Source organism: Triticum aestivum, chromosome 3A (genome assembly GCF_018294505.1).
Source record: "Triticum aestivum cultivar Chinese Spring chromosome 3A, IWGSC CS RefSeq v2.1, whole genome shotgun sequence".
Classification (NCBI taxonomy): domain Eukaryota; kingdom Viridiplantae; phylum Streptophyta; class Magnoliopsida; order Poales; family Poaceae; genus Triticum; species Triticum aestivum.
In genome coordinates, this window is record NC_057800.1 from 13102065 (window position 1) to 13228787 (window position 126723).

Sequence of the window (126723 nt, forward strand, 5' to 3'; positions counted from 1 at the left end):
GCTATTTCCTCTTGTGTCTTTTGTACTGGCACGAAAATAGATCAAAATATTCTTCTTGTGTCTCTTTCTCGCATGTGTGTCACGAGCAATGGCCGTGGCCTTCTTAGTACCAGCATATATGGACACGTTTCTATTGATCCTTCACAGCATATACATTGCCATCCGTCATCGCTCTGATCGAACCGGATGAGCATGACGTTTTGTGTAGTCGCACGTACACATCGCGCTGCTTTAGTTCCCTGGTAAATCAGCCGACAATCGATCGCGTACCCTGACCACGACGTAGACAACTACGTGCACATCCGAAGAAAGAACCAACTTGTGCCCAAATTCCAAATGTGCCAGTACCATGGGCAATTTGACTAAACTCTTGTACGACCGAAACGTGCGTGTGAGAAAATGTGGCATGCAAGTCTGGCATAGTTAGGCTGCTCCTAAATTTGTTTGAATTTTCTCCCTCCAGTTTGGGTTTGGCAGGGAGGTCAACACATCTCCTGTAGTACTAGTGATGCAGGTGTCGGAGACTGCCTTGTCGCAGGCTGCCTCCTCCTTAAGAAAAGTTTAGGGTTCCTCTGCCTCCCTTCGGTGTCGCAGTCGATCCATCTCATCTCCGGTGGTCTCAGGGTCATGGCAGCGCGGGGGATCTCAGCCCTTGCCGGCGGGGGGACTCTGTTTTCAGTTGTTCCTTCGCGTTTTGTTAGGGTTTATATCCTGCTCAGAAAGATGAGATGGTGGTGGCTTCCTGAATATGGAATAAGGCTCTCCTGTCTAGCCCATGTCCCAATGGTGTGTCTAGCATCGTCGATGTGCGTGTGGAGATGTGTCTCTGACGAATCTGTCCTTGCTTAATTTGCTTGGATCTGGTCGTGGTCCGTCTACATTCATGTGTCTTCAAGTTGAAACCTTTCGATCTACGCTACTCTTCATCAGCGGCAGTTGTTGTTCTACTGCGCTGGTCATATAGGACCTTAGCACCGACTGTCTGTTACAACAGTTTTGCCCGGCTCCGACGGGAAAGGGGCAATGACGGCGGCGCGCCTTCGGCTCACTTCAGTGATTGTAGTCGTCGTTAGGTGGTCTACGGATCAGGATATGATTTTTATTATTTCTGATGTTTGTTGTACTGTCATGATTAAAAATAAATAAATCGGGTAATTTCTGAAAAAAAAAACAGATCTCGACGTCAGTCGCTGCCTCTCTGGCCGGCCGACAGACATGTTGGCTCGTCAACCAGGTGCAACCAGTACAGTGAAACTAATCACATTCGAACCATTAATTGCGTCGACAGTAGAAGGCAGTCCAACGACGAGAAGGACGCCGTGGCGGAACAAGGCCGCCCGTGGCCGTGAAAGATACTGTACCGGCGACGCGATGCGCAAGTGTGACCAAGACAAAATTCTTTCGTCCAGTTTCTGCAGGAATCGATGTTGCAACAACCGCTACCTGTATCCACCGATCTCCATCCACCTATACATATGCCACACACGGACGGAACGATCGTTTCATATTGCATGCATCATCGTTCGATAGCAGTACACACCCACACCGATCTCGTCTGATCTGATGTGATCTGATTCGCTTCCATCCATCAGCCCGGCCGCGACCGGCCGCTCTACCTCTGACCTACGGACCCGGCTTGCCTGCTCCATCCCTGTGCTTTCATCCGTGCTCCCACTTCATTCTGCGGCTGTCTTTTTTTTCTTTCTCTTTTTAATTTAATCATCTTTCCTTCCTGATTTTAAGAGGATGGGGTTTTATTTTGTTCCAATCAAATCATGCCACGTATGCAGAAGCACGGATAGACGCACACCGAGAGAGCAGGCAAGTCTCGTCACTGACCTACGTGTCTGTCGATCCCAAAAACGGCTGTATGCCAGATGTGGTTAGCTGCCAGTGCCAGGAGCGGTGGGGTGGCCGCCTAGTGCACGTTTTCTTCTTCACAAGATGTGCATGCGGTATTCATTGCGGTTGCCGGTTCTTGGTGCACCTGGCGGTGGCCCCTCCCCAACACACACGCGCGCACACACACACTACACTCGCAATGAATTTTTCGGCAAGTTGTTGGAAACATCTGCGAAAGGCTCTGTTGGAGAAGCTGTTTCTTCATGCGAGAGTAGAAAAGAATAACAAGGATTTGTTTTCTTCTTCCAACAGTATCTGTCTCAGTCGATGCGGAACGACAGAGTGAGGCTGGTTGGCAAGCTTTCCGTTTCAAAGGTGCTAAAATAATCAGCCGGGAGGCCTTTGTGTAGGAAATTTAACAAGCGCCTAGATAAGGCAGAACGATGGCAATTAAGCACGCAGCAGGATTAGTTCTGCAGCAAGCACCCACCATTTCCTTGCAAGTCCGGAACTGATCTCTTTGCCAATGAAACAACCTGCCGGTGATCCTCAAAAAAAGAAACAACCTGCCGGTTCGATGGCGACTGCTAACTGCCCGGGGAGGATGCCCCCAACAAAATTCATTGCCTTGGTACCACTGCGTCGTAGCTGCAAAAGCATTTACACTACTCCTAGAGTACTCTTGCAATGGCACTGATTGATACTACTCCTAGAGTGATCACTGTTTGAATGCTGCATAAACTGTAATGAAGGTGGACAGCAGGACAGAAACATTGGACCCGTTCGGTGCGGTGCATGAACGGGGACGGAGGCAATCGCAAGCCTACGCTACGAGTTTGTCTGAGCCCCTCCCTCATTTGGCCTGGAGCGCCATTTTAAAAAACTAGACGTGCCATGGCTGTCCGGAGTCACGGAGGCCTTTTAACCAGGTATATTTAACAACCGGCCTTCTCAATTCCAAACTGATTGAAACGACGGGCGATAAGTGTCTGGCCACGAAAACATGACCCAACCGGGCTCCTCAACCATGACGCGCATCGTTCGGCCTGACCGGCACCTCTCAAATTCTGCACATATCCCACACCATCCCCACGTAAGATCCATATCCGGAGCGAACACTAGCTTCACTTCACTCTCCATATCGCTCCCCATCCGTTCCATTCCCCCTCTTTGTCCAATTTCAAGCATCAAAAGCGGAGGCAATCGGGACGCCTTTTTCCACGAGGCGAGGCAACGAGGAGGAGCTGGCCCTCCACATCACGCTACAACACTTGCGGATCAACAAAAGTGATGGCTCCGGCTCTGCTCCGTCCCCTATCGCCCGCCGCCGCAACACAGAACCGTGAAACACCGTGGCTCGGTCTGCTGCACACTGCTGGCCCGCTGCCTTCCTAACCCTCCGGCCGCTGCACCTCAAGGGAGAGGGCGGAGGCGGCGGCGGAGGCAGTCGCACAATCCTCCCATTGCCAACGCGGACTGGGGAATTTGCCCAATGAGGAGGAGCACGTCCTCGCGGCTGTGTACCGGCGGTCACTGACAACCTGCAGATACGGACGTCCGTCGGCTCGGTCGGTAGAATGTCAAGGTCATCTGGCTCGGTATCAAGCAACCGGAGAAGGAGGAGGAGGTGGCGGTCGCAAGAGCGGCAAAACTCGCGAGGTAGCTGAATGGACGACTACATCTCGTCCTCGTCCGACAACTCCGAACACCCCCCCCCCTCTCCTGCCGCTGATGCCTACACGGAAGGGTATGGCCGCGCCGGTAATCGGAAGGGCAAATGCCCGGTGAGGAAGTGATGGAGAAGCTCGGACATCTCCGTCTTTATTTACTTTTTAGGTAATTTTAGTTTAAAACTATGTCCGTCGGCTCTATTGCGATGCTACTTTCGCCCGAGTTTTGTGGATTTGCGGTTTGTTATGTGTTCGTTTGCTATATGTTCACTACTTCGTTGAACATCATCGTATTTTCATGCATCGCAGTGGAGGAGCTTAGTGGAGGCTAACCTGGGCCGTCCCCCCCCCCCCCAGCCCATGGGATTTTTTTCATACTATTCCTTAGTAAATTTTTCAGAGAATCAACGAAATCTGGCCCAACCCTAATTTGTGTCGCACTGAGGGAGACTTGTATAAGATCTGCCAGTCTTTTTGAAGATACAAACATGTTCAAAAATTCTGAAAATATTTGGAGATACACATCTATGTTTGATGTACGATCTCAGAGAAATTTAAGCTCCTAATGCAAACTACACTTAGAGAAACAAAAAGACAAAATCAGATGCGAATAATGTCAAACACAATTTGCACAAAGTTGACACTATTTACAGTTGACTTTGTCATTTTTTTAATACATGCTCGACATTTCTTCTATACACATTTAATATTTTCAAAATCTCGGTTAATATTGTTCAAATACTTGTTTAACTTTTTTTCAAATGCTTGATTAATATTTTCTAAATACATGATCAACTTTCTTTTTCACACACATTGTGTTTTGTATATATTTTCCGCATACATGAGAAACCCTTTTGATACACATTTAACATTTTTCAAACGAAATATGTATTTGGCAACCCTGTGCCCGATTGCAAAACTGCCATACCACTCGGTGTCCCTTCGATCGGCATCGCACGCATAAGTCTTCCTCCCGTATTCCTCCCCCGCGCCAAGTCCCTAGCCGATGGTGTCTTTCTCTGATTCCTCCTCCCTGCCGCCAAGTCTGAGCCCTCCTCGCCGCATCCTCCTCCGGCGAGCCGCCGCCGGCAAGCCAAACCGCAGTGCCGCCCCTTGCTCCCTCCTTTTCCCTTCATCTTCCTTCCTTCCTCCCTCTCTATCATCTCTTTCTTTCTGCTCATGGGAGCTCCCATGGCGCCGCCCATGGATCCGAGCAAGCTGCCGCCGGAAACACAACCCATCCACTGGACCCCCTCCGCCCCAACGATCGCGACCTCTGGCGCCTCCCTGGCGTCCGCCGCTGCCTAGTCGTCATCCTCGAAGCCCACGATTGCAACACCTCCTTCAGGGCCAGACTAGGGGGGTGAGGCTCCAATAAATTATGTACTTGGGAGGTGTAAACAAGCTCAGTTGACCAAAAAATGGAGTTCCGAAGGTTGCTGGATCCAAGCAGAGTGAGGAGCCTGCTGCGTCGCTGTAGAGAATGGACGAGACCCGGCGCCACCGCATCGCAGGAGTGTGTTGTGCGTCCCTAGCTCATTCAGTTCAGTTGTCTCGTAAGAAAACCTGAAGGGAAATGTATCGTCAAGAGATGCCAATACTATTGTTGCTTCTTTGCAACTATTTTGTTCATTTCTTACAAGAAACTCTAGCCTATTCATATTTGGTGGTGCTACAAACTTACAAAGTGTACAGATAGACTAGCCTGGTATATTCAGTACTTCAATTTATTGTTCGGTTGTACCACTTGTTGGTACAAAAAAACTACGTTAGTTCTACACATTTTCCAGTGTTATGTGCTAGAATTTCAGTGTTAAGTACTACAAAAATGTTCAATTTGGAGAGGTTCCGGTGCTTTGTTGCTGCTGGTATGTGCTAGAATTTCAGTGTTATAAATCGTTTCTTGTGTTCTTGTTAAGCCTATAAGTGAGGCTCTAAAAATGCAGTTTGGATAAGTTCCAGTGCTTTGTTGTTGCTGTTATGTTGTACACAATCTGCACTTTAAAGAGGGTCCAATGCTTGGATGGTGCCGTTTCTTGCTATTAAGCGTGCAAGTGTGTTGTGAAAATCTGCAATTTGAGATATTCTAGTGCTTTGCTGTTGTTCGTTATTCCTGTACTAGCACTTGTAAAAGTCAGAAATCAGGAGACGTTCAAGTCCCATGTTGTGGTTGTTTTCTTGCTTCTACTAAGTCCATAGGTGTGCACTATTTTATTTTCGAACAATCTCGTGCATTGGATCTATATTGGATGTCAGATAAAAGAGGGCATGTTACAACACGACTTGCTAGAGGCAAGTTGCTAGATCTCGGTCCAGATAGGACAAATAATATTAGGGATTGTTGCGTCTGTGTTGTGTGGTGTGGTAACTTAGTTATTTCTCGGCTAGATACACCGCAATATTGGTACCAGTTTGAAGTTGAGATCAATTTTCACCGCGTGGATGAAAATTGATGCTATTTCCTAGTGTGAAGAATTTTTTTTCAGTCACACCGTAATTTTTGTTTCCTATTTTTGAAAGATTGATTACTTCTTTTTAATTCTTGAGGTTGACACCGTAATATCGGCAACAAAAATTGAAAAAGCAATTAGGTGACTAATGGGTGTTCACTTTTCACATCGTTTTTCACATGGTAATTTATGCATTACAACCCTCAAAAAAATTTATGCATTACAGATTTGATAACTTACATAGAAACACTGTGATAACATTTTGTGTATGTTTCTTAATTGAGAAATGTTTTTAAGTGTAAATAGCATGGTCATATATGTACCGCAGACCCGATAACTTAAAGACAAATCCCATGGTAACTTTGGCCCGATTATTTTTTTTGAAAAAGATAACGTCACTAACTTACGTGTAAATAACATCATAATTTACGCTCCGCAGACTTTATAACTTGCATATAAACATCATGGTAACTTTAATAGCGTAGGGTGGAGGGAGTTATTGAAAACATACCCCGGTAATTTTTGTATAAATAACACGGTAATATAAGTACCACATGACTGATATTTTACATACAAGCACCGTGGTAACTTTTGATCCGGCAAAAAAGTTACTGAAAAAACAACCCCGGTAACTTTTTCTGTAAATACTATGGTAATATACATTTTGTAGACATGATAACTTAAGTACAAACACCGCATAAAATTAAACAAGAAGGGGAGTTGTTAAAAAATAAACCCAATAACTTTACGTGAAAATAACATGATAATATATGAACCATGTACATGATAATTTACGTAAAAACATCGCGGTAAAATTGACCAAGGGAAAAATATTATTGACAAATGTACTCCCAGTAACTTCTGTGTGAGTAGCTTGGTAAAATAGGAAACACCGACTTGATAATTTGGGTGCAAACACCATGGTAACTTTGTCCAAAGAGGGGAAAATTGTTGAAAAATATACCTCAATAACTCACGTGAAAATAGAACGGTAATATACGAATCATTTACCCGATAACTTACGTACAAACACCACGATAACTTTGACTAAAGAGCAAAAAAGTTGTCGAAAAACATACCCGCGATAACTTAAGTGAAAATAGCACTGTTATATATGAACCGCAAAATCCGATAACTTACGTCCAAATACTATGATAAGTTTGATTCGAGTGGATGAAGTTGTTGAAAATATACCTCGGGAACTTATGTCTAAATAGCACGGTAATAGTCTTGGTTTGGGAAAAAGTAGTAAAAAGTGGTCGAAAAATACACATGGTAACTTTTTGTATGTAAATAGCATAGAAATTACGCACCACAACCTTGATAATTTAGGTCCAAACACCACGGTAAATTTGATCTGGAGAAAAAAATTGTTGGAAAGATACCCCGGTAACTTATGTGTAAATAGCATAGTAATATGCACACCGCATACCTGATAATTTACATACAAATACCATGGTAATATTTGACTCGGTGGGAAAATTGTTGAAAACATACCCCCGTAAATTTTGTGTAAATAGCATGGTTACATACGCATCACAAACCTACGTACAAACACCACGGTAATCTTGATCAAGTAGAAAAAAATGTTAGGAACATACCCCCCGGTAACTTATATAAAAACACCATGGTAATATACGAACCGCAGACCTAAAAACAACATGGTAATATAATAACCGCAGGCCCGATAACTTATATGAATAAAGCATGGTAATATAAGAACTGCAAGGTCGGTGAACCATTTTTATGCCTTCGATAACTTATGTGGAAATAACACGATAACTTGCATATAATGGGCATGGTAACTTATGTAGCCTAGGTGTGATAAATTTTGGCTGAAAAAAAAGTCATCGGAACATGCCAACATGGGATCTAGTTACGAAGATCTCGTCGCGACGAATCTTTTTTGTAGAAACAGTTTTTACATCGGACCAATGGTTTGAGCTACAAAACATTTTAAAATTTTGAAATAAAGAGAATCTAGAATGACATCAGCTTTTTTGTCCTCTAGTGTATGCATATAATTAGAAAGAGAAATGCAGGTGAAAGAAGAAAGAATGGTAATGTATGCATGTATTTAAAGTGAATGAAGTAGAGGTGTGGCAGTTTTGCTTATATGGCACACATGTGTCAAATATCACAGTCCTTTTTCAAATACTTTGTTAACATTTTCTGAATACATTGTCAACGTTTTTCTATAAACATTTTTTGAAATAGTTGATTAACATTTTTGAATACAATATTAGCATCTTTTATTACATGGTTAACATTTTTTTCTATACACGGTTTAACATTTTCAACTGCTTGATTAACTATTTTTAAATACAAGTTTGACATTTTCTTGAATGCATGGTCAATATTTTTTAATACACATTTAACATTTTTCAATGCTTGAGTAACATTTTTCTTCAAATGCTTTCCTAACTGTTTTTAAATACATAATCAATTTTTCACACACATTGCATATATATATTTTATATGAGAAACATTTTTATACACATTTTAACATTTTTCAAATGCTTGGTTAACATGGTTCCAATTTTCTTGTAAAGTATTTTTGTAATATATTTATTTCGAATATTTGAAAGTATAAACGAAATAAAAAAGAAGAGAAAAATTGAAAAAAAACCAAAAAAACGAGATCATGGCCTCCCGCGTGGCTGGGGTGTCCCATTCAGTGAGGCGCCTAACGCGAGAGCATGCTTGGTCTTAGTCTAAGTTTTTTTTTTTGAGGGGTAGGTCTTACTCTAAGTAAGACATGGAGCTGCCTCATCTTTTTTGGCACTGATTAGAGGCTAAGCTCAGCCTGTTTTTAAACAGCATTAGACTAAGCCTTTTACGTACTTTTGGAGTTCCTCAATAAAAAAACAGTTCTGAGAGAGACGCAGTGGCATCTTATGGGCACGGTTTTGTCGTGTGCATGAGTAGGCTCTATGAGCATCTCCGGCCGTTGGCCATCAGGAGGCTTGAAAAATCGTCGCCTGGGGGCAACCCGGCGCTAAAATCGGCTTGGGGCCGATCGGATTCCTAGCCGACGGCCCTAGGGTCGCCCCCAGAAGGCTTTTTAAAAAAAATGAAAAAAACTTCGGCTATAATTCGGCAAACGGGAATAAACTTTGATGACTTAAACATTTTTTTACATAGCAAACAGCGGCGTTGTGTGTACGCGTGGCGGGAGGGGGCGCATCGCCGCACCACGTCGCCCGTGAGGAATCAATGGAAGGCTGATCGGCGACAGCCTTGGTATTGATTTTTTACGGGAAACGAAGCGTTGTGAGGATGGCGAGGCGCGGGTCGCTGACTCGGCGGGCCGGTCGTTCGTTCGCGCCAAAACTGATTGCCCCGGCACCCTCGGACGCCCCCAGCGCGCCGGGTTCGGTCTGGGTCCGCTGACGCCTATTTCGGGCCAAAGCGGCGAAAAATGAACTCATGTGGCGCAACTGGGCCAGTTTTGAGTGCCGGCGCCAAAAAATGGCACTTGGGGACACGGCTGGAGATGCTCTAAGAGAAGAAGTAAGATATTCTCAAGCCAATGAACGATGTAATTCTTGTTTTATGTTAATAAAGCTATCAATGATGGTCTTTTCGAAAAAAAAAGAAGAAGAAGAAGAAGTGAGACGAAGTGGCCGGCACCGAGAGACCGGCCACCGTACCTTTGATCCCAAGTTAGGCTGGTCACAATGGGGAGGAACTTAGGAGTAACATCACACACTCCAATACAACTTTGCTTATGTGTCACATATTTAATGAAGAGAGAGGTGCTTGTGGTAACTAGCGAAGTTACCGGAACATCACATACTTCAAGAAACAATGAGTCTATAACCTAATAAATACATTGTTGCATGACATTATATAGATGTTTCTACCCATTGTGGAGATAGTAACATAGTCTAAGGAAGTGTGTAAGTTACCAGCCTCAGCGGCGCGTGCTGCTCCGTTCCCCGCGCGCCGGCTGGCCGCAGACGTGCCGCGCACCGACAGCACAGCCACAACCACAACCACATGCGGCCGGCGGCTTTGCGAGTTGAACTCCGGTAAAACAAAACGAAGCGCCTCTCATCATTCATCCGCGTATTCCTTCCTTCCGTCTGTTGGTGTTGTTTTTGTTCCTGCAGGTGTGGTCAACATTAGGAGCTGCCTAATATACAAAACAAAGACTGAAAGGAAGCCAAATCACGTACAGCTGCACTGCGCCGTCGTGGTCTGCACGTTGACCAGGCGGCTAGCCGCATATTCTATTCCGGTCCAGCCTAACTTCGTATGATGGGCTGCTTCACGATTTCGGAAGAATGAATAAATCAATCGGCCTCGAAGGAATAAGGATCCAACCGAACCAAGTGCCCATCATAACTAACTCAACTCGCCGACGAATTCTGTTGTAGTATCATTCTTTTGTTGCAACTGCGTCATCATTCAAAGAATGGACCGGCTAGCTAGCTGTAGCAATGGCAGGGAGGAATGAATGAGAGTGCCCACGCGTACACAAATGCACGTCGACGACACCTCTCCATCGACTCCGAGGTGCTACCTACCAGCCCAACCCGTGATACATTGACTGAATGCCGAATGCGGTTCCGTTTTCTTTGTAGCTAACCATGGCCTGGCTAGGTTCTCGATCCAACGCACGTATACACAGCTACATGTCCACACACTCTCGGGTCCCTACGTTGGTTTCAAAAGGCAGGAGAACGTCCTTTTACCTGAACGACTTGGAGATTTGCAGTTTCAACACACATCGATCGGCCTCTCTCTCTCTGTGAAAGCTTTCACAAGAAGGAGAAGAAGATTAAATTCAGTCGGCAGAGTTGGGTACGTACGTTGCCAGGGAGCACGACAAGGAAATTGGGCAGCGTTCGCCGCCACCTTGTCTTCTTTGTGCTTATATGCCCACTAGGTACGTACGGCAGCACTTGCCAGGGCCAGCGAGCCTGTCACGTCCACCAAAGACCCCACGTAGTATAACAATCATAGTTCCCGCGGGCCTGTAGTTCAGACCCATGGGCACCGTGTGGGCATGCAACCCGGAACCCGGGCCGACACTTTATTCACACACATGGCGGAAGACATGGATGCATGGGCGCGTCGGCTGATTGCGGCGCGAAGCGACCAAGAACGCCCATGAGGGCATCTTGATAAAGTAGTCTTATCTTAAGTTTTGCATTTAATTTAAATATGACAAAAAAGAAAGTCTACAATGGATCATTTCTTAGCCTTATCTTAAATAATTAACAATTTCTAAAAACATGGTGAGACATATTGTGCTAAGAGATCATCTCGCCTTTTCTTATGAGTTCTTTCTTCTCCACATCATCATTGATCCTACGTGGCACTCCTAAGATAGCATTATTGTACATGCCCTGACGCCAACTCCGACGGTACTAGAACGGAGGTCCGCTTTGTTCATATTTTGTACATTTGGGTCGAGAAAACGGACGAACGTCTCCGCCTTAGGACGTCAGACTACTGGTGTACCCAACTTGTCGCCGCATCTCAGCTTGCCTGCCTTGCACTATTTTTTTAAACAAAAACCGACCACACATTTAAAAAACATACAATAAACTTAATTAAAACTTATGACAAACTTAAAATAGTCCACAAAACTTCTGGTCACACATTTTAACTCGACCTAAAATAAAAAAACTGAACAAGGTAGATTTTGCCACTGACGTGGCCGTCTATGATGCCGCCGTCGTCTTCAAGCACCTTCGTCCTCATCCTCATTGTCCATGATGAGGTTGATGTAGGCGTGGCTGCCATAGGTGGGCTGGCGGCCCCTATGACGGCTGCCAGGCCGGAGGCGCCTGCACCACCATTGGCCGTGGCTAGAACAACGACCACGTGTCGGCGCCCACCCACACAGGCGGCACAGACACGTACTCCGGTGTGCACATCACCATCTCCGTCTAAGTCCAAGACAGCCCCACCAATGTCGTGAAAGGTGGATCCTCCGCGGCCTCATCCATGGACTCCTTGACCTGCAACCTCGGGGTCGCAATGTCGCCTGCAGCGGAGAGGGCCATCATCTCATCGAGGCCCTCCCATTGGGTGCAATCGTGCTCCTGGACGGAGCCCTCGAGCACCCTCCTCACTAGCTCCTCCTTCTCGGTGGACATGGGAGGTTGTGGTGGCGGGGATGGCGAGGGGGAGGGCGTTACCCTGCGCACGATCACGCGCCCGGAGTGGGCTGACAGTGTGCGCAGCTGGCGGAGCGCGCACGTGGCGGGCTCGGAGCACAACCAACAAAAGCGAGCGCGCCCATGGCGGGATCGTGCTCGTCCGGGAATCACGTGTACCAGAGTGGGGAGTCGGCAGAGTGCCTGGCGCCGTTGACGAGGTCCGTAGGCAGGCGGCGCTAGACGGGCGCGGCGGTGGTTGATCTCCTCAAGCCACGCGCGGCCTCTCACCCGGATCGGAGGCACGAGCACCCGATCTACTAATAGGTGCCAGTTGTTGGGTTGGTGGACGTCGCTCCACAGCAGCAGCGTGCCCATCTTCCAATACCGCTGGTAGATCTCGGCCTTCACATACGACCACACGCGAGGGGGCCGTGAAAGATGCTGAATGCGGGCGGCTGCGGGCGGAGGACGAACCAGCCTCATGGTCGTGCTTCCCCTTGCCGGGGATCGACTGCCACACCATGGCGGCTGGCGAGGAGGCAGAGGAGTTGCGTCCGGAGCTAGGGTTTGCGTATCAGGGTTCGAGGAGGCATGCGACTCCGTGGGTGAAAGTGTGTGGATTGACTGATCCAGGTTTTCACATCAAAAAGGACGCGCCAGGGGCGGGTGCAGCCGGAGGACGAACCAGCCTCGTGGTTGTGCTTCCCCTTGCCGGGGATCCACTGCCACAACATGGCGGCTGCGCGAGGAGGTGGAGGAGTTGCGTCCGGAGCTAGGGTTTGTTTATCAGGGTTCGAGGAGGCATTTGGCTCCGGAAGTGAAAGTGTGTGGATTGGCTGATCCGCGGTTTTCACATCAAAAAGGACGCGCCAGGGGCGGCTGCGGCCCGAAGGACAAACAAGCCTCGTGGCCGTGCTTCTCTTTGCTGGGGATTCACTTCCACACCATGGCGGCCGGCGAGGAGGTGGAGCAGCGGCGGCGGTAGCTAGGGTTTGCATGTAGGGTTCGAGGAGGCACGCGACTCTAAAAGTGGATGTGTGTCGACTGGTCGGTCCATGGCTTTCACATTAAAAAGGGCGCGCACGGGGCAACTGAGTGGCTAACAAAGCAGGCTCACCCACGCGGGCCCTACGGTGGATGAGGAGAGGACGCGTGCGCATCCGCTCCCTGTCCGTCGGGACGCAAACCAAAAACAAATTTGATCGAAAAATGGGTTGAGCCAGACACCAAAGGGTCATAATTTAGGGTTGCCGTCGAACATTGGGTCATCGCGTTTGTCCGTTTAAAGCAAAGCCGACACATGAGGATCATTGTATTGGCCTGGGTGCTGGCGTCTACGATTTCATGGCTTTCAAATTTGAACTGTCGGTTCCCTCAAAAAAAAGTTTGAACTGTCGGCGCGATTCATGTCTTAATTCAATCTCAATCAATCAACGAATGATACTGCATCAACGGACGTGCTAGCGCGGACGGACAGTGACGTCTACTTGTTTAGTGACTCTCAGCGGGAACAGTCCAACAGCGACGACACGATTGCATGTTGAAAATGGTACCGCTAATGCACGAGGCTAAACTGGTTTAATTATCTGAGGCTGTTCCAAGGGACGGGATCTCCTACACCTGGCGAAGCCTGCTGCATGGACTCGAGCTAGTTAAGCAAGGCTATATCTGGCGCATTGGAGACGGGTCTGAAGTTCGGGTTTGGAAGGACCCATGGATTCCTCGGCCGGGGTCGCGACATGTCATCACCCCTAGAGGGGACAACTTACTCGAGTATGTTACTGATCTGATATCTCCAGTCACCGGGACATGGGACAAGCAACTTGTCCGTGACACGTTCTGACCGGACGATACACGCCACATTTTACAGATACCTTTGAGGGAAGGAGTGCCTGACTTCATAGCCTGGCAGTTTGATGACAAAGGAAAGCTCTCAGTGAAAAGCGCCTACAAGCTTCATGTGCACCTCGGTAAGCAGGCAAAGAATGGAGGGCAGGGTGCAAGTATTGCACAGGTGGGCAATCTGAACATATGCATGGATGAATCTTGGAAGAGACTTTGGAAACTACCATGCCCCAAGAACATTCAAATGTTCGCTTGGCGACTAAAACATGAATCGTTGGCTCTCCGTACAAGTGTGCAAAGAAGGGGTATACCCATAGAAGACACGAAGTGCCTATTCTGCAGCAGGGCTGATGACGACGGAGCGCATCTTTTCATACGATGCAAATCAGTCAAGCTGGTATGGCGGGAGCTAGGCCTAGAGAATGTCAGAGCACAGCTAGAAGAAATAACATCTGTGCATGTTATGTTTGATTTCATGTGGGGTTTGAATGAGGAGGAACAGGTCCTGATCCTTACGGCCTGGTGGTTGTGGTGGAACAATAGGAATAAGCTCAGGGAGGGGGAGCTGCCAGCAGGAACCAGCGATATTGCGAGACGTGCGCGGGCTATGGTTTTCGACTATGCTGAAGCCTTCAAGCCACCAGATCAAAAACACGGCGCCAAGGATATTTGGATGCCGCCGGGGGAGGACATGATCAAAATAAACCTTGATGGGGCCTTTACACCTGGCGAATCCTTCATTGGGTGGGGTGTGGTTGCACGAGATGTATCAGGCCACATTGTAAGTGTTCGAGCAGGGCGCCAAGATCACGTTCAAGATGCGTTTGGGGCTGAAGTTTATGCTATGTCACAGGCTGTTACGCTTGCTGCGGATCTGGGATTAACCCGGATGTTCTTCGAGACTGACTCCCAGCTTCTGGTTGATGCCCTTGATCTTGGCAAGGTGGACTCATCGGCATACGCCGCAGTGATCGAGGACTCGAAAATGCAACTCAAGCTATGGTTCTCCCAACATAAAATCATGTACTGTGGGCGTAGGGCGAATTTCGTAGCGCATGAGCTAGCTAAGATTGGTCATATGTATCCTCCCAACCAGTTTGTGGAATGGGATTCTGATGTACCTGCCCACGTGGCATCTTGTGCTGTGGGCGATATGGCCCAGCACCGTTAAGTAATACTCTCTCCGTAAATTAATATAAAAGCGTTTAGATTACTAGTTTAGTGATCCAAACACTCTTATATTAGTTTACATAAGGAGTACAAGCTTTGCTTGATTTCAAAAAAAAAACTAGTATAATTATCTAAGAGAAAACGACAGGTTTGCCTGCACTGCTAGCGCAAACTTGACGAGATCCCTCGTGATCAACTCAGCTGGTCCACGCGGCGGGGAGATGGTCCATGGTACTACGAATCCCACGTCGCCTTCGTTCCCTTTCAGTGTAATTATTGACACACGCCACCAACAAATTGACCGCTCAGGGCGCGTGTTCAATCGACTAATCAACCAGTCATAGAGGCTAATCAGCTCCCTTTTTACGCTCATATACATGCGCATACACTCATCCCTATGAACATACACACGCACATCTTACTCCTATGAGCACCTTCAAAAAACTGAGCTGACATATCATTTTGAAATTTACGAAGTCACCGTAGGCACCTCGTCGTCGACGGGAACGTCTCCTCTCACAGAATGCGCATCGCCAGAAATTCTGAAATAAATCCAGGAAAAAATGCGAGCACCAGGGTTTAAACCCTGATGGGCCGAGGATACCACAGTTTGTCGAAAAACAGTCAGACACAAGCACTCATACATACGCGCATACACTCACCACTATGAACGCATACACGCACACCCTATCCCTATGAGCACATTCGAGAGGCGGAAATCCTGAAATAAATTCAGAAATAATGCGAGCACCAAGACTTGAACCCTGATGGGCTGGGAATATCATTGTCCGTCTAACCATCCAACCAATGGTTGATTCGCCACAAGCATGTATTCTACTATAACTAATCTGCCGGCTCTGCTCTCTTTTTCAGTTTTACAAACCACTAACTTAATTGGACATGGGAAGTACAGGAGATATACTACTACTAATAATAGCGCCACAATGGTATCATTCTTCACTTAACCGCACTTAGCGTGTGTGTGATGGGACAGCTAACCATCATTTGACGCTAATTTAATCCACGACCCATGAGAAAAACATAAGATTGTTTATACGCAAGGCGTCTTGCGGACATTCTCCCACGTCGTCCCATTCATACACAGTTATGATGGTTGCTATGATGGTTGCCCAAACAATTATTTTTTTTCCGGGGAATTCAGAGAGCTTTATTATGGGAAAGCATTCGCTGGGCAGTCAGCCAACAGGCTGCTAACCAGAAAGCTAGGGGTAGAGTCTAGCCAGCTTTCAGTCGTAGTAAGCGTACATGCACGCTTAGCACACAAGTGTGCTGGACCGTTAGCGGCTCTAAGTACATGAGCTATATGAAAAGACAAAAAGCTAGCAGAGAGCTCTCTAATTTCTAACAAGATTGGAGCTACGACCGAGCGATTGATGTAGCTAGAGTTCCAGAGGTTAACTGCCTCAAGACAGTCGGATTCCAGTCGCACGTGCGTGTAGCCTCGAAGCTTCGCGAAGATGACGCCCTCTCGCAAGGACAACATTTCAGCAATGAATGGATCTGTGACCCCTACATGGGGTTTGCACCATGTGCCCAGGAATGCCGAGGAAGAGCGGGCTACTCCCCCCAAGCCGGTGTTGCCAGCATCGCGGTGAATCGTCGCGTCTGTGTGGATCTTGATACATTCATCTTCAGGGGGTCGCCAGCCATGGCCCGACAGTGGTATGAAGCTCTGCCGGGGGATGTCTAGTAGTGCCAGGTCTTCGCGAATGCGTCTAACCGAGGCCGCTGGATCAATGATCTCCTGGTCGTGTGTTCTCCTATTGTGAGACATCCAAATAGCCCACATGACGGTGATAATTGTTGCACGATCCTTCTTTGAGAATTGGCTGTCACAAAGAATATCACGTGCCCAGGTGCTAGGATGGAGACGTGGCAGGTTAACCTCGAAAAGCAAGCTCGCCTCCTCCCAGAAACGCTTTGCATGAGAGCAATGAACAAGCGCATGCATTAAGTCCTCGTCCATGGCAAGGCACAACTTGCACAAACTTGTGTCTTTGATGTGACGGTGCCGTAGGGTAGATTCGTCCGAAATGATCCCTCTGATTACCCGTCACCAGAACACTCTGACTTTTAGTACCACTTTGAGTTTCCAAAGGCGACTCCACATCTGTTCTTCGTCCAATGATGGTCCCGCTACCTGCCCTTCTTCTAGAGCTAAACGCTCGTTCTGATTCACTAGAGCTCGGTACACAGTGATGGTAGTGCAGCAAAGACTACCCTATAAGTATGCCACTTTACAGTTCTTTTTTTCTTTTGCGGGTTCTGCATATACTAAATAAAAAGTCCATCCTCTCGTGTCACAGAGACACAAACAATGGTGGTGCTCATCTTACCAGCATATTTTGGACGCGTTCCTATGGATCCTTCACGCCATATACATTGCCATCGTCACTTTGATCGAACCGGACGAGCGTGACGTGATGTGTACAAGTCGCACATACACATCGCGCGCCTAATTCCCTGGTAAATCATCATCAGTCGACAAACGATGGTAAAAAAGGAAAGACAACTTGACTAAATTCTTGGACGAGAGAGCGTGCGTGTTAGAAATGTGGCATGCAAGTCTGGCATTGTTAGGCTGCTCTGCTCCCAAATTTGTTTGAGTTTTGTTTCCTCCGGTTTGGGTTTGGCAGGAAAAGTCAGAACATGTGGATCACGGCCTCTCCGACGGCAGAAAGCAGTCCGACGGGCGCGGTACTGCGACGAGAAGTACGTCCGTCGCGCCGTCGCCATAAATAGGATGGCTACCGGCGATGCCGAAGCTGGACCAAGACAAATTCTTGCAGCCGTACGTTCTCTGCTGGAATGGATGTTGCAACAACCACTGTAGCTGTATCCACCCATCTCCATCCACGTTTAAGCCATGATGGGCTGATGATCATGTCCGTCCTGGCTATGTGTACGTACCTATCCACGCCGATCTCATCTGACCCGCCTCTGTGTCCATCCATCCGGCTCGGCTAGAAATTTGTTAAAATAAGCTAGAAATTTGTTTGAGTGGCAAGGGGTCGAACTCGCTACCATTTCATTTAGGAAGGGGCAGTTCGGCTTGAACAGCCACTACGCCAGCACCAGGTACATGATAATATTTGAAGTTAAACCCCTATCTATATCGACTTCAAAAAAATTGAATTCAAAATTTAATTCCAAATTTCGTCCGAATTTTTTCTGGTATTTCACGGTTACCATGATAAACGCGAATTCCGGTGCCCCTCGAGAAAAAATATACACTTGGGATCCAAAACCTTGGTCTGGAGTCACCGAGCTTTTTTAACTGGGGAGTACGACTATTTTACCCGAAAATTTTCTTTAGCATCCAAAGCTAAAAATTGTTGTTCAAACTTTCAAGGTCAGCTTGTGACGATAAAGCTTGCAAGGCCTGGGATCGGGGCGATCGAGCCTTCCTGTCTGCCATGGCCGATTCTGGGGCTTCCTTGTTCTACTGTTACGGTTGCCGTAACCAAAGCACGCATGGTTCGGATCCTGCGTCCTGCTCCCCGGATTCCCCGCCCGAAGCCCGTACCCACACTTTACCCACACACATGGCGTGTGACAACTGACAAGGATCCATGGAGCTTTGGCTGATTGAAGTGTGCCGGTGTGTGTCAGCCAATTACGCCATGTGCGTGCTAGCACAGCAGTCAGGTCAGGGATCTACTTTCTGTCAATTTTTGCTGCTAATTATTGGTATTATTATATCTCAAGTTGATCAATCACACTCGGCAGATTCCAGGCCACCATCCTTGACTTGTTTCCTCCCCATGACACCTCGTCACTCCGGTGACCCAGTCACGTGCCTATTTGCGTCCTACTTGCACATAACAATTGGAATATGCAAAAACAACCTTTTTAATAAAATGAATATGCATAAAGGCATCTTCAATGCTGATATGTAAATTGACTCCCGCATCCGTCCGCCGATAAGGGGATGCGGGAGCTGGCCATCAAACGATGTTTTGTATATGTCCACTACTAAATGACAATTCAAAATTCAAATAAACTCCGATCCATAGCGCTCGCCGGATCACACCAGCGCCGGATCAAATGTCCGATCATCACATCCAAAAGTGGCAAGTACGCCTAGATTTTACACGCCGGCTGAAAAAAAAAATCAGTCTAGCAGTCCATGCAAAAAATCAGATTTTCTGCTCTGCCGGATCGGCAATCCGAGATTCCACACCCAAGGTGCCCCGCCAACACGCCATCCGCCAGCGGCCCGCTTCTAGTGGTTAAATTGTTCTGGCCTCTCATTACAGCAATAACATCCTATGCTTCTAATGGCTAGCAGGATGAGTTGAGAAGATCAAGGTCGCAATTTCGAGTTCGCTCTTTTGGTATTTTTAATTCGCGTGTTATTTCAAAAAAGAAAAAAAATCACTTCACATATGGGCCGGCCCAGTTGCGACCACAGTCAACGATTCTGGAATCCAACCTGCCACGTCAACAATCTTGTTTAGGAAGGCTCTGAAGGTTCAAAGTAGACCGGGATCAATAATTTTGGTGTGCTGATTTCCGGGATTCATAATTCAGGGTTCGATATAGCTTTCCTCTACAAGTTTAAGGTTTGTTCTGTAGCTTTTCCACTTCAAAATATTAAACACAAGGTGTATAGAAAAAATGTTTTTGATGTATATTATAATGTAAAATATGTAATGAAAAAAGTTGACATGTGCTGAACAAAAACCCCGATGAAAGTCGACAAACAAACAAAAAGAACAATGGAATCGATGAAAACTAAGAAATTAAAATGAAGAAAGAAACAAAAACACTAAAAGAAAAAAAAGAAAAGAAACGAAATAGAGAAGAAAAAAAACAGAGAAACGCATTTTCAACACAATGGTGCGATTTCAGAAGAATGAATAAATCAATCGGCCTCCAAGAGGGAAGGAAAATAAGGATCCAACCGAACCGACTGCCCATCATCATACCTCAACTCGCCGATGAATTCTGTTGTCTCGTCACTCTTTTGTTGGAACTGCGTCATCAAAGAATGGACCGGCTAGCTAGCTACTATAGCAGGGAGGAATGGGTGAGAGTGTCCACGTACGCGCACACACGGCCGCTGCGTGGACGCACTTGGGCGACAGCTCGGTCGACTCGGAGGTGCTAGCTACCAGCCCGACCCGTGACACGTGGATCAGCATCCACACATTGACTGGTTGATTGTGTGCCGAATGTGGTTCGTTTTATTTGTAGTTGCAGGAGTACTTGGCCTAGCTAACCATAGCTAGCTAGGTTATGGATCCAACGCACGTATTATCACCGGTACACGTCCTCGCCCTCGCGAGTCTCAAGTTGGTTTATTATGTGAACGACTTGGAGATTTGCAGTTTCAACAGTAAGTGCATCCTTGTGTGTGTGTGTGTGTGTGTGTGTGTGTGTGTGAACGCTTTCACGAGAAGAAGAATAAAAATCAGTCGGTCGTGGTAGAAGGCCGGGTAGCCGGGGAGCACGACAAGGAAATTGGGCAGCGTCCGGCGCCACCTTGTCTTGTGCTTATATGTCCACTAGGTACGGCGAGCCTGTCACGTCCACCAAAGACCCCACGTAGCAATCAAGTATGGCAAAAGAGAAAAAAAACACTAGGCTGTACAGCGTATTTACGAAAAAGGGTTTCCCCCCCCCCCCCCCATGTACAGCGTATTTCCCGTGAACTTCACATGCTTCTCGCGGGCTCTGCCCCATGGATAGCCGGAGCCCGCGGGGATCGACACTCTGTTCACACACATCACGGGCGACATGGGAGCTTCCGGCTATCCATGGGGCTCTGCCCCATGGATAAGCCCCATGGATAGCCCCATGGATAGCCGGAGCCCGCGGGGATCGACACTCTGTTCACACACATCACGGGCGACATGGGAGCTTCCGGCTGATTCAAGCCAAGCCAGGAAGTGTCTACGATTTCATGGCTTTTAAGTTTGAACTGTCGGCGTGACGCGATCCATGTTTCAACCCTCGAAAGGATCCCTCGCGATCAACTGTCCACGCGGCAGGGGAGATGGTCCATGCTACTCCCACATTGCCTTCGATCATGTAAATATTAACCACTCATGACTACCGACGACAAGGACTAATCTATAGGCTGGATTAACATGTGATGTAAATCAAAGGCCTATGCAAGGCACTGGCCTATGACTCAAAGCATATATAACCAGAGCCCTCAAATCCATCCCCGGACGGCCTGTCCGACCACTATCCAGACACAAAATTGCAAACCAACCTGGCCTATGCAAGCCATCCTCGACGCATCCACGATTGCTGACTCGCCGCAGCTCCAAATGCATCGGGCAATGCCGGCTCCGGGCATGCCCACACGCTAATTGAGGGGACGCCCGACCAAGGCTCGGTACATTCTTTGCCCCCCATTCGCACTTGCATTCGTAGATTCCTTTGTCGCCACATGCCATGGGTTCAAACTTGTAAGATGATAGTTAAGTTGCGATGCAGATTCTAGAAAAAGATGTAGCAGGATATGATAAATGATGATCAAGAATCTTTGCAATTTACCAACGCCTCAGTGTTTGAAGTTTTTTTTCGAAATAACCAGATATGTTTCATTAATTAGACAAACCGATTACAAAGAGTATACATGTGGTCATCATAAGAGACATACATAGATATCTTGCAATATTGCACGAAAGACTTCGCGGGAAGTAAAATTGCAATTTCACTCTGGCAGAATCTTGTGCCATGCCGAAACATCGCCCACTATCGTCCTCCTCCGCCGCCGAAGCAACATTGAGAAAGAGGGGAACTGCCATCATACCCAGATCTGGAGGAGCACCTTCGCATACTAGGATGCTTTTCGAGCCGATGAACCGGACCGCCGCAAGCGACGAGACCGAGACTTCGTGGTGCGTCGGCCGGGGTTCCTCCCCGCTGCATGCTTCCATCCACGCACCCCATTGCAAGACACCAAAAACACCTGCAACGGGCGACACAAACATCACCCAGGAGGGTCTCGTGCGCCGACCATCAGACACAAATCTCACCGGATCTGAAGAGCAGCAAGAAGGCGGAGCCACCTGCTCCCCGACGCCACCCATTAGAACGACACCGAGATGGGGGATGGGCAGAAACAGATTATTTCGACGCAGTGCTGTCCCCGCCACTGATGCAGCACCTCTGAAAACAAACTAAGCCTATCATAATGCACAACCGGAGAGGAACTGTTGGGGTCCCCGTCCGTTGCCGCCGGAGCTGCAAACGGAGAGGACGAGGACCCCTAGCGTCGCCGGTGGCGAGGAAGGCAAAAAGTCGCCTCCCTGATCGCCTTTGGAGAGTAGTTCCAGTAGCAAAAGCTGTTCCGGTGGGAAGAGGCGTCCTCAGTGTTTGAAGTTGAGCAAACATCACACACTAAAAAGAAGAAAGTTGGTGTGAAAGTAGTGAAGCCAAGAGGTCCGACATTTACACAATTTGAAGATATTTTGTTGCGCGATAAGTTGGTGTGATACTAGCATGGATCTGATTTGTGAAAATAAACCAAAAAGGCGAGAAATATTGAGAAAAATTCACAAACTTTACGATAAGCAAAAACACTATGTGAAGCCACAACCAATCTCCACCAATCGTGTCACGTGCTCTTTCCAACATAGATGGTCACTCATCCAAGAGGTCCTGAGAAAATTTGTTGGTTATCTCAAACAAGTTGTTGGCTGGAACCAAAGCGTCATTGGAGTTCAAACCCATGCCACTTTGGTGGTGGCTTTGTACCATCAAGTGGAGAAGAAAGCATTCACCTTTTTTCATTGTTGGATGAAATTAAATGGGAAACCCAAGTGGCAACCGTCCTCAAGGAGATTGAAAACGACACGAAGAAGATGAAGACAAACTATGGTTCTAGCTCCGCTCAATCAATTGGATTGGACAAGGTGGAAGAGGAAAATGGTGGGGGGACATGCGAGCAACCATACCGAAGAGAACCCTGAAGATGATGGGGAACAAGTGGGAGAAGGAGAGGGTGACACGTGAAGGCGCAGCAAGATTGTGCGCCACTTGTATGGACATTTTTTCCGCCGATGAGGTGAAGAAGGAGGAAATGTACAAGATGTTCATCGATGTGCAAAGGGAGAAGATAGAGTTCGACTCGGAAAGGTTGACCCTAGAGAAGGACAAAACAGAATTGGAGAGGCAAGAGAAGGTTGCAAAATGGGAGCTTTAACAAACGGTGACAATGCAAAGGCTTGAGTTCAAGAGAGAGAAGTTGAGACTTGCGAGAGAGACGGAAGAGTCAAGGATCATGTTGCAGGACATCAAGCTTTTGGATGATGAAGGGAAGAAATGGTTGGTCCGCATGTAGAGGATCAATGACCGCGACAACTGAAATCATTGATTCATTCGTGTATCACCTATCTATGTATGAATCGTTGAATTTTATTTTGGCATGTAATGAATATATCCGTGCGGCACTATATTTATATCGTTGAATTTATGATAAATTTGCATTGTATGATCGATGTACATGGATTTGCATGTATTTGGTATTGAGATATGAGGAGTGTGGTTGTCGAGGGGGCAAGTAGGGACTTGCTCGGCACTGTCCGCAGATGTATAGGGGCTCACATTTGCTAATTGTGATTTTAGATACTCGTTACCGCAGATGTCTACATGGAAAATTCTCCATTCTCGAAGTCGGTTATTCGTCGCAGACTATAATACTACTGTCGTTGTTGATCATGAATGGTGAGTTATCATGAATAAAGTCTTGCTCGACAAGTGCCATGAACAAGAAACCAGAACCGCCAAGAGAGTCGATGATCCAAGAACCTTCGGGTGGAGGTACTCTCTCAGAATATGGTCAGACATCATGGGTTGGCTTGATGCGCCGGAGTTGGACATTGCGAGTTGGGGAGGTATTCGCACTGTTCATGCTTGGTGGGCACCGACAGTTCTTGGGCTTGGTCATAGGAAAAAGACGATCTCATCGTTTCTCATGCTTGTCACCTAGGAGGTGTGGAACGAAAGGGATGTAAGACTTTTCTGCACCAAATCGACAATGGCAAGACAACATCAAAACGAAAGCTTGGAATTGGGTTCTCGCGGGGGAGAAACATTGGAGTCCTTTGTTGCCGCGAGAGTAGGCTTTTTTTTTCATTTATTAAGGTGTAATTGACCTCGTCAAACTAAGTTTGTTCTCCCCTCTTTTTTTAATGAGATGAGTCAAAGTTTCTATCTGTTCCGATCAATGCTTCACAGCATATGCATTGCCATCATCGCTTTGATCGAGTCGGACGATCGTGACGTGATGTCCTAATCGCACATACACATCGCCCGCCTTGAATTCCCTGTAAAAAAAACTAAAAATCAGTCGACATACGATCGTATATATTCCCTGACCACGACGTAAACAATTACGTGCACGCACGGAGTAACATAATACTGTAACAAACTGTTCTAGTGCATGCTAAGACTTGCAACGTCCGAAGAAAGAAGCAACTTGGTTCCAAAATGCAATCCAAAGGTGCCGTCAAGAACGATTTGACTGATTTCTTGTACGCATGACCGAGCATGCATGTGAGAAATGTGACGTGCAAGTCTCGCATTGTTAGGCTGCTCCTAGTTAAATTTGTTTGAATATTCTCCCTCTGGTTTGGCTTGGCAGACGAGTCAAAACATCTGGACGCAGACATGCTTGCCCGTCAACCAGTGCAACGAGTACGGTGAAACCAATCACAGTCGAACCATTAATTGCGTCGACGGTAGAAGGCAGTCCACCGGGGACGTGGCGACGACGAGAAGTACGTCGCGCCGGAACAAGGCCGGACGCCGCCATTAACAGTGGTTACTGTACCGGCGACGTGATGCGGAAGTGCGACCAAGACAGACAATATTCTTTCGGCCATTTTCTGCTGGGATGGATGTCGCAACAACCGCTACCTGCATATCCACCGATCTCCATCCGCATATACATACGCCACACACGGACGGAAGGATCGTCTCATTGCCTCATCGTTCGTTAGCAGTACACACCCACACCGATCTCATCTTATTCGCCTCCATCCGTCCTTCCGGCAGCGACCTGCCGCTCTACCTCTACCTCTACCTACGTGCGTGGATGGCTACTCATGGCCGCTCTAGCTATATGTTTGGATGCATGCAGTATTCATTGCGGTTGCCGGTTCTTGGTGCAGATTGTTGGCAATGAATTTTTCGGCAAGTTGTTGGAAACATCTGCATGAGTCGATGCGGACGCAAGGCAAGGGGTGCTCCCTCCTCTTGTATCGAGCGACCGCGGGGACGACGGAGTGAGGCTGGTTGGCAAGCTTTCCGTTTCAAAGCCGCTAATTCAGCCCCAGAGCGAGGCCTAATTGAGGCAGAATGATGGTAGTACCCACAATTTCCCTGGAACTGATATCTCAACAGACCCCCAATAGAGGCAGAATGATGGTAGTACCCGCAATTTCCCTGGAACTGATATCTTTGCCGCCGTAATGAAAGAAAGAAGCTGGCGGGTCGATGGCGAGCGCGAAGAAAGACCAATTTTAATGAACGGAGAAGCCGCAACAAAATTCATTGTCTTTGTACCACAGCAGCTGCAAGCAAGCATTTGCACTAGTCATTTGTACCACGGCAACAAAATTCATTGCCTTTGTACCACAGTACTCTTGCAGTGGCAGTCATTGATGATGCTACTCCTAGAGTAATCACTGTCCGAAATGTTGCGTAAACTGTACTGAAGGCGGAGTTTAAGACGCAAACATGGCCCCTGTCCATGGCTCTGGCCCTGCGTCGAAATCGGCGATCCAACGGAGCGGAGCGCGAAGCCTGGCAGTTTGTCTGAGCCCCTCCTCGTTTGGCCCGGAGCGACATCTATCATAGAATATATTGTTCAAACTTCCAAGCCACGTAGCTTTCAGAAGAAAAGGAAAAGAAACAAAAAATAAATAAATAACGGTGCGTGTAACAATAAGTTGGCGCACGGCGGAAGAAATCGGGCGGAGTTTGGCTTTGGAGGGTCACGGTTTTACAGCACTTGTCCGATGCAAGCGAGTGATCGGCTCAAGTCGATCGAGCATCGTGTCACGGCGATTTCGGGGCGTAGAACGAGAAGAATAGGCTGTGCAATCGCAATGTATTGATCGGTGCACCAGTCACGTATATATAAATACAGAGAAGGGTCACAATCTCGACTATACAGATGAACTAGAAGATGGGTCCAATACACAATATACTGAGGATGTGTTTGGTTCGGCTGTGGATTTCTAAAAGCAGCTGTGAAAAATCTGTTGTGAAAAAATAGCTGTGGAAAATCTGATGTGAAAAAGATGTAGGTTATTTGGCAAACCAGTTGATACAGCTTTTTCAGATTTGGCCCCGCAGTGGAATCAGATTTTGAAAAGTATATCCTGGGCTGCCTCCGCTTTTGGTTCAGATTTTAACAGCGGATTTCTAGAATCGGATTCTGTTGGGTTCGCCCTTTGGTTCAGATTCTGCTGCGCGGCAGCGGAATCCGTTGATAAAAACTGAACCAAACAGGGCCTCGAACTCGGGGATTCCACGAGTAATGCTACACATACATGAGTTTACATGGGTTTTTACAAACAGATGCATTGTGATTGGAGGTTAAGGGGGAGGAGGGGTCCTTATACTAGTGTCATGCATATGATACTAGTCTAAATTATTACCTTTATAGCGTAAAGTAATATACTAGTAGTGTCATATGTAGATTTATTTAATGGCTTGTAGACTTATCTTGTATTGGGAAGCGCTATGTTACAGTAACATATTGTCTTACTACTTCTTATTAACTACTCCCTCCGTCTCAAAATATAGGAACATTTTTAACACTAGCATAGTGTCAAAAATGTTTCTATATTCTGGGATAGAGAAAGTACATGTCACGTAAGCAAAGAATTTTTTTTAAATATGCTATATTACTAATTAAGCTATTCTCATTATGACTAGCCTTAGAAAAAAATCTTAAAGTAACTCTTTGTAAGTGTAGCATTATTGAGAATTCCATTTTCGTATGTTATACGTTTGCCGTAAAAGCCCGTGACCAAACACACATGGTTCGGATCCTGGGTCGTGCTCCCGGCCGCCCGGAACCCGTACCGACACTTTTTACTCGCACACACATGGCCGGCGTGTGACAAGGAAACATGGAGCTTTGGCTGATTGAAGTGTGTGTCAGTGAATTGCGCCATGTGCGTGCTACCACCGCAGTCAGGTCAGGGATCAACTTTCTGTCAAACTTTGCCAGCCAACTATTACCATTACTATATCTCACTTCATCCATCACACTCGGCAGATTCCAGGCCACCTCCTGCTAGCTGCACTTGTTTCCTCCCCTGCCACCTCGTGAGGCAACTTCACCGCGCAACCCTGTTTTATCCGGCCCCGTTTAATTGAGGCTTCGATTTTTTTCGAGTGTAAACATATGTCGGGTTTGAATCACGACGGACACCAAACGGGCGCATTGCTTGTCCGCGTCAGGCCCGCGTTGCAGGCGACCACCTATCTCTCACCCATCCACATAAATGCGCACGCGCAGACGGCCCCGCCTGTCATCTGCCCAGACAAACAGGCGCGATCCTTCTTAAATGGGAAAGTCGTGGATCGGTTGTCGTCCACACTCTCACTTCACCCCGCGGCTTCTTCGAAACTCGACAGTACCAAACCCTAGCCTTAAATTCGCCGGTCGGCCGCCTCGCAGCCATAGGCTTATGGAACCACGGCCACAAGGGAAAGCACGACCGCGAGGCCGGCTCCTCCTCGGGACGCCGTTGCGGCTCCGTGAAAGAGGAGAGCGCTTCACCGCCGTTTCGGGGCCCCGCGCCTGCCCCGTTCACCATCGCCCCTAGGGCCGCCGGCGAACGTGACCGGAAGTACCTGGCCGTGGACGTATGCCGGCACTACAGGGAGACGAGGACGCCGGTCCCGTGGAGTGACATCCACCTTCCCAACAATTGGCACCTCTCCGCCGACCGGGTCCCGATTCCGTCGGTGCCGATGAGCGGCCGCGCGGGCCGCAATGAGATCAAGCGCCGTTGCCGCCTCCTCCCCGACGACCTCTACTACGACGATAGGTACGCCCACGACTCCGTGCTCTGGGACACGTGGCCCCAGGAAGAGCAGGACGTGCGGGCGCGCCTCCTACTTCGCGCGCACGGCGTCGGGGCCGCGACGGCCACGTCGGGAGGTGCGCGGTCGTACGCCGGTGCGCGGCCTCCCGCCCATGTCGTCGCCTTCCCCGTCTCCGTCACCACCTCCACCTCCTCGCATGACAACGGAGGAGGAGGCCCGACTCATGCAACGTGTTATGGACGACTCCATGAGCACGCATGATGAGCGCCAATGCTCGGGCCTAGAGGAGACGATGGCCCTCTCTGCGGCCGACGACGTCGCCATCCCTGAGCTGGAGATGGTGGCGGCGGAGGAGGTGATGGAGGAGCCACCGGTGGCCATGTTCCACCCGGGCCTGCTGGGCCAGCAGTGGAGCTGGTCGTGCACGGCTCCGGAGATGGCGCACGTCGTGAGGGGCGTGAACTGGTGCCCCACACCGCCGCGGTCACCGGAGCGGGACGCGTCGCCACGGGAGGAGGTGGTGCAGGCACCTGCCACGTTCCAGCCCGCTTGGCGCACCGCGGACTGCTGGCCCGCCTCTGGACGCCGCCGGAGTACGTCGACCTCATCAGCGACAACGACGACACCGGCGGCCACTAAAGACGGCCACGGCCACGGCATCGACGGGCGCGGTAGGAGCGCGCGGGCGGTGTTTTTTATTTTGTTTTTATGTTAATTATAGCACTGGGGTTAAGTGAACCGTGAAACTGAGTCGTTTTGTGGCCGTGACACATAACTTATGTTTTAAGTTTTTTTAATTGCGTTTATCTACTTTTTATCCCAATACGGACATGATTTAGGTGCGTCCGCGCATAGGACGCACCCACGATCCAACGGACAGTGGTGGAAATGGACAAATTCATTGCGGCCTCAAAGAAACAAAATCCAGTCAAATCGAACGTTCCTTTGGGGTTGTGCGGTGGAGTTGGCCTCACTCCGTTGAGTGATCCCGTCACGTGCCTCTCGATTCCTACTTGAAACATTTTTTTTGTTAATGAATATCTAAACCAACTCGGACAGTGCATATCAGTTTTTTTTAGTGTTGCGGCCAGGATTACTTTGTCACCACCACCAGTCACTGTTACTGTACATGCTAGTCCAGTATGCGGGCTGGATCACGCGGCACATGGGCACGATGCGTGCCGAGATGTTGAGCGGCTTGGAATTGTCGGTGCGATCGGCCGGTCCACGGCTACATCCTAGTACTCCATGCATTCAAGTACATACGTAGTACATTCATTGATCCTCCATCGATCACTCACTCAATCATCGACCGATACTGCATCGTCAATGGACCTTCTAGCGCACACAGACGGCGACGTCTACTACTACTACTACTTCAGGTTGCAGTCCAACAGCGGCGGTACGATTGCACGACGAAAATGGAACTGCTAATGCACGAGCTAGCAAATTGAGCCGTGCTCAGACGGTTAGGTAATTAGCACTCGCATTTTTTTCAAGTTACTATTTCATTTCTTTCGACGATGCAAATGATACTGCCAATGCACGAGCCTAACTATTGTATAGTGATACTAATCGGTGAATAGGATTAGCAATTGGTGCATATCAATGGCTCATATACGATGCCATTATCTCCAGTTAACCCTAGTACATAGCGTATGCGATGGGGCAACCAACCATCATCTAAATCAAAATTATTCCGCGATCTTTGCGCAAAACTGTTTGTTTATGCGCAAGGTGCCTTGACGGGGAGGAGATGCTCTGGGCCGGAACGTGCACACGGCGTCCCAAGCACACACACACACTGATGGTCCTGCACACTTCTCCAAAAAAAAAAAAAGTCATGATGCAGATTTGTCGGCACGGACTTGTGATGCTTCCGAGGTAACATTAGTTTTTCTTTTTTGGAATTCAGGTAACATTAGCTTTACTTATCTGCCTTTTGTTACCTGTAAAAAAGATTAGTACTAACATGCTCCAGTCTTTGTAGAGTAAAATACGCCTACATTTTCTGGTTACAAAAGCAATACTTTCCCCGCAAAAAGAGAAAAAGGAAACACTACCCAAGATATTCGTCTCTGGTCTGCCCTTTTCACTCCCGACGAGAAAATAATTTTTTTTTACCCAAGCTTGGCCTGGCGTCTTCTCTGGTACACGCCACAGTTGACCACGGAAAGAGAGGACGTGCTGTCGTGTCACTAGCGCCTGTAGACGCGGCAACGGATGCCATGACGTTTTTTTTTCAGCTTGTGCCGATTTCATGTGAGCTTCCCGTATCATATTCTATCCTTGCACCTACCAACTGACAATTTGACATATGACCCCGCCAAAAAGAAAACTAATACGATATATGAATGTGAACTTCCATATGATTTATTATTGGAGAAGAAACAGAAATCCTGCTGCTGAAAAATTAAGCAATATGATTAATTCCCGAATATATATTATGACAAATGCAACACATTACTAGATGAATTGAACCACAAGTAAAACAACATCATGTAAGTAACAACCATGATAAAATACCACTCCCTCCGTCCTATAATATAAGATTTTTTTGCAAGTTGTTTTAGCTTGCAAAACGATCTTATATTATAGAAGAAGAGAGATATATCATCCGTCAGTACGTATTGATCGTTTGTAAATGAAGTCGTCGTGACTGGTGGTGCTGAGACGATGTTGTTGACAATGACGCTAGCAAAGATCGATCAAGGCAGACAATAGCGGAAACATCGGTGTGAGGAGGAAGGTGACCCGTGGTGAAGAACGCAAGCAATCGCTCGAAGCGCTTCTCAAAAACATATCTCGCCCTCTTTTGATGCTAGCTCTCAACAACGAGAAGTTTTGGAGACCTGCTCTCCTATTCGTCGGCGCACGCACGCGCTCGGGTGGAGTAGGGTACGAGGACAGCACAACGGCGAGAAAAACACAAAAGCCCTAGTTCCATTTGATGTATCTTTGGTGGTGAATGATAGGTCATATATATTTGGTGGTGAATGACAGCACAACGGCAAGTCGGGCATTGTTGGGCTGCTCCAAACTACGTACTGGTTTCTACAGTTCCATGTCTGAATTCTCTCCCTCCAGTTGGGCAGCCAAACTGATGACCGTCCTTGTGCGGCCGACATGCCATTGCCAGTCAACAAGTGCAGTGCCGATCACACCTTCGCGCCGACTGTAGAAAAACGCGCAACGATCCGCCGCGACGTGGAGACGACGAGGGAGGCGCCGGAACAAGGACGGCCGGGCGTCGCCATTAACAGCGGCGTGGCGAATCGATGAGCGAGTTGGACCAAGACGGAATCCTTTGGGCCATTTTCTGCTGGAATGGATGTGGCAACAACCGCTCCATTGATCGATCCATCGATCTCCATCCACATACAGTATACGACGTATCGATCGATACACACGGGCGCGTCGATACGCATCGATCGCTCCATTGCAGCATCGCTGGTTACCGGTAGCACTACTAGTATTTTGGACTTTTGGACGATCTTCTTGCACGTCCTGGCTATCTGTACTGGCCACACAAACTCAGTGACTCGCAAAGAAATTTCCTTGATTCTGTTTGCGCTGCTTGTAAATCAGCCCAGGAGCCCTTGTCAGAAGACGCAGTATATAATTAAGAGGCAGAATGATGATGGCATTTAAGCAGCAGTGTTAGGAAGGAAGCCTGCCTGTTTGCTGCTGGAAGGAACTGACCACTTGGCCGACTGAAGGAAGGAATCATCGGCCGATGGCGACTGCTATCTGCCCGCTGAGAAACACCATTAGTAAATGCATGCATGCACGCAGAAGCCCCAGCATTACTACTAGTTCAATCCATTAGTGGTGGTACGTGTGGTCCGTAGTAGATGGAGAGCATTAACATTGCTGATCTTGGCAGCGGCAGTGATTAACAGTCCCGGGTAATCAGTGACCGCATGTGTGTTTGCGTAAGCCGCACTGAAGGTGGGAACAAGGCCCCCGATTCGTGCCGTGCGGTGCGATGCACGGACGGGGACCCATGCCGGTCGGGATTTCCTTTGCGGCCCACCAGCGGGCGGACAGGCACGCGAAGCAGGGCAAATATTTCGTCAGTGCCGATTAAATGAGATGAGCACACCCTCCCAATAGATGGATGCACGGACGGGCGGACGAAAGGAGCACCTGATCTGAATCCGATCTCCCAGGAGCCAGGATCCATCCAGCCAGCCAGCAGGAGAGCAGGCAGCGTCGGTGCTCCTCCCTCCGGTGATCCAATCACGGAGCACACGTTCGCAGCAGTAGCAGCCGCTCCCCACTCCGTCCCGTCCTTCCCTCACTTGGTCAGGCATCTCTCCACCCTTCACGGGAACACACAACAACGCGTACTACTCGTACTCCTACTAACAGTACAGCTTGATTGAAACGGGGAGGGGAGAAAGCCACGCAGTTTATTTATATTGATTTTCTTTGTGGCAAACAAGGCCACGAGTTACGGAGGGATTACTGGAGAAAGAAAAGCCTTGCCTTGCCATGCCTCGCTCGCCCGTCTCTTCTTCTTCTCCTCGCTTTCGCACGCTCAGCTTGCTCCATATTACTACCACTGAATCTGCTGCTATTTAGTGTACAACTACTGCTAGCTCACGAGTTACGGTTAGTTAAGTAGTATAAGTAAACGCAACGCGTCGCTCGCCCCACACCCGCTGCCGCTGCTTGCTCCGGCGCTGCCTGTAAGCATGTGAGGTCAGCTCAGGCTCTCTCTCGCTCGCTAGCCCAGAGATATATACGCGCCGCGCCCCTGCTCTGCTCCGCTCACCCTCCACCTCGACACCTCTCTCTCTCTCTCCCTCGCGAGCAGAGAGTCAGACACAGCCCAACCGAGCAAGGAGAGCAAGGAGAGCAGAGCGGCGGCGGGCATGGAGGGCGGCAAGGCGGCGGCCTACGCCCACCACCACGACACCGCCAGGCTGCTCAAGGCCTTCAGCCGCACCGTCGAGCCGCGCAACTTCGGCATCGGCCTCGTCGCCGGATTCCTCCTCGTCACCTGCGCGTACTTCTCCACCGCCAAGTTCGACGCCATCCACATCGCGCCCCTCGGTAAGCCACCCCCCTCCCCCTCTCCTCCCTCCGCGCATCTGCATTCGCTTCCCGCTTCCTCTACCCCCCTTGTCCCCCGCGGCTCTGACGGACCAATCTCGACGTGTCTGTGTGCAGTCAGCCCCCTGGAGACCCGGATTGGCTCGCCGGTGAGTGCCGCCGCCGCCGGCTCCAAGACCCAATTAGGTGCTTAATCCATCCCCCGCGCCAACATTTCGGCCGAATCTATCTTGCCAATCGACAAGTTTGACTGACGGCCTTCTTTTCTTCAGATTTGGGCGTGCCGGGGCAGGACGCGGCATTATCCGGGGAGGGGAGCAAGGCCGAGGTGCTGGACACGGACGGCGACGACCACACGACCACCTCCCCCTCCTCCTCTTCACCGCAAGGTAAACAACAAATCATTTGCTTATTACACTGTCTATGTATGCGTCAGGCGGTCCGGCCATGGCCATGGCTAGAGGCCACGAGCTGCCGCGGCCGCCGCCCGCCGCTACTTGGCTGCTTCTACCGGCTCGCACGCAACGTCCATCCAGGCAATCCGGTGACAAAGACTGGTGTATTTTTTTTAATCTCCCCGTTCCTTTTCGCTTTAGATTTGGTCCACGATGCGTCGCTGGCGGACACGAAGAAAGATGACACCTTTGCCGTGGAGGCCGCCAAGGACGATGACGCCGCCGGCGCTCTTCTCCCTCCCCTGTCGGCAAACGGCACGCAAGAGGAACAAGGTGAGTGAGGATCCAATCGACCAACCAATTAGTTAGTAGTAGATAAGATGCGGCTTCGCATAATTGTTTTGTTCTTGGGGGAAAAGGGAGTTAGTAGTTGTTGGATTTGACAAGCCGAGCTTTGTGGGTGTTTGGTTGGTCAGGTGTTCTTGAGGACCAGGAGCTGCTAGTGCAGGATGCCATTGCCGCTGCTAATTCACCAAACAAGAGCTCCAGCAATGGCGGCTCACAGTCCGTGGTTCAATCCGACCCGGCGACGATTCCTGCTCCAGTCCAGCAGACTCCTCCTACCGTTCCAGTTCCAGAGGCTCCCAAGCAGGAGGAGGCCAAGGCTCCTCCACTCCAGCAGATTCCCCTCACTCCAGAGGCTGTCAAGCAGCAGCCAGGTACTCATCTCATCTCATCACACCTACTACTAGTAATTCTTCTTCTATTTCCATGGTAAAAAATGAACACCTCAAGCACTTGAACTTGTTCTACTAGTTTGAGCAATCAATCACTCGTCCTGCTGCGAAATGCAGACACATTTCTTTTTATCTTTTGCAGCTCCACTTCCCTGTCCCAAAGAAACAATGTCCTTGCTACACTGCTCCACTCCTCTGCTTTTACCCATTGCGTCCTCTTCTCCAGCTTTCTTTCTTGAGAGGAGAGCAATGTGGCAATGCCTCATCCCGTCCCCTCTCACTCACTAATCTGACGACGGGAAAGCCCCATTTTCTAGACCCCTCCTTTGCTTTGATCATTTCATTTCGTGGACTAGTGTACTAGTGCTTGGTCCTACACGAACTCAATAATGTTCTTGTCTGCCAAGCTCTCGCAAGAAAAGATTTTCTTTGGCCGCTGCTTCACTTTTCCGTGCCAATCATTTTTCTGATCATTCATGGCCAACTACTAACTGAAGATCAACGTGTTTTTGGTGCGTGGAATTATTATTCAGGTTCGGAGGAGGCGGCGACGGCGCCCCGGCGGGAGTGGAAGCCGCTGTGCGACCTGACGTCGAACCGGCGCATCGACTGGTGCGAGCTGGACGGCGACGTGCGCGTCCACGGCGCCAAGGCCACCGTCACCCTGGTCGGCGCGCCGCAGGCCGAGGAGTGGCGCATCAGGCCGTACCCGCGCAAGGTCGACCCCAACGCCATGCGCCACGTCACCAACATCACCGTGCGCTCCACCACGACTCTCCCCGGCGCCGGCGAGGACGCCGAGTGCGCGATCAGGCACTCGGTGCCGGCGCTGCTCTTCTCGGACCGCGGGTACACGGGCAACTACTTCCACGCCTACACCGACGTCATCCTGCCGCTCTTCCTCACGGCCAAGCAGTACGGCGGGGAGGTGCAGTTCCTCGTCTCCGACCTGCAGATGTGGTGGGTCGGCAAGTTCCTCCCCGTCTTCAAGAGCCTCTCCAACTACGACCTCGTCGACCTCGCCGCCGACAACCGCACCCGCTGCTTCCGCCACGTCCAGGTGGGGCTCACCTGCCACGCCGACTTCAGCATCGACCCGCTCCGCGGCCCCAACGGCTACTCCATGGTCGACTTCACCAAGCACATGCGCGGCGTCTACGGCCTCCCCCGCGGCCTCGCCGTGCCGGCCACCGGCGCCAGGCCACGGCTTCTGCTCATCGCGCGCGCTAGCACGCGGCGGTTCGTGAACGCCGACGACATCGTGCGCGCGGCGCAGAAGGTCGGGTTCGAGGTGGTGGTGTCGGAGGGCACGCACGAGGTGGCGCCCTTCGCGGAGCTGGCCAACACGTGCGACGCCATGCTGGGCGTGCACGGCGCCGGGCTGACCAACATGGTGTTCCTGCCCACGGGCGGGGTGGTGATCCAGGTGGTGCCGCTGGGCGGGCTGGAGTTCGTCGCCGGCTACTTCCGGACGCCGTCCAGGGACATGGGCCTGAAATACCTCGAGTACCGGATCGCGCCGGCGGAGAGCACGCTGACGGAGCAGTACCCGCCGGACCACGCCATCTTCACGGACCCCGACGGCGTGAAGAGCAAGGGGTGGGAGTCGCTGAAGCAGGTGTACCTGGACAAGCAGGACGTCCGGCTGGACCTCAAGAGGTTCCGGCCGCTGCTCAAGAAGGCCATCGCGCACATCAGAGCAAACAAGCTCCAGTGAATCCTTCATTTGATCTTCTTCTTTGACTTTTTTTTTTGTTTCTTTTCTAATTCTAGTTATGATGGTATACCAGTAGAATGTATGTATCCATATCTATATATGCCAGTGTATGTAGCAGTCTAGCGGATGAGATGAGAAGAGATCGGACGACAAAAAAAATTGTATGATATGGCAGGCATGGCGATCAAGTGTAGATGAGATGGTCAAGAGTAGCAGAAAACTGTACTACCCAAAGATGTTAGCTGATGGATGGTTTTTTCAGAGGCATTCAGTAGCAATTTCATCATTCTTTGTTTCTTGAGAGGCGTTCAGTAGCAGTTTCAGATAAGATCAGTCGTATAGAAAGAAGCTCTCATACATACACATTTTGACATTAGGAGCAACAGAAATTTTTTCCTTTGGTCTCGAGGTGACACGATCCGTCTCAGGCTATCATATTCTTTCTTGTTGTTGTAATTTTGATGCTTAGCAGGAGTGGGGAGCGAGTGTGTGGCTCCTCCGTGCTGTGCTGTGCTGCGAACGTGTGCATGGCTCCATGATTGATTCGTCGAGCTGTGTGCGTTGGATCCGGAGGAGCACCGACGCCGCGACGATGCCGGCCGGGGATCTCTCTCTCTCTCTCTCTCTCTCCATGTGCCCCCCATGGCTCGTGACGTCGATCCAATCGGTTTTTAGACATCGGACTGCATCATGGATGATGACAGAGCGAGCACACCGTCACCTCCTTCCGTCCCTCCGTGCACCGCACGGCGCGAGCCAAGGGCCGTGTTTCCACCTTGATTGCAGCTTACGCAACGCACATGCGCTCGGTGATTACTCAACTGATAGAACTTCTCACGAGAATTAATCACTGCCGCTGCAACTATCAGGTGTATGCATCTGATTCGTGGAAATATGTGACAAGTAATTCCTAGTACTGGCCGTCGTCGGAAACAGAAACCCTATGTATGCATCTGATTCGTGGTGAGATACTGTAGCAACAACTTATTATTATTATTATTATTATTCTTCTTTTTTGCTTCTCGCATGAACCAGAGGACACTAGGAATTAATTCGGTCATACGTGAGTACTGTAACAAACAGCTTTTCCAACAAAACCTTTCGGCAGATGTTTTCAGCAACTTGCCGGAAATGCAACCAATGAATATATGAAGAACAGTACGTACAGTAGACGGCCACTCCACCGCTCCTGGCCGGCTGCTAACTGCATTCCTCATACCATTTTCGGGATGGGCAGACAAGGCCATACGCGCGGGTAGAGCCGGCCGGACGTTTGCCGGGTGTATGGATGGATGGACGGAGATGAGAACCAGATGAGATCGGTGTGAGTAAATTGCCGGAAACCACCACTTTGAAGGCTAGGTTTGCAGAAAACACTACAATACATTTTTTTGCAGAAAACATCATGTCTTCGGTAATGTTTTTGCAAAATCCACCGATCGGCGGATTTGGCTCTGTTGATCGCGTTTATGACAGATGGGACCTATTTTTTGCCTACATGGCGTGATTTTTCATGACTGTTCAATTTTAGTCTAAATTTACGAAGTAGTCCCCACTGTTTTACACATACACCCCTCCTGTTCTTTGTGTTCCTCTCTATCCCCCTGTTCGTCTTCTAGCTAATGACAGAGGGCAGCGGAGCGGCTGGCTGAGGTGAGCGCGTAGTCCGCACGAGGAGACGCAGCGGCCATGGGGGGCACGATGGTGGGGCGCTGCCGCATCTGAGGGAGGACGCGGCGCTGCTCAAGAGAAGCTTCCGGCATCGCCACGGGCGGCCGAAGATGTCAGGGAGGCTTGCTCTGTTGCGGCGCCATGGGAGGATCCACCGGTCAATATTGGAAGGCGCGCTCGTAAATGGAGATGTGCTCGGCATCTCCTTCAGAGCGGCCCACTCGTGCAGGCAAGGCGGAGCTCCAACAGCTACCAGGGCTGCCGATGCAGCGGGATGATGTGCACGGTGCAGGGGCTCACCTAGTCGTCGCTGAGATCTAGATCGGGCTCGGCCCAGTCGTCGTCCTCTCGCGTTGGTCCGACCACGGCTCTGACGGCCCCAGACGGATCCTACACCGGTGAGCATCAGAATGGCTGGATCTTGCTCACCGCGGAAGATGCCGGCGTTGAGCCGCCGTCGACCCTGCCTCGCCGATGCAAGGCACATACCGCATTCTGGCAGCAAGCACCACCAGCAGCAGCGAGCGGCGGCATCCGGCGGTGGGATCCCGAGCGACGGCGGGCGGCCAAGTGCTTGAGGGCGGTTGGGAGTGCGGGGCGCTGGGGGAAGGCATGTGGCAGCGGGCGGCGATGGGAGGCCAAGCTCTGTTCTGATTTTGCAGAGGGGAGAGAGTTGGAGAAGAAGGGAGGGAGGGCTGTATGTGTAAAATTGCATGGGCTACTTTGTAAATTTAGATTAAATCAAACATGAACAAAAATTTACGCCATGTAGGCAAAAAAGGGGCCCCATCTGTCATAATCTCACTTATCTGAGGCCAATCCGCCGATCAGTGCTTTCTGCAAAAAAAATTACCGAAGACACGGTGTTTTCTGAAGAAAAAAATGTATTGTAGTGGTTTTCGTAAACCTTGCCCTCAAAATGATGGTTTTCTGCAATTTACTCGATCGGTGTGGGTAGGGCAGGTGCCTACCAAGCCAAGCCAGGGCGGGCAAGATCATCGCCCAAAATGCTATCCGTAACGCACGATGATGCAATCAGGGAAGCGATCGATGCGTCCGTCCTGGTGTGGCGTCCGTGTATGTGGATGGAGATCGATGGATCGATGTGGTGGCTGTTGCAACATCCATTCCAGCAGAAAATGGCCCAAAGAATCATGTCATGATCGCACTTGTGCATCAACGCCGCTGACGCTGTTAATGGAGACGTACGGCCGTCCTTGTTCCGGCGCGACGTACCCCTCGTCCTCTCCACGTCGCCGTAGCCCGCCGCCGCGCCGGTGGACTATCTATTTTTCTGCCGTCGGCGCGACGGTGTGAATCGTGTGATTGGCACCGCACTGCACTGGTTGGCCGGCGCGTCGGCAAGAGAGACAGTGATCTGCTTGGCTGCCAAACTCGAGGGAGAAAATTCAAACATGGGACGCTGTGATCGACACGAAATGAATTAACTCTAGTTGAGAGCGGCCCAACAACGCCCGACCCGCGTGCCACATTTTGGACGGAGACGGAAAGACATGTGTGTATGTGGGTGTCTCAACTCTGAACGCGCACAAGGCACAGTCAAACCCTGCCCAATTTTCCTTGTCCTGCTTCCTACTCTCTCCCTGCTACTCCATCCGTTCTAAATTACTTGTCTTGGATTTGTCTAGATACAGAAGTATCAGCATTAAAATGAGTCTAGATACATCTGTATCTAGAAAAATCCAAAACAAGTAATTCAGAATGGAGGGAGTATAATATAAGAGCATTTTTTACAACACAACCTTATATTATGAGACGGATGGTAGCTGCCAACAACTCTGATCGACAGGACTGCTCGATTTTCCCCGAATCATAATGGGTTTTTCATCCTTCTCATTTGAAGGAGGCGATAACCTTTCAGGCTTTGGAAATATCCCAAAGAAATAGCCCAGCTAAAACGACCTTGGAAGCCAAATGGGAAAGAAGAGAACGTGCGTTGGATCGATAACCTAAATGCTATACAAATAAAACCGAACCGCATTCAATCAATTAATCAATCAATGTGTTGATCGACGTATCAGTTTAGCCTAATGCATTAGCATTACTAGCAGTAGTACCATTTGCATCGCCACATAGCACAAGAAGTAAAACTAGAACTAGCAAGCATCATCCAAGTTTTCTGGAAGAGACAACCCTCGGGCCAAAAAAGCAACATGAACATGATGCTCGCAAGCAGTGCACCGGGGCACGGAATGAGCAAGTCAAGTTCGGGAAGAATTTCTCGCAAAAAAAAAAGTTCAGGAAGAATTGGCGCGGTTCGAAATGAACTCGGTGGGCCAAGTAAAAGTGGATCTTGTGCAGCGTGTGAGTAAGTGGCCTGGGGCCCAGGTGTCGACGTTGGGAAAAATATCCAGTGACACCAGCCCACATGGCCACATGCTCTTGATCAATAAAGATTACGAGAATTCTCAAAAATGAGCCCACATGCTCCCATCGGGAATCCGCATATTGCGGGGGGTAACGAGGAAACGCGCACCGCTGGGTACAACGATGTTGTATAGACCAAACCGTTTTACAGATTGGCTGTGTTTTTCTATCACTGATTTTGGGAATTGCTTCTGTTTTTATTTCTATATTTATTTTTAAAATTCATGACATTTTTGAATTCACGCATTTTTATTTTTGAATATATTTTTAAAATTTGGAACATTTTTAAATTCCAGTTTTGTTTTGAATTCATGAGTGTTTTTCAAAAGGCAGAACCTTTTCTATTCTGTGAACATTTATTTTAAAATTCAGATCATTTTTCTAACATTTAAGAACATTTTTAAAATTCACGAATATTTTATAAAATCAGAAGCTTTTTTAAAATCCAGTAATATTTTTCAAATTCATGTTTTCTTTTCTACAAATCATAAACATTTTTTAAATTTGTGAACATTTTTTCTATTTCCATACATTTTTTTAAATTCATGAGCATTTTTTGAATTTCAATAAAATAAGAAAAATTGAAAGGGAGAAAGAATAAAACAAAAAACAGAAAAGGTGCGAAAGAATAAAACAAAAAAGGAAAAGAAACGAAAGAGAAAAAGGGAACAAAAAAATAGGTGCCCCGTGCCCTGCTTTGGGCCGGCCAAAACCTCACGAGGGGAGTGCATTTGTGCGCCCATCACCGCCTTATGGTCAAATAGGTGTACTCTGCTCTCATACAACCAATTACAAGTTCCTCAAAAAAAACAACCAATTACAAAAAAATAACTAAAAAACCAATTAAAATAAGTTTATCAAAAAAATGTTGTGGAATATCATGAGTGTTCTCTAGACATGTGTCTAAAACCCCTAAAACTTCCAAATCGAAATACGGATGGAGAAGCAAAAAAGAGAAATTCAAATGTGAATAGTGTCATTTTTACATTTGTCGTCTTTTAACACTATTCATCATGGATCTGACTTTCTTTTTTATCAATGTTTATTTGAAGTATGGATCTGAGTTTTCTAGCCTTTGTGGCCACATGTGTTGCCACATGCTCCCATCGGGAATCCTATTCCCCGCGGTATGCGGGGATAACGAGGAAATACACACCTCTGAGAGCAGCTATGTTGCATGTGCCGACCCATTCCACAAGATCGACTGTATTTTTCTATCACCAGTTTGGGGAAATTCTTTTGGTTTTCATCATTTTTACTTTAATTTTAAAATTTTAAATTCGTTGACATTTTCTGAATTCATGAAAATAATTTTGTGAACATCTTCTCTGAATTTTGGAAAAATTTAAATACAGGAAGAAATTTTTAATTCATGAATAGTTTCTGAAATCCAGGAACAATTTTCCTATTGGTGAACATTTTTAAATATTATGAATATTTTTTGCTATTCAGAACCTTTTTCAAGTCTGTGAGCATTTTTTAAAATTCAGGAACATTTTTCAAAATTGGGAATATTTTCAAATTTAGGATTTTTTTTGTATTTGCTAACAATGATTCGAATTATTGAGCATTTTTTGAATTTGTTAAAAGAACTAAAAGAGAGGGGCGAAGGAATAAAACATAAAAAGAAAAAGAAACGAAAGAAAAAGGCAACAAAAAGAATGCCCCGCTTTGGGGCGGCCTGAACTGTATGGGAGTGCGCATTTTTGCGTCCATCACCGCGTTATGCGCCCAATAGGAGCACTCTGCTCCCATACAAACACTTAACAAAAATCTAATAATCTCTACACCAAAAAGGGGAGGGGGTGGGGGGGGGGGGATGTTCACACGTTTCATTAATATGTTTGTGACAATTAAAAGAAGTGTATACAGCGTAAAAATTGTTTCGTGCCATTAAAATGTTCAACGTGTATTTTTAATTGTTTAACATGTATTTGTAAAAAGGGCATCATGTATTTAAAAAATGTTCAACATGTATTTTTAATTGTTTAACATGTATTTGTCAAAAGGGCATCATGTATTTAGAAAATAAAATGTTCAACATGTATCAAGAAAATGTTCCACATGTACACTGAAAATGTACAATGTGTATTGGAAAAGGTAAACTTGTGTTTGCAAATAAACAAAGAAAACCGGTGAAGGAACACAGAAAATGAAAAAAGAGAAGAAAAAAATTCAATGTAGAAGCTTGTAAAACCGTACCAAAACTGGCCACTAAAGCTTCATAAAACTGAGCTGTCGAGCGAGCGAGCCTTGTAATGACCAAGCGAGTGAGCGTGCACGCGTTTGATGGACCGACCCGCTTGCTACATCGCTGAAGGCAAGAGTTATATCCGCCTCGCACTAGGGGAGATATAGCTCCCACGTAACGGTGAGGCCCCTTTCAAACCCGTCTTCTTAAAAAATTTGGACTGAAAAAACTGAAACACAAGAAGGAAAATAACATACTTATATTATATCCTTGAGGGAAAACTAACTATGGACCTAAATTTCAAATGTGAGATGTAGCGCAGAAATGTACTCAAACATGAAGAATGGCACATAAATGAATTGTAAAGATTTAGAGCAAAGTAATCTTGGCTCGAATAAGCAGTCATATCGAATTGCATGGTCCACCCAAACCAAACACTAATCATCGAGTTTTGGGCTAACTACCACAGACTCCCTCTTTTCAGGTTCGTATGCCAACTACCCCCATACCCTAGTTCTCCGCCCCTCGTAGGAAAGAAGAAGAAGAAGAAGAAGAAGAAGAAGAAGAAGAAGAAGCAATAATCGGCGGTAACAAGAGTGACATCATCCTAGATGGGAATTGCGAACCCGGCTAGGTGTGGCTTGTTGCTTGCGGTTGGCTGTGCTCCTCGGCTAGGCATCGACATCATGTCGTGCGGGCTCTAGTTTGGACGAGTGGGATTGGTCAGGGATGGTGCCCCTTGCGTAAATGTGCGACACTCCTGGCGAAAGCTCTGGCCAGCTTTTGTTAGCATCGATGAACGATCGGGTGCCGTTGTTCCTCCATGGAGGCGTCACCGAGCAGCTTTGACGCTTCTTCCGATCTCGAGGTCTCTTGTCTTTGTGAAAATAGATATTTGACTTATCAAATCGAAGATGTCGATGCCCTCCATCAAACGAGGAAAGTCGCTCCTTTCTCTAAAGCATCATTTCTGAGACGAGACCGATTGGAATGCATTTGTTTGTGGGGAGACGGATGGATAGATGATGTTGGAGGGCTCACATTTGACGCCATTCGACAAAGGAGATGCCGAATTCCGCTCCTCTCACCGGATCCGACTTGTCTTATCGGCGTAACGGGGATCGGCGAACTCGACCCCGACGGCTAAGCTTCCGATGCAGCATATGAAGCTTTGCTCTCCCCTACGACGCCTTCACGGTAACGATGAAGCCAGAGTCGTCGGGGTCATGAGTGCGATGGAGAATGACGATGATGGCCCGGTCCGGGTCACGAGGGCCACGACATAGCTACGGACAAGGAAATGGGCAGCAAAGTTGACCACGTTTGCACAAGAAGCCAGATGGCGATCCAAAGCGCCAATTGTCACGTGACGGGGACACACACATAGTACTCCCTCCATTCTACAATGTAGTGCTTTCTCTATCCACACGCTTCAACTTTGACCGTAAATTTAACTATCAAGACCGATTGCGGCGGGGGCAAAAGTTATATCAGTGAATTCGCATTCGAAAGAAGTTTTTAATTATGTAACTTTTTCTCCCGCCGCAGTCGGTCTCGTTCGTTAAATTTATGGTCAAAGTTCGACCTCGGGAAACGTGGACGCACTATATTTTGGAATGGAGGGAGTACAGACTAAACTGGTGCCGTCAGATGAGATGAGATTCGCATCATAAATAATCTAGCGATTACTCTGCTCTCCGCCGCCGTCCCATCTGATCTGATGTGTCCACCTCGTCTTGTCTGATCCCACAGCGAAGAAAAAGAAAGAAGTGGCAGCCAGCTCCCCTGAGAAGAGCTCGCCGCAGTACCGTCTCTTCTCTTCTCCCTCGGCGACGGCGACGGCGGCGGCGATGGAGACGGAGGAGGCCGGCTCCCCCAGCCCCGACGACGCGGTGCTCTTCTTCGGGGTGGCCCTCGTGCTGGGCATCGCCTCCCGCCACCTCCTCCGCGGCACCCGCGTCCCCTACACCGTCGCCCTCCTCGTCCTCGGCGTCGCCCTCGGCGGCCTAGGTCCGTCACCCTCCCCCTCCCCCTCTCCCTTTCCCATCCCAGTCCCATTCCCACCTCTGCTCAACTCATCCGTCAGATGCCAGTTCGCAATTGTATTTACTTCATCCCCTCTCTTGGATGCTGCTCAGAGTACGGGACCAAGCATGGCCTGGGCAAGCTCGGAGCCGGCATCCGTATCTGTAAGCTCACCCCACCCCGGATGATGGATATTATCTCGTATTTTCGGGATCAATTCGGTAGTAGTAGTAGTAGTTGACTAACCTCAATCCCCTGCTATTACTAACTGTCACTCCAATGTTGCAGGGTCTGCCATAAATCCTGATCTCCTTCTGGCCGTCTTCCTCCCCGCCCTCCTCTTCGAGAGCTCCTTCTCCATGGAAGTGCACCAGATCAAGGTATCCATCTTCACAGACAGGGCTGTCTATCTGCTATGATATCTGAGCTGCATCACTGAATAAGGCCGAGTTGCAGTGACGAACCAATGAATTGTGCTTCAGTCACCCATTATTTCCCCCCTTTGTCCAAAAAGAGTTAGTATTTACCTCTTATTAAGGTCTTACAGGGCCACCATTCAGTATTGGTACCAGTTAAGTATTATGGATCCAGTTACTGTCATAATGCTTAATACGACCCTCGATGCAGATAATCTGCCATAAGTTGATAAACATATAATAATCCACTAATACAAGTTGTGGGCGGCATCCCCTCTTGTCTGCTAAAATAGCTTTGCACACAGCACATTTGCCTTCTCTAATTTCTGTTGCAGGATGTCCAAATATTTGTAATAATACTTTTGGCAGTACCTGTATACTCATATCTTCCCTGCCAGCTTCCAGTTCTGAACTGTTATATAGCATTGTTCAGTGTATACTCAAGTGTTTCCTTTGCAGAAATGCATGGCGCAGATGGTGTTGCTTGCTGTCCCAGGCGTGGTGATCTCAACAGTTTTGCTTGGCGCCGCTGTAAAGGTATGTATGTATGTGCCTGGATTGACAATGGACGTAGGCCATTCATTCTAATGTTCTGATGCTAGCTAGTTAATTTTCCACAGCTCACTTTTCCCTATGACTGGAACTGGAAAACATCATTCTTGTTCAGTGGACTGCTTAGTGCAACCGACCCTGTTGCTGTGGTTGCTCTTCTCAAAGACCTAGGAGCAAGCAAAAAGCTCAGTACAATAATTGAAGGAGAGTCCTTGATGAATGACGGGTATGCTACCGTGACTCACAAATTATTCACGCATCAAAAACTCACAAATTATTCATCTTCTGATTCTTAGAATGAATGCTTTTTTTCTGCCTGCTTGTCTGTTCCTCTGTATTTTATTGGGAGCAAGTCCATTTCTTGAGAACAAAAAACAGAAATTACCGGGGAAAGTGCTTTAGAATGTGTGCTTCACTCTTAAATTTGTAGTATTCACTAGTACAGTCGTTTTTTGTGTTTTCACTTCGGTCTTTTATTTTGAAATCACACCATGTAGGAAGAAGACACAGGAAGGGGTTGGGGATGGGGTGGGGTGGGGTGCGTGGGGAAGAAACCCGCTCTGCACGTTCATAAGAAAAAACAATGAAAAGCTCATGTTTATTTGATACTGGAAGTAACCGACGGTGATAATTCTGCCCCCACAGAACTTTGAACCCTAGCTAGCGCACCCACCAGTGGGTTATTGCATTGTTACCAAATTGCGCCATGTACAATTATAAGATTATTTTGGACTGTATTTGTACTTAATGGCCTTGTATTCTACAGGACTGCTATTGTTGTCTATCAGCTATTCTATCGAATGGTGCTTGGAAAAACTTTCGATGCAGGGTCCATCATAAAGTTCTTGTCACAAGTTTCACTTGGAGCGTATGTGAATGGTTTATAAGTCTGAACTCGATGATACAAAAGTGATGCTACTGATGCTAATCGGTATCTTCTTTGACCAGTGTTGCTCTGGGCCTTGCGTTTGGAATTGCATCAGTACTATGGCTGGGATTTATTTTCAATGATACAATCATAGAGATTTCACTTACCCTTGCTGTCAGCTATATTGCTTTCTTCACTGTAAGATAACCAGCTGACGAACTATCGAAGCTCTCATATTTCTGTTTATTATATATTTTTTGTCTATAAGGACATGATTTGCTCAGTGTTTTGAAATAGGTCACTGCCTGGAATAATTTGTAGCACTAGTCATAGAATGATTGTCAAGCAGCCCTTTTTGCAACACCAGGATGCTGTTTTACTGGTAAACTGAAATGGCTTTCAAGTCTCCTAGATACACAATAGCAAAGTCCCCATGTGGTTTTAAGTCACGGAACTGGACAGACCTTATTGTATTTCCTCAAGTATAATTGTATGGTTTGAACAAACATTCCAGTTTTGAGGGTATATCAGAGGATTCATGTTGGAATCAAAATTCTATTACTGTTTATACTCCTGATTCTAACTTCAACTAACTTGGGGGATGTTTGGTGAACGAACTGTATGCATGTCATGCGAAAGAACATTGGCTTTTCTAGGAACAGGATTCTAGATTTTTGATATACCAAAAATGGTTCGATTGCCATTTTTTAACCTACGCCAATAGTTTTACTTTCTTTCCAGCTTTTGGACCTATTTACTGTGTACTGTTAAACTGAAATCAATCCATATGAGATTTCAATTTTGTTTAGGATAATAAATATCAGTGTTCATTGATTGGAGCTTGCCTTTGCTTGTGCATGAATTATTTTTTCTCTCATGTGTTCTGCAAGACAATGACCAGTCCTCTAGTTTTTTGGGTGCTATTTTCTGTTACTAATATTTTTCATATCAGGCGCAAGATGCATTGGAGGTCTCTGGTGTTTTAGCCGTCATGACCTTGGGGATGTTAGTAAAACTTGTCTTCACATTCTGATTTGCATATCCTTTGCTATCTTCACTCCAATATTAACTTCGTCATGTCGGCAGGTTCTATGCTGCTTTTGCAAAAACTGCTTTTAAGGGTGACAGCCAGCAAAGTTTACATCATTTCTGGTATGTTCAAGCAATATATGCCACTTTCTATTGTCAGCAAAGATCAAAATTCTCAGCATATGATCAACCGTAGTAATTTTAGTCAAATATATTAGTTTTTCTTTGTTCCTTATGTATCCCGTGAGTTCCATGAAGCTGTTGATGCTGGATTTCTGTGAGCATTGTCTGGAATTCAGTAGATTTACATTTAAACCTATGCCCTCTTGTAAATGTAAGATAACAAGTTTGTAGCAGTCAGTTATTTGTCTACCTGTTAAACTTCAGATTTGTATAATTTTTAATGACATGCAATTTCATCATCAATGCCCTGAAATGTCATTCACAGCTTACATTGGAGTTTCTAAACACCAAAATAAAATGCATGAAAAATAATGATGCCCTAAAGCATCAACAACAAATTTATCATTTAGTGCAAGATGCTGGTATCATCATACAGTGTCATTGCATTCTTGTCTCTTTCTTTTCCTGGGAAATTGGATTGTAGAATGTACATTGTGATCCTTCAGTTCACGGTACATTAAGCATTACTATGAATTCTCATTTAAGCCATCATATAATGGCTTATTGATTCTTTTGGAGCGTCTTTGTAGTCGTAACTTGTGTGAGGGCCTAAGTGCAAACCTCTTGTAAAAGGATATGTGCTCTCCATGTTGGAGACACACATGATCTCTCCAGTTCACGCCAGATTTTCTTACGTTTTATGTGATGTGTGCACTTCATGTCTGATTACTGTTTTTACTTGTATTCAGGGAAATGGTTGCTTACATTGCAAACACACTCATTTTCATACTGAGGTATCAACAACTTTGAACTTTTCTACATGTCGCAAAAATAATTTCTGATACTTCTGTTTTTGCCTGGCTAAACTAGACCATGCTTGCTTTTGTTTGGTATGATTAATGCTTCAAATATGGGTACTGTCATCACAATGTTTCATACATCTGAACTCCCTTCAGTGGGGTTGTTATTGCAGATGGTGTACTACAAGATAATATTCATTTTGAGAGGCATGGTATGAATCTTCATGTATCTCTATCTACTCTTCAATGTTTATTTTGTATCAACAGGGACATTTTTCGGATTTTGATATTTTCATTCTTTTTTGGGGAGGGTGAGAACACAGTAGCACCTAAGGAGTGGGTGCGCCTGATATGTTCTTCCGTTCTATATTATGAGCTTGGTTCTAAGTTCTAACCTATCTTTGCATCGTGGGTATAATTCTCTTATCTCTTGCTATTTTAGGCACATCATGGGGGTTCCTTGTTCTGCTCTATGTTTTTGTGCAAATATCGCGTGCTGTAGTTGTCGGTGTTTTGTATCCACTGTTGCGTCACTTTGGGTATGGTATGGACATCAAAGAAGCCACAGTTCTTGTTTGGTCAGGACTGCGAGGAGCTGTTGCTCTATCACTCTCTCTGTCCGTTAAAGTAAGATTCTTGCACTAATGCCTTTGATCCTCACTTATCTGTTACCATTATGTGCATATTTGTAGACATCTTTTTAAATCCACCATTTTATTGAGATATTAACTGAAATTATTTTGCTAGCGTGCTAGTGATTCAGTTCAAACTTATCTGAAACCAGAAGTTGGAACAATGGTATGCTCTTTCCCTTTTCCTGAAAAGTATGAATTTTTTATTTGAGCTTTGCTGATCTTATAAATCTTTTGCAGTTTGTGTTCTTCACAGGTGGCATTGTGTTTCTGACATTGATTTTGAATGGTTCTACCACACAATTTTTGTTGCACCTACTTGGTCTGGGAAAATTGTCAGCAACGAAGGTTAGCTTAACAAATTCTTATCTGTGGTTTCTTCTGATCTCGGGATTAAAGATTTTGCTTAACTGTACATTTGCATGTTTTACTAACCCTTTGAGCTCTTACTCATAAGATTAATAAGTGAACTGGCCCAGCTAAGGTGTTAAGTTATGCAAATATTTTGTCCCAATCTATGAGCCCAAGGATAGTGATGAATCGATTCGTCATACACAAATAATGAGGCTGAGAGTACTAACACGCCCGACACATTATTAAGAAGGCAACATAATACCCAGGTTTATTCGCCCCACGAAATAGATCAACAAGATTTGATCTGCCCCACAGGGGTCAAACCCATGTTGGCACAAAGACGCCACTCTTAGGATATTGGTTATTGACCTGAAGATTACTCTGGATGTGTAGGTCCATTTATAAACTTGTTAAATTATGAAAATAAATAATAGTCTCTCTTTTGGTCGAACCCTCTTGATTCCTTGTAGCTTCAAAAGTTGTTTATAGAGCCTTTCATTACTATTATTATCATTAGGCTCTTCTTTTATCTACTCATGGGTGTGTATGTTTGCTGTGATTGCTATCTGCAATCAGAAACAACAGTAATTTGGTTTCACATCACGTGTGATCGATGACTGTGAAGTAGCATAGTTATGTTCTCTTCGTGCTCCAGTTTCTAATCTGATTTCCTGCAACTGTAGCTTCGTGTATTGAAGTATACACAATATGAAATGCTAAACAAGGCATTGGAGGCTTTTGGTGATCTCAGGGATGATGAGGAACTTGGGCCTGTTGATTGGGTTAATGTGAAGAAATATATCACATGTTTGAATAACTTGGAAGATGAACAAGCACATCCCCACGATGTTCCTGACAAGGATGATCACATACATACCATGAATTTGAAGGATACTCGAGTGCGGCTTTTGAATGGTATGCAATATACATGATAATGTGCTGATTAAATTTGATGTTTGGTTGATTGATCAATCCGCCTTTGTTTTAGCTATATCTTTTCCAGAATGCCAAGATGTGTTTGCTTAGGAGGTACAGACATATATAAAAGAGTAAAATGCACTATGCCCTATCAAATACTCCCTCTATTCCATAATGTAGTGCGTATAGATTTTTTTCAAAAGTCAAACATTACAAACTTTGACCATGTATATAAACAAAAATATGTACATTTAAAATGCCAAATGCATATCACTGGATACATCAAGACTTATATTTTCACGTCGTATATGTTTGGGATTGTATATATAAATAGTTTTCTCTGTAAACTCGGTCAAAGTTTGCTTAGTTTGACTCTTCAGTAAATCTATACGTACTACAACATTATAGAACGGAGGGAGTACCATGTTATTTACCAATTCTTGCTGTCAATATCCTATCAAATATCTTGCTAGTAGCAAGCAGACAAAATTATATTACACGTGTTGTTGCTGTACACACAAAATATTACTAAACATGGTTGTAGCTGAACCTTAGGCCATCTTTTATTTCTGTGTCGGTCGTACTTTTGGTACATATTTATCTAATCTCTACATGAATTGGAATTTGCACTTTATTGGAGCTATCAGATCACTCTTTTTTTTTGTGAGGAACATCTTTCATTTGTTATGTTAGGCACTTATGGTTTCTATGAGTTCTGTGTACCTTATTAATTTTTTGCATCCTTTTATTTTCTTTGTTGTTTCTGCTCTCGAGCTATTACTTAATGTGTCATTTATGGTTCTACCTTCTCTTGAAATAGGTATGAGAATATGCGGTCTCATACTACTACCTCTCTTTTACTGTATCTGTCTATGGCCTACCAAAGAAGCACCAAGTCTGAAATGGAGGGAGTAAACATGATTAGTTTAAAAAAGATTACTGACTACAGATTTTTGTCAGGTGTGCAAGCTGCTTACTGGGGAATGCTTGAAGAGGGACGAATAACTCAATCTACAGCAAATATTTTAATGAGATCAGTTGATGAAGCTATGGATCTTGTCTCTAGTCAATCATTATGTGATTGGAAGGGTTTGCGGTCCAATGTCCATTTCCCAAATTACTATAGGTTCCTTCAGATGAGCAGGTTGCCAAGAAGGCTTGTCACATACTTCACAGTAGAAAGATTGGAGTTAGGATGTTACATCTGTGCGGCATTTCTTCGCGCTCATAGAATTGCGAGGAGACAACTACATGATTTTCTTGGTAATATCCTTGACAGTCTTGAAATGTTGTCCTGTGCTAGTTTTGTACCAGTTATTTGACCTATAAAGTGCAGACAAATGTACAGAAGAAATGTCTGTCTCAGTAGTTGGTGCCTATATGAGAAATGCTATGTGTGAGAGTGTTCGAACATATTCCTGGTGTAGGGGTCTATTGTTGTACTCCCTCTGTAAACTATTATAAGAGCATTTAGATCACTAAAACAGTGATCTAAACGCTCTTATATTAGTGTACGGAGGGAGTAGTTCTTAAGTGGGAAAACCAAGTGGTACTTACCTTAAGCAGGGTTTGCTTTCCTGTAGACTCAGCCAATTAAGGTATTTAATGCTCAAAAAAGCAGGGTTTGCTTTCCTGTAGACTCAGCCAGTTAAGGTATTTAATGCTCAAACTGGCAATGTCTTGATGGTGTGATGTATCCTTCATTACAAACTTACCTGGTATAGCAAGATCTGACGGTCCAAATGATTTGAGCTTGTTAAGGTTGAACCTGAGAAACTTTTCTTTGTTTTGCAATACCATGAAAAGCCTGTCAGAAGTCACCTTTTCACTGTTTTGTGGACACTGGAGATTAGCGATCCTAATCCATTTCACCATTTCCATTATTTTTATAAATTTTGCTTGTTCTTCAGGTGATAGTGAGATTGCAAGAATTGTCATCGATGAAAGCACTGCTGTGGGGGAGGAAGCTAAAAAGTTTCTGGAAGATGTTCGTGTTACATTCCCTCAGGTTGTGGTTACAATGTGCTGCTATCATTTGACTAAAATTATTATGGGTTCTTTAGCCTCATGAAATCTTGATAAATTCGTCCAACTAGCAGTTTTATTTGTGCAAAACTTGAGGACGAAAGCACATTGTCTGAACTAAAATGAGACTAGTTCAGTTTCATGCACATCTAGTTTCCTTTTTTTTTTCTCGCAGGGGCACTGTTATCTAGATTCTGAAGCTGTTTCAACGCTTTTCAGGTGCTTCGTGCATTAAAGACTCGACAAGTAACATATGCAGTATTGACACACTTGAGTGAGTATATTCAAGACCTCGGGAAGACTGGGTTGCTCGAGGAAAAAGAAATAGTCCATCTCGATGATGCTTTGCAGGTAGTTTGGAATATATGATTTCATTTCTTGTGGTGAAGTGAAAATGACTTATCTCTCTGGTTTCAGTTAAATCGCAACACACTAACTCTGATAAGTTTATTCATTTGGCAGACAGACTTGAAGAAGCTTCAGAGGAATCCACCGCTGGTGAAAATGCCAAGAGTTCGTGAACTTCTAAACACTCATCCTTTAGTCGGTGCACTGTCTGCTGATGTTCGTGATCCATTGTTAAGTAATACAAAGGAAACAATAAAAGTTCATGGAACAATTCTATACAGAGAAGGCTCAAGGCGGACTGGTATATGGCTTGTTTCGACTGGAATAGTAAAGGTATGTTTCTGCCTCGAGACTACTTCATTACATTTTGGTCGAAATATATACTTTCCTACTCTAGCTGTTTCAATAATGAAGATACCCCTTGCTATTTTTTCCTGGCAGTGGACAAGTCGGAGACTATGCACCAGGCATTCGTTGGATCCAATTTTGTCACATGGAAGCACTTTGGGTCTATATGAGGCATTAACTGGAAAGCCTTATATTTGTGACATTATTACAGAATCGGTGGTGCATTGTTTCTTCATTGAAGCTGAAAAAATAGAGCAATTGCGCCAGTCTGATCCTTCTATTGAGGATTTTATGTGGCAGGTATGCTCTAATAATACTGCTAACCCATGTGCTCATTTACATTTTTGACTCTTAGACATTTCCTGCAACGCATAATCCTTTTCTGCTCTGTTGTTTCCTTGATTCTGTGAGTGGGAGTGAAGCCCATTTCCTTTTTATGTGGTTCTCAATAGGGTTAAAATTCCTGCTGGTTACTGATTGATAGTCCTGTAAGCCTGTAATGGGAGGGTGGGTGGGTGGCAGCGTCTGTTCTAACAAGTTTTGCTTAGAGTTGCTTCTAATTTCGACACTAACATCAAGTATGAAGTTTGTCCTAAACCAAGGGTTACCAAGAGATAATTGTCAAAAAAAGGGTTACCAAGAGATTGTCCGCATGCAGTAACTATGCAGCAATGAGGTGTAGATGAGCATAGTCTAAACCAACACCTCCATCGAGGGATTCGCATCATCATTGTTAGATTCGAACAATGAGGTCAAGTCCTAGATTTTCGCCTGGGCAGCATATCAGCGCCCCATCGAGGGACTGTCGACTGAGCCCTCAACGCCGCCATCACTGGATCCAGTCAAAGACTGGACAACCACGTCGTGTTTTCATCTGCAACCACCCCAGCTGATTATTGCCACCACCAGTCCTCAAATCTGCTTCATCTTTGTATCAAACTATCAATACCCGTGCACATTAATGAATTGTAACACTCAAAGCAGCCCAAGCGTGTATGAACTTACAACAATTGTTGCAACTTGCCTGGACATTTACTTCTCTTCACCTTATCGAAACTTTGCTTGGGCACGTCGCGTTGCATAATTTATTACTCCCTCCGATCCAAAATACGTGTCTTAGTTTTAATTCAAAATTGAACTAAAACCACGACACTTATTTTGGATCGGAGGGAGTACGCATTAAGTATTATTACTGACGTTGAACTTCCATTTAGGTCTGGTGTAATAATGCTACATTTTTTCACATAATTTGTATCTGGTAGACCTTAATCATTCATACACCGAAATTACAGGAAAGTGCTCTAGTCATTGCAAGGATTTTGCTCCCTCAGATATTTGAGAAAATGGCAATGCGTGAGATGAGGGTTCTCATTTCAGAAAGGTCTAGTATGAATGTCTACATTAAGGGGGAAGCCATTGAGCTTGGGCATAATAACGTAGGCATCTTATTGGAAGGATTTCTGAAGACAGAGAACCGAACTTTGATCACAGCTCCAGCTGTGCTGCTGCCGTCAAACACTGATTTGAACTTATTTGGCCTGCAGTCTTCAGGTTCTCTATATTTTCATCAATCGAGCAGTGGCTGTTTTTTAAAGCAAAAACAGTGATTTTATTTTGTTCTAAAAGTAATTGAACGCTGAAGTGCTCTCTTGTTTACAGCCATGAATCAGATAGACTACTGCTATACTGCTCCCAGTTATCAGGTGGAGGCTAGAGCAAGGGCCATCATATTTGAAATAGGTAGCCTAGATATAGAAGCCGATCTGCAAAGAAGTGCATCATTGCTGTCTTCAACCCTCGGACCATCACGAACACAGAGCAAAGAGCATGTCGGTTTGCTCAGGTGGCCGGAGAGTTTCCGGAGATCCAGCGGGCCTGGGAATGCAAGCCTAGCTGAAATCAGAAGTCAGCCTGGTAACTTCTCTGCTAGAGCCTTGCAAGTCAGCATGTATGGCAGCATGGTACGTATGATCCTTTTCATCTATTTTGTCGATCTCATAGCTATGACTTTTGATCAGCTCAACTAAAAAATGGATCAACAACTCATTCACAGACGGATGGCATGCACCGTGCTCGGCGGCAACCGAGGCTTGCTCATGTGGAAGGAAACCAGAAGCACAGCGTGTCGTATCCAAAGGTGCCTTCAAGGGCAGCCGACACGCGGCCTCTGTTGTCGGTGAGGTCGGAGGGCTCCAATGCGATGAAGAGAAAATCTGCTCCTGCCCCAGCTATAGCTCCTGCACTCGCTCCCTTTCCGCCGCCCCTAGCAGAAGGCCGGCAACGCAGGGCGGTAGGAGAAGATGACGACTCGAGCGATGAGTCCGTGGGGGAAGAAGTCATCGTCAGAGTGGACTCTCCCAGCATGCTCTCGTTCAATCCACCCTCCGGCCCACCGCGAGGCAGCTGACAGTTGCAGTATGTACCGATATTCTCTTCTTGTTGTATACTGAATTTTGTGACCAATGGTATCATGGTGTATGTATATCAGTATATGTGTAAAATGCACGATATGTTGTACTGTATAATAAATGGCAGAAAAAGGTTGTGGCGACTTCAAGCTGCAATGTGGAAGCCTGGGATAGCCTTGTTGATAACCCTACTTGCCTTTTTCTAAATGTGCTGTGGCCCAACATTTGTGGTCTATGAGTATGAAACTACTCAGGTCATGAATATCTTCTGTTCTGCTGTCTTATGGAGCTTATGGTGGACTTTTCGTAACAAACTCTGTTTTCAGGGAAGACGATAAACTCTGTTTTCAGAAGGACGCTGGAGCAATGCAAAGGAGGTTGTTGTCACACCCTGATTTTCATGCCACAACACTTAAGCTAATACATCTTGATAAAGTGTGGTTTGACAAAAACTTTTGCATTATTTGGCTTTTATTTGGAGTTGGTTTTCTCTTTGTGTTTTCAAGTGCTCTTTAAAGTCAACACAACTCCACCTTCTATACTTCATCTCCTTGCCCCAAACTTCTGCCCAATGATCATGCCATGTGTATAGAGAAATATAGTAATTTCTTACAAAAATAATTTGGCCAAAAAGTATTTTCAAAAATTAGTTTTCCAAAAACCCCTGAATTAAGATTTGTACTGCAAGTACTTAATTAAGGGCAGTAAAAATCCTTCCAAAAATATGTTTGACTCCTATTAGATATAGGATACCCAGAAACCACAAAAATATAATTTTAAAAGTTATTTTACTATTTTATTTAAAAGCCTTTTCTTAAGGCCAGAAATGGTCTTTAATAGGGAAAAATTATTTTTTTGTTTCAAAAATATTTAACAAAAATCAGGGAAACTCAATGGACATATATTGTCCATATATAAGAGTTTCAACACATGGTCATGTTCAAAATATTGGTCAAATCCCTCAAAAACCATTTCTGCCCATTTCAAGGATTTGAAATATTTCTACAGGAAATATTCCCCAACAATTCCAAGAAAATTCTAGCATGTCACATATGACATGTTTGATGATCTTGCCAAGTATCATGTCATGGAGAAAAGTATAACCCCATGAAATCTCCCCAAAACCATTTCTGTCCATTTTGAAGTTTGAGCAACTTTACACTGACAAACATGTCCAAATGCTCTCAAACTTGGTGCACATGCTCAAATGGTGTAATAATGCATCTAGACCAAATGGCACAAGTTGGAGAGAATGTTATCTTGATCAAAGTACCCCAAAACCCTCTCTGACCAGAATCAAATTTGAACAACTCTACATTTCCAAGTGTGTCCTTTTGATCTGAATTTTTGTGGACATGTTCAAATCCTCAAATGATAACACTACACCAAGTGGTGCATCAAGGAGAATAGATTTGCATGACTAAATCTTGGTAAAGCCATTTCTACTCATTTCTAGGGTTTACCAAAGTTACATTGGCTACTTTGCCCAAATGAGCTCAAACTTGGTGGAACATCCTACTTCTATGTGCCATTCCATCCTGTTAATTCTCATGGCAAGTGGAATTAATTTTCTTGCCCAAACCAACAACAAACACCTTTTGCCATTTTCCCAAAATCATCATTTTGACATCTTCCAACTAATCTCCTTGAGCTCAACTTTTTACCACATCTCCTCCTAGTCTTCTCCTATCTCCAGTAACTCTTCCCTAGCCTCAGCTCAATTATTCTGGGGGTGAAACCCATCTCTTTCTCTCTCTGTTTACCCATGGCAACTCCTCCTCTCTCTCTCATTTCTATATGCAGCCCCCCACCTAGCTCCTGACCACTCTAGAGCATCCAAGGAAGCTCCAGGACACAAGTGGACATGCCCCTGACCTTTTAAAATGGCCATGCCGGCCATATGCATGCTCTGGAGCACGCTACAGTGCGCCCTTGCACTGTAGCTGCCCTCTGCCCGATGCCTCCGACCACCTCGGCCCTCCCCCGCACGCCCGCCGACGCGTCTCGACGTCCGCAGCACGCTACACCCCTGTCCCCCTCATCCTTCTCCCTCCTCCTGCCCCTGCTCGCACGCGCGCCGGCCGCCCGAGTACACCAGTGAGCAAGCTCACACGCGCGGTGCCCCTGCCCCCCTGCTCTCTCTCTTCTCTCCCCTAGCTCTGGATCGAATCCAGGAACGCCCCACACACCGCGACGAGCTCCTGTGACCCGTGGTGACGGCAACGAGCTCGCCGGCGCACGAGTCCTCGATGGACCGTCGCCCGCCTATTTAAAGGCCTCCCCGAGCCCTCCTCTCCTCACCACTCGCCCTCTCTCCCTCCCAGAGACCCACGGGACGAAGCCAAACCTCTCCCCGAGCCCTCCATCCACCTCCAAGACCGGAGCCGAGCCGCCGGCCTCCACCTAAATTCGGCCGAGCCCGAGCTCTTCTCCCTCTTCTCTCTCCACCAGCAGGCTCCCCTGAGCAAGGCGGAGCTCCCACGCTCTTTCCCTCGTCCGAGGACGCACCGTAGCGCCGTGCCCAATCTCGCCCGACGCCACCATCCGCCGGCATCCAAGCCACCGTCGCCTCGACCATCCCCGGTAGCCGTGGCATACACGAATGGATGCGGCGCTCGACGCTGAGCTCACCCATAGCCAGAGCGTCGCCAGAGGTGCTCCGTAGCGCCGGCAGTCGCCGTCGGGGCTCTCTGCTCCCTCGACCAGGCAAGCGCGCGGGAGGAAGAGGAAGACGAAGGCCCTGCAGGCGGGCCCCGCTCGTCAGTGGCCCAGCCACCGGGCCACGCTGGCAAGTGGAGGCGGGTTCGCCCCCTCTCGCGTCCCCGCGGTGAAGGCGCACTTCGCGTGGGCGCCTTCGACGTCGCCTCGGTCACCCCGTGCGGCCATTCGGCTGGGCCGGCCCACGGCCTATCTGCCGCCCCGTGTGCAGGATAAGGTTAAAACCTTATTTCCTTTTTCTTTTTCCAGTCAGCTTCAAAAATCCATAAACAATTCAAATTAACTCCAAATTGGATGATTCAAATTTCTAGTAGTTCCGAAAATCATGCCCTATCACATGGTGCCTTTTGCACATTTTTCTAGCACATTTCCCTTCACACATATTAAATAAATCCTATTTTCTTATTTCTGTGCTGAACTTTAGAAAATCACAGAGAGCCCATTTTTGATCCAAATTCCATGATTCAAAATCCTAGATGTCTATAAGTTCAAAACTTAGTTTTTAAACATTTTTACTAATACTTTCTGTATCACCTCAAATAATGGTCTATTTCTTCATATTTGTCAACTTTGCAAATTCATAGGAAAATCATTTCAACTCCAAATCCAGTGAAACCAATTCCTAGATGCTTCTAAAATCATCCTTTGTTAAATGGATGTCTTTGCTCATTTTTCAAAAATATATTTCTGTACACTTCTTGCAAATCCATAAACCCCTTGATTCCATCATATCCAAATGTTTAGAAATATCCACTGACCCAATTCCAATGGAACCACTCTGGTTAATTTTCGTATAACTAGAGATGTCCTAGAAAAGTCAAATCAATATTTTTAGAGCACTTTCATTTCCTGCCTTGTTGTGTTGCTTATTATGGTTGCTTTCGACGATAGTTGACGAAGTAGACGAAATGCTTGGAGTTGGACCAAAAGATATTTGAAGATCTCAAGACTCTGATGAACCAGGCAAGCAGCCCTTTGACCATGTCTATGAAACCCTTTTTATGCATGTCATATAGCACTTTTATTGCTTGCATCGAAGTCATGATAAAACGGTGGCCACTTGAGGTGGTGCCTCCGTTGCTTTCCTCATTAACACTTGCATGATGCATGACCCTACCTTTCTATGAGGGTTATGCCGTTGGAAGTAGATAGGATGCTAAAGTAGTTGCTACGCAAAGTGGATCAGGATTATGCATGGAAAGAAACAAGTGTGGTTTGACATACTTGCGAACAACCCTAGTGGGTGCCACTAATGCCCCTGGGAGATGATGATGAACTAGGTCACTACTTGGTGGAGAAGTAGTGTACCGAGGCTCGATAAAAGTGTTGTTTACAGAGATGGATTAGATTTAAGATTTGTCGACTGTCCCAACCTTACATGCGCAACCACTCTACCCTTGTATGGGAAAGGACATTATTGATTACCTAGGCCGATACTAGCTTGGAGCCCGCATTACTAGTGACGGGAGAGTTGTTGGTGCGCTCTCTCGGGACGGGGTCGTGCCAGGTAGGGCGGCCATGACTATTTTCACAGGGCACCGGATACACCGTTGTGTCCCCTCTCGGATGTTACGATCTCGAGTAAGTCTCGTATGATGTACATCGTGAGGATACGGAACAACGAGTGGACTCCTTGTTAGTGTCGTCTAGGGAAAGATAATGATCGGGTGCTTACCCCGGGTACTTGAGGTATCGCGGGTCGTGGATGACACGGAAGTTCCCCAGATCTTGTGGGTAAAGTGTGCAACCTCTGCAGAGTGTAAAACTATTCAAATAGCCGTGTCCACGGTCAAGGACAGTTGGGTGGTGCTGCTTAAACTACATCCACGTGTTTACAAACCAGTGTGTGTGTTGGATAAGTGGGAAGAACTACTTGGGTCAAGTCAAGGACTTGACATGATTGAGTTGGGTTGGTGCCCACTCTATTTATGTTGATATCTGTAACCTGTCCTCATGGTTACTTGAATTCTCCTGATGCATGTCTTACACGTTGTTGAACATGTCATTGCACTCAAAACTAGCTTTCCGCAAAAATTTACCTATATCATGCATTGTTGTATCTTGAACCAAAACATGGGTTGCTTGCGAGTACATTCAAAGTACTCATTGTCTTGCCATTGGTTATTTAATTGGCCAGGCATCAAAGAACAGGAGTTCAAAGAAGAGTCCTTTGGAGACGAACATGCGAACTAGGACGTTTCTCAGTCAGAATGCCTGTAGGGTTAAGGCAGATGGCATGGGTTCTACTTATCAACAAAGATTTCCGCTGCTTGTGTTTCATTCGATGTTCAGCCCTTAAGGCTTTATAAATGTAAGACTTGACCATAATGGTCATAAATTGTGTAAGACGATATGTATGGATGTAAGACTCTTGTTATTCAGCTTCTGTGTGTTCAGTGAGCATTGATCTCTGGGATCACTATACACGTGCATTCGGTGATCTCGACTTATGAGTCGGGGTCCCCACAGAGCTGGTATCAGAGCCATCCTGACTGTAGGAAGCCTTAGTTAGCATGGACGTTAGTTAGCTTGAGACCTTCTAAACTTCTCTTCTTTTCTAAGCTTACCAAGCCCGAGGGATATTTTTCCATATTGACCTCCCCTATTCAACTTTTGTAGATGGCTGTCGCCCCCTTGAGACTCCTTATGACAGGATTTCCATCACTCCTAAAAGACTGCCTCCAACAATGCCACTATCCCTTGTTGCCCATATACACCCTGCATGAACTGGAAAATGATGTGCTCGAGAAGGAGTTCTATGCCAAGGTTTTTGTGCCTGCCAAGACCTCACCCCAGGGGTGGTTCTTCATTGGACCACCCATGCCAACACAAGACCTGGCCATTCAGCAAGTGGCATATGAAGCGCTTCTCCGTCTTCGAGGCCTCCTTCCAGAAATGAAAGAAGAACACGCCACCCGCTACCTACCTGGAAAGAACGGATTTGGAGCCCCAGCTCAAGTGATGATTTCCCCAGAAGATGAGGATCCAACCCTCAAGTACCAGATCCGCTTCATCAACGCCGGAGACTACCTTCTACGTCACCTTACCGAAGCATTCCTTAAGGCTCGCCAAGACCTCCCCTCACTTCTGCACCTCCACTGCCTCGAGAAGAAGAAGGTGGTCGAGCAAGAACAGCAAATCACTGCCTTAGAAGCCCACATTTTTAATCAAGAGCAGCAAATCAAGGGACTTCGGAAAGCTCGCAACCCAACCCCACGCAAAAGGCATAGGAATGGATTTCCGTATCCACCTCATAGAGGATCATCGTCAGGCCCCCGACGACAATACCCAAGACTGAATAGAAACCCTTGTGCTTCCGTCACATGTCGCGGGTGTGGTGAACTTGGGCACATTAAAAGGATGTGTCCCAACAAGCAGCCGACTGTCGCATACCCTTTGGCACCACAAGGGGAACCCAGAAACTAAAGACTGAGCACCCTTCTCTCCGAGCAAGCACGACTACCGAGTCCGAGGACCCCTAGGGTAGGATGAGTCGTGTACCCCCCTAAGGACTGGACGTGGAGTTTGGGTCTCCCTACCAATGGTTAGGGTTTAGTCTCGGTCTCTGAGCTAACGGTGGCGGGAACCATAATCTGAGGATTGGCTGTGGATTTTGGGTCTCCCTAGCCCCGGCTAGGGTTTAGTTTCATTTTATGGCCGCCAGTGGTGAGGTGACGGCGTCGTTGATGGTGAGGAATAAGGTTACCTTGTCTTGTCCTTGTTCGGGCGATGGTGATCAGCATGGGCGAAGGGCAACAGACCCAAGGCCCCTCTTTTGTCTAAGTTTCATGTAGGTGGTTCTCGATAGTGGAGTGGATGGTGACAGTATGTGTATTGGTCTTCTGACTTTTTTTTCGATCGGTAAAGCGCACAACCAACTTCAGCTTTGTCGAGAAGCTAGTGAGGTAAGGCCTCCTGGTTCTATCTGGCTGGACCTAGGATGATTGCTTTGTCATCCTCGTCACCTTCTTCTCCAGGATAAAAATCTTTTACTTTGTCGCCGACTTCTTCTAGCTCCGAGCAACAACTTTCTGACCGTTGCGTCAACACCATTACTCTTATGCTAGGCTCCGAGTGACCGGGTGTGTTATGAAGATCTAGAGGCGGCATTGAGCTTTTTGGTCACAACACACCCACAACGAGTGAATGGCATGAAGATGGGTTTGATGTAACCAAGGACCCGTGTCTTCCTCCGTCCTTGAAAGAGTGTACTTCTTACTTTGTTGGAAAGTCAAACTTTTTTGTTTGACCGTATTTAACATTTATGCTATCAAATTAATAGCATTAGATTCATGATAAGATATATTTTCATCATATATCTATTTAGTTTCACAAGCATTGACATATTTTTGCACAAACTCGGTCAAACTTTAAGATAGTTTGATCTTCCAACAAAATTGAAAGTACGCTCTTTCAGAGTATTTGTGTTTTGTACGGATTGTCAATTGTCATCCAAAGGTTGGAAAATTTTAATTTTTTTTCTCGAACCAAGGAAAAAAAAACATACATACAGTCACACGACCGCGTGCCGTACGACCCCCTCCGTTCTGTCACGCGCGTCGCCGTTCCCGGCCGCTCTTGCTCGTCGATCGCCGGACGGAATCGCGTCCCCACCGTCCCCACCCGGCCCCCCACGATCTCCGGCCATTGGGGTTTCAGGTATTCACCCCAGCGATTCTCTTCAATATCCCAACCCAAATCCATCTAGCTAGATCGATCCGCCCCTGGGCCGCAGGTCCAGCTGTATTTTTCCAAACCCTAGATAGACATGGAGTGGCTAGGGCCTCAAGACTGGCTTGATCTAGGGTGACAGCGCCTTCCTTGCTCGTTCTCAACTTCTCAATCATGAATGTCACTCTGATGATCTAATAAGATTAGCATGCATGTAATCCACGTCTATAAAGCAGCGTCTCCTCTGCACCAGTGTTGATGGATCCAAGCAAGACGGAGAAGAGGATGACACCGCTGCCAGCACCTCCTTTCCACAAAGAGCGCCCTCTTCCTAGAGCACAACGGTCCCCAGATCGACGCTACTCGCCTTACCCTCCTCCGTCCAAGGATGATTACTCGGGAAAGGTGAGAAAATCCCCACACACTTTTTAATGTGAACACCTTAAGTCCTTAATCCATGGATTCAAATGTTATTTTTTCCCCTTTGAACTGGCGCTCGGCAATATGGATCTATCACTTGCACCTGGATCGGTCTATTCTGATAAAACTGGCGCTCGGCAAACCCTAGATATTCTTGGCTTTTGATGCAACATGTACTCCCTCCGTCCGGAAAAAGTTGTCCACAACTTAGTGTACTGTGAATTTTGCAAAAACGCCCTCGTAGCTTAAAATCTATTACAAACATGTCGCTGTTTCCTTCCTTCTTCCTCTGTCCGTCGCCCGCGCGCGTCGCCAGGGCAAGTCGCCGTCGGGGACCTACGCCGGCGCCACCCAGGGCTTGCTCCTCCGCCTCCCAGGACCTGCTCCGCCCAATTGCTTGCTCCGCCGCCGCCCAGGACGTGCTCCTCCGACGCCTAGGTCCTGCGCCGTCCAATTGCTTGCTCCGCCGCCGCCAAGTACGCGGTCCTCCGCCGCCCAGGACCTGGGCCACCCAATTGCTTGCTCCGCCGCTGCGCAGGACGTGCTCCTCCGCCACCCAGGACCTGGGCCGCCGCCGCCAGACCTGCGCGGCCGATATCCCCTCCCTCCACCAGGATTTGCGCCGCCGCCGGCCAGGACTTGCGTGCGCCTGGGTGTCGAGCGCCTCGACCGCGAGTTCTGGCCGCGCCTGGACCTCAAGCTCGAGCTCTTTCCCCTGCTCCTCTGCAAGTTGCTACTGGTCCCCTGCTCGTGTTGCCGCCCGGAGGTCACCTGCTCGTGTGCTGTCACCGGAGGTCCCCTGCTCGTGCTGCTGTCGGTGAGAAGAAAGAAGTACAAGGCTCCTTGCTTTTTCATCTCCAGTGCCGGACCTTGCTTGCTCTGTAATTTGAAACACAATTGATCATGTCCTCTGAATAAATGTTACAAATAAAGAAGTTCAGTTAACTTTTGCTATCTGAATTCTAATCAGATCAAATTGCTGTCAATTGCTCTGTAATACTCAACCAGGTTTATGAAAATGAAGATCAACCAGGTTTATCTTCAGTAAATAATGGTATGCATTGTTTGATTAAGCAGTAGCAATAGCTCAACAAATTAAACAAAAAGGAAATTTCATATCGGTATGCATTGGCAGGGGAATGCTAGAACACGCAGATGTATCAGCTAGAGCACAATCTGTGTGAAAATAAAAGCTTCTGAAATTTGTTACAGAAATTTCCCTACTAAAAAGATAACTGAATTTTGTGTACTGGAAGTTTACAGTGAAGTTTCAGTAACTACAGTAACTGAATTTACAGTAAGATTTCTCACTCCATTACACTGCTATTAACTGTATTATTCTGCTGTTAACAATCAGAATTGACACTATATTATTCAATCAAGTTGATGTTCAGAACCTGTCATTTTCTTCCAAAACCTGTCAATTTCTGTCAGGTTTTGATCTGTCAAGTTGATGTCAAACTTGACACATAAATAAAATTTGACATCAATGAAATTTAGACGGTGAATATAGTTTGGACAGTACTCCATTGTCATATTTTCAGTGAGTAAAATTCAGTTTTGACAAATTGAAGCCTACTCTATTCTACTCCTAAATTCTGAGCTTGAGTCAAGCAGGGGATACTAAATGGTGGATGAGGCAACAAATTACACTTGAGTAAGAAACACTTTGATCATCATAAATACTCCAATTATTGTTATACATTTTTATGCATATTACAAGAAGTTTCATAAAACTTGATGTTCAGAACCTGTCAACTTGGTGTTCAGAACCTGTCATTTTCTATGTGCTTGTGAGGACAAGCTGTGTTGATCAGTGCTGGGATGCTAACACCACAAGAAAGCATGCATGCCATGTTCAGGCTTCTTTTTCTTAGTGCATATAGAAGTGGCAATTAATCACCACAAAATGGAGTGCATAGGTTCAGAATCGAAGCATGCATTTTCCATACATAAGTTCAGACTTGAAGCACGAAAATGTACTCCTCTAGGTTAGCAGCAAGAGCTTACATATGATCCATATGGCAAGGGTGACTTGACGCCATTACGAATACCTCGCCGTACTTCTTCTTCTTAATTATTTGAATTCTTTTTCTTCTTCTTCTTAATTATTTGAAATAATTTGAATTATTCTTATTCTTAATTATTTGAATTAATTTGGATTTATTTTTATTAACTAGGAATTATTTGAATTAGCTAGATTTATTTGAATCCATCTAGTCATCTTGCCACCATACAAAAAGACCCATACTTTCACCACAAAAAGACCCCAAAGTAGACAATGATACTGTAGTTAACATAACTAGGCATAGCAAGGCAGGGAGCAATGCTCTTCAACTCACCACACGAACTGAATTTTACTCAAACTGAATACTGTACTGAGCACTGAATGAGCAATAAAGGCACACAATTTAGAGAGCAAAAAATTGAACATTTCAGGATAAAAAACTGAAGATTTCTGAACACTTCTGAATGAGCATTTGTTATGATAAGATTTACTATTTCTCTTTAGCAAAGACTTAATATACAAATTCAGTTTTTAGGAAAGACAAGATTTACTATTTCAGTGAACATTCAAAGTCTGAACATTTTTAAATCTATTGAAGAATTAAGGAGGAGTACAAATTATTCAGGTGTGGTTCTGTTCCTTTTTTCAGTTTCAGCAGAACATTTATGTTTCTGTTCCTTTTTTCAGTTTCAGCAGTACATTGTTTCTGCAAAATGTTTCAGTAGAGCCTGACTGAATGAAAGAAGTAGAACATCTATCTCAACTATACAAAATTTTAGAAGACCAAAAATCAGTAGAACTTGACTGAATGAAAAGTTTCTCATAGCTGCTTTTGCTTGTACAGAGAGAGGGTACTCCGGGAAGAACATGGGCCGGTCGGGGATCCCTGTGCGCTACAGCATCTGCTCGCCCCCAACATAACAAGACCAGAATCAACAGAAGCAAACCACGGAGTTGCTGGCCAAAATAATTTCAAACAAAATGAAAGCTGACAAGGGAGGAGAGGACCTGCGTCATGTTGTTCTGCTTCTTGATGAGGGAGGTGAGGAGGGGCCTGAAGAGCGGGGACTCGAGGAGCATACCCAGTACGCCTTGGCGGCGAACGGAATCCCCTTCCTCCTCCTTTGTGGACTGGCGCACGGCCGAGGCGGCGACCGGCGCGTAGGCCCACGCACACCCGAGGTGGCGCAAGCGCAGCGCGAGACACTGCTGCTTTCCCCGTGCCTCCTCCGGCGTCGGGGGCAACGAGGAGGAGGTGTCGCCGCAGCGCGCAAGCAGGAGACGCAGCGGGAGGAAGAAGAAACAACTTTGGGGGTGAAAGAGGGGAGATTTGGGAGGCAGGCAAGGGGGCCAGGGGAGCTGCGCGAGGCAGGAGGTCTTTGGTCGGTGCATACTGTACACGCCCACAGCAGTTTGGACCAAACACCATCGCTGAGTATGAATTTGATCCCATGTTCAAGGACGTGGGACTTGACATGTCCGTTTATGGCTACCTGCTTCCCTTACTCGGCCATAAAGTAGCTCCTGCCGCTGATGCTCCCAACTCATCCACGCAGGCAAGACTTCTACTCAAACTCCTGACATTTTTTATGCCAAGCATGCTGCTACAATTATTGATTTTTTTAAAAGGTCAACATTATAAAATTATGATTTTTTAAAGGTGTGAACACTTCTTGAAACCACATGATTCTTTTTAGAAAAAAACAGGTGAACACTTTTAAATTACACCAACATCTTTTTTAAATAGACTAACACTTTTTTATAATCACATGAACTTTTTCGAAGTACACTAGTTTTTAAATTGCATAAATATGTTTTAATGGCATGATTTTTTAAAATATGTGAACATTTTTTAAAAATTGCATGTTTTTTAGAAGAATGAACACTTTTTAAAATGTCATGATAATTTAAAACAAGTACATGAATAATTTTCTTTAGTTACCTAAAACAGTTATTGTTGATTTGATTGTAATTTTTTACATAACTTTAAAATTAGAAAAGAGAGAAAAAGTACCTTTGTAAATGGGATGCATTAACAGACGCCCATTTAAGCATCACTCGGGCGATCACGTGCTTCCCGCTTGCTTAGAGCGGTGTATTGCAGTGCCCTTCCAAAAGTTTGATTGTGAAGATAAACGCAAGTAGAAAGGTATTACTCGATTTGAAATTGAAATTTAAGGTATTCGAACAGAATGATAGGTACAATTACGGATTGAAAGGATGTTCAGAACAAGACAAGTTTAAATCGAAATCACTGGTGGCACATCGTCATTAGGCATGCAGCACAATCGCTAAACTCAAAATCCAATTCTGTAGTTTAGCTAGAAGTTCATGGTTTTCCGGTTTTAACTTCTATGTGTCCGTGATGCGAATAGCATCAAATAGATACTACTGCTTTAATTTGCTCATTGGTAGAATATTCAGATCTGCCAATCGCGGGAATAGCTCATTGGTAGAATATTCAGATCTGCCACTCAAATTTTTCTTTAGATGATGGTCTGTGATGCCCTGATCTGCTGCTTTAATTTGCTTGTGTTAAATGAATAAGTCACAGCTCAAGAACTTGTGTAAAGAATAAAGATATTGTTGTCTTCTTGGCTACTTCCATAACCTGTGTAAATAGAATAACAGGGTTTTTATTATTTTTTCATGTGAGTGTAACAGTGAGGTGCTTTGTAGTGTATTGTGTCTGATTATGGACATGACAAGAAGACCATGATTTGCTTCTCAGTAACCCACTCAAATGCATTGTTCATTCCATTTTGAAGACTGTGATGCTGTCAATTTCTCTATGAACTTAAGTGCAGAACTAGTGATGTTATACTTGCTGTAGACCTTGAGACTGAATTTATACTTATATTTATATATTGAACTTCTGCTGACCTCTATTATACTTCTTCTATTTATCTGGTGATGTTATGCTTGCTGCAGCCCTTGAGATCTTTATATTGGATTCATGGTTTTTGTTCACACTCTTCATTTGTTCATTTTGTAGGTTCACACAAAGAGACGCAGCAGGCTGGTGCATGACAAGATGAGTGACCTTGTTTTCATCAAGTTCAACTCCAAACTGAAGGACAAGAAACTAAACAAACTCAAGGACCCCATTGAGAAGCAGGTGGTAGATGTTTTAGAAGATGATGAGAATGAATGGATCACTGGTGTGGTGCCTAATGGTGATGAAGAACAAGTTGAAGGTGAAGATCAAGATCAAGAAATTCCATATGCAAGCTCGCATGCTGGACCAGGAACTTCTGCTATTAATCCCCTTAAAAGGAAGAGGGGTGTCTATGGTAAGAAGAAGAAGATGATGATCCCTGTTACTCCTCAAGAAGATCTGCTCTCTGCTTCCTCTGCTTCAGAAAGTGACGACGACGAGGACACCAACATGAGTTCTGGTTCTGACATGTGAGCTTGTCGGTTTCTTTATGAAGTTCGTTTTGGCGCTCATGATTCTATCCTTTCCTGTGTGCTTTTGACAAATGAATTCTGAAGACTTTGTGATGCATGTAATGGACTATGGACATGCTGCTGTTGTTACTTAACTTCTGCCGAACTGCTGATGTTATGCTTGATGCAGTCTTGAATTTATGTTTTTATTTATCTGTTGAACTGCTGCAGATCTCTTCTGTACTTGTTATGTTCAAATTTATATTGAGAATCCTCTGTTTTCTACTGAAAATACCCTGTTTCCTGAGAAAAATATGCACATGTATTAGTATAGATGCATGATATACATGCAAAAGTACTGTAGCCGCGAAATGGCTTAGCGGCCGCTATAGCCGGCGATAGCGGCTGTAGCGTTGGCACAGAGCCAGCCGCTAAATGCCTTAGCCCGCGATCTGAAACTTTGCTAGTACATCATTGACATGTGCTGCAGCATCTTTGTTTACTGATAAGTGGGCTTGCCAATCTCTGTTGCTGCAACCTGCGCTTCGACAAAACATTGCCAAACCTCCTTTAACCCGGTCCGCTTTCAACCAATAGTTTTTGTCTGTGCTCTCGGATACTACAAGCGATATGAAGAAGAAGAAGGCGCCGCTGCCAGCACGTCCTTTCTACAAAGAGTACCTTCTTCCTAGAGCAGACCGATTCCCTTGATTGGCGTTACTCGCCTTACCCTCCTGTCTCCGGAAAGGTGAGAAATCCCCACGTGTTTCTTAAATCTCCACACCTGAGTCCATGGGTACAAATGTTACCTTTTCTGTTTGAACCACATACATATATATTCTAGTGTTGCTGCATTGTACCAGCAAACTGATTGCTATTGATGCACGTTTCTTTCTATGCTACAGATGGTAGCTCTCACATCCATCGTTCCATGTAATGACTCATTTCCAATTTTCATCACATTGTTCCATTTAAATAGACTTATGCTACCAAATGTTCCGTACAAACTAACTGTTTTGAAGACAAGTTTATGAACTGCCGTCTTGGATGTTACTGTATTGACCATCTCTTGTTTGTTGTTGGAAACATTTTCTCTCTTTTACCATAGCAGGTTGGCACAACTACTGGATACTGGCAGAGTGATGGTTGTTCAGAAGTCCCTGTCCGTGAAGGTGTGCACCCATGTATCTATATTTCGGGACAACTAAGTTCGAAGCATTTAGTTGTTCAGTATATATACCTATAAACCCAATGTCTTTTTGGAGAAGAACCATATCGATTGATGTAAACACAGTAAAGTAAAACAGAATCACAGCTTGGATAGATTTGTTTACTCGTTGATTAATTCAGATATCATGTTTGGTAATTTAACATGCCATGTTGATTATGTCTGTTACATACTTTTTTCTTCTTTTATTATTTCTGTTGCTGACACCCAATGTGTTTTACTTGTGTGACAGTTGCTGCTTTGAAGATTGCTGAGAACTAGCCATGTATGTGCCTAGCCAAGTCGCTCCCAGAAGATGAAATCAAGTCAAGATGTTTATGGCGGATCCTGATTTCCATATATTGAGATTACGAACCCATTACTAATAACTACTTGATCTAAAACATCTTATATTAGTTTACAGAGGGAGTATGTATTAGCTACAACTATCCTACATGTGGGCTGCATCTTCAATATCAACGCATGCAGGATATATTATTGTTAACTTGTGTCTGCGCTGCGCCACATATATCTATCCATCTATATAATGCAAGATGTTTGTTTGTGTCTGAGAACGAGTGGCAATCTGTCACCGATTTCATATTGTACAATGTATGCATAAGAACGGGAAAATTTTATCTGCAGTGGTGATTATTTCATAATACTGCTTCGATCATTTGCGGAATTTATCCCTTTTTTTGGTTTAAGAGCTTGATTATTGCCTGTAAGCAGGGATTAGGGTGTCGTGTGAGGGTCCTTTCAATTTATGTTCTGTTCCATTGATTGTCTGATTTTGTACTAGTTGACAAGCTGACAAGTTTGAGGACCAGAACAACGGGGCATGCACTTTGACCTGTGGGTTTCCTTTTAACTTGCAGGATGGCACATATTTTTCCATTTAGCACAGCTCGTGAAAGCAAATTTATGCTTTCACGAGAAGCAAACACACATTTCCCCCCTTTTTTTATTGAGAAGCACAAATCTTTTTTCTGTGAGAAAAAATTGCCCATAAAAAGTTGTTTTTCCTCCAAAACCTAAGGCAAATCAAGCGAAATCAAAAATCCAAAAAATCAATGTAAAACCAGAAAACGCGTAGAGAAAAAAATTCAGAGAAAGCGTCCAACATGTGACATGTGGTGGCAGCTGGATGCACCACTTGGCATGCTCCCAAGGCGCCAAAAGTGACCCCTGAAGATCCCCGTAAAGGTAACTTTCGGTTAGTTTGCTCTCGAGAAAAAGAAAGGAATCTTGGGTACCTACCAGGCCACCACACAATTAGTGAACGGAGCCGATAGTATTCAGGTCAGTGGAGTCCAAGATGCTGTAACATCACACTTGATTAGTTCATTGACCAAATGCAAACATGTTCAGACTGTATCCACACAACACAGGCATGAAGCATGGTAGTACTATGCAGATGCCAGACGTTGCCTCTATTCACATACTCAACTAATTCAGGAAAAGACATGGCAGCGTGTGAGATGAGCTTGCTATTAGCTTCCTTCTTCTCCATCCTGGTGATCGCCGCTGCAAGCGATGAGGCCGCGCTGGTTGCTTTCAAGGTCAGGCTCAGCAACTCCAGTATGCTTGCCTCTTGGAACAGCAGCGCCGACTTCTGCAGCTGGGAGGGCGTGACATGCAAGCGCAGGAGGCCGACGCAGGTGGTCGCGCTGAGCCTGCCCTTCCGCGGACTCGCTGGTACCATCTCTCCGGCCATAGGAAACCTCACCTTCTTGCAGAGGCTAAACCTGAGCTCCAACGAGCTCTACGGTGAGATGCCACCAAGCATCGGCAGCCTTCGACAATTGCAGAGCCTTGACATGGGGAACAACATGTTCTCTGGTATAGTTCCTGCCAACCTTAGCTTCTGCACCGGCTTGACAACCCTCATTCTCCACTACAATCAGCTCAACGGTCACATCCCAGTTGATATTGGCGATACTCTGACACACCTACAGGGACTCTCACTGATGGAAAACACCTTCACCGGGTTTATTCCAGCGTCTCTGGCTAACCTGTCATCACTGCATGCTGTATCTCTCAAGCGCAACCTGCTCCATGGCCCCATCCTGGACAGCCTTGGCAAACTCGCAGGCCTGCAATTCCTCAACTTTGAGGACAACAGACTCTCCGGTGTGATTCCACCCTCCTTGTACAACTTGTCATCACTGACAAACTTTGCCGTTGGTGGGAACAAGCTGCATGGCAACATTCCTGCCGATATAGGAGACAGATTTCCCATGATACAAGAATTTAGCCTTGATGATAACCAGTTCAGCGGAGCCATTCCTTCTTCAATATCCAATCTCACTACACTGGAAGGGTTATGGCTCTCACAGAACAGATTTAGTGGATTTGTGCCTCCTCGTCTGGGGAGGCTGCAACATCTCGTATTTTGTTCCTGCATGAGACAAATGTTGAAGCAAATGACAGAGAGGGTTCGGAGTTCATCACTTCAATGGCAAACTGCAGTCAGCTGAGAATCCTACTTATCGGCAACAACTCTTTCAGTGGACGACTGCCAAGTTCAATAGCGAACCTCTCGACAACTCTCGATTCCCTTTACTTAGGTTACAATAACATCTCTGGACATATCCCCTCAGATGTTGGCAATCTTGTAGGCCTTAGCATACTCGAGATAGGGCATACCTTCATGTCTGGAGGGATACCAGAGAGCATTGGGAAATTAGTGAACTTAGTTCAGCTGTACTGGGATAATAATAGCTTTTCAGGCCTCATACCCCCTTCTATTGGTAATCTCACACAGCTGGAATGGCTACTTGCGCCCAACAATAGCCTAGAAGGGCCTATTCCGGCAAACCTTGGAACACTGGAAAATCTTCAAATTCTTGATCTGTCCATGAATTACAAACTGAATGGCTCGATTCCTAAGGAGATACTGGGGTTGACTTCCCTTTCTTCTCAGTTGGATCTGTCATACAACTCATTATCTGGACCTCTTCCTTCAGAGGTTGGTCGACTGCACAATCTCAACAAGCTTATTCTGCCAGGAAACCATTTGTCCGGTGAGATACCTGATAGTATAGGAAACTGCATAGTGTTGGAATTCCTGTTGCTGGACAGGAACTCTTTCGAAGGAAGCATGCCTCAGTCTTTTGGGAATATAAAAGGGCTCCGTGTCTTGAACCTGACAATGAACAAGTTGTCTGGTGCGATACCTGATACGCTTGGAAGCATGCACGACCTAGAACAATTGTATCTGGCACGAAACAACTTCTCAGGGCCAATCCCGGCAGTTATTCAGGATTTGACCTTGCTGTCGAAAATGGATGTGTCCTTCAACAACCTGCAAGGTGAAATGCCAAAAGGAGGTGTTTTCAGAAATCTAACTTACATATCAGTTGCTGGAAATAGTATGTTATGTGGTGGAATACCTCAGCTTCACTTGGCTCCATGCTCCACCAACCAAACAGGCAAAAATAAAAGAAAGTGGTCAAAATCAATTACAATAGCTCTTGCAACAACAGGACCAATATTGTTGATCATTTCAGTGGTCTTCCTTACTCACATTTTCTGCAAGAAGACGACACGAGGACAGAAGGGCCAATTGCCGCCGATGCTTATCGGGGAGAAATATCAGAGAGTCTCTTACCATGCATTGTCAGCAGGAACTAATGGCTTTTCAGAAGAGAACTTGCTTGGGAAAGGAAGATACGGTGTTGTATACAAGTGCATTATGGATGACGAAGATACAAGTACAACCGTGGCTGTAAAGGTTTTTAACCTTCAACAATCAGGATCTTCCAGGAGCTTTGACATCGAGTGTGAGGCGTTGAGGCTAGTGCGTCATCGTTGCCTTTTAAATATTATCACTTGTTGCTCGAGCATAGACCCCCAAGGGCAAGAGTTCAAGGCACTAGTTTTTGAGTTCATGCCTAATGGTAGTTTGGAAGATTGGCTTCATCCAAAATCTGAAGAACTCACTTTAAGTAATACGCTCAGCCTAGCTCAGAGGCTAGACATTGTTGTTGATGTTGCTGACGCAGTTGAATATCTTCATAACCACTGTGAAGTGTGAACCATCAATCATCCATTGTGACCTCAAGCCAAGGAATATTCTTCTTGCAGAGGACATGAGCGCCCGTGTTGGAGATTTTGGCATCTCAAAAGTACTTGGCGAAAGCAGAATTGGCAATCAAAATAATTCAAATAGCACAATTGGGATAAGAGGTAGCATTGGATATGTTGCTCCAGGTAACTGAAATTCTTGTACTCTTTTTGCTCCACATCATTGATGTACTTTGTCATCAATTCTTGTTTCAAATATATTGCAGAGTACGGGGAAGGCTCTGCTGTCTCGACTGCTGGTGATGTGTTTAGTCTTGGCATATTGTTGCTTGAGATGTTTACTGGAAGGAACCCAACGGATGACATGTTCAAAGACTCACTGAATCTGCACAAGTTTGCTGACGATGCTCTCGGCGACAAAACATTAGAGATATCTGATTCAACAATTTGGCTACACCCAGAACTAAATGCTAGTATTGCAAGTAACAGAATCAAGGAATGCTTGATTTCCATCTTCAGAATCGGCATATCCTGTTCAAAGCAACAACCAAAAGACAGAATGCTGATAAGAGACGCCGCAGTACAGATGCACGCAATCAGAGATGAATACCTCATGTTTTCAACTGAATTATATGTAACCTAAAGAAGAGGCCACTAGTTTTTGCAGTTATTCGCAAGATCAATGAACAATGAGCTAATATAGTTAATTATCAGGAATAAGTGTAACTTTACAACCACACATGGTGTTGAATATCTTTCAGATCTGTATTTCTTCGTGCAAGTGTCATACAAATGCAAAATGTATGTATCTATTTCCTCTATTGATATGAAATGTTTGAGCCTCCATGCCAGTGGGCATGCCAAGTACATAGCTTATTGCAAATTACCAAGATTGTGAGATGACCCCAAGTACTTTGCAAGGACACAGAGCCCATTTGTTGTTGTCCAGCTTAAAGCTAATATCTACAGGACGACACAAATGTACAACCATAAAAAAATTCCTGTCAATCAAATACAAATTATGACGCCAGACATGAAAAATGGCATAAAAAGGGTCAGCCAGATAGTATATATAGTACTAAGCTAAAAGCAACATTACTATTTCACAACCCCAGTTTACTGAAAGTAGCACCACACAGCACCTGAAATTTCACACTCCGATTCATCAGAACTGAATAACAGGCTTAGCAGGTCTGCTCCAATCTGGAATTCCACACTCACATGGATTTCCCCACAATCTCCATCTAGCAAGAAAATAAATCACATAACAGAGACCACTATTTATTCCAGATAGCAGCACCTAGTAATTCCCCTTTACAACTACCCCACTAAACAGTAACCATCACCCATCCATTCCAATTAGCCCCTGCCACAGTGCTGCTGCTATTCTAGTCCAGGTAACCTAAGTGGATTTCGATAGCAATTAACAACACTAACTACCTCTGCTCAATGAAATTGAATGAAACCTAAGAGGAGTTGAACTTGGTTGCGAGGGCCCCGACGCCCTCTGATCCGAGGTGGCATTCCTGGCGAGCTCCTCGAAGGTGGCGTTGATGGAGGAGTTCGAGATGGGCATGTTGCCTCGGAGGGGATGGAAACCAAGCTCCCGCTCCCGCCCCTTCCCCGAGAGATCCTCCTCCGTGGAGGGCCTCTTCTCCGCCTTGGGCTCTCTCTCCCCCCGGCCGGAGTCTTGTCCGCCTCCTTCGCCGGCTCCTCCTCCCTCCTCCGCCATGGGCGTGTCACGTGTACTGGGATAAACTTTGTCTAAAAAAAAACGTGTGCTGGGATAAACGGTGACAGTGGGCTTTACTGATAGCATCTCCTGCCCACAAACTGCTGTGGCCCGTGCCCAGAAAACTGTCATTTTTTGCTAAAAAAAGAGAAAACGGTCATTTAGTTAGAGCATCTCCAGTAGCTTGTCTATATCACGTGAGCCCAAAACAGGCGTCCAGCAGCTTGTCTATATGATCGTCCAAATATACACATCTTCTAAATTGGCCTCGACAATGTCCATGCTTGGACAATGTGAATGCGTTGTCTAAACTCAGCTGCAGTCATGATTTCTTTCTCTCCCTAACGACGACCCATCTGTCATGGTCCCTGTATATAGACATTCTGATGCAAAACTGAATGTGTATATGAGGGGATCTTTTTAGACCATTGTCTATATGAATATATAGACATTTAAATATACACATGCTATTGGAGATGCTCTAAGTCATATGCGACTAGAAAGGGCAGATTAATACATGAGTGAAAGCAATTTGGCACCAAACCTGTCAGCAGGGTTATAAAACTGCAGAGTTTCCGGATTAATATTCTACTACCTCCGTGCCAAAATATATGATGTTTTTGGTAGACAAAACTAGCCTACCAAAACGTCATATACTGTGATATGTGCATGCCAACTCATGACACTTTGTTACTAAGTCCATTTGATTTTAAATCTGTGCTAGGCGTCATATAAATCCAGCCTAGTATTTCCTAATCACTAGCTATTGTGAATCGGTTTAGTCCCTAATCCTCTCCTAAACAAATTTGCATTTGCTTCCTGCTGATTAAGATACTAAAAAACAGACCAGTCATGCATACATGTGTGCACTAATTAGATTCATATATGTTTATACTTTCCTTTTGGCTTAATATACATATATTCTCGACTGGGAAGCATCTATTATGAAATCAAGTTATACCCACTGAAAATAAATTGGCTAGTATTATTTATTTATCTAACTTGTTAAGTTGTTTTTTACTATTTAATCGTGACCTTCATTTGCACAAGGTACTCTGAGATGTCCTCTTTTAGGTTTGTAACCCTCACTCATGGCGTTCACTTAGAAATATGACTATTGAACAACGACTAGAATAACTGCAACATATTATGAATGTCAATGAGAAGGGATGCAACACGTTCCAGCCGCCTCCCCCTGGCTTCTCCCCTCAAAAACTTAGGGTTCCTCCGCCTCTCGCGGTGTTGTCGCAGGTGGCGGCGGGCTGCGGTGCGGGTTTGTGTTAGGGTTTGTGTCTTGCTCAGGAATGCGAGATAGTGGTGGCTCCCTGAAGATGGAATAAGGTTCTCCCCGCCTATTCCCTATTTCGGTGGTGCGTCTAGCAACGTCGGTGGGCGTGTGAAGATGTGTCTTTGGTGGATCTGCTCGGATCTGGTTGTTGTTCGTCTACGTGTGTGTGTTCAAGTTGGATCTTTTCGATCCACGCTATTCTCCATCAGCAGCGGTTGTTGTTCTGGTGCGCTGGTCCTAACGGGCCTTAACACGACGACTTTTCAACTGTCTAGTACAACAAGTTTTGCCCGGCTCCGACAAGGGAGGGGCGATGACGGCGGCATGCCTTCGGCTCGCTTCAGTGCTTGTAGTCGTCGCTAGGTGGTCTGTGGATCTGGGTGTAATTTTTTATTTTTCCTGGTATTTTGTTGTATTGCCATGATTGAAAATGAGTAGATCGAAAGTTTTCTTGCAAAAAAAGAGAGAAGGGATGCTTCACATCTTTTTTTTGAAGGTCAGATGCTTCACATCTTGAATCTCACATGTTCTACACTCCACTTTATTTTGTTCAGAACTATTATGATATTAGTTTGCCTACGAGTCACATGTTGCCAAGTCATTACTAAGCCTAACTTGCCTCGTTTACAAATGGTTAAATACGTTTGTCCGAAAATACACTAGACACCACTATTAAGATATTAGTTAGAAAATAGATTTTAGAGATCACTATTTGATGATATAAATATAAAACAACAAATTCAAATACATAAATATACATAAGCTCGCCGCGCGCCCGCTCGGCTGTGCCCCCGCTCGGCCGCTCGCGCGCCGTGGCCGTCACGCACTCTCGGCTGCGCCCCCGTTCGTCAGCTCGCCCCGCAGCTCGGTCACGCCCTCGCTCGCCAGCTCGCCATGACCGCCGCGCCAGCTAGCCCTGCACCCAGCGCGCGCTGCCGTTCACCCCGCCCGCCTCGCGCGCCCCTGCGAGCTCGCCGCTGCTCTGCCCGTGCGGAACGACATGCGAACAGCCTAGTAGTCCACGGCGAGCAGGAGGTGGTCGAGCGGGACAACAAGAGCGGTAGGTGCGTCGGAGCAGAGCAGTGCGCCTTGAGGCGCGCCTCGGCGTCAACGCAAAGGAGGAGAGAGGTGGGGTGGGGTGGGCCAGCGAATAAATTAAAGAGAGGGAAGTGGGTGGGCGGGGTGACAGGTGGGTCAGGCCAGACACAGGCGGACGAGGCGGGCGCAGAAAACGTCAGCTTTGTGTTCGCTTCCGGCCCAAATGTGACCCAAATTTAGGATGAAATTGAAATAGATCTGCAATTTGGGCCGACATTTTTGTCCGTTTTAATCTAAATAGACATGGACTGATGATTTGGGTCCGTCCGTTGAAGTAGCTCTAAATCTACCCGAATTGATTTTTTTTAACAGAACCTGAATTTGGGTCCCCGTCCCCGCGTGCCCTCCTCGGTCTCTGCCGCGCGTGGCCTCCGTCGCCGTCCCAGGGGTTCGAGGTATTATATCTTAGTTTTCATCTAGCGATTAGATTTGTTAAAATTCCCCTGGCCTCCGCGGTTAGTTAGATCCGCCCCTGCCGCTGTCTCCGCAGGCGAGCAGCTTCTTTGCAAACCCTAGATCTGGAGTGGCTAGGTTGTCAAGACTTCGTAGGTAATCTTGGTTGAGTCGACCGGCTTGATTTGATTTAGGGAACAGTTAGCGCCTTTCTTGATCTCGATGTACCCACTTTTTCATGCTATAGTGCCTCTGCTAGTACAGAATCGCCATGTGCTGCTGCATCTTTTTTTATACTGATAAAAGGGCTTAGACAATTTCTGCTGGCTCTTCTGCGGGCTCCATGGGTGGCAGTGATGGACTTCCCTCTTGGTTGTGTGGGCGGTTAGAGGTGGAGCGGCGGGTTCCGGGTGAAAACCTTTGTCCGTGTGGACTCGGCAGCGGCGATGCCTAGCGCCGTTCTTCCGCTTGGGGCGTTGTCGTGGAGCTTAGGTGTTATAGGGTGTTAGCATGGCGTTGTTTTCAGTTCTTCCTGTTCTCTCTCTTGGTAGCGTAGTCGTGTGTGGCTTGCGTGATCTGATTATCCTAGTATAGGCACTGTGTGAGGGCTACTTGATCACCTTGTATCGTTCGCCCGTGTACTTTGTTTGGTTGTTGATTTATATATAATAAAGCAGGCGAAAACCTCTTCCGAGAAGACAATTTCTGTTGCTGCAACCTGCACTATAACAAAACCCGACATTCTCTCTTCTGCACCAGTGCTACTGTTAGCCATAACTTGCCTTTACCTGCTTTCATTTGCATTGCTTTCGTCGTGCTCTAGGATGCAACAGCCTACAGGCGAGATGGAGATGAAGAAGGCGCCTCTGTCAGCGCCTGCTTTCCACAAAGAGTACACTCTTCCTAGAGCACAACAATACCTTGATCGACACTATTCACAACGCCCTCTCTCTCTCCAAGGATGATTACTCCAAAAAGGTGAGACAAGCCCTGCATATTTCTTAACCTGAATCCATGGATACAATTGTTGCCCTTTCTGTTTGAACTGGCACTCGGCAATATATTATGGATAATCACTTGCATCTGGATGGGTCTAGTTTGCATCTGAACAGTATGTTCCTTGGTTCCCAAGACCCTTTTGTTGCTAATAGAGGTCTATGTATCTTCTCATTTTAATTTGTCTAGCTAGGTGTAACCAACTACAACGTAACTGGGTTGGTCAACTGTTCCTGAAAATATTTTTCTTGGAACTAAACACATGCTGTAGGGTTTCAGATGGTCCATTGCATTGCTGTTTTTTAGGCTGCAACATATATTATGGACTCCTCTGGACTGTATCATGGCTAAATCGTGATGATACAAGCAGGGCTTATTGCTGCATATCATTAGGCATGCAGCACAGGGAGTAAAGAAGCAGCACACACGTACGTAATGCATATTTTTGTAAACCAAAATCCGCTTCCGTAGTTCGGCGAGCAGTAGCATTTTTTCGTGGGTTTTTTGGTTTTAACTTCTCTGTGTTTACTTTGTGATGCAAATAGCATCAAATACTACTAGTACAGCATTGCCATGTGCTGCTGCATTTTTGTTTACTGATATAAACAGGCTTGCCAATTTCTTTTGCTGCAACCTATACTTTGATAAAAAATTGCCTCTTCTGCAGCAGTGCTATGGATAATTACATACTGTCTGTTTCTGTAGCCGATACCTACCTTTAACCCGCTTTCATCACTTTGTTTTTGTCTGTGCTCTAGGATCCTACAGGCGAGATGGAGAAGAAGAAGAAGGCGCCGCTGCCAACACCTCATTTCCACAAAGAGCGGCCTCTTCCTAGAGCAGAGCGGTCCCCCGATCGACGCTACTCGCCTTACCCTCCTCCGTCCATGGATGGTTGCTCTGGAAAGGTGAGACAATCCCCACACACTTTTTAATGCGAACACCTTAAATCCTTAATCCATGGATACAAATGTTACATTTTCCCTTTTTAATGTGAACACCCTAAATCCTTAAATCCTTAATCCATGGATAAAAATTGTAATGTTCTCATTGCAGAATGCTGGATCTTGGCCCCTTCACCTGACTTACTATGGGCCTCCATCTGAAGACCTTCATGTCGACTGGCGCAATAATGACGGGGTTGTGGACATGGAGCATTACAGCACAGAGCTGTTTGCAGCGATGGACAAAGTGAGCATTGCGTAATACTCCCTCTGTAAACTAATATAAGAGCGTTTAGATTATTAAAGTAGTAATCTAAACACTCTTATATTAGTTTACGGAGGGAGTATAATATTCCATGCGAAATATCTCTCTCCCTTTATAAATCCCGTTCATTTTTAGATATTAGAGGAGAACCCCCCAACCCCCCCCCCCCCCCCCCCCTCCGCCCGCCCATGCATCCAAAGATCGATGCGGTCAATTGTTTAATTAGTACAAAGTAATTTATTGATCATAGTCAAAATAAATGGAGTATAAAAGAGCAACAAGGTACATGCATAAAACTGAAAAGTAGATCTCGATTACATAGCCTATATATAGGGTAAAATATGTTTCTTTCTTGTAATCTCACTGCCAAAGAAATCCTTGTTATTTCAAACACTGTTGAATTAAGGTAAAATGTGACAGAGCTGTTTTGTTCGGTTTGCAGCATAGTTTTTGGTCGATGCACACTTGTACACGCCCACAGTTTGGACCAAACGTCAGCGCTGAGTATGTGATTGATCCTTTGTTGAAGGATACATTCCTTGCCAATCCCCGTTTTAGCTACCTGCTTCCCTTGATCGGCCACAAAGTAGCTTCTGCAGCTGAGGCTCCCAATTCAACCACGCAGGCAAGACTTCTACTCAAACTCCTGACATTTTTATGCCAAGCTAGCTGCTACGGTTATCGATTTTTAGGCCTCTTTGGATTGTAGGAACTAGAAAATATAAGGTTATGTACAAACAAGAGGCATGCATGCTTTTAAGTGCAACATGATTGCAATTTTGTGAAAATCCCAAAGGAAACAAAGGGACACCACTTGGCGGCTTCAACCGACAGAGTGGAGAGAACACATATAGTATCAAATCATTACTACTTCCCTTTTTGACTGGCAATCAAATGGTTACTTTGACCACATATGTCTTCTAGTGTTGCTGGTACTGTACCAGCAAACTGATTGCTATGCACGGAGATTATTTTGGTTATGTTAATTTACAGTCTTGTTATTGATGCATATTTCTTTCTATGCCACCAATTGTATCTCTCACATCCATCGTTCCATGTGATGACCGATTTCCAATTTTCATCACATTGTTCCATTTAAATAGACTCACGTTACCAAATGTTCAGTACAGACTAAATGTTCTGAAGTCAAGTTTATGAACTGCCATCTCGGATGTTACTGTATTGATCATCTCTTGTTTGTTGTTGGCAACATTATCTCTCTTTTACCTTGGCAGGTTGGCACAACTACTGGATACGGGCAGCGTGATGGTTCTATAGAAGTCCCTGTCCGCGAAGGTGTGTGCCCATGTATCCATATTTCGGGACAACTAATTTTGGAAGCATTTGTTCAGTATATATATAGTATATACCCAATGTCTTTTTAAGAAGAACTATATCAATTGACTTAAACACAGTAAAACAGTAACAAAGCTAAGATATATTTTTTACTCGTTGATTAATTCAGATATCATTGATTGGTAATTTAACATGGCATGTTGGTTATGTTTGTTACATAATCATGGCTTCCTTCTCTGTTAGTGAGAAATTTTACCTTAATTTTTGGCCTCTAGTTTGACAACCGGTGTGATGCAAAAAGAGCAAATGAAGAAGTTTCAATGTTGCTCATACTTTTTTCCTTTTACTTCTGTTGCTGACACTCTGTTTTGCTTGTATGATGACAGTTGCTGCTTTGAAGATTTCTGACAACTAGCCACTAATGTGCCCAACCAAGTTGCTCCCAGAAGACGAAAATCAAGATTTTCATGGAGGACCCTGAGTTTCATATTGAGATTACGAACCCGTTAGCAGTAACTATATGTATTAGCTACATCTACCCTATGTGTGGGCCGCATCTTCAAGATCAATGCGTGCAGGATATATTAATTTTAACTTGGTGTCTGCGCTGCGCCGCATCTATCTATATAGTGCAAGATATTTATAAGCTTGGTTCAGGTTGTGTCTGAGAAAGAGTGGCAATCTGTCACAGATGATGCCGTTCGTCTTATGTATGCATATGAACTGGAAAACTTTATCTGCGGTGGTGACTATTTCACAATGCTTCTTCGATCATCTGCGGAATTTACCTCTTTTGGGGTCCTGGTCTTCTAACCCTGCATGCACGTTGCACGTTACTGTCTGAAATAGATCTAAGGGCTTGATGATTGCCTGTAGGCAGGGATCAGAGTGTACATATGAGGGTCGTTTTCATTTGTGTTCTGTTCCATTTATTGTTTTATCGATGTAAAGCCATTGACAAATTGTCCTCTCCTTTGGGAGATATACTGGGTGCAGCCCACCCAAAGTGACTTTGCATTTTGTTCCTTTTTATCTTCTTGTAATAACTTGGGGTTTTCAGCAGCCTGACAAGAGACGCAGAGGATGGGCAAAGTGATGACGACGAGAAACTAGTTTATTTGTCTGGGCACTGACATTTATTTTCAAACTAGCACGGTGTCCCGTCTAACCGTCTTTAATCTTCTATGGTTCTTGGAGCTTGTGGTCAGATAACCACAATGTGCTCGCATAGTCGCATTCCACTAACATATATATGTGGCATAGTCACATTCTTCTATGTTTTATGGGAACATATATATAATGCTAGATACCTCCGTATTTAGACAAATCCAAGACAAGTCTAGATACCTCCGTATCTAGACAAATCCGAGACAAGTACTCCCTCCGTCCGAAAATACTTGTCATCAAAATAGATAAAAGAGGATGTATCTAGATGTATTTTAGTTCTAGATACATCTCTTTTTATTCATTTTGATGACAAGTATTTTCGGACGGAGGGAGTAATTTGGAACGGAGGGAGTATGTTTTATGGGAACACGCACTAAGATAGAAATGTCCGGGTTAATGTACTTTGCCCAAAAAACAAAAATAAATAAATAAGGAGGGGGTAATGTTCGCCCATACCACTGAAACAGCTGGTACATACGTACTACTCAATCAACCTGCAACTTTTGCTCATTGTGAAGAGTAATTAACACACACTGGGAGATATCGTAATCAAGGACGGTGAAACGCTGGGATCGCTTCCGCTAGCAGGCTGCTAAGCACATGCATTAGCCTCTTTTCCTTGAAGACTAGGTCGCGTAACCTTTGCCGCTTCAAGCGAGCGGCAACTTACATCCCGGCTAAGATAGATAGGCCGGCGCCGTTGACGAGCACCACGTACCAAGTGAGCTACATAGGTATCCATGCTCTCGATCGATGGCCTATAAAGTCCATGAGAACCATGCATACAAACGCACCCGTCTCAGATAATCACCAGAACGAAAGACACTACCAAGACCATACTAGTATAAGCTAGGAGCAACACCGTGAGTGCTTTCGCAATGGCGAGGCGCCTGGGAGTCGTGCTGGTTGTGGCGGCGGTCGTTCTTCTCCTTGTCACCGCCACGGCCGCCCGGTCCGACAAGCCGGGGGCGCACAAGGAAGACAAGCCCAAGGGGCCTGCTGAGAGACCGCCCAAGGCCCAGGGGCCCAAGCTGAAGGAGCCCAAGGAAGACAAGCCGAAGGGGCCTGCTGAGAGGCCGCCCAAGGCCCAAGGGCCAAAGTCGAAGACAAAGCCGATGCACGTTAAGTGCAGCGAGAACTGCAAGAAGGACCTCAAAATCGCTAGTTAATGCTAATCCTTGGAGAAGTCATATCCCACCAACGCACTACATGTGCGTCACTTGTTGCAACCTTTGAGTTTGTTCTTTTTTCGTATATTTGTTTTTTCAATAAGGTTCATCTTTTGAACCGTGTATCCAAATTCTGAACTATTTTAATCATTTGATTTTTCGCGTTGAGATCTTTGAAATTAGATCACATTTTAATAGGTTTCTACAATCTTTTTCAAAAAAAATCGAAAGAAAAACCAAGAAGAAAAAACTGAAACCGAAAAGAAAACTAAAAAACAAATGCAAAAAAATGAAATCTGAGAAAAGGAAAATTGAAAGAAAAAATTGAAGGCCAGCAGCACAATTGCGTTTTCATTCTTTTTGGAAGCACATGTTGTGCTTTTCTTGCATAAGAAAAGTTGTGCTTCTTGAGAAAGCACATGCTGTGTTTTTTATTTTTCCAGTAGAAGGGTAGTGGTGCTTCCCAAAAAAACATTTTGTTTTCACGAAAACATTTTTTTTATTTAAGTTACATAAGTCGAGGATTGAATATAAGATCTTTTGAATCTGATACTGTATTAGTTTTCATGTATCAACTATTAGAGCCAAATGCCTGAGCTAATGAAGATGATTATAACCCACACATACTTCAACACGTTTAACACCAATGGAGTTACTTCTTTTACAGGGTAACACCGATGGAGTTACTTAATTACTATGTTCTAACGTTGATCGATCATGTTGATTCATGGTTTCCAATTTTCATCATATTGTTTTATTTAAATAGACTTTGATGTTACCAAAAGTTCAATACAAACTAGCTGTTTTGCAGAAAAGTTTGTGAACTACTACCACCCCCTTGGATGTTACTGTATTGATCATCTCTTGTTCGTTGTTGGCAAAGTTGTCTCTCGTTTATCTTGGCAGGTTGACACAACTACTTGACACCGGCAGAGTGATGATTGCGTTGGTTTTCAAGTAGTGATCTACTCTCTCTATCTCTGGAGAACCCAAAACACACACACGGTGAAGGAGAAACAGAGCAGGAACACAGCCACACAGAGAGAGGTTTTTGCGATGCGTAAAGTGTGCATCTTTTCTGTCTATTCCCTTTATTCAGTTGCATAACGAAAACGAGAAACTCGCCATGATTCAGTATATGTGTGCGCCATCCCACAAGCCTAGATCATGCCAAGCCTAAAGCTAACAAACTGAGTTAAAAAAAAGGCAAGGCCGCAGCGAGAACGCAGCTCACTTCTGGCCGATTCAGTTGACGTACAGAACAACTAAACTAAACTTATTTAGCTACTGAAAAAAACAAGCAACGACTGAAACTGCAGATACGTCGAGGTTAACATTGACAGATTGTTCAGAAGTCCTAGTCCGCGAAGGTGTGTGCCCATGTATCCATATTTTGGGACAACTAATTCCGAATCATTTAGTTGTTCGCATATATACCTATATACCCAATGTCTTTTTGAGAAGAACTATATCGATTGACTTAAATGCGTAAAACAGAATCAAAGCTAGGATAGATTTGTTTACTCGTTGATTAATTCAGATATCATGATTGGTAATTTAACATGCCATGTTGGTTATGTTTGTTACATAATTATGGCTTCCATCCCTAAAAAAAACATAATCATGGCTTCCTTTTCTGTCTGTAATTGAGAATTTTTACCTTGATTTTTCGCCTCTAGTTCACAACCAGTGTGATTGATGTAAAAAGAACAAATGAAGAAGTTTCAATGTTGCTCATACTTTTTCACTTTTACTTCTGTTGCTGACACTCTGTGTTGTACTTGTATGATGACAGTTGCTGCTTTGAAGATTTCCGAGAACTAGCCACGTATGTGCCCAACCAAGTTGCTCCCAGAAGATGAAAATCGAGATGTTATGGAGAATACTGAATTTCATTTGAGATTACGAACCCGTTGCTAGTAACTACTCCCTCCGTTCCTAAATATAAGCCTTTTAAAAGGTTTTAAATGGACTACAACATAGGGATGGAAACGGAGAGGAAATACGAAAACAGAAACGGAAATTTGCAAAATGGAAGTGGAAGTGAAATTTTTTATGTGGAAACGGAAACAAAAACGGAACGGTGTTTTCCCGTGGAACAGGCGTGGAAACGGAACTTTCCGTTCTCGTGAATATGGAATTTCCTGTTTTACTATGGACCTATGGCTGTTTTGTAGTCCAACCACCAAACAACACACAATTATACAATGAGTAGAATGGATCATTTGAGCCCAACTTCTACTACCACACATGTACTCAGCTTGACCCTATACTCAATTGTCCAGTACTACTACAATACTATGCTAAGTTGCTAACATAATGATATTATTTTGTAGCCTTGTTAACAATTCATTAAATTTGTTTGTGTTTTGTGTGTATTTATCTATGATTCAAGGATTTTTTAAGTTCCGGTCAACACACACTTCTGTTTCCATGTCCGCTTTGTATTCGCTCAGTGTCTGTTTCTGGTACTATCTGTTTCCGTATTCATTTTTGAGGTTTCTGTATTTGTTTCCGCTTCTGCAAAAAAATATGAAAACAAATATGGTAGCACCCAGTTCCGTCCGTTTCCGCTCCGTTTTCATCCCTACTACAACATATGGATGTATATAGATATATTTCAAAGTGTAGATTCACTCATTTTGATCTGCATGTAGTCCCTTGTTGAAATCTCTAATAAGACTTATATTTGGGAACGGAGGGAGTATATTTTTTAGAAAAGGAGGATGACCCCCGGGCTCTGCATCTGGGAGATGCATGCGGCCATTTTATTGATTATTCTGGAGGTACAAACTAGTACAAAAATATGTCTGAATCCGCCATCTTGACAACATCTGCCGCTACTCGAATCTATATGATGAAGGGGTGCAAACTGGACCAAATACCTAGACCTCTTACCTAAGCCTAACATCTAAAGTCGGAGGCCCCGACCGAGCCACATACCGGGTCCGGGTCATAAACCGGTCCGACGCACTCACATCTGTCGTCGCCGCCATCTTCTGAAGGAAATATGCCCTAGAGGCAATAATAAAGTTATTATTTATTTCCTTATTTCATGATAAATGTTTATTATTCATGCTAAAATTGTATTAACCGGAAACATAATACATGTGTGAATACATAGACAAACAGAGTGTCACTAGTATGCCTCTACTTGACTAGTTCGTTAATCAAAGATGGTTATGTTTCCTAACCATAGACAAAGAGTTGTTATGAGAATGATGTGATTGACTTGACCCATTCCGTTAGCTTAGCACTCGATCGTTTAGTATGTTGCTATTGCTTTCTTCATGACGTATACATGTTCCTATGACTATGAGATTATGTAACTCCCGTTTACCGGAGGAACACTTTGTGTGCTACCAAATGTCACAACGTAACTGGGTGATTATAAAGGAGCTCTACAGGTGTCTCCAAAGGTACATGTTGGGTTGGCGTATTTCGAGATTAGGATTTGTCACTTCGATTGTCGGGGAGGTTTCTCTGGGCTCTCTCAGTAATGCACATCACATAAGCCTTGCAAGCATTGCAACTAATGAGTTAGTTGCGAGATGATGTATTACGCAACGAGTAAAGAGACTTGCCGGTAACGAGATTGAACTAGGTATTGAGATACCGACGATCAAATCTCGGGCAAGTAACATACCGATGACAAAAGGAACAACGTATGTTGTTATGCGGTCTGACCGATAAAGATCTTCGTAGAATATGTAGGAGCCAATATGAGCATCCAGGTTCCGCTATTGGTTATTGACCGGAAACGTGTCTCGGTCATGTCTACATTGTTCTCGAACCCGTAGGGTCCGCACGCTTAAGGTTTCGATGACAGTTATATTATGAGTTTATGAGTTTTGATGTACCGAAGTTTGTTTGGAGTCTCGAATGTGATCACGGACATGACGAGGAGTCTCGAAATGGTCAAGACATAAAGATTGATATATTGGAAGCCTATATTTGGATATCGGAAGTGTTCCGGATAAAATCAGGATTTTACCGAAGTACCGGGAGGTTACCGGAACCCCCCGGGAGGTATATGGGCCTTAGTGGGCTTTAGTGGAAGAGAGGAGAGGTGGCCAGGGCTGGGCCACGCGCCCCTCCCCCCTAGTTCGAATAGGACAAGGAGAGGGGGGCGGCGCCCCCCCTTCCTTCTCTCTCTCCTCTTTCCCCCTCCCGAATCCTATTCCAACTAGGAAAGGGGGGAATCCTACTCCCGGTGAGAGTAGGACTCCTCCTGGCGCGCCCTCCTCCTGGCCGGCCGCACCCCCCCCCCCTTGATCCTTTATATACGGGGGCAGGGGGCACCTCTAGACACACAAGTTGATCCACATGATCATATTCTTAGCCGTGTGCGGTGCCCCCTTCCACCATAATCCTCGATAATATTGTAGCGGTGCTTAGGCGAAGCCCTGCTTCGGTAGTACATCAAGATCGTCACCACGCCGTCGTGCTGACGGAACTCTTCCCCGACACTTTGCTGGATCGGAGTCCGGGGATCGTCATCGAGCTGAACGTGTGCTAGAACTCGGAGGTGCCGTAGTTTCGGTGCTTGATCGGTCAGGCCATGAAGACGTACGACTACATCAACCGCGTTGTGCTAACGCTTCCGCTGTCGGTCTACAAGGGTACGTAGATCACACTCTCCTCTCTCGTTGCTATGCATCACCATGATCTTGCGTGTGCGTAGGAATTTTTTTTGAAATTACTATGTTCCCCAACATCTTCCACCGGTCCATCTTCACAGCAGATTGAGGTGCCAACCTTGGCAGTTACCTCCGCCATCGACGCCACCATGACGCCAAACGACGACCTCCACCTACACGAGTCTATCTCCAAGCAACGGGGCGCAGATCCATGCTAGGATAGGGCCGCACCACCGCCGTCGCCCACCACCCACAAGCGCCACCCATCTCCAAGCAACGGGTTCCCAAAGCGGTGCCTTCAAGAAGGGAACGACGCCGTGAGCGCCGTTGCCACCCAACAAAGTTAGGGCTTTCGCCCGGGAGACCTAGGGGAAGGGGAAGTGAGTGGATCAGTCCATACCGACGCCTCCAAGGAGGGTAACGACGCCCTCAGGCGTCGCCGTCGACGCGGCCGGCCATGGCCGACCAGGGATTTTGCCCGAACTAGATCCCCACCACTAGCAGCGTCTCCTATACAGAACCGGCGACCCAAGGAAGCGCGGCCCGACGAGGATGGCCCGCATGCCAAACAAGGGAGGAGGGGAGGCACCAGATCGCGCGCACCGGCCACCGCAGAAACCGCCGTCGGCCGCCAAGGACCACCGGATCCCACCGCCCGCGCGGCCGGGACGCCAGATCCACCGCCTGCACGGCTGCTAGCCGGTTGTGCCTTGCTAATGAAGCCGCCGCTCCAGATCCGGAGTTCCCCACGCAGAGGCAGGGCAACCGAGGCCCCGCCGCCACCATCCTTGGCGCCCCGGGCTTGCCCGGAGGCTGCCTCAGGCGGCGGCAAGGAAGGAAAGAGGAGGAGGGGCGGCTAGGGAGGAGGAGGGAGGAGGAAGGAGGGGCGGCTAGGGTTGGGAGGGAGGAGCCACGGAGGGAGTATGTACTATTAGCTACATCTACCCTATGTGCGTGCTGCATCTTCAAGATCCACGCCGGATATATTAATGTTAACTTGTCTGTGTGTTGCGCCGCATCTGTATCTATATAATGCATGATGTTTGTAAGCTCGGTTCAGGTTGTGTCCCAATCTGTCACCGATGACGTCATTCATCTAATATATGCATAAGAACTGGCAAACTTTATCTATAGTAGCGATTATTTTGAAATGTTGTGTCGATCATCTGCGGAATTTATCTCCTTTTCTGGTCTTCGAACCATGCATGCACGTTACTGTCTGAACAAATTGAAGAGCTTGATTATTGCCTGTAAGCAGGGATCAGAGTGTACGCACGAGGATCGTTTCCATTTGTGTTATGTTCCATTTATTGTTTTATCGATCTAAAACCCTCTGCAAATTATCCTTCCTTTCTTGGAAGATCAGAAGGTTTTCCATTTCTGATTATTTTGACAATGTCTTTCTTTTTTGCGTGGGGGCGGGGGAGGGGGGGTGGTTATTTCGCAATGTTGCTTCGATCAACTGTGCAATTTATCTCCTTTTGGGTCTTGGTCTTACATTCCATGCATGCACATTACTGTCTAAATAAGCAGGTATCGGTGTATGAGGGTCGTTTCCATTTGTGTTCTGCTTCATTTTCTTTATTTTTTATTTTGCGGGGGTGTTCTGTTTCAATTATTGTTTTATCGATGTAAAAGCCCACGAAAAATTATCCTGGGAAAAGGAACCTACATCCTACTCTTTCCTTTCCTAGAATATCAGAAGGATTTGCAGTTGACAAGCTGGCAGTTTTGACCATCTGAACAACAGGGCAGGTGCTTTGATCCAGCAAGCCAAATTGGCGCAAGAGTGCATCCTCCAAGCAGCACAAAATCTGAAATTCCTGATCGTTTTCTTCTCGCACCGTCATGTATAACCGATCGATCCAAACAAAAAGAAGTAGCAATCGCACTGTTTGAGTTGCTTCTATAGTTCCATGCTTATATTACTATTCCTTGCCTTCTCCATTAGTTCAAACATCTCTCAGTTTCTTGCTCGTGAGAAACAGCTGATTCCCAGTTGTTGGCCAACGAAGAAAATACACACAATCTTTTTTTTTTTTGAAATAGAGGCAAAAGCTTTGCCTCATCTATTAATTAAGAATAATTTTACAGAGTTAATGGTCAAGTGAGAGCAAGCATTACATCAAAAGGCGCTGAAAACCCTTGCGGAGTATAATGCTAATAGAGAGGATTGACACCATTTATATGAAAACCCCTTGCGAGGAAAACCACGGAAGATAAGTGAGGGGTCATCCACCATTGAGAAGAAGATAAGTGAGGGAATCTTGTAGTTGAGGTTATGGGATCCCAACTAGATGCTTGATGTAATGAAAATGTTGATGTACTCTTTCTGCTTTTGGAGTATGAAAGCCACGAAACATTTTATGGAAACATGTACTCAAATGAAAATGTCCGGATATAATTTTTGTGGCCTATTACCGATAATTTATTATTCAAAATTTTGATCAAGATTTTGAAACATCTAAAGGGGACCTGTAAACCAAGAACGGAGGAAGTACTGCTCGACCACCTGCAACAGACTTTTGCTTGTGTCCAAAGCGTTGCATGCCTTTTCGAAAAAAAAAACAAAGCGTTGCATGCCTTCATTGACCTCAGAGTTAATTAATGATAGAACGAAATGTAAGACAAAGCGGATGGAGTAAGTCGCTTCCTCTAGCGGGCAAGTTAAACACACGCATTAGACTAGCCACAATGGGAGTAACTTAACTAGTAACATCACACATCTCAATATGAGATTGTTTATGTGGCAGCTAATTAATGAGGAGAGAGGGGTTTATGGTAACTTAGATACTCCCTCCGTCCTGATTTATTAGGCCTCTTAGCATCACAAGCATGTCCCTTTTTATAAGGCCTCGTTTTGGAAAGATGCATGCATGCAACTATTTCACTGGTTGCATTGAAAGTCATTATTGTTGGTGCCATGGCTAGGCAATTAATACACTTCATGCGTGGTTTTTCATTGGTTGCATGCATGTGAGAGAGTGCATTGGGAGTGGAATGAAAGAATTAATGTGAGCAAATTATTATGTGTCTTGGTCCAAGAGAAGTTGTCTTTAGGCCTAATAAACCCGGACGGAGGGAGTAGTTACTATAACATCACACATTTCAAGACATCATGAGTCTATAGCCTAATAAATAAACTCTTTCATGATACCACTCATATGTTACTACCCACTATGGAGGTAATAACATAGACTAGTAACATCGGCAAGTTACTACTCAATGTTACTCCCCACTGTGAGCAGTCTTAGCATTTTTTCCTCGAAGATTACGTCGCATCCTGACAGTAATCCAGCCATATTGGAATTAACATCACGATGAGCATTATTATATTTGCATGTGCATGCCTGAGGGCTAAGTTAAAATTACTTTAGCAGGTACTACCTCCGTTCTGGTTTATTAGTTCTCTTTATATTCTGTGCTGAATTTTGACCTTAAAATTAAGGGTGACGCTACGCGTCTGCCGGTGGATTTATTGAAAACATCCGCCGCCTCCAACGCCGCTGGATTGAGCCATAAATAGCCGTCAGATCTTCACAATGAGGCTTGTCGTGAATTGCAACAAGGTAGATGTTGCAGAGCTCGCACTTCAACAACTGCTTTGTTGCGAAACCACCGACTCGTCATTTTTGCCCGAAAAATTGATTTTATCTTCACCTTTTTTGCAACATAGATGATGTTGTGGGAGGACTTTTGCAACAGAGATGGTGTTGTGGAATTATTATTTTTGTCTTTCACCTTTTTTGCAACAGCAATGGTGTTGCAGAATTATTGTTTTTATCTTTCACCTTTTTTGCAACATAGATTTATGTTGTGGGAGGACATTTGCAACATGAAGCATGTTGCAGAAAAAGAATTCACTGAAAATGACGATGTCGTCTGCGGTGTACATTGAGGAATTTCTGAAACAAAGCTGATGTTGCGGGAGGATTTTTGCAACAAGGCCTTTGTTGCGGAAAGTATAAAAAAGCATCTCCAACTGAAGCGACGATGGAGGGCGAGAGGGGAGGCCGAAGCGGCACAGATGGACCGATGATGGCCGGAGTGGAGCTCGTGCTTGCGCGCTCGAGCGGCGGCCATGGCTGCGAGCATAGGGAGCGCTAGGAGAGGAGAAAGGACGACCAGCGGCGTCCTCCGACGATCACCGGCGGTGGCCTTGCGATGGCGGTCCTGGAGCACGACTGCAGGCGAGAGGGTGAGCGACATTGAGAGGAAGGGAAAAATAACGAATGGATAAGAAGCATGAAGAGTGGATAAGGATAAGGACACGTGGTAAATGTACGAGACACGGACGCGGTGCCTGTAATCCACCGGTTGATGGGAAACGTTTCCCTAAAATTAACTAACAAAATGTTAATGCATATCATGAAAAATAATATAATTAAAAACTATGTTTAAATATGAATTCAACGATGCAATTTTTTATGACATGCATTAATATTTTATTAGTTAAATCTCTAGTCAAAATTTGACATAATATATAAAGAGGACTTATATAAACTAGCACGGATGTGTAGTGGCCAGCATAAAGCACCATATATCGTTCGGGTGAAATAAAGCGCCGTATATCGTTCGGGTGGAGATATACCGGCGTTGACAAGCGAGCGGCGCGTACGATGGGAGCTAGCTGGATCTCCATGGGTCGCCTACAAATTACCCAGGAACCATGCATGCAAATGTACCCATTTACATAGATCACCAGCATCAAAGACACTACCAAGGCTACACTGTAGTAACAGCTTGAGGGCCTTGGCAATGGCGAGGCACCTCGGAGTCTTGCTCGCTTTGGCGGCTGCCGTCCTCCTGCTCACCGCCGCCACCGCGCAGTCCGGGCCATGGCCCCAGCCCAAGGAAGACAAGCCCAAGGGCCCTCCGGAGAGCCCACCCAAGGCCTAGGGCCCTCCAGTGAGCCCGCCTCAGAGCCCTCGCAAGGCCCAGGGTCCACCTGAGAGCCCACCCAAGGCACAAGGGCCTCCTGAGAGCCCGCCTCAGAGCCCACCCAAGGCCAGGGTCCGCCTGAGAGCCCGCCCAAGGCCCGGGGTTCGCCGGAGAGCCCACCCAAGGTGCAGGGGCCGAAGCCAAAACCGAAGCCGATGAGCGTCAAAGTGCATCGAGAGCCGCAAGGAGAACCCCTACTGCTTTAACCGGAACATGGACTGCCCTTCCTACTACCCACAATGGGAGCAACACGTGCAAACCCGTCTGCGATGAGCATTTCCATCTACCAACAACCAATGGAGTCTCTTACGTAATTAGTAAAATATACTCCCTCCGTCTCATAATATAAAAGTATTTCTTTAACACTAAGGGAGTACATTGTAGCATTGACCGACTGTGCTGGTTCATGGCTATATGTGCGTGTGTGCAGTGTGCAACACGCCAGGGGCGTGCGGCGATCCACGGTTCATCGGCGGACGGCAACACCTTCTACTTCCACGGCCGCAGGGATGCTGACTTCTGCGTCGTCTTCGACCATGATCTTCACATCAACGCGCACTTCATTGGCAAGAGTGGCCACAACAGCATGTCTCGAGACTTCACCTGGATGCAGGCCATCGCCGTTCTCTTCGACGGTGGCCACCACCTCTACGTCGACGCCAGGAAGACCGTCATCTGGGACGACACTGTCGAGCACCTCGAGATTGTTGAGGAACGTAGTAATTTCAAAAAAATTCCAATGCACACGCAAGATCATGATGATGCATAGCAACGAGAGGGAAGAGTAACGTCCACGTACCCTCGTAGACCATAAGCGGAAGCGTTAAGAGAACGCGGTTGAAGTAGTCGAATGTCTTCACGATCTGACCGATCCAAGTATCAAACGCACGGCACCTCCGAGTTCAGCACACGTTCAGCTCGATGACATCCCACGAACTCCGATCCAGCAGAGCTTCATGGGAGAGTTCCGTCAGCACGATGGCGTGATGACGGTGATGATGTTGCTACCGACGCAGGGCTTCGCCTAAGCACCGCTACGATATGATCGAGGTGGATTATGATGGAGGGGGGCACCGCACACGGCTAAGGGATCAATGATCAACTTGTGTGTTCTAGGGTGCCCCCCTGCCCCCATATATAAAGGAGTAAGGGGGGAGGCCGGCCGGCCCCTGTAGGGCGCGCCAGGAGGAGGAGTCCTCCTCCTAGTAGGAGTAGGACTCCCCTTTCCTACTCCTACTAGGAGGAGGAAAGGAAGGGGGAAGGGGAGAAGGAAGGAGAGGAAGGAAAGGAGGAAAGGAGGGGCGACCCCCTAATCCAATTTGGTTTCGGCTAGGGGGGGCGCCCTGCCTCCTCTCTTCCACCACTTGGCCCATGAGGCCCAATACTTCTTCCCTGTATTCCCGTAACTCCTCGGTACTTAAAAAAACCCGAATCACTCGGAACCTTTCCGATGTTCGAATATAGTCGTTCAATATATCGATCTTTACATCTCGACCATTTCGAGACTCCTCGTCATGTCCCCGATCTCATCCGGGACTCCGAACTACCTTCGGTACATCAAATCACATAAACTTATAATACCGATCGTCACTGAACGTTAAGCGTGTGGACCCTACGGGTTTGAGAACTATGTAGACATGACCGAGACATGTCTCCGGTCAATAACCAATAGCGGAACCTGGATGTTCATATTGGCTCCTACATATTCTACGAAGATCTTTATTGGTCAAACCGCATAACAACATACGTTGTTCCCTTTGTCATCGGTATGTTATTTGCCCGAGATTCGATCGTCAGTATCTTCATACCTAGTTCAATCTCGTCACCAACAAGTCTCTTTACTCGTTTCGTAATGCACTATTCCGCAACTAACTCATTAGTTGCATTGCTTGTAAGGCTTATAGTGATGTGCATTACCGAGAGGGCCCAGAGATACCTCTCTGACAATTGGAGTGACAAATCCTAATCTCGATCTATGCCAACTCAACAAGTACCATCGGAGACACATGTAGAGCACCTTTATAATCACCCAGTTACGTTGTGACGTTTAGTAGCACACAAAGTGTTCCTCCGGTAATCGGGAGTTGCATAATCTCATAGTCATAGGAACATGTATAAGTCATGAAGAAAGCAATAGCAGTAAACTAAAACGATCAAGTGCTAAGCTTACGGAATGGGTCAAGTCAATCACATCATTCTCCTAATGATGTGATCCCGTTTATCAAATGACAACTCATGTCTATGGTTAGAGAACATAACCATCTTTGATTAACGAGCTAGTCAAGTAGAGGCATACTAGTGACACTCTGTTTGTCTATGTATTCACACATGTATTACATTTCCGGTTAATACAATTCTAGCATGAATGATAAACATTTATCATGAAATAAGGAAATAAATAATAACTTTATTATTGCCTCTAGGGCATATTTCCTTCAGATATCACCCTGTACGGTGAGCCTGTGCACCTCCCCACCGATGGTGCCAACAAGTGCATGTCCAGCCTCGTCCCCGAGTTGTCTGTCACTCACACAAAGGCGGCCAATGGCGTGTTGATCGCCCTTGACGGAAAGTTTAGCATCAGGGCGAACATCGTGCCCATCACCTAGGAGGACTCGAGGGTGCATCACTACGGCATCACCGCCAATGACTGCATCACGCACCTCGAGCTGACCTTCAAGTTCGAGGCGCTCACGGAGGATGTCCATGGCGTGGTTTGGCAGACCTACCGCTCCGATTACTTGAACCGGTTCGACGTGAAGGCCTCCATGCCCACAATGGGAGGAGATGCCAGCTTCGCAACGTCCAGCATGTTCGCGGCAGACTGCCATGTGGCGCACTACAGAGTTGCCCATGGAAGACGGACCCCCTCACCCCCACGTCGTCCTCCCTGGGCGACTTGGGGTGATACCTTAGCCGCCGCAACTAGCCCCCACCTCCTGCTCTCCCCTCCCCCACCGCCGGTGGCCGTCGTAGGCGGCGGCGGGGCTCCCCCTCGCGCCATCTTGGCTGGATAGGCCCTGTCACTCCCTAGTCGCCGTCTGGGCCACCTTCGATCCCCTTTCTGTGGCGACGCTCGCCCATGACTCGGGACCATGGTGGTTCCCATCGGCCGCACCTGGCACCGCTCCGCCCTCCGGATCCGGTACTGGCGGTGGGTCTGGTGGTAGCGGGCAGCCCGATCAGGCTGCCTGGCCTAGGGCCAAGGTTGTGGCCGTACGCCTGCTCAGGCCTGCCACCATCAACCGCCATGATTGCATACTCTGATGCCGACTAGGCCGGCTGTCCTGACACTCATCGCTCCACCTTCGGCTACTGTGTCTACCTCGGGCCCTCGCTCATATCGTGGTCGCCTAAACGATAACCCGTTGTGCCACGCTCTAGTCTTGAGGCGGAGTACAGGGCCATGGCCAACGCTGTCACCGAGTGCTCATGCCTATGCCAGCTTCTTTAGGAGTTGCATCTTGATGTGCCCAAGACTATACCGTTGTGTGCCGTGACAACGTCTCTGCCAACCCCATTCATCATTATCGCACGAAGCACGTCGAGCTCGACATACACTTCGTGCATGAGCAGGTGGCTCTCGGGCGCATCCGCGTCCTGCATGTCCCTACCGCTCAGCAGTTTGCCAATGTTATGATCAAGGGGTTACGTACCGACGCCCACCTTCGAGGAGTTTCGGTCCAGTCTATGCGCCATATCTCTCGACCCCTTCCTTGTACTGAGGATATGGTTGAGATATTGGATGCCTCGTGTACTGTATATATGCTGCGGCATACTCCCTCCTTCCATCTATATAGGGCCTAATGCGTTTTTCAAGACCGCTTTTGACTATTGATAAAATTAATACTACATGACATGCATAATGTGAAAATTATATCATTGAAAGCTTCTTTCACATACGAATTTGATGATGTGCTTTGTGTAAGTTGCATGTCATATATTATTGCTCTAACATTTGGTCAAAGTTAGTCTCGAAAAACGCATTAGGCCCTATATAAATGGAAGGAGGGAGTACGATCAATCAAATTATGTGTTGCACAATTCTCTTTCTCTCCCCCAACACCAAGGACTGCTCTGTACTTTGAGGTTTTCTTGCCTGGCTCCTCCGGGGCCCCTTCTCTGCTAAAACAAATAAACAAATACGCGGCACAGCCCCTCGCGTGACCTCCACCGGGCCTGTTTGGGGAGTGGTGGTTTGGTTTGCAGGCGGGCCATGTGTTTTCCGTGTGCATGCCGCGTGCGAGAGTAGCTACAGTGCCGGTTCGGTGAAGTAGCCTGGGAGTTGCTGCTGCGCCTGCTCGTGCCTCCCTCCCCATTTCATCGGCTAAACTAAACAACATGAGTCTTATATTAGTGGAGTATGAGTATTCTTTTCGATGCAACCGTAGCTAGGTTAGGCACTGTACATCTTATCCATTAGGTAACGCTGCACTCTCTCTCATTGGAGTGCAGTGCACGCAGTTTACTAGTGTACTGGAGGAGCCAACGGTCGTGCACGAGGAAGAGAAGCAAGCGCGAAGAAGCCCGGCCGGCCGGCAATAACGCGTGCGTGTAGTAACTTTGCTGCTACTAGCTTACGTACTTAACCAACCTTATAAGAGCCTGCTTTCATCTAGTACCACGGCGTACTACCACCCTACGTGCTCTCCTCTCACCATGCGCATCACCATGGCTTCCCGTGTAGCATCAACGAGCGTCTTCCACCAGCTCCTCTTCCTCCCGCTCCTCGCCGGTCACTGCGCCGCTGCTGCCGCGGCGGTGGCAACGACTGGAACGGCGCCGGTAGTGGCGAGCGTTCCGTTGGACGTCGGGGTGATACTGGACCTGGCGACTGGGCTGGGGAAGAAGAGCCTCCTCGGCATGGAGATGGCGGTGCACGACTTCTATGCCGCGCACCCCGGGTACACCACCAGGGTGAAGCTCCACGTCAGGGACTCCAACCGCAGCGTCGTCGCCGCCGCATCCGCAGGTACGTACTCGTACTTTATCAAAGCATCAATTACAATCCACTATTCCACTTGATTCGAGGATAAACAACATGCAAGGCTCACCCGCAAAGAAAAGAAAAAACCTTGCAAGGCTGGTTATCCTTTTTTATTTTGTTATTTTGCGAATCAGTTAACCTTTCTTATTTATGTACTAGCACTAGATATACAAAAGCCAACATATCAAAGTGCAAGGCTGATTATATATCCTGCCACTACTTTGTTGCCATGTTGTGGGGTTGGGGAACAAAAAACTTAAAGTGAGACATAAACATCACATGCTTCCAGACGATGGCCACGCGAGGATGAGGATAGAGCCAGGGGCGGATCTAGAATTTTGGGCAATGGTGGGCCAATAGTTAATTTTTAATATGAATTATGGGCCTGGTCTTATTTTTTACTCCCTCCGTCCCAAAATATAAGAACGTTTTTAACGTTAGCATAGTGTCAAAAACGTTCTTATATTCTGGGACAGAGGGAGTAGTTTCCTGCTTTTTTAGGAGAAGGCCATCATGGCTAGCTTTATTAAAAATTCAAACATCATGGCTGGCTTTATTAAAGTGAGACATAAACCTTGAACAATCCAAACTAACCACCTTGACATATTTCTGGATCAATATTATTGATTTTAAATCATGAAAAACAACAATTGCTACAGATAGTATATGAAAGAGACAATCTATTATAGAGCATGTTTTGGATTATCTAGATGACATATAATGCATATGAAAAATACCGTCTTATCTACCATTTTACTGCTCTTAGGCCCATTGAGTTGGACCGATGTGTTGAACTTCAGAATTGAAAATATGGATGAAGGCGCTAGTATTTTAAAACCATATGTTAAGCAAAATATAGTTTCAATCAACACAAGAAAGAAACAAAAAAAGGCAAAATATAGTTAAAGGAAAAATGTAGTTAGAAGATTAATATTTTGACTAGATAATGGCCCGCGAGATATAACGGTTGAATTAATAATTTGTTGGCAATCATTGTAATCTACCAGTCATTTATTGTCAATGTGATTGCTTACCAAAAATGGTAATTGGATAGTACTCATTGACTTACAAAAAACATGATTTTATTTTTATAAGTAAAATAAGACGTGGGCCACTTGAAGCGGACTAAAAAAATAGGTGGGAAAATCTACAAAAACCGAAAACAGAGAAGATAGGGTGCGAAGAGAGGACGTAAGAAATTACGGGCAACAAAACCTCATGTAATTTTTAAATAGGAGAGAAGATTATGTTTGAACTACATTTTAACACGAATCGAATGGTGCGATTTTTGGTGACATACGCAAGTTTTTGTGTTCAAATATTATGGGCAAAGGTGAACGTCGAAATAAGTGAGCCATGTAAACCCAGAAAGGGCAATTTGGTCAGTACTTATTAACTTAAAGAGATGGGCCGTTTGAGGCGTTTCTAAAGGAAAACCGGCAATTTATTTTGAAAAAACCAAAAAAAAGAAGTGGGGGCAGGTGGGGAGAGAGAGGTTAGATGATGAATGTCGCTTGTACCCAAAAAATAACTAAGGTTTTTGTGGATTTATCTCACGGATTTGCTTTAAAACCTCTCCACAACTACCCCACATTATTGGTTAACCAAATAAAATCATGTTTTCCTGATAATTAAATAAGTACCGATTCAATTGACAGCTATGGTCAACTTTTGCACATAATTACCTCAATAATAATAAAATTAAAGGCAAATCTAGTACTTCCTCGGTCTCATAAGGTAATACTCCCTTCATTCCACAATGTAATGCTTTCTCTATCCTCGTGCTTTAACTTTGACCGTAAATTTAACTATAAAGACCGATTGCGGCGGGAGCAAAAACTATATCAGTGAATTCGTATTCAAAAGAAGTTTTCAATTATATAATTTTTTTCTCCCGCCACAGTTTGTCTCGTTGATTAAATTTATGGTCAAAGTTGGACCTCGGGAAGCGCGGGCGCATTATATTCTGAAATGGAGGGAGTATGGTTTAAAGGCAAAAAACGTCTTACATTATAGGACGAAGGGAGTAGTTATGAAAGATTATAAATATTACTCCCTCTGTTCCTAAATATTTGTTTTTTTAATATTCCAAATAAGTACCATATACATATGTATATAAACATATTTTAAAGTGTAGATTCATTTATTTTACTGTGTATGTAGTCACTTGTCAAAATCTTTATAGATACAAATATTTAGAAACGAGATGGAGTATAAGAAAAGAAATATCAGCTTTACCAAAGCACATCTAAGGCCAGTTCTTTTGGGCGCCCAGCTTCTCTCAGAATCGTTACTCCATATGTTTTTTATAATCCTAACTAATTAGACTTTAACTACTTCTTTCGTTCGGAATTACTTGTCGTAGAAATAGATGTATCTAGATGTATTATAGTTTTAGATACATCCATATCCGAGACAAATAATTCTAAACGAAGGGAGTAGATAAAATTGTAAAAAGTATATGGAGTGACGATTCTGAAGAAGCTGGGGAGAGGGGCGATAATGGAAGAATCGCCGAAAAGAACTGACCCCTCGGGCAGACGCGCACCAGTCCCCATGGGCCATGGCCGCCACCGCTCGGACAGGCGGGGCGTTCCTGAGACCTCCCTCCGGCTGCCAGCCCGCACCGCTCGCTTGCCGTACTCGGCTGCTCCGCCGCGCGCCCGTAGTACCCTAACGCTGCTCGCTTGCCGTGCTCGGCCTCCTACCTGGGGCGGCCCGCGCCACTGTGCCGGGCGGTGCGGCAGCTCCCCGCCGCCGGAGGCCACCTGTGCCGGCCTCTTCCCCTCGCGCCACCGCAGCAGCAGAATCCCAGCCGAATAGGCGATAAGGCGTGTCAGTGGCGGCCGGTCACGATGACGGCGGAGGCGTCGGAGTGTCTGCGCGCGGCGCGAGCGCGGCCACGTCGGTGAAGCCCCATCTGCTCGACGTCTGCCTCAACGACCTCCGCTTCCCTTCCTCGGTCCTCGCTGCCAGGTGCCTCGTCATAAGCTTTCTCAGGTTAGGTTCCACATTTCGTCGAGCATGTTCCGTGCGTCCCGGCAAGCAGTCTCCCCCGTTTGTTCCTCTTTGCGTGGCCGCACGCTCAGCCCAGGCTGGTGCATTACATACAGATTACAGATACAGGGCAAATGGCCAGACTATACACAAATTTATTCATGAAGAACCAGTTTAATTGCAATTCTTAGCAGGGTATATTATAAGTTTAAAGACATGTCCCCTGATCTTTGATGGCAGTTCTTCTGAGGGAATGCCGCAGAACCAATTTTATAACTAACCGAAAAATACAAGTACTAAAGCAGGAAATCTACACATGCTGCTATTGACTCTTAATTTCACATGTTTTTTCGCAAGTTCATGTTTTCGCTTTACTTTCACCAAACAAGCCAGATGTGATGAATGCTTCTTTTTTTAACTGAGTTGATCATCATGTTCTTTGATGGCATTTCTTCTAAGGGAATGCTGCAGAACCAATGTTCACTAGCAGAAAAACAAGTACTACTAAAGCTGGAAAATTATACCGGTCTATGTTCTTCTAAGGGACTCTTAATTTCTAGCGTACGAGAAGCCATGTAGAATCAAACATCTAGAAAACACATGCTGTTATTGACTCTTAATTTCGCATGCTATTTTTAAGTGCATGCTTTCACTTTACTTTTACCAAATAAGCCAGATGTGATGAATTCTTTTCTGAACTGAGTTGATCATCATTTTGTCTTGCAGCACTAGATCTCATCAATAACAAAAAGGTTGGGATTGTCATCGGTCCGCAGAATACTTTACAAGCAGAATTCCTGACCTACCTAGCAAATACCACCAAGGTTCCCGTCATCACTTCCTCTGCAACAGGTGATACAGTTACTCAATATCATGTCCCATACTTCCTTCGTGCTTGTGTCAAGGGCTCCTTCCAAGCAGCTTCGATTGCTGCCTTTGTCAAGTCCTACGGCTGGAAAAATGTTGTTCTTGTCTATGAGGACAACAACTACGGTGCTGGCATTCTCCCTTCCATTACCGACGCCCTTGAAGCCGTTGATGTCCATGTCATTAACCGCTCTGCCATCCCTACTTCTTGCCCCGGTGACCGCATTGATGCGGAACTATACAAGCTCATGACCATGCAGACGCGTGTCTTCATCGTCCATATGTTGCCAGCCGACGCTGCCCGCCTATTTGCTCGGGCTTCAGCAATCGGTATGCTGACTGAAGGCTATGTCTGGATGGTCACGGATGACATCGGCATTGCCCTTGATGTGCTCCCCCAACATACCACTGAAACCATGCTGGGTGTTGTTGGTTTCCGTCCATATGTAGCAAAGTCTACAAGGATTACTGGTTTCATGGATCGGTTTGTCACTCGATACAGAGCCAAATACCATCAAGATCCTGATGTTAGGGTGGCAAAACCGACCATGTTCCAGTATTGGGCATATGATGTGGTATGGGCAATTGCATCTGCAACAGAGAAATCCAAGAGGCCCAGATCCTTAAATCTAGGATCTACCACAGGTTATATGGGCAAGTTAGTAGATGATCTGCAACCATCTCCTGCTGGCCCAGAACTCCTAGCTTCCATAATAGGTGGGGAGTTTTATGGATTGGCTGGGAGATTCAGGTTTGTTGATAGGCATTTGCCGGTTCCACAATATGAGATCGTCAATGTGATTGAAGAGAAGATTAGACGCATTGGGTTTTGGAGCCCTGGTTATGGACTCTCAGCTTTTCTCAACTCTAGCACTAGACCAGGCCAAGCTAGACGTAGGGCAAAAGCTGGTCAAGTCCTGAGAGCTGTCATTTGGCCAGGTGATTCAATTACAGTGCCTAGAGGTTGGGACTTCCCAGCAAATGGCAAGATACTGCAGATTGCTGTGCCCGTGAGACGGGATTTTAAGGTTTTTGTCAAAGTTGAGAATCCTAACTCTAGTATGCAAAGTGTCACTGGCTACTGCATTGATGTCTTTGAGGCTGCTGTGAAGAAACTACCATATGCACTACCCTTCAAGTACATGCCCTACGACTGTGCAAATTCATATGATAAACTGGTATCACAGGTTTACTTCAAGGTTGGCGCTAATTATTTTATAACTAATTTCCTTGCCATTGAATTCCAATCATTATTTATTTTATTCACTAATTTATTTTGTTTTCATTGTTTGGTGGTAGACATATGATGGAGCAGTGGGTGATGTGACAATTATTGCCAATCGGACTAGGTATGTAGACTTCACAGTGCCATACACAGAGTCCGGTGTGTCTATGCTTGTCCTAGCTAGGAAAGATGAGGATGAACCAACGATGTGGATCTTCTTAAAGCCACTGACGACTGACCTTTGGATTGCTATGGTAGTGTTTATTGTATTCACTGGCCTAGTTGTATGCACGATTGAAAAGCCTGTAAATGATCAAGTCCAGGGTTCCAAATGGAAACAGCTCAACACTTATTTTTACTTTGCATTCTCCACTGGGACTTCTACGCATGGTATGTCCTTACAGTCAACCTTATTCTATGCAAAATCATGAACCCTGCATAGATTTGTAGTATAGTTCACTGACAACATCATTTCTTTCACTGTAATTGATAATTCCATGACAGATCAAAAGTTCAAAAGCCTTCAGTCAAAAGTTATTATGGTGTCCTGGTGCTTTGTACTGCTAGTTATAGTGCAGAGCTACACAGCCAGCTTGTCGTCAATGTTAACTGCAAAGAGGCTCCAACCTTTGGTGACTGACCCAATGCAACTTTTGCACAAAGGTGACTATGTTGGATACCAGAACGGATCATTTGTGCACTCGATGCTGAGGAGGCTCCATTTTGAGGACCGCCAGATGATGTCTTTTAGCACTCGGGAGGAATATGCAGACGCATTGAGGAAGGGGTCTAAGGAAGGAGGGGTATCTGCCATCTTTGATGAGACACCATACATAAACTCTTTCCTCTTGCTGTACGGAAAAGATTTCCAGAAGGTTGGCCCCATTGACAGGACGGTCGGTTTTGGTTTTGTAAGTTCCTTGAAACTTATGCTCAAGTTTTGGAGCGTCCTAACTTGGCTTCACCTAATAATATGTTGTACTCTTGGTCAGGCTTTTCCTAAAGGCTCTCCGTTGGTGGAGGATCTTTCCAAGGCCATGCTCAATTTAATAGAAGGGTCTGAAGGTTCTGATATTGAGAGGAAATGGTTTGGGGATCGGATTTTGTCACTGGATTATGGCAGTCCAGACACTAGCTTCTCACGACTCAGTTCACGAAGCTTCAAAGGTCTATTCATCATCAATGGATGCATTTTAGGTTTGATGTTTCTCATAAACTGCTCGAGGTACGCATATGCAAAATTCACTGCCAAAAGAAAAGCTGCTGCTGCTAGTGATGGCGAGGCACAACCTTCGACGAATGGTAACGACATACCTGCTGTCTAGTCCCCCTAGAGCATTGGAGTGTTGCGGATTATGAGTTTCCAAGAAATAAAAGTTATTTATGGGTTTCGTTAAGCTGCATTTTGCTGCCCACCAGCTGTGTGCCATAATGTTGTAATACTATGCTATTATTATGGTGGGATGCCACTTGTATTTGTACTTATATAAGTCGTGTTGAAACTCGGATTTGATGATATTTGTAGCACTTCTGTTCGTCTATTGTACGGGCGACTGAAAACACAAATAGATTCCAGTCACTTCTGATCTGTGTGTCGGATTTTGATCATGTGCCAGTGTTCGTTTCTTTCTGTTTTATGTTATTCCTGCAAACAGAAGTCACTGAAACTTATGGAAGTTCCAGTCATGTGGATATCGCTGATGGAACCCCAACGCGTGTTTGGATTTTTTTTTTTAGGAGTGGCTGTCTGGATCTATTAATCGGATGTAAGATCTGATGAATGTTCTTCTTTCTCCTTCTAGCTTTGAGCCGGCGGTGGAAAAACTTGGTGTTGGCATCACCTTCTTTTAAGGTTGGCGAGACACGCACACTGCCTTTTTCTGGCTCTGTCAAGGACCGTGAAGCCAATGACCCTCCTTTTAAGTATAGCATGAAGGTCCAACTCCGCAGGAGAGGGAACGCGCCTCCTGGGTCATGTCAAGATGGAGGGTAACAAGCAGGGCGGCATGATGATGGAGTTTGGCTTTAGAGAACAAGCCTCTACTCCAAGAGGAGAGGCGAATGCCGGTCTTCTTCAGCTTATGGTGCAAGACTTGGAATGGTTCAACATGGCCAGTGTGCTCGGGGCAAGCCTTGGAGACAACTTTGGTGAACCCAGGCAGGGAGACTTAAAAAAATTCGAAATTGAAGCTCCTAAGCCTCCACGGCCCTTGTCATCGGCGAGCAGGAGGGGACAGTGGTTGGAGAGCAACGACGAAAGTGCAAGAATGATCATAAAGAGGGCATCATCCATGACCACTTCTCCGCGGTCATGGGGCGAGGCAACAACAGAACTGTGGACTTCAACTGGGAGGAGCTTGGACTTGAGACCACTTGGCTTCCCTTGCAGAGCGCATTTCTTTGGAGGAAGTGCGAGACGCCATAAACCAAATGCCAAGCGACAAGGCTCCCGGGCCGGACGGGTTGAAATTTATATCATACAACATACTGACTGATTTATGTAGGGTTGTGGTTGGATGCGAGCAAGTAATAGCAATGGTGGAAATCGATTACCCGTGAAGATTGTACTTGTGAGCAAAAGACTTCATGTATAGAAAGTTAGTTTTGAGACTTAAATTGATACAGATTATTACTGTCAAGCCTTTCAAGGGTACAAGAATACAAGGCTAAGAACAACTAGAATCTCATGTAATACCTATATACTTGGTTGAAATGTACATTTGCATGCCTACTTCTAGTGTTGAGAACACAAAATGTCAAGCAAGTAAAATAACATCATTGGCAGGAATAAGACCCCAAAATGTTCCCATTTTTTTATGCCGGGATGGAGTACTGCCTATTTGTTAAACCTCCAAAACGGCAATAGACAATTACATGTTCACAGAAGAAGTGCATTGTGCCTGAACATCTTCACAAGCAAAATGGTGTACAATAATGCATCCTCCAAACAGCACCACTACCCACTGCTCTGTTAGTCCAAACATCTCACTGAACAAGTAATATTTGTTGGGAGATCTTTTAGGATTCAACAGCAGGAGAGGAAACTAAGGCCTAGAATAGATTATGCATGTCAGTGTAAAGTTGGATGAGAAAACACCACCAACCAGGGAAAGTAACAAAAGTAGCAAGCTGTGTGTCTGGCTCACCTTTTGGGTAGCACTATTTGGCCTTTGCAGTTGAAAGTCCCCAAGTTTGTTATGGTATAAAGTGAAGTGCCAGAATTCCATTATTTACAGTTAAAAGCAAAAGCGGCCTGGTTATATATGTTGAGGCGTATCCTTGGACAAAATTAGCAGTGAAATGAAATCTTTCTAATCGAATTATGGCTTACACTCCTTTTTTCCACAACTCATAACAATTGCACATGCCAACATAAAGTCTATAGCAGAAAACAAAGCATGATGCGCAGAAAAATAAAATCAAAACAACACGATAGTAAAATATGAAGAGTTACCTTATGGAATTGTTATTCTCAGTTGAGTAAGAGCTTAGCCACTGGATTAGCCCCAGATTTTTACCGTGCGTTAGAGATCCAACAGCCCACCTATTGTTGTACGTAGGAGTCAACAACAGGATAATAAACTAAGGCCTAGAATAGATTATGCATCTCAGATTCTCAGTGTAAAATTGGATGATCAAACACCACCAGGGAAAGTAACAAATGAAGCAAATTATGTGTCTCACCCACCTTCTGGGTTGGTAGGAACTATGAGTAGCATTATTGTGCATTTGCGGTTGAATATAAAAAGTGAAGTACGGCGTACCAGAAATCTTAAATGATCCATTATTTACAGTGAAAAGCGAAAACAGCATGGTTACATATTGAAGTGTATCCTCTGACAGAAACAGCAGAGAAATCTTTCTAACCGAATTACGGTTTACACACCTTTTTCACAGATCATAATAACTGCCCATGCCAAAATAAAATTATGCAGAGAACAGAGCATGGTGCACAATTTTTTTTTCAAGTCCGACACAATACTAAAATCTGAAGAGATACCTGATTCAACCTTGGTTGTTCCAATTTGTGTTATGTTTCACTATATCTTATGGAATTGCTAATCCTTAGTTGAGTGAGAGAGTTTAGTCCCTAGATTAGCCTTCGAATTTGCCTTCTGACCGTGTGACAGCGATCCAACAGCTCACACATGATTTAGCCAGACCCTTTATTTTACTGCAGTAGTAAAACACTTGACTAATTATCTTGTAAACAATCTACGCCCTGTGGAGTGTCTTCTAATGGTGAAGAAGCTCCAGAGCACGGGACAAGGCGCCACTGAACCGAGCGACATCGAGCGTGACGTTCTGGCCGACCAGGTACTCCGACCGGAGCGCCAGGTCCCTCAGCACACGGTGGTCACGTGGGTACAGCTCCGCCAGTGTGCTCTCCCCGACGGCGATGCGGTACTGCACGTAACTGAGCCCCATGTCGCCAGCCGGCTCCCCGAAGTCGTCCCTCGCCATGGCCTCCAGCCCACCCAGCGGCACCACCTGTACCACCACAGCCCCTGGCGGGAGGAACACCAGGTTGGTGAGCCCAGCACCATGAACGCCCACCAGCACGTCGCACGAGTTCACCAGCCGTGCAAAGGCGGGCAGGTCCGAGTGCTGCTCCGCCTCGCCGACGATCACCTCGTAGCCAAGCATGGCTGCCGCCTGTGCAACAGCCCCCATGTTGGTGAACGCCCTGGTTGTCTTCCGGGAAATGATGAGCAGCCTGGGGCGTCGCGGGCTCTCGATATTGTCACTGCCATGTAGCAGCCGGATGGCAGTATCCCTCTCGAGGCCATAGGATCTCCGGGCAAGGTGGGCAAAGCCGGCCATGGAGTAGTGCCCACCGAGAGTCTTCGCGGTGTCGATACTCATCTCCTTGTGGAAGCTGAGGCCGACGACCACATGAGGGTAGCAGAGCACTTCTGCGCTTTGCCTGTCCATGTCAATGACAGCGTGGCGGGAGAGCCCCCGGAGCAGCGGTCGGTACTTGTCAAGCCACCACGGTGGGGCGTCGCTGACAAGGAGGTGCGCGTCGCTGCGGAACCGGCTGGCGGTGATGAAGAGCGGGATGAGTACGTCGGTGAAGTCATGGAACATGTTGCCTGCGTAGCCGCCGACTGAGAAGACCACCGCAGGGGCGGCACTCTCGGCCGTGCATCCCGGAGCGTAAGGTGATGAAGGGGTGACCGACACCAACACCTCTGTGACATTGGCGAGCGTGTGGCCATCATTCTTCCTCGCGTGCGGCTTCATCCTCCATGACCGGCGCCTCACAGAGACAGAGGGATGGAGGAGGGCAATGATGGTGACGTTGGAGAGGATTACCCGGACATCGCCCTTCAGCTCGCATACATCTGATCTTAGGCTCGACATGTCACACTCACACAGCAGCTCCCCTTTGTTTGCAGAGTCCATCTTTTCTTCTTCCCACATCACTGAAGATGTTGGACCAGCTGAAAACAGCAACCTCACTGCAAACACAAAATAGAGTAAATGAACGTAAAACTGGCAGAAACAAGACCCCAAAATGTGTTTTTCCTAGAGCAACCGGCAGGAGCACTCTCTATTCATCAACAGGCCAAAATGTCAAAGCAACCATAACTTACATGTCTGCAGAGGAACTGCATGCCTGAATAGCACCATGAGCGAAATCGGCGCAAGAATGCATACTGCAAACAGCACCAATCCAACCTTGACAGTAAGACTGATTATTTTCTTATCAGTCACCATCTTGCAATGCTGAGATCCTCAGAGGAGTAGCAATGATACTCCCTGAGTTGCTTCTATGCTTATATTCTAACCTGCTCTGTTAGTTCAAACATCTCATTAAACAGGTAATGTTTGTTGGGAAGATCTCTTAGGGATCACCAACAGAATAAGCAGCTACGCCCTAGAATAGATTGGGGGGTGTTGTGTAAAGTGTATCCAGAGACAAAAAAGTAGCACATAAATATTCCAAAGGAGATGACTCACTCAATCATGGAGAACATACCTTTTCATAACTCGTCACAATTCGACACGCCCAAAGGAAATCTAGTGCAGAAAACAGAGCATGATTTTCAAACAAATGAGATGAACATAATAGTGAAACATAAAGCTTAGTTGCATCAGTCCATCAGAAAACTTGGTGCTGGTGGACACTGATACCCCAGGTCAGGGTAAAGTTCTACAGTGCAACAGTGGACATGTTAGGTGTTAGACTAAAGAAAATACTGTTTCAGTTAGTTGGTCCAACCCCTTTGGTAGAATAACGACAAGGAGGATTCTGCTCATGGTCAAATCCTCCTTGCCAACATGTGAAGCAACAAAAGAAATTCAGAAACTTGGAAAATAATCAGGCAACCTTTGAGCTAGGTTCAGTGGTACTTTTAGACTTTTTCGTAGCCCACAAGAGAAATCTTGCATTTCACTTCTTCAAAAAGCTTCTACAGATCTTAAGTGGAAAATATATTCAAAGAGAGGCCATCATAAAATTATAATGTTAAACATAGGAGTATCACAAAAGATACATACCAATAGCAGAAAATGTTACTACAAAAGAATGGAAATTTACAGATCTCGAGACTCTATCAACTACTCTGCCAGGACTCTGGGGAAGATTGATGGAAAAAACCAGAGCAATAATCACGTCCTTGCCTTTTGTTGATCTAGTATAACATTCAAGATCCTTCCAGGCACATAAATTCTCTTCCTTATGGCCTTCCCATCCAAATATTTGGAGAGTCTCTCGTCTGAGGCTGCTATTTGGAACACATCATCCTCGGAGCACTCCTTGTCAACAAGGATTGTACCCCTGGTCTTCCCATTGATTTGCACGGGGAGCACAATCTCTGATTCCTTCAAATACTCATTCTTTGCCTGCACAGAATAGAAAGAGATCAAAATACTTTATGCTAAAGTTAAAAAAAGTTCATTGACATGAAATTTCAATCCATAGACATATACCAGACTAGCGATCCAAAAGATACCCTTATTATCTTGACTAAGGTAATTTGTTAGTAACTGCTATCTAACATTTATGAAATCTTGTTTATTTAAATGTACAACTATTATTCCTAAAAAAAGGTATAATTATCCCACCTAATAACTATTAAAATCAAAGCAGTAAATCTAATAATCTTCATCTTAAATGCATCAGCAATGTATGCTCGATTGGTACCAAAGGAAAGCAGGACAGCTTTGAGTTTACCTCTGGAAACTGTTCATGGGCCAATGATTGTGAGTGTCCAAGACGAAACCAAAGCTCCTCAGCCAAGTGTGGTGCAAAAGGTGCTAGCAACAGAACAAAGGAGTCTATAACAGATTTCGGTTGAGTGTCCCACTGTAAATAAAGTGAACATCACATCAGATTCTTCTAGAAATTATGTGGTTGTACAATCAGATAAGCTAAAAAGCATGTTTACTAGAAGCTACACGGTTGGGTGTTAAACCAAGCAACCTCTAGTTCCACTTACGCTAAAATTGAATATTCTGGCATAAAAAAACTATGGAAATTACTAATGCCAGCTTTACGAGAGATTCTGTGCCTACCAATACTTTACCAAAGTATGACCTGAATGCATTAACGAAGAAATACTGCATGCATTAAAGTGAATATGAAATGAAACGCAAAGGTCCTTCGCGTTTTCTCGAAAAATATGCACTTGTGCACAGTTGCTCGTTACAGCAATCTGCATGAAAAGCTTGCACAGATTTGAATAACTTTGTGTTTCGGCACATAACTGGTGCAACAGAAAAACTCTGCTCTCCCATCTCTGGGACTAGAAAAAATGATGTGTAATATGAACACTGGCAACTTAATCCTTCAAGGGGGCATGCACAGCATGTCTGAATTTACCTTGTATGCGGCATTCACAAACTCCATCATTGCAGAAATTGCAGTGTTAAACCTTGTTTCCTGAATCTCCTCTGAAACCTACAAACAGAATAATAGACATTATCCAGGAGTGAAGTGATCATCACAACAACAAAACTTGAGGAAAAAAGATCAATGTGCAATTAAGGTAGTAAGGTTTTGTCCCATTCAGCCACCTCCATGCTGCAATCATCATGAGATTTGAAATATTTCCAACAGAAGGCAGTATGGTTTGTGGAATGAGTTTATAAATTCTTTCTCCACACCAAACCAAACACCTCTGTTATCTTTTACTTGTTAGCTGAAACATGGTAGAAGTTTCCCAACCAGACAGGCAACTCTAATAAACCAAACAAGTTACATGGTTTTCATTTCAGAGAGCATAAGTGCAAAAAATGATATTTCACCCTTGTGACAACTGTGACTGTGTGACCTACCCTTGCAATGCATTTGTGAAGAACACGGAGCTGCTCAAAGGTTGGTTCGACATCAGTGGCCATAGTTCCATCTTTATATGATCCATCCGGTAATGGTGTGCCAACCACGAGTCTCCAAGTCCTACCTAGAAACCGATGCACACCTTCAATTCCACCAGTGCTCCATGTTTTTGAATCTCTATATGTATCAAATTTTCTGTTAACTTACTGAAAATGGCTCTATTTCATCTGTAAAATTTAATGCAGCTTTCTTTAGTAAAAGAAATGATGTACCTCAACGGTCCCATGAACATCTCATATAAGCGGAGAGAATCGGCACCATATTCTGAAACCACGTCATCGGGGTTGATGACATTTCCTCGACTTTTACTCATTTTGTATGCGCGGGCATTTAGACGTATCTTTGGATCATCCTTCAGCACATAATGATCTCCAACTTTTGTGATCTTAAGAACATAGAAGCAAGCGTCAATCTCCAAACTTGTATACCCAAATGAATATAGAGGATCAGAACACACCTTATCTGCTGGTACTTTTTCTTGGATGCAATCACTCAGACTTGAATCTGAGTCTGCAGAAACCCATTTGCCTTCGTTGTCTCTATATGCAGTATACTCAACCTGTTACGACAACCATTACTTAGGAACGGAAAAATGCATGACAAAGATGTAGAATGCCTTAAAGGAAATGGCTCCACCTACTTCTCCCAGTATTAATCCTTGATTTATCAGGCACTTGAAGGGCTCTTTAGTGGAGACCACACCAATATCATACAGAACCTAGAGAAGTAGAGATCATTTGGTTAAAGAAACATACGGCCAAAAGATATTACTAGATTTGTGTACTACAGGCCTACGTGATATACAAGCAGGGAGAAAAGGCATAGTGAACCAATCATTGGTCCCTGAGTATCCTAAGAGCTGAATCCGGATAACAAGAGCTGAAATTCCACTGTGCAATGTTATTATGTTAGTTGGGCACATACAGATTCAGGCCTCTCAGGTTGTTTTTAGATTTCATGTACAAAAGACCAAACACACCTTTAACAAAATCTCATACAATACGCAGGTGACAAGCTGATAACAAGTTAACAACAGCATTAACAAATTCAAATATGTTTCCCATAGTATACATCACATGAGATAGACCAGGAACTTTCCCATAGCCTTCAATTGGTTTGTAGAAGGGGAGATTTTTGTATTGAATAAGAATCGGACCTTATGCCAAAATCTTGCATACAGCAAATGCAAGACAGAATGTTCAGCACCACCGACATAGATGTCTACTGGACCCCAATAACTGCATGATATAGAAAAGAAGTTACACACACATCTCTTACTGAAGATCAATTGTGAAAGAAGGATGCACCTTTCTTTAGCCTTGTCAACCAATGTGCTGGAATTTTTTGGATCCATGAATCTCAAATAGTACCTGCATAACAATTTAAAAATAGGAAAATGTAAGGGTTTAGAAGTCACTGGCAAACACAGAAAGGACTCACTTAACAGCAAGGGCACAGCAGTCTATCGATGAACAATGATGAGCAATTGCAATATTAAAAAAAATATCGTTTCAGAGCAAATTGCAAATTGTGTACAACACAAAAAGGTTCCTAACATAAAACAGAACTTCTACAAGTATTTATGGAGTATTAAATCCGTGTAAATTGCTGAAATTACAACGTCGAAAAATTTACCAGCATGAACCGGCCCATTGTGGCATGGTGCTTGTTTCTCTTCTTGCAGGCTTCCCAGTTAAAAGATCGGTGGTTCTAACCTGAAAAGGCAGCAAAACACTTTAATACTATATATAGGCAAAACTAAATGAAACTCAATACATATTTTCATGCAAATTTACTAAGAGCAGTAGCTTACATTACATCTCATGACCCTCAAGTTGAAATGGTATTAAAAAAATCAAGCAAATAATGCTAACATTATCCAGTTCTTTCCGGTTTGCTCATTCAAAAACACATGTATAAATGATGCAGAGCAGTCCAACTAAAGGAGGTGACATGCAGCTTTCAGAAATTGTGTTTCTCTGTGTCATCTTTGCGGTTTATAGATTTCCTCATGTATGTTTTTAACTTCACAAATTATAGAAGTGGGATTAACTCTTTTGCCTCTGCAGTTTTCCCTTTTTTCCAACCTTCACACACTATGTTTCTTCTCTTTGTTCCAATATGAATATATGATTGATGGACATGCAACAACTTGAGAAGATTTTCAGAAGGGGGTGTTCTTAGCATTACACAAAGATATAAGAAACTCTCTGCACAAGAAATTGTTGAGAACACATACCCAATCTGCTGCTGTGGTCAAAGGGGGCTCCCCAGTACCAGTAGGAGTGAAGTCATCCAATTCAGGAAGAGTTAAAGGCAACTGGTTTTCTGTAAGAGGCACCATTTCATTCGTATCATCAAGGTAAATAACAGGGAAAGGTTCGCCCCAATAACGTTGTCTAGCAAAAAGCCAATCTCGAAGCTTGTAGTTTACCTGGTAGTTAGGTGTGCTCAATTAGTCCATCAGAAAAATCTGTGCACAACATTGCTGTAGGATCAAGTGGGGGAAAGAATGCACCTTTTTCTTTCCAAATCCATTACTCTCTACCCAAGCAGTAACTTCTAAAGCAGCATCTTGTGAAAGCATACCATTGATATTTAACCCAGATGAAGAACTGGATGAGTTTATCATGATACCATAATCTGCATAAGCCTCCTCGGGATCACAATTGCCATTGGGTGGACTTACAACCTTAATGATTGGAAGTTCATATTTCAAGGCAAATTCATGGTCACGGGAATCATGTGCAGGCACCGCCATGATAGCCCCAGTGCCATAGCTGCAAGGTTGTTAAGGTTAGCTTTGGAAGAGCAAAGGTAAATACAGGTGTAAACTAGGTTTCATTTTTCTCATTATTAGTAAAATATGCAGAGATAACAACCCAAACTTCATTGGCCAATTTGCTGAATATTCTACCATGCCCCTTTACGTGTATCTGAATAAAGCAACTCTGAAATGGGGAAAAGGTGGATAATGACAACAATAAGGAAACTGAAGTAGAGAAATTGGATACGGCAGCTGAACATTAGCAAAGTCACAATAAGCAGTGTATTCTGCCTATTCATTACATGTAGAATACTAGGTTTTCTACTATAATGAAGTCTAGACTTTGTAGCACTTGAGTTCTACTCCCTAAGGGCAACCTGGTGCATGTAGCTCCCGCTTGCGCAGGGTCCAGGGAAGGGTCCGACCACTTTGGGTCTATAGTACGCAGCCTTTCCCTACATTTCTGTAAGAGGCTGTTTCCAGGACTTGAACCCATGACCTCATGGTCACAAGGCAGCAGCTTTACCACTGCGCCAAGGCTCCCCTTCACTTGAGTTCTACTCCCTCCGTTCCAAAATAGATAACCCAACTTTATACTAAGTTTAGTACAAAGTTGAGTCCTCTATTTTGGAACGGAGGGAGTACTTAAGAGGATGAACGCGAGAGCGACAATGATGATGCAAAACCCAACATTAAAAGACACAGAAGATAAAGATAAGTTTACAAACCTTGCTAAGACATAATCTGCCACCCAAATTGGAATTATCTCCCCGGTTGCTGGGTTCTTAGCATAAGAACCACTGAAAACTCCAGTTTTTTCCTTCTGGAGTTCAGTTCTCTCAAGTTCACTCTTCCTTGCTGCAACTTCTGTGTATTCCTCTACCTGCTTTTCGAATTAGTCCATATTGACGTTGAATGATGCTAAAGTTATCAAAACAACAAAAAAGAACATACATGCGCACGCTGTTCCTCAGATGTTAGAGATGGCAACAAAACATGCTCAGGTGCTACAACAAGATATCTGCAGCAAACAGAAGGCAATTCAATATTGTCCATCTTGTTCTAGAAACTGCACTAGCTGATAAAGATTAAAAAATAAGGCAGAATACTCACGTTGCACCAAAAATGGTGTCAGGCCTTGTTGTATAAACTGTCAATTTTGCACCTAGATCATGTCCTTCCTGGTCAACTGCACAAAATTCAAGCTCAGCACCTTCCGATCTCCCTATCCAATTTCTTTGCATTTCTTTTATGCTCTCAGGCCAATCAAGATCATCCAAATCTTCAAGAAGTCGATCAGCATAAGATGTTATCCTCAGCATCCACTGGCGCATTGGCTACACAGCAAAAGATAAAGTGGATAATATGCCTTTTAGCAGATAGGTACTGAGCAACAGGTTCATTGACATGGCAGAACATAGATAAAAAAGGATAAGCAAAACCCGCAACAGAAAGAGTTACACAGTTTCTACAGCTTACCTTTCTTATAACAGGATAACCACCACGTTCACTGACACCATCAATTACTTCTTCATTCGCCAAAACAGTCCCAAGAGCAGGGCACCAATTGACCGGTACCTCAGCCTGATTGTAAGATAGCAATGCCAGCCTAAAAATCATTGAAAACCACAGATACAACACTAAGCACATAAAAACAGAACCCTAAAAATGAATCGTGCAAAGCAGATGATCAGTTGAAACAAAGTAAATACAGAGCATGTCAAGTCAAATGATAGGCTTTGGAACTCGAACGATGCAGTAAGAAAGGACACTAGTAGCTCTGACCTGGTAAGCCAATCCTCTTTTCAGTAGTTGAAGAAAAATCCATTGCGTCCATTTATAGTAGGCTGGTTCTGTTGTGGAGATTTCACGATCCCAGTCATATGAAAAACCTAATGATTTAAGCTGCAACACAAGAAAGCATCCTCCTAATGAACCAGTAGTAATCAAAGTACTACACAGAACATTTTCACTTTCGTTTCCACAGAAACAACCACGTTCTTATACCAACATTCTATCCATGGTTCGTGAAATAGAGGAGTACATTCATTGTAAACTGGACTTATATAAAGCAGGCGTTGCTTCAATGGTACATGAAAAAGTTTCAGGCTATGAGTCATGGAACATGTATGGCAGGGGTACAACTAATACCCATGGTTTCGCACTGATCAGTCAAAACAAGCACCCTACAAAGCATCTAGGGGAAGTCTCATCTATGATAACTTGTGCCAGTCATAAGTTATAACAGTTGCATCCATGGTTAGACCATTACCAAGATCTTGTTTGGCTAAAACATATTGCCATATTGGCAATGTAGCTCAATTACCGAAGCTTACTTAGTAGCAGAACTATTTTTCTGTTTTGTGTATACTGGGAATGCAAGTGCAAAGCACATCTAATTGGCAGCCCGAAAATGATGCGTGAGAGCACACTTGACTTGCTACTGTAAATTTGTAATATCTACTAGACCTTAGAAGCAAAAGATGCAACATAGCATGAAGCCATGAAGTATATATATAAATTAAAGGCATTACCTGTGTGCGGAAGCAGTCAATGTTGCGTGCAGTTGTAGTCTTGGGGTGGGTTCCCGTCTGCGCACAAAGTTACATTTTACATCATTCATTCAGAAACACAGCAAGACACCAAACTTACCAACAACAACAACAAAAAAATAACTATCCCAATATAAAGAGACCCCCAGAGGAGAGGAGATTTCAACTGACCTGGATAGCATACTGCTCGGCGGGAAGACCAAACGCATCCCATCCCATCGGATGCAGGACATTGAAGCCTTTCATACGCTTGAATCTCGACAAAATGTCAGTCGCCGTGTACCCAAGGGGGTGACCAACATGCAGCCCAGCCCCACTGCACAGCAATTTGCGAAATCATGTGAAGTAGGAACAACATGTATCTACTTGCAGGGTAGGACTAGGATTCAATTCAGGACGAGTTGATGCATCCTTGAAGAATAAATTTCAGCATTGATGCCTTCCTGCATAATATTCGGCTCTATGCATGCAGTCGCATAACAGAGGAGGATACTTCCATATTATTATTCTAGAGAAAACTAAACTAGAGCCTCGTATCCTAGTGCACGACTCAGGACAAGCACAGCCCAATTACACCACCGTGTGCAATTGCACTACAACACTACAGAAACTCATGATAAACTCCAACAGCTCGAGCACTGGTGGAGAAACTGAAACTGCAGAACCATCCATTATTCTTAAATTACACAATTCAAGCACGAATTCGTGGCGCGGTAGCTACATATTCATAGTGAACTCGAACAAATCGGTCACGAATGCCATACGGAGAGCCGGAGAGGAGAGGGGCGGGTACCTGGGGTAGGGGAACATGTCGAGGATGTAGCACTTGGGCCTGGAGGTGTCGAGGCCGTCGCCAATGTCCGGGGTGCGGAACGTGCGGCGCTCCTCCCAGTGCGCCTGCCACCTCGGCTCGATCTCGTCGTACGGGTACGCCCTCCTCGCCTGCGCCTTACCCGCGTCGGCGCCGGCGCAGGAGCGGCAGGAGCGGGCTCGGCGCGGCGGGAGGTGCGCGCGGCGCCGGTGTGCGGCGGCGAGCGCGGGGGGGCGCGCGCGGAGCTGGAGCGGCGGGTGCGTCGTGAGAGCCATCGGGGTGGGGTGGGGTGGGAGCGGGAGCCGGGTGTGGAGAAAGATGAAGTGGAGGGAGCGAGAGGTCGCTGCGGGAAGAAGACGACCAGCTTTGGGATAAGGTTTTGGAATTTGCTATACCGATTTTTAATTATTATTTTTAGACTAGAATTTGCTGCTAGTAGCACTCAAATAATCCCACAAATAAATACGAAAATGACAATAGAACTCCCCATGGATGTGAACATATTGATTCTGTAGTGTATATGTTGTTATATTCTTTTTGTAATCTTGGTCAAAAATTACAAATTTGACTTAGAACAAATGGCACAAGACTCTGAGATGGAGGGTTGTGACGAGCAAATGGCATGCTCTCACAACGGTGATGGCGAACCGCGAACATTTGAGGCGACGATGGTGGCAACAATATGCTCTGGCGACAGTGGCGATGGATTTCAAGCTTTTCCATCATTGGTAGTCGAGGCATTAAGGAGTCGGAGGAAAACCGCTAGCAAGTTTTTGTTGTATTGTTTTGCCAAGGCTTGCTTTTCCAGCACTGTGAGCTAATGGAACTCATGGAACAGCAATGAAACCGGAATTAAGTTTTAAGGCATGTTTGCTTGGCATTCTAAGGGTTCTTGTTCCCCCTAATGCTTTGTTTGTACGTCCGTATTGGAAAGCTCCGCGTTGAGTTGGATTAGAATTTCAATTCGGTGAGAAAACTGAAAAAGCACAAATACGAATTCGCTTGCTTGCTTGTTCACTGAATTGACCATCGAAATGGCCACGAGGTTTCAACACCAAATCTTGTTTGGATGACAACTTTGGAATTGCATAGCCACGTTACCATGAAGATTATACCTTCTGTTTCACATGACTGAAAAGGGAAATCAGCTCGCATGTGACTATAATTAAATGAATATATAGCAGTAAAGATAACAAATATTCTAGAAATGAATCACAACAACACAAAATAGTTACACAACAATATTTGCAAACAATATTTCAGCCTCAAATATTCGTAGGTACAACAAATATATATACGAGAAATATATCCACCAGTCGACTGGTGGTTTGCAACAAATCCGCACGACGCGATAGCCGTTCGATCCGCATCCAACGCCCCGCGTCGTCCCTGTTGCGCGCAGCGCGCGTGGCGCTAGCCGTTACGCCTGTGCTCAGTCGATGACAGGTGGGCCTGTCCGAAACCGCCCGTCTCACCCAATGCGCACGATCCCCACTCGCCCCCTCTCCCTCCTCGCCCGCATCTATTTCTTCCTCCTCTGCTGCTGCGATTTCCATTCCAGTCCCCTCTCGCCCCCCCTCCCCCTCGTCCGCGACGGTTCCTGGTGGTGGCGCGTTCCGGTTCGCGGCGGACGGCGTCTGAATCTGCGGTGAGGAACGCATTCCCCACCTCTGTTTCCTTCCTGTTTTGCTCTGCCGCCGGTCCGCCATTGATTTAGGGTGCACGGAGCCTTCGAATCCGGTGGTTTGTTGTTCCCATTAGGTTAGATTAAGGCCGACTTCTAGTTTCTGAGTCGGCGTTGAGCAGCGCCTCCCCCCACCCACACACCCGCCCCGCTCTGTTTTTCCTGTTGTTCTGCCTTCATGCTTCGCCGTTGATTTTTGGTGCTCGGATCCTTCGATTCTGGCCGTTGTTGTTGCTATTAGGTTAGATTAGGTCGCCTTCTATTTCCAGTTCAATATGGCCCGGACATCTCGTTTAATTTGTGGTAAGCGTGGGTGTGGATAGGTGTTAGTGGTGGCAAGCGTGGTCGGTTCTAATAAGGATTTTGGTCTGGTGTTAGTGTTGTGGATGTGGATGTTTAGGACACCCAATAGTGTTTGGTGTTTATGGATTTCAAGTTGTGCATCAGTGGCTGAGTATTTGAAAAGTAACCCTAAGTTTTTTCACATAATGTTGTTTTATGTTGGTTTTTGTTTGATGCGGTGTGTCTATTGATTAGGCTTTGTGGTGCTCCAATTAGCATGTTTACAATGCTTGATTTTCTTGTGATGTCTTGTTATGTTCAAATATCATGATGTTTATATTTGAACTTGCCAATGACATTGCACTCAAATTACCAGATGCTGAAACACTGCTATTTATCGCTGGTGTCTTTGTTATGGTTAAATTATCATGATGATTGTATTACACTTACCACTGTCATGTTACTGTAGTTACCAGTAGTTTTCTAGTCTAACTACATGCAGCACAATGCTCATTTCTCATTCATTTGTCTGGTTGTTTTATTAATGAACATGTGTGAATGCTATTTTTTATCAGTGGTAATTTGGTTGTAACTTGCCAATTGCATTGTGCCTCAATTATCAGTCACACATGCTTTTGTATACCTGTGTCATCTGTTTTAATTTTTTTAGCAGGTGTGATGAATCAATTGCAGTTTGCTTGTTTTCTTTTATCAGCTGTATTATTGCTTTGTCAAACACTAGTTTTATAAATGTTGCAGTTAAATGTGTTATCAATGTTTCAAAGTCATCTAATGGTTTCATTCGCTTTCTTTTTTTTCCTATGTGTCAGGGAGACAATGCCGAGGAAGCGCAAAGGAGATGGTGACGGAATCGATGAGGTTCCTTCGAAAAAGGCGAAACGCCCTCCTCCGCGGAACAGAGCCTCACCCAGTTCGCTTCTTCTAGCATGCAAGGACATGAATGATGACAGGAAGGCTGCCATTGATGATATGGATTTAACTAGCCTTCGGAATATCCAGTGTGACCATCTATTCAACAATCTCAATGTGTGGCTTGCTGATCTCTACGAACCCAATTCGCGTGAGGTGGTCGTACCAGGCCGAGGCAGGCTTCCAATCAATGAGGAATATGTGCATCGTGTTATGGGCGTGCCGCGTGGAGGGAAGGATGTCCCTTACAACCTCCCTACTGAAGCTGATATTGAGTTAGGGCTTGAGTTGTTTGGTGAGCTTGGATATGCCCCTAAAATGACTGATCTCGTTGATCTCATAAAGGGTTCTGAAAGTTCTGATGATACTTTCAAGCGTATGTGGCTTCTGCTTGCGGGGAATACAGTCATTGCCCCTACCACCTCCAACAAAATTAGCCTCCGATGGTATGATGTGCTGGTAAGTTTTTTTGTAATCATGTCATTTTATTTCTTGTGTGCCTGATAACTTTACTATATGTTAGTGTGGTAACTTTCATATTTTTTTGTGGTGCATTCGGTGAACTTCAGTTTCTTTTTGTTTTTTAACTTGCAGCGGGACATCGATGGTATTAAAAACCTCAATTGGTCCAAATTTATTGCTGATGAACTACACAAGGCGTTGCTGAAACGCAAGCCTACCAGGGGTTGCCTTCTCTTCTACAATGTAAGTGACGATGCTTTCCTCTTACCTTCTCTTCTGTCATTTGTCATTTCTTTGTCATATTGTGTCTGATTTTTATTTGTGTTTACCATGACGCTTGTATTTTTCTTGTCAGCTACTGTACATTCATGCGATTGGTCTTTCTGGACTTGGCATCGTATTTCCTGATGGTCCTTTTCCCATCAATGTCTGGACAAAGAAGCTGATAACTCTTGTCCTCAACAAGGATGCTCAGGCTGACAAAGTTTCTTTCGGGAAACTACCGGTAATCTATATCTATGTTTTTCAGTTCACACACTGCTTTGCAATTGCATTTTCTTTTCATTGTTTTTTGTTGTTACTTATCTAACATGTCGCTACATTTTTTTCCAGTTGAAGCCTGAGTTTGGCATGAATTTCTGTCTGTTTGGTGGTCTGGAAGGTCTTGACAAGTTTATGCGTGTTCATACTGCCCCAAGCTGCAGTCAGGAGGTGAGCATGCAACCTAGTTTCTTGATTTTTTTTCTGCTGTTTTATGATCTTTCATTGGCTGATAACTTATTTGTTGCACTAAATATGGTGACCCTCTTTTGATGCCAACTTGACACTCTTTACTAATTTGTTTGTTTCCAATGTGTCATATCCTCTATAAAGGATAATAATTATGATGCAACCATGTGATAATTCTTAGTGTAATGCCTTGATAACTTTGTTGCATTCCTATGATAACTTGATATCATGATAACTTTGGTTGCATTTCTTGTTATGATTCTTAGATAACTTAATTTTTTTGCTGATATCTAACTGTGCTGTTTTAGCTTTCTCGTATATTGATCTTCATTTTCATGGTGACTCAATTTTTGCTAAATCATGAATACATTCATTTGTTTACTGCAACGACACCACACATTTGTTTTTGGTATTGTTCTTTTGTGTGTGCTTTTTTATTAACTCACTATAACTTTTGTTGCATTTTGGTGATAATTTACTAGTTATTTCTATTTTTTTGTATTTTTATGCTGAACAGGAATTTGTCAAATCAACTCAAATAGTTGCTCGGTTCACGTCCGCCATGGCTGGCATCATAGGCAATCTTGTGCAATCATTCACCGCTTTAGATGATGAGGGCCATTCAGATGCATCCCGTCAGCTAGACGCTGGATTGAACGTTCTCTCTTCTGCCACCCGTTCGACGTCAAGGACTACGCGCTCATCGCAAGGCAGGCGGCCAGAAAGCCCTGGAAAGAATGTTGCTGAAGATTTTGACAGTGATGACGAGTATCATGGAGGCAATGATTCTGATTCTGACGCTGACTCCGATGATGATGATGATGATGATGATGATGATATGGACTATCGAGTTGTTCGTCGTCATAGTAAAGATCATTTTGTTGCTTTGGGAAGTGGTACCATGGATGTAGATACGGGCAGCGGTCCAGCTGATGATGACACCACACATCTAGATGGTGCAACTGTCAAAGCTCATGATGGCACAGGAGCACATGTTGAAGACACGCCTGTCCGCCCTGTCGATGATAACCTCAATGAGTCTCAGATCATACTCACTGGCACATCTCATGTAGCATCCGTCGAATCAGGTGATGGAGGGCTTAGCCAGCAAGGTCTGACAGATACGCAAGCTGAGGCGGCCACTGAATCTTCTGTCAAGCGGTGTGGTACTCAGCTTGTGAAAAATTTGGCTTATCAGAGGCGCAAGAAACTGAGGCTGCCATCACCCTCCCGTTCAGCTTCACCAACTGTGCCATCACCCCCCGTCCAACTTCACCAGTCGTGCCTCCCAGCCCATCACAAAGGTCGTGTTCACCAATTGCACTGTCAGCATATGAGATTCATTTAGATGTGAAGAAAGTTGTGGTCCAGGAGCTTGGTATATGTAACGCCCTCGATGCGGCTATATCTCCTACGTGTCGAAGCAGGACTTAGAGGCATAACCGCATTGAAAGCAATATCGCAAATAAGGCAATCTTCACAACATCCCATGTAATATAAATAATAAAAGGGGAAGGTACATAGTTGGCTTACACTCGCCACGTCAAACAAAGTACATAAATAGCATTACATCATCCAATCACTCATGGCCCGACTACGGTGCCAAAATAAAAGACCAACCCAACATGCAACACGGTCCCGATCGCCCCAACTGGGCACCACTACTGATCATCAGGGAAAGACACATAGTAACGGCGTGAGTCCTCGTGGAACTCCCACTTGAGCTCAAGCGCGTCATCTGGAACTGAGTCATCAGGCCCTACATCTGGTTTGGAAGTAATCTGTGAGCCACAGGGACTCAGCAATCTCGCACCCTCGCGATCAAGACTATTTAAGCTTATAGGTAAGGCAAGGTAATATGTGGAGCTGCAGCAAGCGACTAGCATATATGGTGGCTAACCTGTACGCAAAAGAGAGCGAGAAAAGAAGGCAAAGCGCGAATGAATAACTAGAGAACAACCTGCGGGAAGCATTACTCCAACACCGTGTTCACTTCCCGGACTCCACCGAGAAGAGACCATCACGGTAACTCACACAGTTGATTCATTTTAATTAAGTTAAGGTTCAAGTTATCTACAACCGGACATTAACAAATTCCCATCTGCCCATAACTGCGGGCACGGCTTTCGAAAGTTCAAATCCCTGCAGGGGGTCCCAACTTAGCCCATGACAAGCTCTCACGGTCAACGAAGGATATACCTTCTCCCGAGACATTCCGATCAGACTCGGTATCCCGGTTCTACAAGACACTTCGACAAGTTAAACAAATCCAGCAACACCGCCCGAATGTGCCGACAAATCCCGATAGGAGCTGCACATATCTCGTTCTCAGGGCACACTCAGATGAGCTCTCCATACAACTAAAACCAAACCCCGAGTTTCCCCGAGGGGGCGCTGCACAGGACTCTAGTTTGGACCAACACTCAGAGGAGCACTGGCCCGGGGGGGTTTAAATAAGATGACCCTCGGGCTCCGGAAACCCAAGGGAAAAAGAGGCTAGGTGGCAAATGGTAAAACCAAGGTTGGGCATTGCTGGAAGAGCTTTATTCAAGGCGAACTGTCAAGGGGTTCCCATTATCACCCAACCGCGTAAGGAATGCAAAATCCGGGAACATAACACCGATATGACGGAAACTAAGGCGGAAAGAGTGGAACAAAACACTAGGCAAGAGGCCGAGCCTTCCACCCTTTACCAAGTATATAGATGCATTAAGATAACAAGATAATATAATGATATCCCAACCAGAAAATAATGTTCCAACAAGGAACGGTCTCCAATCTTCACCTGCAACTAGCAACGCTATAAGAGGGGCTGAGCAAAGAGGTAACATAGCCAATCAACGGTTTGCTAGGACATGGTGGGTTAGAGGTTTGACATGGCAATTTGGGAGGCATGATAAGCAAGTGGTAGGCATCGTAGCATAGGCATAGCAAAAGAGCGAGCATCTAGCAAAGCAAAGATAGAAGTGATTTCGAGGGTATGATCATCTTGCCTGCAAAGTTGTCAGAGTTGACTGGATCCTCGAAAGCAAACTCAACGGGCTCCTCGTTAGCGAACTCGTCTCCCGGCTCTACCCAAACAAGACAAAGAAGCAAAAAGGACACAATCAACCACGTGCAAAGCTCAAACAACATGATGCAAACATGGTATGCTATGCGGGATGTGATATGTGATGCATATGCAAGATTTGACAAGAGATGAATGAACCTGGCCTCAACTTGGAGAACCAAGTGTGCCACTGAAAAGGTGAGGTGATTTCGCTTGAAAAACGATATAAGGAATGCCGGAATCGGAGACACGGTTTGGAAATGGCAAGCAAAACAAATATGGCACCGGTCTGCGATAAACAACAAGTAACCATCTAAATGCAACAAGACAAACATGCTACAGCACTCAAACATGGCAACAAAATACATGGCAGCGACAAACATGCTACAGCACTCAAAGAGCTTAACAAAAGTCGCTTAGTGACCTTGAGTCAAAAGGGATCAGAAAATACAATTGCAAGCATGTGAACATGGCAAAAACATAATCAGATCACAGACTTAGTGAAAAGCTGGAGCATGCAAATCAGATATCAAGTAGGCATGTTTACGAGCTCGATGCACTCACTACAGAGCAAGGCATGACAATCTAAGCATACACCCATCAAGAATACACATTATACAAGCTAGACATGGCAAGAACAACAACATAGCATGCACGGATCAACTACAACATCCTCGGCAAAATCGCTAACAAGTAGACAATCTGCCCAGATTCACGAAATAGCAAAAGTAGATCTCGATTGACTCAAGCTAGGGTGCTCCATAATTACAAACAAAGGCATGGATGGATAGAGCACTACAAGATTAACAAAACATCCTTACTGATCATCCTCAAAAGAGGCACGGATCACTAGGAAACAACATGAACATATGGCATATTGATAAAAACAGATCATGGACTTAGTGGAATTGCTAAGTCCCTGAAATCAGCATTAACGAATGCACCACTTTGCAAGCTTGTGCTAGTCACCACATACATCACAAAAATACATGGATGGCACCTCTGGATAGATGACAAAGCATATGACAAAACACATGTAGAGCTCATGGGCATATCATGCACACAATAATCATGGTAAAAATGACAAATAGCTATTTGGAGCAGCAGATCTGGCAATTATCTCAAATAGCACTCTTCTAACAGCATTTCGGGCATCAAGATGAACTCAATTGAAATGATGCAATGAGATGAAATGATGTGCTCTCTGAGGCGAACATTTTGATATGCTATATGCCCAAAACGGATCTACGGATGCAAAGTTACGGCATGATAAACATGGCAAAATAAATAGGGTTTTTTCTGAGAAAAAGTCAACCCTAAACTCCAGATCTCAGATCTGAGGCGCGGAAACCGAGGACCGCCGGGGAAGCTCGCCGGAGTTACTGTAGACGACGGCGGCCGGAGAGGCGAGGTGGTGGCCGAGGAGGAGCGGTGGACGGCGCGACGTCGAGGAGGAAGACGCGGGGCGGCGCGGGGCCGGACCGGCGAGCTCGGGTGGCGGCGAGCTCGCGCC

At 45.4% G+C, this 126723-nt stretch overlaps 7 protein-coding genes and 1 long non-coding RNA gene across 9 annotated transcripts; 5 read left to right on the top strand and 3 right to left on the bottom strand.

Moving 5' to 3' along the window:
- The first annotated feature begins 32797 nt into the window (after positions 1–32797).
- On the top strand, positions 32798–36350 carry LOC123059840 (beta-1,2-xylosyltransferase XYXT1). The gene is made up of 6 exons (XM_044482362.1): positions 32798–33204; positions 33322–33390; positions 33477–33593; positions 33801–33932; positions 34076–34318; positions 34870–36350. The coding sequence occupies exons 1-6, from the start codon at positions 33024–33026 to the stop codon at positions 36051–36053; spliced, it is 1926 nt and encodes a 641-aa protein (XP_044338297.1). The 5' UTR covers positions 32798–33023; the 3' UTR covers positions 36054–36350.
- Positions 36351–44004: 7654 nt separating this feature from the next.
- Positions 44005–55292, top strand: LOC778390 (sodium/hydrogen exchanger 8). Its single transcript, XM_044482363.1, has 23 exons — positions 44005–44313; positions 44442–44492; positions 44617–44708; positions 45204–45281; positions 45365–45522; positions 46063–46164; positions 46245–46362; positions 47117–47169; positions 47251–47316; positions 48066–48110; positions 48273–48328; positions 48559–48743; positions 48864–48914; positions 48989–49096; positions 49786–50017; positions 50981–51283; positions 51931–52028; positions 52265–52396; positions 52508–52726; positions 52835–53041; positions 54034–54292; positions 54401–54702; positions 54795–55292. The coding sequence occupies exons 1-23, from the start codon at positions 44154–44156 to the stop codon at positions 55146–55148; spliced, it is 3429 nt and encodes a 1142-aa protein (XP_044338298.1). The 5' UTR covers positions 44005–44153; the 3' UTR covers positions 55149–55292.
- Positions 55293–65988: 10696 nt separating this feature from the next.
- On the top strand, positions 65989–68569 carry LOC123059841 (uncharacterized). Its single transcript, XM_044482364.1, has 2 exons — positions 65989–66522; positions 67962–68569. Exons 1-2 carry the CDS (start codon positions 66418–66420, stop codon positions 68376–68378), a joined length of 522 nt encoding a protein of 173 aa, XP_044338299.1. The 5' UTR covers positions 65989–66417; the 3' UTR covers positions 68379–68569.
- A 2313-nt stretch (positions 68570–70882) lies between these two features.
- LOC123059842 (uncharacterized) lies at positions 70883–75373 on the bottom strand. Its single transcript, XR_006427609.1, has 3 exons — positions 74480–75373; positions 72959–74123; positions 70883–72870 (listed from the first exon to the last, which is right to left on the bottom strand). It is a non-coding gene; the product is annotated as an uncharacterized lncRNA (long non-coding RNA).
- Positions 75374–78010: 2637 nt separating this feature from the next.
- LOC123059843 (uncharacterized) lies at positions 78011–82378 on the top strand. The gene is made up of 6 exons (XM_044482365.1): positions 78011–78105; positions 79858–80007; positions 80156–80290; positions 80751–80933; positions 81544–81604; positions 81991–82378. The coding sequence occupies exons 2-6, from the start codon at positions 79873–79875 to the stop codon at positions 82017–82019; spliced, it is 543 nt and encodes a 180-aa protein (XP_044338300.1). The 5' UTR covers positions 78011–78105; positions 79858–79872; the 3' UTR covers positions 82020–82378.
- Positions 82379–97918: 15540 nt separating this feature from the next.
- Positions 97919–105181, top strand: LOC123059844 (glutamate receptor 2.7). Its single transcript, XM_044482366.1, has 5 exons — positions 97919–98493; positions 102232–103571; positions 103672–103987; positions 104102–104508; positions 104590–105181. The coding sequence occupies exons 1-5, from the start codon at positions 98181–98183 to the stop codon at positions 104920–104922; spliced, it is 2709 nt and encodes a 902-aa protein (XP_044338301.1). The 5' UTR covers positions 97919–98180; the 3' UTR covers positions 104923–105181.
- A 2177-nt stretch (positions 105182–107358) lies between these two features.
- Positions 107359–109750, bottom strand: LOC123059847 (alpha-1,3-arabinosyltransferase XAT3). Its single transcript, XM_044482369.1, has 3 exons — positions 109584–109750; positions 109198–109397; positions 107359–109062 (listed from the first exon to the last, which is right to left on the bottom strand). The coding sequence occupies exons 2-3, from the start codon at positions 109319–109321 to the stop codon at positions 107834–107836; spliced, it is 1353 nt and encodes a 450-aa protein (XP_044338304.1). The 5' UTR covers positions 109322–109397; positions 109584–109750; the 3' UTR covers positions 107359–107833.
- A 271-nt stretch (positions 109751–110021) lies between these two features.
- LOC123059846 (leucine--tRNA ligase, chloroplastic/mitochondrial) lies at positions 110022–118364 on the bottom strand. 2 transcript variants are annotated; one of them, XM_044482368.1, is made up of 20 exons: positions 118057–118364; positions 117435–117579; positions 117246–117302; positions 116497–116616; positions 116191–116295; positions 115825–116048; positions 115666–115732; positions 115440–115594; positions 114463–114724; positions 114184–114378; positions 113580–113659; positions 113252–113314; positions 113101–113182; positions 112585–112662; positions 112402–112503; positions 112157–112329; positions 111884–112061; positions 111429–111506; positions 110781–110912; positions 110022–110449 (listed from the first exon to the last, which is right to left on the bottom strand). In XM_044482368.1, the coding sequence occupies exons 1-20, from the start codon at positions 118347–118349 to the stop codon at positions 110216–110218; spliced, it is 2823 nt and encodes a 940-aa protein (XP_044338303.1). In that variant the 5' UTR covers positions 118350–118364; the 3' UTR covers positions 110022–110215. The 2 variants fall into 2 exon arrangements, with proteins under 2 accessions (XP_044338303.1, XP_044338302.1); XM_044482367.1 differs by having other exon boundaries at positions 113101–113314.
- Positions 118365–126723: the final 8359 nt, after the last annotated feature.

What these genes read in the sequence shown, in the direction of transcription:
- LOC123059840 (XM_044482362.1), top strand. Translation starts at nt 33,024, where the DNA reads ATGGAGGGCGGCAAGGCGGCGGCCTACGCCCACCACCACGACACCGCC. An exon ending in CGGCTCCAAGACCCAATTAG is followed by an intron (nt 33,391 to 33,476) that starts GTGCTTAATCCA and finishes TCTTTTCTTCAG; the next exon opens with ATTTGGGCGTGCCGGGGCAG. An exon ending in CGGCACGCAAGAGGAACAAG is followed by an intron (nt 33,933 to 34,075) that starts GTGAGTGAGGAT and finishes TTGGTTGGTCAG; the next exon opens with GTGTTCTTGAGGACCAGGAG.
- LOC778390 (XM_044482363.1), top strand. Translation starts at nt 44,154, where the DNA reads ATGGAGACGGAGGAGGCCGGCTCCCCCAGCCCCGACGACGCGGTGCTC. An exon ending in ACACTCATTTTCATACTGAG is followed by an intron (nt 48,111 to 48,272) that starts GTATCAACAACT and finishes AACTCCCTTCAG; the next exon opens with TGGGGTTGTTATTGCAGATG. An exon ending in ACAACTACATGATTTTCTTG is followed by an intron (nt 51,284 to 51,930) that starts GTAATATCCTTG and finishes CTTGTTCTTCAG; the next exon opens with GTGATAGTGAGATTGCAAGA.
- LOC123059841 (XM_044482364.1), top strand. Translation starts at nt 66,418, where the DNA reads ATGTTCAAGGACGTGGGACTTGACATGTCCGTTTATGGCTACCTGCTT. An exon ending in CTCCCAACTCATCCACGCAG is followed by an intron (nt 66,523 to 67,961) that starts GCAAGACTTCTA and finishes TTCATTTTGTAG; the next exon opens with GTTCACACAAAGAGACGCAG.
- LOC123059843 (XM_044482365.1), top strand. Translation starts at nt 79,873, where the DNA reads ATGGAGAAGAAGAAGAAGGCGCCGCTGCCAACACCTCATTTCCACAAA. An exon ending in CTCCCAATTCAACCACGCAG is followed by an intron (nt 80,934 to 81,543) that starts GCAAGACTTCTA and finishes TTACCTTGGCAG; the next exon opens with GTTGGCACAACTACTGGATA. An exon ending in AGAAGTCCCTGTCCGCGAAG is followed by an intron (nt 81,605 to 81,990) that starts GTGTGTGCCCAT and finishes GTATGATGACAG; the next exon opens with TTGCTGCTTTGAAGATTTCT.
- LOC123059844 (XM_044482366.1), top strand. Translation starts at nt 98,181, where the DNA reads ATGCGCATCACCATGGCTTCCCGTGTAGCATCAACGAGCGTCTTCCAC. An exon ending in TATCACAGGTTTACTTCAAG is followed by an intron (nt 103,572 to 103,671) that starts GTTGGCGCTAAT and finishes GTTTGGTGGTAG; the next exon opens with ACATATGATGGAGCAGTGGG. An exon ending in GGACGGTCGGTTTTGGTTTT is followed by an intron (nt 104,509 to 104,589) that starts GTAAGTTCCTTG and finishes ACTCTTGGTCAG; the next exon opens with GCTTTTCCTAAAGGCTCTCC.
- LOC123059847 (XM_044482369.1), bottom strand. Translation starts at nt 109,321, where the DNA reads ATGGTGACTGATAAGAAAATAATCAGTCTTACTGTCAAGGTTGGATTG. An exon ending in TGCAGTTCCTCTGCAGACAT is followed by an intron (nt 109,063 to 109,197) that starts GTAAGTTATGGT and finishes TTGTGTTTGCAG; the next exon opens with TGAGGTTGCTGTTTTCAGCT.
- LOC123059846 (XM_044482367.1), bottom strand. Translation starts at nt 118,349, where the DNA reads ATGGCTCTCACGACGCACCCGCCGCTCCAGCTCCGCGCGCGCCCCCCC. An exon ending in GTTATCCTGTTATAAGAAAG is followed by an intron (nt 116,049 to 116,190) that starts GTAAGCTGTAGA and finishes TTTGCTGTGTAG; the next exon opens with CCAATGCGCCAGTGGATGCT. An exon ending in ATGGATTTGGAAAGAAAAAG is followed by an intron (nt 114,379 to 114,462) that starts GTGCATTCTTTC and finishes CCTAACTACCAG; the next exon opens with GTAAACTACAAGCTTCGAGA.